Source organism: Bombyx mandarina, chromosome 20 (genome assembly GCF_030267445.1).
Source record: "Bombyx mandarina strain Sakado chromosome 20, ASM3026744v2".
Taxonomy (NCBI): Eukaryota; Metazoa; Arthropoda; class Insecta; order Lepidoptera; family Bombycidae; genus Bombyx; species Bombyx mandarina.
Window position 1 is genome coordinate 58,338 of NC_143226.1, and position 144,179 is coordinate 202,516.

At 39.1% G+C, this 144,179-nt stretch overlaps 1 protein-coding gene and 1 pseudogene across 2 annotated transcripts; one reads left to right on the forward strand and one right to left on the reverse strand.

The window, feature by feature from the left end:
• Positions 1–3,471: 3,471 nt before the first annotated feature.
• LOC114250730 (uncharacterized) lies at positions 3,472–80,031 on the forward strand. Of its 2 annotated transcripts, XM_089735728.1 has the most exons (10): positions 3,472–3,610; positions 35,025–35,080; positions 35,492–35,884; positions 44,418–44,604; positions 62,203–62,302; positions 62,955–63,063; positions 70,981–71,072; positions 71,685–71,877; positions 75,303–75,460; positions 79,207–80,031. In XM_089735728.1, the coding sequence occupies exons 2-10, from the start codon at positions 35,062–35,064 to the stop codon at positions 79,336–79,338; spliced, it is 1,383 nt and encodes a 460-aa protein (XP_089591854.1). In that variant the 5' UTR covers positions 3,472–3,610; positions 35,025–35,061; the 3' UTR covers positions 79,339–80,031. The 2 variants fall into 2 exon arrangements, with proteins under 2 accessions (XP_089591854.1, XP_089591853.1); XM_089735727.1 differs by having other exon boundaries at positions 35,025–35,884.
• Positions 80,032–118,562: 38,531 nt separating this feature from the next.
• Positions 118,563–123,547, reverse strand: LOC149500565 (uncharacterized; annotated as a pseudogene).
• Positions 123,548–144,179: the final 20,632 nt, after the last annotated feature.

The window sequence follows — 144,179 nt, forward strand, 5'->3', positions numbered from 1 at the left end:
TTTCGCGGTAGGAATACGCAAATGGCGGTACCTACCCGTGCGGGACAATACGTCCTACCGTCAGTTACATATATCGCCAATTGTTATTGTTAGTTTGATAATTATAAGGCTAAATATTCGAAAAGTTTGATATTAAATAATGTAATAATAATAAATGACGGAAGATTAAACCGTAAATATAGTTGTGATTATCTATGACTTGAAAACCGAAGAAACTGCAATGTTTTTTTTAATTTTATTTTTATTGCTTAGATGGGTGGACGAGCTTACCTGGTGTTAAGTGGTTACCGGAGCCCATAAACATCTACAACGTAAATGCCGCCACCCACCTTGAGACACGAGTTCTAAGGTCTCAGTTTACTTACAACGGCTGCCCTACCCTTCAAACCGAACATTACTGCTTCGCTGCAAAAATAGGCAGGGCGGTGGTACCTACCCGTGCGGACTCGCAAGACTTCGAGTCGAAGTCGGAAAAGCTAGTATTGTTATAAAGTCAATATAGGTAGCTGTTCTTAGTTTTATTCAATGAATTCCTTTCAAGATTTTACTGACACTAATAGAATTTAACAAGAAAATCATGGAACATGGATGAGAAAAGTCACAGCTATAGAAATTAAAATGGATTTCCGAAAAACAGATTTGATTGTAGTAGTGTAGCAGCATGAAAAGCCAAATCCAAATACCAAAGAGATTTCGATCAAAATGGTGGATGGGGTTTTGTAAGCCAGGACAGATTATCACAATCCCGCTTCTGCCTCGATGTAGTCATCTGATCCGATCTAAAGGATTGTACCTCCTTATGCAGTACAGACTTCGTTCACATCTCTGAAGGTAGGTAGCGGCATGCGCATTTATGATTTTATGACCTCCCGCAACTATTTAACACAAAATTTTGGAACCAACGCGTTTTGCATGATTTTTCATAGATCTTTTCTGTCGCGTACCATCTGATTTTGGATTGAACTCCCCTTCTCAGTGTTTCCCGAGCGCTATGACTTGCTTTTATTAAAAGGAGGTCGCGGAGAGTACTTAGATGGTAGGCAGCGGCTTGGGGCCGAGTGCTCTTGGAATGCTTGACGTTCATAAGCGAAGGTAACTGTGGCGGTAGCCATCATACAACGCAAGATATTTGACAGATGCTTGAATCTCGCTTACGACATTTTCAAGTTAAGCTCGCATATATACAAGTTCCGAACAACAACATTTGGACCGTCGGTCTACCGAGCAAATATCACCCGCTCGGTGGAAGATTTCCCCGCCGTCGTTAAGCTTCCTAAACTGGTGACCCGCGACGGAACAATTGCAGCCTTCACACTTTGTCATCAGCGCATCAAGAACTTCGGCTACCACAATTCCCGCATTATCGCAGATAAAAGCAAGTCATTGACAGTCGTCCCACAGCAAACCAGCATCGCAGCCTCGACAGGACCATCACAGCTGACTCTCCGCGCTTCCTGGTCCTAAGGCACGCACCTACACTGCCTCATCACGCCACCACAGTCCATCGCAGCTCACGACCGGATCATCAACGCTTGGAGTTACCAAGTACCAAGTTATGGTAGGATACGAATGAAAGAAAAGTCTAGATTTTTTAAAATTTTATAGTAAAATACACAGTTGTTCGTACAATACTCAGATACCTTAGTCGTTCATGACGACCATTATAAATGTAAAGTATTTCAAAAGATGGTAATACCTAATACAGTGACAATTATAATTGTATTGTAAAAGCAGTTTTGATGAAAAAATTGATTTTGACATTTCGTCCGACTCTGTTTCTTATAAAACTCTAAAAATAATTAAACATTTTTTTTTTATCTAAGTGCTTTTCTTTGTTTTCTATTTTATTTTGGTGTAATTAGTATTAACTGAAAAAAGACCGGCATGGCAGCTGTAGATATATTTATCTTAAAGGGATGAAACGAAATAATAGTTTTATACGAACTAAATACTTATATTTAATTATTTATACGAACTAAATACTCTCAAATATTTCTGTAACTTGCTAAAGCCAATAGAATACTAATTTACATGGCAACATATAGTTGAGTTAGAGAATTTACATGAATTAAACAAAGGTAACTCTGGTTATTTAATACGAGCAGGTTGTACGGGTCACTACTGAATGTAACAGTCAATACTATGTTTATATTTATTTGTGGTGTTAAAAATACTATAGGTATAAACATTTTGAACGAACTATGGCTCTAATAAATTTGTCCTTAGTTGTAGGGTCCATGATACGAACACCTTCATTTTTTTTTCCTACCTAAGCTGATAGCCTTGAGAGGCTATTTCAGCGTAACCTTAGTTAATAGGCGAGCTCACAGGGCTCAAACCGGAGTGATGCTAACACTGACCCTAGCAAGAGCAGTGAATCTACCACCGGATCGGAAACGCGACCCACTGAGAAGATCGGGCGAGAAACTCAGTGGGCTGTGTCTATGGGCACCCTCATGTTGACGCCTTTTTGTTCATGTTTTTCTTTTTTTTTATGAGCCACTGAGAAGAGCCGGCCAAGAAACTCAGCGGGCTGATGCATGGCTTAGTTTACACGTCGAACTCTTTGCCGAGTTCGATGAGTAGGGTTACCTGGGCCCCTAAGCATGCTCCTAGCGTTAGAGCTGAAAGCATCTAATGCAAGGGTTATTGGATCTGATGGATCCGTAAGGACGTGTCTAGGGCGTCGACGGTGACTGGCTCCTGTGTGATCAGGATTCGGGGAGTAGCCAGCGGCGGCAACGATAAGACGATTATCACGACATGTTCATTTTACACCATGTAGAAAGGCAATATAGGAATTTTCGTAAAATCTATATCGGACGTCATTCCTTCACCGCCCCGCCTATTTCTACCGTGAAGCAGTATTGCGTTTCGGTTTGAAGGATAGGGCAGCCGTTGTAACCATATTGAGACCTTAGAATTTATATAACAAGGTGGGTGGCGCATTTACATTGTAGATTTCTATGGGCACCAGTAACCACTTAACACCAGGTGAACTGTGAGCTCGTCAACCCATCTAAGCAATAAAAAAATATATTATAGCATGTTTTAAGTTGTTATGCTTACATTTATTTGAGTCGAGACCACGACAAGGTAAATGTAATATTTTACTAATCGGAGCAATGATCATGGTAACAAATCTTTGTTTCAAATATTCTTAAGATACAATGTTGTTAATCTACGAACCGAAAGGACTTCTCGGTTTATAACAGTTTTGGTTTGATAAAAACAGTCTTAATTAAAAGAATTTGAAACTTTCAAAGCGATTTCTCTAATTTTCCCCGAGCGCGTCAATAAAATCGTTTGAACACTCTGTTTAACAACGATTGTTATTGTTCCCCTGTGCTTCTGACCCTAAAACTACTTTATGAGGCCTAACACAGATTATGTCTACATTATTAGGGCCATAACAGCCTGCTAAGGATTCGCGATCCCGAGCATTTCGCATTTTTCATTCAGTTGCCGACTGTATCCCGTAAGGTGCGGTCGTGTGTTACGTTCGCGCGTAATAACAAAGATTTTGTGCATTGAAATACAATTTGTTCATGTGTGAATGGTCAGTGACTTTTGTGTTTTTTGCTTCATAGACAATTGGAATTTGCTCACGGTGAGTTTTGCCCCAAAGTATTTTTGATAGATTAAGTCGGTTTTGATTATTCAAATTCGAACCTGTTGCTCGGAATATTTTTCGGGCATGCCTAAACTGATTTTGTGCGTCGATACTTTGATACAAAAATAGGTTTAAAAATGTCCGTAAATTACATTACATCGGTGTTGTTTTTATTGTGATTATTTTAGATCTATTATGGGCTTGTTTAATTGTACAGAATATTTAGTAGGCGGTTAGTATTGATCGCTCGGCTTATTTTACAGACTCTTCGAAGATAATTATTTCGCTTCTTCGGTAATTTGAATACTTTAGTTATACGTTTTGTTTTTAAAGATATTAATTTAGAAACGTAAGGAGAAACTAAAAAGTCTTATGGTTTTTAACTGAATAGTAGAATTGGTTTAGCGATCTACGCAATAAACTAATTAATCTGTGCTTCAAATAGGTATGATCATTAAAACTACATTATTTTGGAGGTGCGTTGTAGCAACGCTCAATTCCAAATAAAATAAAAATTATAAAAAAATTACAAAAGGTATTGAAGATAGGAACACGTACTGAAAAAATATTTAGGTAAAAAAAATCGAAAATTTCTATCTAAGGACATTCTAACGGAAATCTAACAAGTGAATTCGATTGCTTTTATTATTATCGGATCGATATTACAAACTATTATTTTTAAAGAGTAAATGTGATTTATATTTTTTACATTTTGATGATTTTTGTTCACCTGATGGTTGCCTGAAAGAGATCGCTCTTAACGATAAGGTCGCATTGTGCTTTCGTATCGAACGTTTTACCTTTGTTATTATTATTTTGGTCTACAATAAAGAATATTCATTTAATCATTGTATAATAACGGTTTTTCTAATATATTCTTAATTTTTTAACAGTAATGTCACATCAACGTTTTTGTAAAGGATTTTTCACATAAACTAAATTTTCATCCAAACTCTTAGTAGTTCAAGCCCTTAGTTAAGTGCCAGTCCACGAATTACAAACAAACATAATTATTATTGCCATTTGGGTAGGCAGTTTCACCGTAGGCTCACATTATAACTTCAGATTATATCAATCAAAAAATGTATTATTTGGAATCTATATTATACTAGCTGACCCGGCAGACTTCGTAGTGCCTCAATAAATAAATAAAAGACCTAAACTTTTGTATAAAATATACTTAAAACAAACAAAAGGAATCCGTCCGACGGGAGGCACATCAAAGGCAGCGGCTTGGCTCTGCTCCTGGCATTGCTGAAGTCCATGGGCGACGGTAACCACTCACCATCGGGTGGGCTGTATGCTCGTCTGCCTACAAGGGCAATAAAAAAAAAAAGGAAAAACAAAATTGTTATTTTTATTTAATTTCGAGCATTTTCATATTTATCTACCTTTTAAACCTTCTCTGGACTTCCACAAATAATTCAAGACCAAAATTAGTCAAATCGGTTCAGCCGTTCTCGAGTTTTAGCGAGACTAACGAACAGTAATTAATTTTTATTTAAATAGATTAAGATTATTACATTATTATAATAATTATTATGATTGCAGTTCTTCTTTGAGATGTTTATACGTTTTAAATGTTCTAATGCTCATATCTCGAGGGACGTCAAAGAAACTTTTTACATAATATTGTACAGTTGTGCGTAACAAATTACCTTCTGATTTTGTAAAATATATTATTATGTAGTTTAGAAGCTATTACTTTGGATTATTACTCTGGATCGCCTTGTATTCGATACTAATATTAACTATACTCGATCGAACTTGAATTGAATTAAATTGTAACGTCTAGGACAGACATGAGTACTGCTTCTCTTCTCCTGCGAGGAATTCGGGGAGGTGCAGGACCTTGGCCCTCCTCCTCCCCCTTTCAGGAGGCGCCGGAGTCCGACATAACCCGGTTCGTTACCCCCCCCGGACCGGGTATCCGTAAATGGATTCCCTAGCGTTAAAAAAAACAAAAAAAAGGACAGATGTGAGTTTGCATTGGAGTAAGACTGATCCTACACGTAAAATCGAAATTTACGATCTCCTCGCCATAGGAATAAGTAGGTGATTGTTAAGAGCCCTTGCTGACCACACCATACAATATCTGATTTACAAGCAAGGAGAGGGTGGGTACGTGGGGAAGCAAAATTATTAATAGCTTTAGTTGTACTACTTTTAGACTAGAACAATCTAGATCAGCCTTTCCCAAAGTGGGCGATAACGCCCCCCTGTGGGCGCTCCAGGCCTAAAGGGGGGCGGTAACAGACCCAAAAAAAAAAGGGAGCGTTGTTCAGAATCGTGGGAGGTGATTTGTAATTTCATCTAAGAGGACTCTTAGACACCGACTAAACTCTCACTATAGTGGTTTTTAGGTATGTGAAAAAATGGGGGCGCTAAAAAATAATTTATTCTCAAAGTGGGCAGTAGACAAAATAAGTTTGGGAACCCCTGATTTAGATCAATGAATTATAGTATAAATGTTTTTTACGCAATGTAACATAAACATAAATAAATTTACGTCACCGACATTACCCGCCGCGCTCGGGGTGATTGTGTTCATCAAGAGCTTTACGCTTTCCATTGCGTATTCTCAAAACACTTATCTACTGTAACGAAAAGTTCTTTGCTTTGTAAATTCTTTCGTGCCATTTACTCTGGGACGTCAACTGGAAGTTTATTGTCGCTTAGCTTCGAGGATGATACAACCTATTGTAGGCCTCCACTTCCAACAGTCAGGAAATAATACACAGATTGCAGTAGTTTACTTAATTCTGTATTGCTTTATTTGTAACTTCACTTTTACAATCTTTAGACATCTGCTCACTACCGAATACACTGATTTCTATATCGTTTTTTCAGACTACCGCCTTTTTTATTATGTCACGTCCCCACTACTGTAATTGCTCCCACCAACAGTGTTGCTATTTGGCAATACGAAAATTGCCTAAACATTAACAAATTTAATTATTTTACAACAAACCTTACACTATATTTGACAGATTACTTTCTTTCATTAAAGAACCCGCGCGCAGTGTAGGACGTAAATAACGTCACAATGCTTCTAAAATCGCACACTGAACGTTTATTATGGGTTTATTAATACATGCACTGCATTAAGCACGCGTCTTGTTCAATTTCACGAATGTTTATATCCTTCTATGATTGTGTTCATGTAAACGAGACGCGGTTTGCATTATCGAATGCGATTTGGCATGAGAAATTGCCGATAATGTAACCAGTTATGGTTTTTGTTTAATTATTATTGAATTAGCGCAGGTGATTTCGTGGGCCTCGTGATTGCTGCTACCCACGTTAAGAAGCGGGGTTTCAAATTGCATTGTATGACCGCTGTTAGATTCTCACAAACCGTAATTATCGCCTCATTCAGAACAGAAGGGTTTCTGTTAAAAACGTGCCGTATTCGGGATAATATCTCGTCCATGGTCTTGGAATTCATAACTCAAGAGAAACTTTTATATTGGGGCTCTTGATTTGGAATTGTTTTTTTTTTTCTTTAAGTCGACAAAGTTGTCTTGGCCTCGGTGCGCATTGAGGGTGGGACACTTCAACGTGGATGCCTATATCTCACTTGAAGCATGAGGTCGTAGTCTCGATTGTGTTTTTTAATAGCGGTCTCACCTTTCCAACCGGAACTTAGTCGCCGTACCAAACTTCTGGAAAATATCGTTATTCTAGGCCGACACCAAACTGAACCTAGACTCTTTTAGCAAAATTTATAATTGAAAAAAATACTATAAGGCTAGCTAAAATAGAAATGGAACATGTTGCATAAAGCCTCAATCACGCTAACGACATTTACAAGTGAACATTGCGTGTGACTGGCTCGTACAGTGAAGAAGTAGAAGGGAATCCTAATTTGAGGTTAGACGACAGAGCGTGACCTGTTCCCGATGATTTAGAATATGTAAATAAGTTCCGGACAACCTGGCAAATCGTCTTTTTCTCATTTTCCCTCCAAATTATCATTGTTAAACTCTCTGACAATTATACATAGCATTGAATGATACCTTTTTAATTTCAACACGATAAATAACTGAAAATCTGCGATGGAATAGAAGCAGCAATCACCTTTATACGTCACCGCTATAGTCAGTAAAATTCCTTGTTTGGTTACTTAATAAAATTTGATTAATCTGGGTTTTATAATTATTAAAATAGTTCTTTGTATTTTTGTTCAATTTGTTACTTGTCTAATTTCATCATGTTGTCAGCTATTGCATTGTCGATTGCACCTCTAGCCTATAATTGAGGTGACATCTGTCATGCAATGTCAAATGTCAAATGTCCTTGTTAATTTATCAATGTTTTAAATGGATGATCCTTTGTTGGTGCAACTAAATAAAGAAATAGTGAAATAAATAAATATCTTTCTGAATATTCTATGGTCGTAGGTCTTGTGAAAAATACGAACGCGTAAATTTCACATCCAAAAAGCGCAATGGATCGTAAAACACACATTCTGCGGAACACTTTATCTCTTCGTACTCGAGAGAGCAATTTAGTGAAGCCGCCACGCGCCTTTTCTCGTCGCGTTTCTATTGTTTTACTGTAAATGAAATATGATATTAAAATAATTACAAACAACAGTTACAATTAAATTATAGGCTTTCTTTGTGTCAAAATTATATTTTTAACTAGCTGACCCGGCAGACTTCGTGGTGCCTCAATCGATAAATAAAAGACCTAAACTTTTGTATAAAATAAACTTAAAACAAATAAAAGGAATCCGTCTGACGGGGCACTATTTTTATTTAATTCCGAGAATTTTCATATTTATCTACGTTTTAAACCTTCTCTGGACTTTTACCAATAATTCAAGACCAAAATTAGCCGAATCGGTTCAGCCGTTCTCGAGTTTTAGCGAGACTAACGAACAGCAATTCATTTTTATACATAGAGATTGTTTTTTTTTAAATTCATACTTACAAAATTACAAATGCTTGATTGCTAATAAATTTGCTGGTTAAATACAGCCACACTTCGAGCTATTCTACTACATACTGCTACATCAAATTTTAATTCCGGAACCCATAGACATCTACAACGTAAATGCCGCCACCCACCTTGAGATACGAGTTCTAAGGTCTTAGTTTTTATAATACAACGGCAGCCCCACCTTTAAAACCAAAATGAATTACTGCTTCATTACTACATTCTTGGCCTTGTACCAGTCATTCGGTCCAGTTTGAAGAATGAGAACGTCCATACAATACAACTGTGACTTTTAAATCGTGTCCCATGATGGGTGACGGCATTTAGGTTTTGATGCCAATGGCTACCACTTGGCACCAGAAGCATTGCATTGGCATAACAAAAACCTGCACTTAACCTTTTTTCGCTATGAACTAACTCATCTTGTTATTGACGCAGAGAATGTTCGCATTGAACGCAGTTGTTTATGTAAGCAAAACAAAAAGTGTTAGATGACGACTTCTTCCTTCTAGTCCTTTAGTTTGGGATAGAACAATAAAAAAAAAACCTTATAGGACTCAAACATGTCATTCATGTTAGCTTTGAGTTATTTTTCATTACTTTATTATCGTTTAAGATGCTATTGAGAAAATTGTCTAATTAACTGGTCGTTAACTGGTCCCGTGATAAGTTCGTAAAGAACTTGTGTTACAGGTACCAGATAACGGAAATAAATGTAAGATCTTTATTATACACATACATATATTTAATATACATCCATAACCCTTTTAAAGACATTTATGTTTATCATACAAATATCTCCCCTTGGCGGGATTCGAACCCGCGACCCCCTTGTGCAGTGACCATGTCACTTACCACTACACCAGACGGCCGTCTGAAAATATTTTCTTTGTGAATACATCCTTATGCATTACTGGTAAATTCCCGTAATTGGTAGCTTAGCTTGTTTATATCAAACTGTTTCGCTTGGATATTGCTACACTAATATATGAAATTCTCTCGGTCTCTTGGACTTCTACGATAAATAACGCTATTAAGGTGAATCAAAATATTAGAAAGCCATATTTTGCATTTTTTTTTTTTTTTTTTTTTTTTATTGCTTAGATGGTTGGACGAGCTCACAGCCCACCTGATGTTAATTGGTTACTGGAGCCCATAGACATCCACAACGTAAATGCGCCACCCACCTTGAGATACAAGTTCTAAGGTCTCAAGTATAGTAACGACGGCTGCCCCACCCTTCAAACCGAAACGCATTACTGCTTCACGGCAGAAATAGGCAGGGTGGTGGTACCCACCCGCGCGGACTCACAAGAGGTCCTACCACCAGTAATTACGCAAATTATAATTTTGCGGGTTTCATTTTTATTACACGATGTTATTCCTTCACCGTGGAAGTCAATCGTGAACATTTGTTGAGTACGTATTTCATTTGAAAAATTGGTACCCGCCTGCAGGATTCGAACACCGGTGCATCGCTCAACACGAATGCACCGGGCGTCTTATCCGTTAGGCCACGACGACTAATTCTTGCATAATTGCATAATTCACTAAAGCTATGAAATATTGATTGTTGTTTAGAAAGGAAGGATAAGGATAAGAATATTCTAAATTGTATGTATATTCAAAATAATTCCCTTGAAAATTTGCGTTATTTTATGTTATAATATCTATACATATAAATAAAATTAGAGTCTGCTTGTAATATTGAAATAACCGCTTTTTACTACATGCATATGAATATATATACGGTACATACACCAAAATAACATTTTTTACAATTTTTGTCTGTCTCTCTGTCTGTTTGTTCCGGCTAATCTCTGGAACGGCTGGACTGATTTTGACGAGACTTTCACTGATAGATGGCTGATAACTTTTTTTAAGACTAGTTTCGCCCCGCGGCTTCACCCGCGGTACGACAATAACCGCGGGTAACATCACGAGACTCACTATTCAATAATAAAATTTAATGTTTCCGAAGCGAAGCAACGGCGGGTCGCTAGTCAATAATAAAATTTAATGTTTCCGAAGCGAAGCGAGGGCGGGTCACTAGTTCTTAATATAAATATAACGTAGCTCTGTAAACTAAAGATTTTACAGAATAAAATCAAGTTTTTGCTAACGGCAGATAAATCTCAAGGCACCGTCGTCTCATATTTCATTTCGTCCCTCAGGTTCAGAGTCTAGAAATTCGATACCGAATTGTTTGTAAGAAATAACGGGATATTGTTGCAAAGGAAATATTCTTCGTTCTATTTCATTTATGTTTCTTATCGTGATCAATACATAGTTACGACTGATAAACTGCGCATTCAGAATTAAAAAGGCTATTGTCAATGTTATTGGCACGCACGGGTCTTATTCTTGTTGATCTTATTCCCCAGTCTATACTAAAAAAATCAAGACCAATGAAAGATCGCATAATGACAAATAGTGATTTTATCGAAGAAAGCTGTTAAGCCAAGCTGTCTTTAAAGCTTTTATTAATGGAAACATATTAATTCTTTATTCATCATCTTTTTCAAATCTAATTTCTAATATTGACTTTTGACAACAACAAAAATCCTGTTAACTCAGTCAAAGTCACACTTTTCCTTTAGCGTGTCTCGGCGAAAAATCTGTAGCACCCTCAGACATGGCACACCGTGGTGCAAATGCTCTTGTAACTTGAGGGCGCATTAACGAGCATCCGAAGGGTCAACGAAAAGCATGGTCTTGGATTCAAGTGGCACTTGAACCTGCTCGTAGAATGATAAGTCAAAAAAAAAAACGTATAAACATGTGAACGATTGTTTTCTTGTCGAATTTACATTTTCTGGAATGAAAATTCTTGGTATGTTATATCTTTATTATGTTATGGTTCTTTTTGGTGGACAATAATCTTAGGATTACATATATTTAAAACAAGAATTGTTTTGACGAAAAGCACTTCGATTCTATTGAATTGGTAATATGGTTTCTTAACTATAATTTACGGCTAATTGCGTAAAATCTTCGGGCAGAGTTCCCCTAAAATTGCAGTGTCTCTAATTAACGGGGCATTTTTTAAGTCCGTTTTGGAATTTATTGACGATCTGACTAATGTTAAATAAATTTTAAGTTTCATAGTCAGTTAAATAAATAGCGTTTAAAACAAAAACGTTACATTTTTCGAGGACGTTGAAGTAAAGAAACAAAATGATGCCGGAATTATTTTATCGGCGGAAAGAAACTAAATTGTTGAGTATTGATTCTATGTTGCCTACGCGCTTTGACAGGCCAGTTTTTAGAAAACGCTAAAGAAGAGATTTTCGGTTGAGGGCAATTTGTTTGTTATTCAGGCACTACTGATACCAATGAGTGATGGTGAGCACTGAAAATTTACTCTATGATCGTGCGTCTTTGATAACAATAAAAAAACTGTTCTCCTGCCGGGAGGCGAATTTGCTAAGAGGTGCCGGCGCAGGGGGTTGGGGGGGGGGGGCTGTTCCTGTAACACTTCCAAGACGGTATTGGCCACTAACTATATGAAAAAAAAACCATTACTATTCCTAAATTGGGCTTTTTAAGCCTTGAACGAACGAGGTGCTATTGTGCTATTGAGCTTTGTCACGAAACAGTCATGCATTTTGGTTTGTTGGATGAGACACACTTAATACAATTGGGACTTCGAATTGATATCTCAAAGTAACCCCTTCACACTGGGTGGGCCCTGAGCTTATCTCCCCATATTAGTAATAAAAAAAATAGGTGAAGCATACGTTGAACGTTCAGTGTAATAAAATTTATCAAGTTTATCGGTTCTATTGATTTTATGTCCCCTCTTATCATTTACCGATATCGTGCTGTGCCCGGTTTTAATTAAATACAAGATTATGAGGGCTATTATTTTGTTTAATGGTGTCGAAAGAAAATCTATTTTAATATTTACTGATATATGCTATTGTGTTAGATTTTTGATAAAGTGAAAGATAGATTACTATAAAAATTGTTTTTTACTCAACCAAAAAATTACTGGTACACAATTAAAAGATGGCATTTCTGAAGCTAGTGTCTAGTTTGAAGACTATCTATTCTGTGACCACTCGTTGTAAATTAGTAAAAGGTAATTTAAAAAAAAAATACCAGCCTAAAAATTGGCAGAATTCGACTTCATGTATCTAGAAAGGTTGCGATGAGCACGGTTTGATGTCTATGTCTCCGGTTTTTTTTTCCTACCTATGCTGATGGTCTAGAGACACCATGCGTACGTCGCCGGGCTAGTTGGTGAGTTCACGGGGCCCAAGCGTGACGATAACCACTCGACACCAAGTGCACTGTGAGTTCGTTCACCAATTTTTTTTTTATTGCTTTGATGGTTGGTCGAGCTCACAGCCCACCTGGTGTTAAGTGGTTACTGGAGCTCATAGACATCTGCAACGTAAATGCGCCACCCACTTTGAGATAAGTTCTAAGGTTTTACTATAGTTACAACGGTTGCCCCACCCTTCAAACCAAAACGCATTACTGCTTCACGGCAGAAATAGACAGGGTGGTGGCACCTACCCGTGCGAATTCACAAGAGGTCCTACCACCCGTGAAACAATAAAAAAATGAAAATAAAGGTATTTTTTCATAAATATTGATGTAAAATGACCCAGGATTACAAAGAAGGTACTTACTGATTTACTGATTTCAATCAATGGTGAATAACGAAGCAAGAAGGAAGAAAACAATGTCATATTAAATAAAAATTGAGAAATGAAATCAAATGAATTCAATTGGCTTTGCCAATTAGGTTTTGGTTACAATGCGTTAACGGACTGTAAAATTACAAAATAAAAAAAAAGGTTATTTATTATTACAATTTTCAGATCGCCCATGTTTCCTTGACGGAATAACATTACATGTATAAAGGAATCATATACGTAGAGAACACGATGGAAAAGGGCATAGAAATTCACTGTTTTTATTGAAATACTAAAAAGATTCAACGTTTTTAAATGGCGTTCAAAGTACTACTGATTCACGAAGATTTTATGAATTAAACCAAGGTTTTGAGATTAAAATATTGCATTTTTTTAAAGGTTGTAAATTCAATTTCTTCAAAGACAACAATGACATAAATAATTTGATACCATCTCAGGCGTACGCTCAAATATGATATGCGATTTTCAACCTTAGGACACGGAAAAACTTATTTCAAATCGCGATTAGACGGACCTAGCTTCGCCACGTCAACTGTGAAATATGTCAACATGTCAACACAGCCCTCGAGCATTTTATCGGCTCTTTGTTATTCAATATTTTTTTATTATTACGAACGTCCAACTGAACTGAAAATTTGTTTTTATTTTTCATTTTCTAAGGCTGTGTATTCGGTGTGCTATGTGCATATATCTGTTTATTATATGTATATCTATGCTAATATATAAATCTACAGTGGTTTTTTCGGATGTTCCGTTATAACTACTGAGCCATGCATCCGATTGACTTGAAACTTGGTATCCATGTAGAAAATACATGTACCTAATGGATAGGCTAATATTTATATGAGTGTTGGACTCCCTACACCAGTTGCGGGGGCGTTAATGATGAGAATCTTTGTGGGGGTGGGAAATAATAATGTTAATTTTAAAGGCCCAGGGAAGCGGACGGGTACAGCTAGTATTTTTTATAATAATGTATTGTCTATAGTATACCGCAACATACCTGCTATGTTTTTATATTTACCGGAATTTCTGTAAATTAAACGGTTGTCTAGAAGAGATGGCTTTTAGCGATAAGACCGCCTATTGTACAAATGTATCTGCTTTTTGACTGTTCTTTGAATGTAAATTGTGTTTTGGTGTGCAATACAGTGTACTCTTTCAGACTGACAAACTCTAAAGTGAACCTTAGCAGCCTAATTAAAATCATAGGGAATATCAAAGGGATCTCGCACCGATTGGGTGATATTACTCGGTAGTCCGACAAACCAATGCTTCTGTTTAGAATTCATTTCAATTATTATATTACGTAAGCTTATCTTGAAAATGTCATTAGTGCGATTCAGATTTTTGCTGAATTCCTTCAATTCTATGTCAGCTACCGCCACACAAGTCTACCCGTTTGCTTTGAAGCTGTTTACCTATATCATTAATTCTATTTATTCATCTCACAATTAACTATTACGAAGGTTAATTACCTTTAAATTGTAAGGGCTCGAATATTTTATCTTTTTCAGAGACACTGAAGAATAGTTATAGTTATTATGTGTCTTTTGATGTTTGAAATATGCGTGTTATTTGAACGCTGCACTTTTATTCTATTTATAGCAAATCTAAAATACATTTTGATGCGTTTCGTAATACAATCAATAGTTTTATCATACGATAAGCTTATCGTTTGAAAGCAATCTCGTAATGGACAAAATGGTGTTTTCGTAACAAATCTGTATTAATTTTAGGGGATCAGTGGGAAAATAGGCGGGTCACTTCTAAGGAATATTCAATAGCTAATCGAAAACAAAGTCGGCAATTGAGAATGTACTATCAGTTTTTCATTAACAATGAATAACTACATATAAATATAAAGTCGTCGTGGCCTAAAGGATAAGACGTCCGGTGCACTCGTGTTGAGCGAGGCATCGGTGTTCGTAATCTCAGGCGGGTACCAATTTTTCTAATGAAATACGTACTCAACAAATGTTCACAATTGACTTCCACGGTGAAGGAATAACATCGTCTAATAAAAATCAAACCCGCAAAATTTTAATTTGCGTAATTACTGGTGGTAGGACGTATTGTGAGTCGAGACGAGTCCGCGCGGGTAGGTACCACGACCCGACCTATTTCTGCCCTGAAGCAGTAATGCGTTTCGGTTTGAAGGGTGTAGCAGCCGTTGTAACTATATTTGAGACCTTAGAACTTATCTAATACTAGAAGAATCTAACAGTAGCCCTAGCAAGAACAGTGCTTCGCAGAATCTACCACCGGATCGGAATCGCGACCCACTGAGAAGATCCAACGAGAAACTCAGTGATTTGACACAAGTCGTCCAGGGCTATACGCAAGCTTTGCCCAATTTTTTTTAGTGCAAAAGTGCGGTCTTGTTAACTTCCCAAGCGCAATTCACTTGCCTTACTCTTCTTTCTAATCTTTGTATTCGTTAAGACATAATATAATAAATATGTTTATTAATACAGCTTTCTCTTGTTTGCGCTATCTGACTTCACCAGGCGCCCGGACGATTTGACTTAGGTTAGCGAATCGAGAATTTTTAGCTTGGAAATTAGTCTCTTTTGTTTACATAATAAGGTTTATAAACATTTTAAGGTTATTTGGAAAAGATTCACTGGATATTGGGTTCATTTTCAAATCACTACAAAAGCGTGTTTAATTCAAACTAGTCTGATTTCAATGCTGCTCAAACTTTTTTATCGCGGCGTATTTGGAATTATTAAAAAATTTGACTATACGATAAAATAATATATACTACAAAAATAAAAATTCTTTTATTAAGGGATTAATTACAACTGAACGTGTAATGAACGATAATATTTAAAGCAAATTTACTTTTTTTTTCCCTACCTAAGCTGGTAGCCTAGAGAGGCTATTCCAGCGGAACCTTAACTAGTAGGTGAGCTCACGGGGCTCAAACCTGACGACGATGCTAACACGAACCCTAGCAAGAGTCGTGCTTCGCAGAATCTACCACCGGATCGGAAACGTGACCCACTGAGAAGATCCGGCGAGAAACTCAGTGGGCTGTGTCTGAGAGTTAATTTACTTGTCGAGCCCTTCGTCGCAAGCGACGGGTTCGACGAGAACGGTGACCGGTGCTTGAAGTGCCTAGAAGCACCGTTAGTGGATCGAGAGGATCCGAGATGACGTGTTTTGGGTGACGTCGACTGCTTTCCAATCTTTCCGCAGGATCGGGAATGAAAATTTACTATAAATGAAAGATTACTATACAAGTGGAAGATCGGTACTTTTTCGTTAATTCACACTGGCATATTAATTTTATTTTAAAATAAGAAAATATAAATGACAGTCATGAAATCGACATAACGATGTTACGAATAGTATTTTTTGAAAAAATTAAAGATTTTGTTGTTAAACTGAATATCCACTAGATTTCGCCATACCATATATATTATACATACATACCATGGCGGCATTTTTTAAGATTTCGGAAGAACACAAAAGTGTCGTGGCATAGTTGAGAATCACTGCTGTGGAACTTTTTCATTTTAGATGCCGTAGAAAATATTCAGATTTATAATATTCTCCAACCGTATCTCTTAGAACTATCCCTTGATTTGCGCAGATCTGTGAGATTAACAGAGGATTACGATTCGTGACTGGATTTTTTTATGACAACGCTATCTCATTATCTTTTTAAAAATACAAAATCGTCTTAAGCTTATCGGTAACGAGATTCACAGCGCTCAATCAGCTATTTGAAGTACTTCTTTTCGTCATACGCAAGAATTCTATCTGAATTGCTGGCGCGCGAAACTGACATCAATGTTAATGCATTAAAGAAATCAAACTTTAATTCAGTATTTTATTGGTTTTTGTTTTTGTTTTTGACAAGTCATAGACATAATTAAAAGTGATTTTGCGCATTACTAGAGGTCCCGCAGTAGTCGAAATTCGACTTGGAATTGTAAGTTTGTACACTACTATGATTATATTTTATACTTCTATAATCACAAATTTCGCCAAGACTACACTATAAAAAATATTAACAAAGGCAAACAATATTTAATCTATTCTCAATTTGACAACAGACGCCAAGAACAAAAGTTTGAAAATAAAGAGTATGCATGCGTGTGTGCGTCAAATACATGGTATGTAGTGTGTGTAATGCTTTCTTTATTGATTTAATGCATCTTTTATGCATTATTTAAAAAAAAAATAGCATTATGCACTTCTTCTCTATATTCTCTATAAGTGTGGAATATTTCATACTCCTCCGTCCGCGCAATTGTCGTAAAAAGGGATACAAAGTTTTTGCTTAACGTATTAATATATAGATTTGCGCGTAACTTATTGTCATTACATTATTTTCATTGCTTCCGAATTCTTTACGGTTTTCGCGGTGACGGACGACTGCTAATCAGAAATTTTCATCATTATATTGATGTTACGAAAGCCGAGATTAGAACCGTAAAATAAAAGTCGTTTTAAACACCACTTTAATTCAGTTTAAAACACGAATTGATATCGATCATCTACTCTGTAATTGCTTTCAAAATATTGTGTTAGAATATTTATGTACAAACATTGTGTATTTACTAGGAAATTAATCGATCCAATTAACTCCCCGGGCGGTATCAAAGGCGCACCCGACAAATACTGAACTAAACTTAATTTACGGGTTATTGTTAAGCATCCAATTTGTGACTGAGTAGTTTTCGATTTCCATTAATTAAGTAGGGGTTAGCCGCGGCTTCTCCCGCCAAGAAAAAAAAAATCGGTTGTCTGTAAAGTCGGTTTACTGACGATAGTTGATCGTGACAACGTCATAAGAAAATACTGATGGAATGGTTTCATTTTTCAATCATCGCAATTATCGTTGCAACAATTGACACCACATTCACTTTTCACTGAACTTCATACTTGACAAAAACATGTATGTATTATTGTATAGCAGCTGTTCACGCGGATGCACCGCTCACTCAAGTAGGAGAGAGACAGATGTCGAACGCTGCCGAACGCGGAGGCCGACTGTGCCTCTTTGTCGCTCGTTGCGCGCTCTCGCTTGCACTTCAAGCCTTAAGTGGAACGCCTCATGAGTCATGTTTTTTCGTGCAGCCGGCTCCATCGAATTATAAGACGTTGTCACGTCAAAAGTTACCGTGTAAAAGGCAACCTATGTCACTCACTCTCTTGACCTAATACTATCATTTCAAAAACATATTATCCATGTATGTTCCATGGGGAGTGCTCTGAGGAATTGTTCGAGATGATACCGACATTTAGTTTTTACCATCGCACCGCCCGCCACCGGAGTAGAGTTCATCCATACTACCTGGAGCCACTACGTTCATCCACAGTGCGTTTCCAGAGATATTTTTTGCCACGTACCATCCGGCTATGGAATGAGCTCCCCTCCACGGTATTTCCCGAGCGCTATGACATGTCCTTCTTCAAACGAGGCTTGTGGAGAGTATTAAACGGTAGGCAACGGCTTGGCTCTGCCCCTGGCATTACTGACGTCCATGAGCAACGGTAACCACTCACCATCAGGTGGGCCGTATGCTCGTCTGCCTATACGGCAACAAAAAAAAAACACCACCTCAACTGATGACCACGACTACTTAGCCAAGAGTGCAAACGACTAAGAAGAAAGGCCTATTAGGGAAAATAGTAATTTGGTAACAGCGGTTATCGTGAGGAGATTTCTTACTCTGGATCCCGAATTACTGGATCGCAGACATTGCCACAAGCGCTAAATCGTACTTTTTTTTATTCTGCATTTTTATTGCGATTGTTAGCGAGTATACGATATATTTGATGGTAAATGACCACCTCCGCTCATGCACTGTTATAATAATATCAGGGAATAGCCAAGCTGCTGCTAAAAATTAATGTCGTATTCAATACCATTTTAGGGATCCTGCAATTTACGGTTTTCAAGAAATATATTGTTAGTAATGATTTTAAGAGTCCGTGCTGATGGAGCAAACAGACAGAAATAAAAGTAAATGTATATATTTTTTTAATTGAAAAGCGTATGGAAGCCCCCACACGAACTTATAAAGCATATTTTTCTGCATATGTATGTACTACGGAGTATTATCATGTTTCCAATTAAAGGTAAATAAAGCTCTTCAGAGTCTGTGAAAATTTAATCACTCAAACGAGAACGAATCTAAAAGGTTTCTCCGATATACGATTCCCTGAATTTCGCTACAGGTAAGGTTCGATGAAAATCCGAAAGGTTGAGATCGTAACATACTGATTCATCTATACTTCTATACTAATATTATAAAGAGGAAAGATTTGTTTGTTTGTTTGTATTGAATAGGCCCCGAAACTACTGAACCGATTAGAAAAATTCTTTCACTGTTTGGAAGTTACACTATTCCCGAGTGACATAGGCTATAAATCTTTTTTGAAAAAAAAATAGGGATCCTTACTAAAACTCCAATTATGTAATCCAAGGTGTAAAAAAATTACCTAAAATATTCTTTACACCGCGTGCCCTGCGAAAACCATTCATGATAGAATAAAATAATATACTACGACTTTGTAGAACACATTATTATTTACAAAAAGTGTCGCGACAGCATATGTTTAACTTTATAGTTATGCCGCAATAAGTGGTCTTTTATTAAAAAAAATAAAACAATATCAAATATCGTTGAGATTTTTGTTAAAGACCCGAGCGGAGCCGGAGCGGGCCGCTAGTGTTAGTATATTATATAGGCAAGTGTACAATAGCAATACAATCGATCTGTTCGAGACCTTTGCAGATGATGGTACAAACATTTATTTTGAAAGACGAAAATTGAAAAGGGGAAGCCTATGAAAACTTATACCAATAGGAAAATACAACACAGCTGAATGTTGTTTTGGAACAGATTTTGTTCGGTTTTGTTTAGCTTAGTTTTACTCTTGTGAGTGCGCAAGGGTAGGGACCACCACCCTACCTATTTCTGCCGTGAAGCAGCAATGCGTTTCGGTCTTTCGGTCTGAGGGTGGGGTAGCCGTCGTAACTATACCGAGACCTTAGAACTTATATCTCAAGGTGGGTGGCGCATTTAGGTTGTAGATTTTTATGGGCTCCAGTAACCGCTTAACACCTGTGTGCTGTGAGCTCGTCAATCCATCTAAAAAAAAGAAAACTAAAAAGGCTTAGTGTTGGTTTATAGGTAAGTTGCATAGATAAAAATAAGTTGAATTACTCCGGACCGATTATACGAAAACCATACTAGTATTATGTATGTCCTAGTATTTAAATGTCGGAGTAGTGTTGCAGATTCCATGCATTGTCATCTAAATGGCCGCCATCGTTGCTCGACATGTTTTGTTCACATGTACTACTGACAGATAGATACCTTGACATTAGACGTCAGTCATATTGTGCGGTGTTGCCGTTCTAATAAAATAATGGCGTCGCATATCCGCGTCAATTATTTCTGACATATATATATATATTGGTGCATGTTTATGGTGATGGATTATTAGTAGGTGGTTGAAACTGAAGTTGCGGTTCACCACGGTCCCGTATTTTTGTAATGATTTGAACCGCCAGAAATGGATCGACGTTAAAGCAGTGGAATGTCAAACGGAGGATCCACTCTGTGAGCCATTAATGTAACCACTACAACTCTTTGACAACAACCTGACAACTTATAACTTTTCTGGTGGTAGGACCTCATGTGAGTCCACACGGGTAGGTACCACCATCCCGCCTATTTCTACCGTGTAGCAGTAATGCGCTTCGGTTTGAAGGACGGGGCAGCCGTTGTAACTATACTGAGACCTTAGAACTTATATCTCAAGGTGGGTGGCGCACTTACGTCGGAGATGTCTATGGGCTCCAGTAACCGCTTAACACCAGTTGGGCTGTGAGCTAGTCTACCCATCTAAGCAAAAAAAAGTGATCGAATTAGAAATCATTTAGAAGAATAACACGAAATTCAGACACTAACTATTTCTATGGCACATTGTAATCCGCTTAGGTTAGTTAGGCATTAGTTATATAATGTTTATCCTAAGTGACTTAACGCTTCACAGTTGGTCACATCCACTCGTATGGAGGGAAGAAGTATGTCATTTATCTTCTTGTGATAAAATGCCTAACTCAATTTCGCTTTAGTGAATAAAATTTCATTTGAACTTTATCTATTCGATAGAAACACACAGTAGTAGCGCCTTAATACACTACTGTTTAGAGCAATTCTAAACATGAAGTTTTTATTACTATTTTTTGAATTTTAAAATAGAATAATAATTTTGGTAACACAGTCATTGTAAGTCAATCAACAATTCAGGTCGTACGTGCACGTGTTGTAACTACATTAAAATAAAATAAACTTCTCTCTGAATATATCAAATTATTGAAGCGACCAGCACAAAATACAGTCCACGCTCTATACACTACAACCACAATTTAAGTTCCAATTATTTCAAATATTGCAATGAAAAGACTGAGCTTCAAGTGAAGTCTTCAGTAAATTATTCTGAGAAGCTTGAAACATCAAAGCTAACGGATTGAAATTTCTTTAACACGCATATAACAAATATTTACCATTCCAAATGGTTTACCGTCTTAATTCGGAATCGTTAAACCAAAAAATTTCATGTTTTATTCAATTTATAATTACTGTCACTTAAAACGGGTTTGCTCTTACAAACTGGGGCTATGTCTCTATTAAATAAGGTCGTATGCAATCTATAATGTTGAAATATAAATATTTAAGAATTGTGGTTTGATAGAGGATGATATTGAAATTTCTCAGACCGTATATGTATATGATTAAAGTTAATTAAGGCTTGGACTGATTCATAATTTCTAATCTTTCTATTAATCATTGTGTCCTTATATACATAGTTTGGTCATCTATCTATATATATATAAATGAATTGCTGTTCCTTAGTCTCGCTAAAACTCGAGAACGGCTGGACCGATTTGGCTAATTTTGGTCTTAAATTATTTGTGGAAGTCCAGAAAAGGTTTAAAAGGATTAGATTAATATGAAAATGCTCGGAATTAAATAAAAATAACAAAATTTTGTTTTTCCTTTGATGCGTCCCCCGTCGGACGGATTCCTTTTGTTTGTTTTAAGTTTATTTTATACAAAAGTTTAGGTCTTTTGTTTATCGATTGAGGCACTAGGAAATCTGCCGGGTCAGCTAGTTGTATAATAATAATTGATGATGCAACTTTAATTCTTCTTAAAATTCATATGACAATTCAAAATGTCACGTTTGTTTGTTGAGTTCGTGGCGCAATGTCAGTTTCTAAATAATTTTAAACCTCAATCGTCGTGGCCTAAAGGATAAAGCGCCCGGTGTAGTGAGCGTTGTGATAAAGTTGTGCCGGTATTCAAATCGCACTAAATTTTTATTTATTTTATTCTTAAGACAGACCAATATACATATATACGATATATGACGATATAGTTTATAAGTAAAGAGATCCAAGCATCCTAGTGGTGCATTGTATCAACTTCGGTAATAGAAAAAGTTTTGTACGAATGAAATTCTTTTTTTTTTACAAAATAAATTCAAATTAAACTCACATTGATCTGTAAATATCTCGATACGTATCGTTGACAGGACCTAAGTGGGGTACAAGGAAGTTTTTTGGAGATGCAGAGATTCCTGTTGGTCCAGAGAATCGAAAATAAATGGCGATATCGTCTGATGTGTCTATTGAAAGCTTTGAAGCTTTTTTAGGTACTAGTGGCCCCACAGTAGTCGAAATTCGACTTTAGTTAATTGAAATTTTATGCTTAAACATTATTATGGTTCTATTCTATTATATTATACTAACACTATTATACTTCTATAATATAATCACAGATTTCGCCAAAACAACACTATAGATAAATAATCTTAAAGACAAACAATATTGATCCTTTCTCAATTTGACCACACACAATAACAAAAGTTTGACAATTGACTATAAATAAAGAATATATTTGTATGTGTTGCGTCAAATACATGGCAGTGTGTGTAATGTTTTTTATTACTGATTTAATGTATTTTTTATGCATAATTTTACAAAAATATTAGCATTCGGCGCTTCTTCTCTATATTCTTTATAAGTGTGGGAAATTTCATACTCCTCCGTCGGCGCAATTTTCGTAAAAAGGGGTACAAAGTTTTTGCTTCGCGTATTAATATATAGATTTGTTTCGCGAAACTCACCTTTGAAAATGGAATCGAAGAAACGTTTCGCAGTACGTACTCGACCTTCAAAGTGGGTTGTTATCATTGTACGTTTACAAAAGTTAATTCCATTTTAAGTTGAAATTCTTCTTTGTGGGCGCCCTCCACGGTCGGCTTCGGAATCCCGGTTCTTGTTGTATTGTCTTTACACTGATTTACGTTTGGTTTGAATTCCCCTTCATACGATCATTGGAGGCACAAATAATCGTTAAATAAATTTTATTTAAAATGCTCTATATGGAAGGTGATATAAAAAGCGAAACAGAGGAAGACAGCAGATGAGAAGATGACATCAAAAAAGTGGCAGGAATGACTTGGATGAGAAAAACGCAGGATGGAATATTATGGAGAACCCTTGGGGAGGCCTGTGCTGTACAGCAAGACGATCAAGAGTCCGGTGTCGAATAATAAAAATGTAACTTAAATTAAATTGTTAATAAAGGCTATCTTATCTTATATGAAAGGTGAGATTTCGATTCGTTTACTGTTTCGTTGCTTAGGGCCGTATTCAGAAATGATATATGCTCATAAAGTCGAGAAGTTTCTTCATAAATTGGACTGTCGAAAACCATGAGCATTTACGAATCGATTTGGTAATTAATTTTCCGTGGCAAGCGCGATCGAACGAAGTTTGAAACTCAAAATGGCGGATATGATAGTGTATTTTCAGTTCGCTAACCGCTTAACTAACCGTCGTTTATTAAGAGAAATTTAAATAAATAAAAAATCTGTTACAAAAAGTCATAAAACATCTTTGGTAACATCTTATAAACCTATATTTTTGTTTCAGATGTGAATCCTTATTTCTATCCATATTAAATTTCATATCCAGTTTCTTTTTATTGCATTTGTAGGCAGACGACCATACGGCCCATCTGATGGTGAGTGGTTACTGCCGCTAATGGACATCAGTAATGCTAGGGGCAGAGCCAAGCCGATGCCTACCTCTTAATATTCTCCACAAGCCTCATTTGAAGAAGGACATGTCATAGGGCTCGGGAAATACCGTAGAGGGGAGCTCATTCCAAAGCTGGATGGTACGTGGCAAAAAAAGATCTCTGGAAGCGCATTGTGGTTGAAAGGAGTAGTTTTAGGTTGTTGCTTTGCTCGTTATTATGAGAGAGTCTAGCTTTTTTCTTTTGAATAATTCCAAAAGTTAACGTAAGCGATAACGGCATATCGATGCAAAATTATCGCATAGTTATATTAGTAGGGGTAGAGGTCGCAAACGATGGTCAGACCAAATAGTGGAGGAACTGGGGATACCTGTCAGCGACGCACTCCACCAAGCTACAAAACGAGATCGATGGAGACAGCTGGTTGATTGAATCGAACGGAGTCACGATCCTCAGCAGTGAGGGACCGACCGAAGAGAGAGAGAGTTATATTAGTGATTTTAAGTATATTAATAATGGGCGTTTTAAAATAATTTCAGTTGAGAGTAAATGTAATAAAATGTATAAACTATTATATGTATGTATGTGTGTATATATGTATGTATGTATGTATATGTGATTTTGTATATATGTAGATATACTTTTTTTTGTATTTATTCGTAACCTAATTAATATAAATTTCATTGCACCTACCACTATTTACTCTGCACTACCTTTGGTTGACTGGTAGAGAATGCCTTAGGCATTAAGTCCGCCAGTGTAAATTTTACATGAAGTGTAATAAATAAATAAATAAATAAATAAATAAATAAATAATTGGAATTCATTTCGTTCAAACACGAAGACTTCTATTTGGCGTACTTACTGAGAATTCCTGTTTCTAAGGACTACTATGTATTTGTCCTTGTGTGTGGGTAAACATTTGTTGCTTCCAGAGTGGCTCCTAAAAGGTTTCGCCGCTTTCGTGTTTTAACATTGTAAATTTTCAAACAATTCACTTATTTGAGTTGACGAGTCGGCGGGAAGCGGAGTTCTTCGTAGGCACGTGAACCGATAAATTATTCGAGGAATTTGGAATAGAGCGTGGAAACACATGATTATTAATATTCTTTTTAATATATAAAAAATCTATACTTACTAAAAATATTATAAAGAGGAATGATTTCTTTGTTTGTTTGTTTCGAATAGGCTCCGAAACTACTGGACCGATTTGAAAAATTCTTTTTCCATTAGAAGCCGACATTGTCCCTGATGAACATAGGCTACTTTTTTTTATTTTATTTTTTATTTTTTTTTTGGTTTCATGTGTGTTTTAATGTTTCCGAAGCGAAGCGAGGGCGGGTCGCTAGTAGTATATAAAGTAGTAAATTTAATAAAAAATAGTAATTAACTGATTTAGCGGCTTTGTAGATTTGTGTTATTTTCTGATGTCTAAGGCAATGTAGGATAGTGATTATTTAAATTCATATTATGGTAAATATGGTAGTGTCGACAATTGTTGTTTTTTGTATTGTTGGTTATCAATTGTGTGTAATTTTCAGATGCCTGATGAAGGTCTAATAAAAGACCGAAACGTTGCTAAAATAATAATGTAATTTGTTATGATAGTCCTATCTTGTCCACATTCCTGAGATACATAAAAAATATTTTATAATAATTATGGACGACAATATTGATAATATTAATTCTCTTTAATGTATACTGAAAGTAAGAAATTAATTATACTCGAACACTCTGGGTCTGCGGAGGGACTTCGGTTCCCTCTGTATTTTATACCGTATGTTCCATGGGGAGTGCTCTGAGGAATTGTTCGAGATGATACCAGCATCTCGTTTTTACCATCGCACCGCCCGCCACCGGAGTAGAGTTCATCCATACTACCTGGAGCCACTGCGGTCATCCACAGTGCGTTTCCAGAGATCTTTTTTGCCACGTACCATCCGGCTATGGAATGAGCTCCCCTCCACGGTGTTTCCCGAGCGCTATGACATGTCCTTCTTCAAACGAGGCTTGTGGAGAGTATTAAGCGGTAGGCAGCGACTTGGCTCTGCCCCTTGCATTGCTGAAGTCCATGGGCGACGGTAACCACTCACCATCAGGTGGGCCGTATGCCCGTCTGCCTACAAAGGAAATAAAAAAAAAACACTTTTGTGGCAAATATAAGCAGAACGTAGGGTTTTATTTACAATAGTTCCACAAGAATTAAGAATCATTTAAAATGTAGTTTAGCAACGCTGTGTAGACGTTCGTTCATCATCGTCGTGGCCTAAAGGATAAGACGTCCGGTGCATTCGTGTTGAGCGATGCACCGGTGTTCGAATCTCAGGCGGATACCAATTTTTCTAATGAAATACGTACTCGACATTTGTCACTTGAACATTTGTTCAACAAATCAAATCCGTAAATTATAATTTGCGTAATTACTGGTGGTGGGACCTCTTGTGAGTCCGCGCAGGTAGGTACCAGAACCTATTTCTGCTGTAAAGCAATAATGTCTTTCGGTTTGAAGGATGGGGCAGCCGCTATAACTATACTGAGACCTTAGAACTTATATCTCAAGGTGGGTGGCGCATTTACGTTGTAGATGTCTATGGGCTCCAGTAACCACTTGGACTGTGAGCTCGTCCGCCCAAATAAGCAATAAAAAAAACTTATAGACATCTAGATATATATTTTCATTGGCCGTTCCACCAACACCTAAGGTGTAATGAATGAGTCGCCTCATCGATCACGAGCCGGGCTTTACCCGAAAGATTTCTACGCAAAAATATATCTATCGATCAATGTGCTAACCCTCATATGATTGGTTGAAAAACATGAGCAATTTCGTACGCCACAATGTTAACTTTGATTGGGATTTTCTGATGTGTCAGTTCAGATTACATCCGCGAAGTTTATATTATTGCTTGTTTGGTATTGTTACGCGCTGGGGTTCGGTATAAATAAAAAGTTTCACCAAAGAAAAAATTAAAAACTATACTCAACACTTATAACACTTAAAACACTCAACGAACACCTTAAAATTCTCAGTTCGCTCCTTCCGCTTCGCTTCAGGTAATCCGTTCGCTGTTTCGCTTCGAGTAGTTTCGATTACTAACTGCATGCCATCCCTGCAACGCTTTTATAGTCGATAAAACATCCCTAGAATTATCGAGAATATTCCACACAAGTCGAGTATTGTGTGTTTCCGCTATCTAACAATAGACGGCGCTGTACTTCTCGAGCGCTCTAGATGCTACTAGATCCTTCGATATTCGTTCGACTATTCGGCGATAGATGGCGTTACTCTTGCCGGCGTAACAGTATTATTTAATTAGAAACATTACTTGTCGAATTTATAGTTATGGTGATCATAAACGTTATTGCGATGAGGAAATAAATTCAAAAATATGGAATTATTTTATTGTTTTATTGACCTTGTAACATAAACGGTCGGCCGTGCTCGAGGCGTGGTCTCGCCGCCTGGCGAACCCCGCCTACGGGCGACGGACCGTCGAGGCGATCCGCCCGGTCCTCTCGGACTGGGTGAATCGCGACCGAGGACGTCTCACCTTCCGAGCGACGCAGGTGCTCACGGGACACGGTTGTTTCGGTCGCTACCTGCACCTCGTCGCCCGGAGGGAGCCGACACCGAAGTGCCACCACTGCAGTGGCTGCAACGAGGACACGGCGGAGCACACGCTCGCGTACTGCCCCGCTTTCGCGGAGCAGCGCCGCGTCCTCGTTGCAAAAATATGACCGGACTTGTCGCTCTCGACCGTCGTGACTACGATGCTCGGCAGCGACGAGTCCTGGCAGGCGATGCTCGACTTCTGCGAGTCCACCATCTCGCAGAAGAAGGCGGCGGAACGGGAGAGGGAGAGCTCTTCTTCCCTCTCGGCGCCGTGCCGCCGCCGTCGAGCCGGAGGTCGGAGGAGGGCGTTTGTCCAGCTCCAGCCCCTATGAGGAGGCAGTCTCCTCCCGGTGATGGTCACGGGGCGACCTAAGGGGGTTGAGGCTGCGCCGCACGCTACCGTCACTCTAGCGCGCTGGCACCAGGAGGACGGGACGGCGCGTCGGCGGCTGCGGACTGCGATGCGGTCCGCATTTTCGTCGTCGCTGTCGTCGCCGAACATACTGTTGAAGAACAACCCGGTCGGCGGTGTATCGCGTTCCGACCCGGCAGGCTGGTTCTGGCCCAGCGGGGTATCCCGGAACACCAGCGGCACCGCCCGGGCGGCCTGGTAGGGCCGCCGTACCGCGGAGACCGACGTCGTTGGTCGTCGACTATCGCCTCGACGACCCGTCGGTCGGGCGTCCTCGGGGTGGCGCCGCGTGTCTGGTTGTAGTGTTGACCGCGGGAACCCCCCTACTCTGTCCAGGTTCTGACCCCGGACAGAGATCGGACGTCGGGCGTAAAAGTGCAGGGGAGTCGTTTAGTGGGTGGGCCCTAAAATCCTTGGGCCCGCGATCTGCTCTCAACACCTGCAGATCGTTGAGTCTCACATACCCCGCGCGCCCCCTAGGCGCGGGGACCTCGTAGGAGGTTCGGCCCTCGACCCGAAAAAAAAAGGGCTTAATATAATTCTATAAAACATTAACATTATTTATTACAAAAAGCCACGTCTTAGTTTTTACACAATTAGCCATTTTGTGATGGTTATAGCCATTACAACTTCTTTTATATAAACAAATGGAATTATTACGAAACAATTCATAAAATATATTTTACTGGTGGTAGGACCTCTTGGGAGTCCGCACGGGTAGGTATCACCACCCCGCTTATTTCCGCCGTGAAGCAGTAATGCGTTTCGGTTCGAAGGGTGGGGTAGCCGTTGTAACTATACTGAGACCTTAGAACTTATATCTCGAGGTGGGTGGCGCATTTACGTTGTAGATGTCTATGGGCTCCAGTAACCACTTAACACCAGGTGGGCTGTGAGCTCGTCCATCCATCTAAGCAATAAAAAGGAAAAATTATTAAAAAAAACTGATACTAAAAGAATTTGTATTTATTTTTTATTTTAATTTATTAGGCACACAATACACATTACAAGCTAAAGAGATACACAAAAAATAACAACAAGTAAACGAGGCTCGTGGAGAGTATAAAGCGGTAGGCAGCGGCTTGGCTCTGCCGCTGGCATTGCTCAAGTCCATGGGCGACCGTAACCACTCACCATCAGGTGGGCCGTATGCTCGTCTACAAAAAAAGAAAAAAAATGTTTGGCTTGCAACATTAGCGATGTGCGCACGACTAAGCAAGACAAATGTGTTGAGTTTGTACACGATGGTTCTTACAACTCTACTCACAATATACATTAAAACATACATTACTTAACCTACTATATGGAGGATGCCCTTTAACATTTGTATTGAACCGCTTTCAAATACCTTTAAAAAAATGGTAGGCTGCAAGTGTGTTGATCTAGAGCAGTGATTCTCAACCACTGTTCCGCGGCACTTTTGTGTGCCACCAAATTTTGCGAATATATAATAATGTTAATATTATTAAATTATATCATTTTAAAAGAAAAATATTTTAAACATGAATATATATTTAAATCCACAAAAAAAAATTATAGTATATTTTAATTTATTTCGTATATTAAATTTTTTTGATAAACTATTTATACAGTATGTTGTAGTAAGTAAATAATTTTTATCTTTTTTTTTGTGTGCCGCCAAATTTTGAAATCGTTAATTATGTGCCGCAACAAAAAAAGGTTGAGAATCACTGGTCTAGAGTAAATAGCTCGACCCCATTTTTTGCTTGGTTTTCGTTGAAAGCGAAACTAGGTAATTCACCGGTGATTGTGCGGTAGCGTTCTTAGTAGCGTATCAGAATACTGCAAATGCTGGCCAGCATTTAGTGGTAGGTGGTATTGTGACCGTGCACAGTTGAGGAATACCATACCATCTATTACCGCTACGTAGCAATTATGCGTCCCGGTTAGCGCTGGACACAGGACCGTTATGCTCTATATGCGTTATGTAGGTAAACAAATCCATTACTGAAACGAAGCGACTTATATGTGTTTGGATTCAGAAAAGATGTTTTTTAAGGGATTTTATGACCTGGTAACTGAGAACTTTAAGTCATGTCTTATTTTAATTTATATTCATTTTTTATGAAAAATGATATTATTGAGTGAAATGAAATGAAGATGATTAATTTGAGACATTAATCAACTCGGATGAAATTAAATGAAATGAAATGGGATGAAATATAATCTCAGTAAAATGGTGGTCATTTACTAAGATTATTTCAGTGGACTTTTTGGAGGATCCCGAGAAGTTACGTCCAGCGGCTTTGTTTCATTTTCCAACATTTGTGCACTTTCACAGATATTAAACAGTTAATAAACCACCATTATTACACATTTAAACCCAAAGAAACACTAAATAAACAAAATAAAACAAATCACACAACTTCACTCCTCGCGTTCCCGCCAAAAAGTCCTCAGATAAGATGTTTCGTCAATATTTTTTTCTCCTACCTACGCCGAAAGTTCGGTTTTCGTCCCGCTGTACAGGGAAGAAAGTGTAACTTTTTCTCCCTGGGTACAAATGCGCATGCGCGTTAGTGTCTACGTCTGCTCTCACGCACCTAAAATTCTCCGCCATTGTTGTGCTCGAGTAATTTGCAATATTGTGTCTAGTGTAAAAGTGAAATAAACAAAAGGCAATAAAATTTAATAGTGAAGTATTAAACAAAGATCAGTTCATCAGACAGTTAGTTCTTGTTCAATTAGTAGTAGTTCATTTAAAAATTAAAAAACAGTTAAATTGTTAGATAATGTACTATTCTACTGCGCGCAATGTAATAAGCACATACGACTCGATCGTCGCCCGCCAACCTTTACTGTAGATTAAGGGTTCACAAAATACGAGATGTCGAAGCGATAAGTATTTTCTATGTGTAGTTCAGTCGATGAAGACGTTTTTCCCCTGTATTTACAGGTCATTGACTTTCGAACTGCCCACTACTGCCTACATTGTGGAACGTGAACTCATAAACAGAATAAAATCGTTTGAAAAATATCTTATCTTATCTTATACCTTTAAACGAGCAATTCTTGTATATTAATATATATACCTATATAATCTGAATCTTGGAAACGGCTCCAACGATTTTCATAAAATTTAGTATACAGGGGATTTCGGGGGCGATAAATCGATCTAGCTACGATTTATTTTCAGAAAATGTTGTTTTATTCGTGTTTTCAATAATCAACTCTTCCCGACATGTATTGGCGAATAATAATACTATTTTTCTTAATTGAGGGCAACTAACCGCTTTAAAGACACAACAAGATGGCGTTATCACAAAAAAACCGGTCATCATATATCTCTTATTGTATTTTAAATGAGGTGTAGTGTTTTTTATTATTTTACGTTGACAAATGCGCATAAAATGTAGGCCGATCTACCTACTGTAAGTACAATATTACGCTTCTGTCGCCTACGCTATAAATTATGTCATTGAACTACTTCCAAGCTAGTGGAGTGAACCGCCTCCACGTAATTTATTTTTACTGACGTTCTCGTTATACCGAGTCGGTTGGTTTTCATTAAAATAAGCACTTTACTGGCAAATACTTTTAAGCTATTGCATAGCTTTTATCGCGGGCTTTGAGCGCGGCGACCGAATCAAGTAATTCCGTAACGAAAATAAAACCTAACACTAAGAGTGTTAGGTTAGGTTCCGCCTACCATGTAGCTCGCGTTCAACACATTCACACGTTGCGCTTGTGTACTGTTTGTGAATAAGCGCGCGGCGTGACGTCGCACTGCATGCACATCATGAAAAGTCTGCCCATCTCTCTCTCGCGCGGTCTAGCTTATGAGTGTAAAGGAGACAGTTAATGTTTTGCTTTTGTTTGCTAATGTTTATAAATATAGCATGGTCTTATTTTATTATTGTTTTAATATTAAATTATTATTGTCCAATTATAATTGCATAAGTTGATAAAAAATGCTATGCAATAGCTTTACCGCGGCAGTCCCAGAGTGCCACACGTGTTTTTTTTAACATCGATAACCACTACCAGCTCCGAACGCCCCCTTGGCGCTAGGCGACTCGGAATCAGAGCAAAAAAAAAGTTTAGAACAACGATTTAAAACGTAAAGCTTCGCTTTTTTGTAAAGTGAATTTTATCTATCTATTTCTTCTGATGCTCGAAATACTTTACAGCTTTCGTAAACACGGACAAATAGGGTGTAAGTTTTTATCTATATCTTTTTCAAAGCTTTCATATAAATAGAGTTGACAACCGACTAATACTTTTTAAAATTTATTGGCATTTACGTTGTGTTTTTTCAAACAGTATGGACCAGTACCTTGAGGTCTGCCATTTTGTTTGACTTTAGACTTTCATTTTCACTATACGAGGATCACTCTATTACACTACTGTTACATTTTATACCGCATATTTAGATTAATATATGACTAAGTAATGAAATATTTGGCTTTGGCCTATATTTGGCCGCTTTGCTTGCTGGTCTTTGATTTGATTTTGATCTATGGGCTACCAAATTTCTCTCGCCAGGGTTGTCGGTCCAACCGGTTCGAGGAGTCTATAGGAAATACATACATCGAATTTTGTATATATAGACAGATATATTTCCATTTTTAGCATACTACTATATATACTACGCTTGGATATCGGTAATGCCAGAGGTAAAGACGTTGTCTGCTGAATTCCTGCGAGAATAAATCATGCCTTCTTTAAAACTTCTTCCAAGCTCCAAACATTGATATAACCGATAGTCCGGTATAAATTTATATAACAACGCCTCCATATAACACATGAATAGAGCAGAATTACTTTGATCAATCTGATTTGAGTCGGCTTTCGGGGGTAATGACGCGTGTCTTTAATGATTCCTACGGGTTTCCCGTTGATGTGTACGTTTTGACTTTTATTATTATATGCTTGATTATTTGATTTCTGGTAGATAATAGACGTTTTATTGCCGAGTAGATGATAGATAGATAGATAGATGTGATTAGATGAAAGAGGTATAGTTGAATTCTTTGAAAATATAGCTATTTATGGATCGCAAAACCCATAACAGACGCAACGGTAGGCAACGGTTTGGCTGTGCTCCTGGCATTGCTGACGTGCATGAGCAACGGTAGCTGCTCATCATTGGGTGGGCCGTATGCTCGTTTATCTATAGTGGCTATAAAAAATCCAATAAAATTATTTCATAGCCCAGAAATAGGACAGGTCGATATCGTGGTAATAATGGTGGTAGGGCGTCTTGTGACATCTAGGTAACATGACCCTGCCCGTGTCTGCTGTGGAGTAGTAAGGCAATTGGGCTTGAAATATGGGGCAGCCGTTGCATAGTAAAAAGTGAGACTCATGAGTACTCTTGTCAGAGTGGGCTCGGTATTTGCGTTGTCGATTTATATGGGTAACCACTAAATACCTGGTGGGCCGTGAGGTCATGCAATCTTCTTAGCAATAAAAATAAATAGACATTGCGAAATCAACAGTAGTTATAAATAAAATAAATAAAGGAGCCTTCCGTTATAAACAAAAAAGTACTTTTATTCGATGCTATTTAAATCTTTATTTTTATTCACAAGTACCTGATACGAATAATCTGTGAAAAGAAATGGGTAATAATAATATTTAGTGAAGATTAAATTGTTGATTCTATAAATTAATAAATGAATTTATTTTATAAATGTTTTTCTGCTTGTCTTAAATATTAGCGGTATCCGTTTGTCTGTTTCTATTATTTCTGTCCAAGATCTTCACAGCGTGAAACGGAACACTTACTCTCATTTTTTATATTATCTGTGCATTTTTCACTCAACCATGATTTTGGCGCCTTTTTTTATATTTCAAATATTTTATCTAATTAGTATTGTCGGAATAACAATACATAACATCACCTCAATAAACCGACTTATTATTTGTCCAGAGCGTGGACAATTTCTATTCTTCGTTTCTATTCGTACTTCGTTTGTAATTCAGTTTAAAACATTACGTTTTAAATAGTTAATTTTCTAATAAATAGAGTCGTTAAATTTGTGATAATTAGGGAGGACCAGGCTGGAGACCGCCAACGTAATTGTGTCGCTATTATTATCCATGCGATAAAATCCATTTGTTGATTGTCCTACGTTACATAATGGAACCATCTGAAAGCTTTTTACGTTCATCATAAAAAAAAAACATTTACATATTCTATAATCGTAAATAATAAATTGTTGTTTTTTATATAATATGTGGTTTAAACAATTCTATATATTAATACGTGAAAGAAAAATTTTGTATCCCTTTTTACGAAAATTGCGCGGGCGGAGAAGTATGAAATTTCCCACACTTATAGAGAATATAATTATGCCTAAAAAATACATTAAATCAATAAAAAAAAACATTACACACAAGTTACCATGTATTTGACGCACACACGCATGCATACTGTTCATTTATTGTCAAACTTTTGTTCTTGACGTCTGTTGTCAAATTGAGAATAGATTAAACATTGCTTGTCTTTATTAATATTTTCTATAGTGTAGTCTTGGCGAAATTTGTGATTATAGAAGTTTAATAGTCTTTGAAAATAGAATCATAATAGTGAACAAACTTACAATTTCAGTTAATTATAGTCGAATTTCGACTACTGCGGGACCCCTAGTTTAAATAAAAAGACGAATAAACGTTTTGGCGAATATTCTTGATTCGGCTGAATTAAAATGGTTTGTATTATTTACAGGTATAAGCAAGAGTGAGATGGATATCGCGCAGTGAACATGGCGGTGAACAGCCCTGGTGGATATCCTCCCGTCTCCCCTAAGCCTCACACTCCGAAAAGTCCTCGCCATTTCGTCTTCCCACAAAAAAGTCCTTCCATAACATCAAGCACCTCTTCCTCCGGATACTACACTCCCCAATCCGGTTGCAGCTATGACAAGCACAGCCAACCACCGAAATCCCCAATCGCGCACGGCCATCGAAGCCCAATGAGTCCGAGGCACTTTAATTTCCCTCAGAAGTGTCCTTCCGATCGCTCCAGTCCAAGCAGCTTGGACCGCACACACGGCCTACATTACAGCACGTCTCTGAAGCACAACCGCAGAGAAAAGTCCCGCTCGCCGAAACCGCCTCCCGTGCACATTCACACAAACCCCGGTTACGTCTCTCCAAATCGAACTAGGAAACTATATGGATCTACTTCCACAGTGAGCTCACCGCGGCTCGTGACGTCACCGAGTATCGTGTCTAGCCACACCGATGACTCCATAGACGCTATGCCGGGGACTCCATCAGCGATCCTTCACGACGCGGACGATGAGGCAACAACAACCTATTCCAAGATATGTCGGAAATCAACGTCCGATCTAACCGATATGACTGATGACACGCCACAGACCCGTTCGACTAGCATCAGTAGACCGTGCTCTCCGATGAGACGAGGGTCGATGAAGGGGGGCCTAGCATATCTGGCTAGTCGCAGAGGCTCAAGGGAATCCACGATTTCGAACTGCGATTCTGTCGAAGACATAGGGCCTCTAAATTTCCAAAACACGATGCGTGGGAGGCAACGGAGGACGTCTAACTTTCTAGAATTACCAGGTAACTTTGATATTTTTTGTTAGAATTAAGACTAAGTTCTATTTATGTCACAACAGATATAGAAATGGAAGTGGGCAGGCGACGTCACGTTAATTAATCCATTGCGACTGAACTGAGGGCGTTGCACAAATCCGTTCTTGTCATTCACAAAGCGGTTTTATAACGGGCTTATAATGAAAACGGTATAAAGTAGAGTGAGTTTTAATACTTTATAAATAGAAGCCTTTTCATAATAAAACCGTTGATAAAATTGCAGAACATAGGATGTTTTAAGACGAAAGCTAAATAGTGTTAATCTAGTGTTAAGTGGTTGCAGGCATTGACATCACAGCTTGAGTATTATCATCCATCTTTTTACTGGTGGTAGGACCTCTTGTGAGTCCGCACGGGTAGGTACCACCGCTCCGCCTATTCCTGCCGTGAAGCAGTAATGCGTTTCAGTTTGAAGGGTGGGGCAGCCGTTGTAACTATACTGAGACCTTAGAACTTATATTTCAAGGTGGGTGGCGCATTTACGTTGTAGATGTCTATGGGCTCCAGTAACCACTTAATATCAGGTGGGCTGTGAGTTCGTCCACCCATCTAAGCAATAAAAAAAAAACCTGAATAGACACGTAGTAGGTTCATTGACCCGTCGAAACAACAAAGGTCACAAGGTGGGTAGTCCGAGACAATAAAAACTGAATAGTTTCCGTACGGTCCGAAGCAATAACTTGAAACTAATAAACGCGAATTCGACTGTTATATTTTTTAATATATTATAATAATACATGCGGAAGGCCGATATTTTAAGCTCTCACGTGTAAGGTAAAGGGTATCTAACCACATTGTAAGCTTGCACTGCATGCGTATTACTACCGCGACGCAGCCACACTTTTCGGTTTGAAGCACGTGACAATAGTGAAATGATCCAAACGAAACTCATATCCCAAGTTCACCAACCACTATCTCTATATATAAAAACTAGCGACCCGCCCTCGCTTCGCTTCGGAAACATTAAAACACACATGAAACCAAAAAAAAAAAAAAGTATCCTATGTTCATCAGGGACAATGTCGGTTTCTAATGGAAAAAGAATTTTTCAAATCGGTCCAGTAGTTTCGGAGCCTATTCGAAACAAACAAACAAACAAATCTTTCCTCTTTATAATATTAGTATAGATGAATTGCTGTTCGTTAGTCTCGCTAAAACTCGAGAACGGCTGGACCGATTTGGCTAATTTTAGTCTTGAATTATTTGTGGAAGTCCAGAGAATGTTTAAAAGGTAGATAAATATGAAAGTACTCAGAATTAAATAAAAATAACAATTTTGTTTTTCCTTTGATGTCCCCCCCGTCGGACGGATTCCTTTTGTTTGTTTTAAGTTTATTTTATACAAAAGTTTAGGTATTTTATTTATCGATTGAGGCACTACGAAGTCTGCCGGGTCAGCTAGTCTATCTTCTATCTATATATATAAAAATGAATTGCTGTTCATTAGTCTCGCTAAAACTCGAGAACGGCTGGACCGATTTAGCTAATTTTGTTTTTGGTCTTGAATTATTTGTGGAAGTCCAGAGAAGGTTTAAAAGGTACATAAATATGAAAATTTTCGGAATTAAATAAAAATAACAATTTTGTTTTTCCTTTGATGTGTCCCCCGTCGGACGGATTGCTTTTGTTTGTTTTAAGTTTATTTTATACAAAAGCTTAGGTCTTTTATTTATCGATTGAGGCACTACGAAGTTTGCCGGGTTAGCTAGTCTATATATATAAAAAATGAATTGCTGTTCGTTAGTCTCGCTAAAACTCCATCTCCTACCGTCGCCGAATCATTACTGCAAGATCATGTTGATAAATGCAGTGTTAACTTTAAGTTCACAAATATTGCTATAAAGGACATAATTGATAATTTCAAGCTCATTAACATTAAAAAAACTGGTGATTTATGGGGAATATCAATGAAGGTTATAAAATCCATTATTGATATAATCGCACCTTACCTTGCTACAATATTTAATGACTGTATTGATAGTGGTGTGTTTCCTGATCTAATGAAATATAGTAAAATAATACCTCTGTTTAAATCTGGTAGTACTTTTGACCCCACTAACTTTAGACCCATTTCAGTACTACCAACTTTGAGTAAAATTTTTGAAAAAATTATTTTGGAACAGCTTTTGAACCATTTCTATTCCAATAACCTGCTTCATAACAAACAATATGGATTCACTAGAGGCCGTTCGACTATTGATGCAGGTGTAGATCTTATTAAAAATATTTTTCAGGCTTGGGAGGAATCGCATAATGCCCTTGGGGTATTCTGCGACTTATCTAAAGCTTTTGATTGTGTTGAGCATAATACATTGTTGAGGAAATTACACCATTATGGTATTAGGGGCGTTTCATTAGAACTTATTAAATCTTATTTATCCGGAAGAATCCAAAAGGTAGACGTTAAAGGAAAGAGATCTTCCGGTGTCTTACTTAATATGGGTGTTCCTCAGGGTTCCATATTGGGTCCCTTCTTATTTCTTGTGTATATCAATGATTTACCAAAGTTTATTGAAACCCGTCACGAGGTCGTATTATTCGCTGATGATACATCCTTATTGTTTAAAATTAAACGACAATTGGAAGATTATGACGATGTGAATGATGCTATCTCGCGCGTGGTACATTGGTTTAGTGTTAATAATCTGTTATTAAATAACAAAAAAACAAAATGTATAAAATTTACCACACCTAATGTTAGACAAGTAGACACTAATATCATTGTAAGTGGAGAGACACTGGAGCTTGTTGATTCGACAGTTTTTCTTGGTATAACAGTTGATTCCAGGCTGCAGTGGGGTCCTCACATATGCAAGTTAGCGAATAGACTTAGTTCTGCAGCGTTTGCGGTAAAAAAAATACGAACGTATACTGATGAAGATACGGCACGTCTAGTTTATTTCAGTTATTTTCATAGTGTTATGTCCTATGGCATTTTGCTATGGGGCAATGCTGCCGATGTCGAAACGATTTTCATCCTGCAGAAGAGGGCTATTCGTGCTATTTATAATATGCACCCGAGGGAATCCTTGAGGGACAAGTTTAAGGAAATCAAAATTCTAACTTTAGCGTCCCAATACATTTTTGAAAATTTATTGTACGTGCGTAAAAACATTGTAGAATTCCCCAGAGTCTGCGATTTGCATAATGTGAACACTAGGAACAAACATAGGCTTGCGTTGCCGGCGGCTCGAATTAAGAAAATAAGCAACTCTTTCAGGGGGCTGGGTGTACAGCTTTTCAACAAGATCCCACAAAACGTTCAACTACTACCTGTTCATAGATTTAAGAAAACTGTCAAGGAACGTTTGTGCAACAAGGCATATTATAAAGTTAAGGATTTTTTACTAGATGGCACTACGTGGGAATGAGGCGTTCGCTCCTGGCCTTTTCATTTTTCATTATTATTATTATTTATTTGAATTGTATTTTTTTGACTTGTTTTTTTGTATACTGTAAATATGTTTTCTTGTTTAAAAAAAAAGAAAATAGTTGAGAAAATACAAAAAAAAAAAAAAAAAGCCCGCTGAGTTTGTTTCGCCGGTTCTTCTCAGGACTGTGGCTTTTTTTGGAACCGGTGGTAGAGTTAACATTTTCTTTTACATTTTGACATTCAACAAGTGTGTTTTTGATGACATCCAAGTTGAAATAAATGATTTTGAATTTGAATTGAATTGAATTTGACTAGAGAACGGCTGGACCGATTTGGCAAATTTTGGTCTTGAATTATTTGTGGAAGTCCAGGGAAGGTTCAAAAGGTAAATAAATGAATGAAAATGCTCGGAATTAAATAAAAATAACAATTTTGTTTTTCCTTTTTTTGTTTTAAGTTTCTTTTATAAAAAAGTTTAGGTTTTTTATTTTTATCGATTGAGGCACTATGAAGTCTGCCGGGTCAACCAGTATGCAATAAAAAAAAAAAAACAACACCGGTATTCTTGTCAATTCATCGCACAAATTCATGTCAGCAGTAAAACAGCTGAATCGGCTTCAAAATTACGAACCTCTAACAAAGCTCGTAAATGTGAATTCGAATAAAAAAGGTACCTTTGGAATACCCAATTGAGTTGACAATTACTTAAAAGTTAGTACACAATAAATGAGCGATGAAGAGAGACGGACATAATTTTCTTGTATTAGAAAAGTTTTTGCTTTATTCTTTGGGTTGCGAAGTTTCGGGTTGATAAGTTTGACGGAACGGGTACAGAGATGGAAATATACTGCGACCAATCGGTTACATCGATGAGTTTGTGTTGTGAAGTCCCCACAGACGATGTTATTAACTTAAGAATAAAAATAAAGAGTTTAGAAATCAAGTACTTGAATCTGGCCAACGAGTAAGTAATTTTAGTGCAACCATAATTATGTATGTAGTAATATCAATGGAGACCGTAATTACTTGTAAATATAAGAATTTCTGTGGTTTCCACGAGTCGTGGAAATAATTAAAACTACTTTTACAGTGTACGACTGAGGTCCAATATCTTAGTCGTCTGTAAACGCAGAGTCGGAAATTATGTAATGAAAAAAAAAAGTGTAATTAAAATCGAAAAAGTAGCTTTTATAGTTAATAGTCGTTAGTAATTATACTCGTAAATACTTAAGTTTATGTGTGTTTACAAATTATACCTACAGGCAGTACATACTTTGTAGGCTTTATCTCTCACCATTTTTAGAATATTATTGTGTAATAATAAAAAATCCGGCAAAACTACGGTAAGTACTCTGTCTATTTGTGCTTAATAACAAACTCGCGGCAGTTCCATCGTTCTTTTGTGCCAAACGACCAACTCACCAGTCGCCTCACCGCTCTCAAGCATACTCATGCTAACAATCACACACTAAAATGGAGAATTCAATCAACTTCAAAACATTATTATGTTCGTGTCACCACTTTTTAAATAATAAGCTGTATATTCGTGCAACTGTCGTAGAGTACGATAGCTCAGTTTTATTTTTTATTTTTAGGTATTTTTGTTATACGTGCTTACCGCCAACTGCTGATGATTTCACGACTGCCCTTTTTTTCAATTGTTGCACAAATTGCGGAAACGCGTAGCGCTAGTATCGCGTCCAGTTGATCGCGCGGGTAACGGGGCAAGATGGCGGGAGATTTCAAAATATAAATGTCAAAACCTGACATTTGAAAAAATGACATAGCGAATCAAATTATTTTCTTATACCGAATTTTATTCGTAATTCTGGTTTACAAGGGAGAATCAAGTACAAAATTCCAATAGAATGTTACCCAAAGCGAGCCAATAAAGAACGTGCAAATAAAATTGCGAGTTTTCACATGACCATCGATTTGTGCACATTAAGAATGGAAGATGTTTAGTTTTTTTAAATAACAGTTTTGTGCATGTTTAAGATATCGTAATACTGTAGGCGAAGACACCCGGAATCTTACGTATTAATAAACTGTTGATGTACTCGATTATTCTACTAGATATATTATTCGAAAGAAGATGTGCCATAGATACATATGTATAAAGATAGTGAAGCGGCAAAGCAGCTAATAATACTAGATAGATAGCTTCCCTAATCGAAATAGTTTTAGACCACAGGCGAACTAAATCTGTAGACTGAAAGGAGTAACAAACTGAATCTCGCTCACTAAATGTTTACTTTAAACCTATGTTGTACTTTGATGATAAACTTTATATTAATTCCATTCTTAGGGAACGTGTAAGGGTAAATGTTGACTTTGTTCTAGACTAGGAAATTCAGTAGATTATTTTTGTAGGACATTACGAAAACTAAAACCATTATGGTTTTAATTGAATTTTTGGAATGAAGTTCCTCATGGGACGATGCCGAGGGGTATCCTAACCGAGAAAAAACGTCCGTAACGTAAGATTTTTTTTTTATATTTTTAGATAATTTGGCTTTGTTATTTTTTTTATTTTTTAATGCTTATATGGATGGACGAACTCACGGCTCACCTGATGTTATGTGGTTACCGGAGCCCATAGACATTTACAACGTAAGTGTCGCCACCCACCTTGAGATATGAGTTCTAAGGTTATGAGGATATGAGTTCTATAGTTACAACGGCTGCCCTATCCTTCAAACCGAAACGCATTACTGCTTCACGGCCGAAATAGGCAGGGCGGTGGCACCTACCCGCGCGGACTCACAAGAGGTCCTACCACCTCCACCATCCACCTCCTTAGAACCTCAAGGTGGGTGGCGCATTTAGGTTGTAGATGTCTATGTGCTCCAGTAACCACTTAACATCAGATGGGCTGTGAGCTGTTCCACCCATCGGAGCAATAAAAAAAAAACCTTTTCTGTTAGTAAGCATGTGGTAAGTATGAGTCAATATGTAATTAGTAAATTGGAGCACTGAGAGCAGAATGTTCTTTTATCAAATAAACGTTGTTCTGAACTAACGAGATAGCTCTTACATCGCACTACCCACAGTTTCAATAAAAACATATGTGAATCGATCGAGTCAAAAGCCACTCTATGAAATTACACATCTGTTTATTTTTTTATTCTCTTTTATGTCTCGTTGCTATGGTTACGAATAATGCCCCTAATCTATGAGCTGTGTAAGTATTTATCTATACTAATCTATACTAATATATAAATCTACAGTGGTTTTTACGGATGTTCCGTTATAACTACTGAACCATGCATCCGATTGACTTGAAACTTGGTATCCATGTAGGAAATACATGTAATTAATGGATAGGCTAATATTTATATTAGTGTTGGACTCCCTACACCAGTTGCGGGGGCGTTAATGATGAGAATCTTTGTGGGGGTGAGATATAATAATATTAATTTTAAATGCCCAGCGAAGGGGACGGGTACAGCTAGTTTTCGTATATAACTTACACACTCGAAGGTAAACCTACATGTGACGTTACATACAATGTAAGCCGACACAAAATAGGTTGTAAACGTCAAGTGCCACTTTAACATTAGTTCGGGCTTCAACAAGCTAACTAGAGAGAGCTTTATGTGCTCGACAACAGAGTTGTGAAGACAAACTTGACATTTATTTGCGCTTGAAAAGTACGGCTGTAATTTAAGCGTTGTTCGTGGAGTCATAAATTTTTTTGCTTAAACATTATTATTATTATTTTTTAATTTTTTATTGCTTAGATGTGTGGACGAGCTCACAGCCCACCTGGTGTTAAGTGGTTACTGAAGCCCATGGACATCTACAACGTAAATGCGCCACCCACCTTGAGATATAAGTTCTAAGATCTCAGTATAGTTACAAAGGCTGCTCCACTCTTCAAACCGAAACGCATTACTGCTTCACGGCAGAAATAGGCAGGGCGGTGGTACCTACACGCGCGGACTCACAAGAGGTCCTACTACCAGTAATTACGGAAATTATAATTTTGCGAGTTTTACTTTTATTACACGATGTTATTTCTTCACCGTGGAAGTCAATCGTGAACATTTGTTGAGTACGTAATTCATTAGAAAAATTGGTACCCGCCAGGGATTCGAACACAGGTGCATCGCTCAACACGAATGCACCGGATGTCTTATCTCTTAGGCCACGACGACTTCTAATTAAGGGTATCATGCCTTTCTCAAATATCATGATTAAGTAATATGTTTGGACGCTGCTTCTAACAATCTCTGAGTTGATCTCATCATCTCGTTTCTAATGTCGTATATCTCGTTACCAGAGCAGAGTTCATCCATACTACCTAGGACTATATAATGCTTTCTTCAAACTGGGCTTACAAAGATATCTCTACGGTAGGCAGTGGCTTGAGTATATTCCTGGTGTTGCTGAAATCGTTCTTAATTTTATTGTATACTAGCTGACCCGGCAGACTTCGTAGTGCCTCAATCGATAAATAAAAGACCTAAACTTTTGTATAAAATAAAATGAAAACAAACAAAAGGAATCCGTCCGTCGGGGGACGGACACCAAAGGGAAAACCAAATTGTTATTTTTGTTTAATTCCGAGCATTTTCATATTTATCTACCTTTTAAACCTTCTCTGGACTTCCACAAATAATTCAAGACCAAAGTTAGCCAAATCAGTCCAGCCGTTCTCGAGTTTTAGCGAGACTAACGATCAGCAATTCATTTTTATATATATAGATAGATTGTGCCTCTTTGTCGCTCGTTGCGCGCTCTCGCTTGCACTTCAAGCCTTAAATGGAACGCCCCATGAGTCATGTTTTTTCGTGCTTGCAGCCGGCTCCATCGAATTATAAGACGTTGTCATGTCAAAAATATAAATAGAACGATACAAAATACAATTGTCAACAATTATTGATTTTAAATACTAATGACAAAATGTGGGTAACTAAGTTGACACGCGAATGAACAATGTCCGTCTACCCCTGGTGCCGAGATCAGAAAGTGGCCGTGAAAGAGGCGGCATGTTAGTGATGCCCTCAACTCTCCTCTCCAACTCCGACCAGTCTGAAGTCGCTGCTGTATTACGTCAGCAGGCCACGCCCACTTCCTAGGTCTTCTTTCCTTAGAATAAACTAATTTGTATTTTGTCCTCAGTGGTGGAACATTCGCGTCCTCGGGTCTGTTCTTTGCCGGAAAAGCCGTACAACCCTCGGGCGTCCGACGACTTGTACCGGCTGCGGACCTTCAGCATCACGACCAAGGGCGGCGTCGTCAACTGCGGAGACTCCATCTGCAACCGCCGGAGTCGGTCGAACACTTCCGTCAATTCAACTAACAGCAGGTGATGAAATTTTACTGCTTCTTCTTCTTTCTCTTTTTTCTTCTTACCACGTTCCCGCTTAACTTTGCGGTCCTAAGACTAATGTAAGTGTAAGTAAACTAAAGACTAAACTATATGACCTCAAAGGGTTAATGAGTTTCCAGTATTTCTGTAGCTGTAGTCGCTAGGTTTAGTAAAATAATAATTCGTTGAGCTCAAATATAAATATCGATATATGTAATAAGTAATATTGTCGAGGCGAGTAGTCGAGTTCCAACGGTATCATCCAAAATGGATCAAAATGTGGGTAGATTTATCTGCTTTTAACAGCCCACATTTTTGAGTCTACCAGTAATCTTGGTGCTTGCAACAACGCCAAAATGTTGGTGACTCACTAAATGTGATAAAAACGCCATAAAAATCTGTTCAATAATATTTTATTACAAGTCTCAATCGCTAAAGTTTTTAAGCTTCAATCGTACTCTCATGTGATCCACTACTGTTATATGCTTTATCTACCTCAATTGTAGATTTTTTATTTATTTATTGCTTTGATGTGTGGACGAGCTCACAGCCCACCACCTGGTGTTAAGTGATTACTGGAGCCCATAGACATCTACAACGTAAATGCGCCACACACCTTGAGATATAGTTCTAAGGTCTCAGTATAGTCACAACGGCTGCCCCACCCTTCAAACCGAAACGCATTACTGCTTCACGGCAGAAATAGGCGGGGCGGTGGTACCTGCCCGTGCGGACTCACAAGAGGTCCTACCACCGGTAATGATATATAATAATGATAGATATAATATACATACATATATTGATTGTATAGATCTATTTTCGTCATTATTCAATAATCTGCGTAAAGGCTTGTTCTATCTTGATAGACCACTCTCTGCGTAAAGGCTTGTTCTATCTTGATAGACCACTCTAAATATTGTTAATAATAGTACACCGCAGCACACCTGCTGTATCTTTTCTAGAATTTCTGTAGATAGAACGGCAAGCCGGAAGCGATCTCTTTTCTCTCCTTTTAGCAATAAGACCGCTTATTGTACTATCTTTACCACTATCCTACATCTAATTTTTATCAAGATCTAACCAGTAAGTTGCTTTTTTATTTAGTAGGCTTTACATTATGTTCAATTTTTTTTCTTATTGCCAAGTAAATGTTTTTTATTGGCAAGTAAAAGAAAGGTTTCTTATACGCGTCCTGTTTTTCGAACACAAAGTCGTATTATATTTCTGAATGAAAGCGACACCCCGAGGGATCGAGAGGTCGTGACTTTCGGAAAGAAAGTTTACAACCGCATTTTATCTTGTATTCTATGGATATGTAATCCCATTTTCAACAACGCGATGGTCGTTGTTTTTTGGTACGAAAGGTGCCGAGTTCAGGAAGATTATTTATTGGATAGATAGGGCAGGTGTGGAGTTGTTATCTATTAGTCCAGTGAATGCTCGGAGAAAAGGGAACTGGGTCGGCCACATATGCCGTCGTACTGACAATCGGTGGGGTACAACAGTACTGAGGTGGAGACCTCGTACTGGTCATCGTAACGCCGGCAGACATCCAATGAGGAGGACCGACGACCTGGTCAAAATAAATAGTAAGGGGACTGGATGCGAAAGGCAAAAGACCGAAAAGAATGGAGTGCATACGAAAAGACCTATACTCAGCATTGGGTGGACAAAAGAAGAGAGCCTATGGGCAATTCAACATGAAAATCGCTATCTACCCTAACATATGACGAAATCTCAATTAAATTGTATAAAGCTTACCTCCAGGGCTCACGTGCGTCCTATCACCACTGTTTGCTCATAAGCATGTTGAATTCGGGTAATGAGTAAAATCGTTGGAAGAGATAAAAACGCTCTGTATATGGAGGTTATTTTTTATTACGTAGATGGGTGGACGAGCTCACAGCCCACCTGGTGTTAAGTGGTTACTGGAGCCCATAGACATCTACAACGTAAATGCGCCACCCACCTTGAGATATAAGTTCTAAGATCTCAGTACAGTTACAACGGCTGCCCCACCCTTTAAACCAAAACGCTGAGCCGCGCTGTCTGGTTGTAGTGTTGACCGCGGTAACTCCCCCTACCTCATCCGGGTTCTGGCCTCGGAGGGGATCGGACGTCGGGTGTAAGAGTGCAGGGGAGTCGTTTAGTGGGTGGGCCCTAAAATCCTTGGGCCCGCGATCTGCTCACAACACCATGCAGATCGTTGAGTCTCACATACCCCGTGCGCCCCTTATGCGCGGGGACCTCGTAGGAGGATCGGCCCCCTTCACGAAAAAAAAGGACTATACGGCGGATGCATTAACACCTCCAAATCCAAACCCAAAACTGTTTTCTGGTCAATTCCCAGTTCTTCAGCTAGGTCGTGACTACTGATACACCGATCTTCCTCTACTTTTTCAGAAATGGCATCCATTTTATCCGTAATAGTACGAGCAGAGCGACGTGCATCTTTGACATCAAAATTTTCGGATTGAAAACGCTTAAACCAAATTTGTGCTACTCTCACAAACACTGCACTAGGTCCATAAACATCGCAAATTGTTTTCGCGGCTTGCGTTGGATTTTTACCTTTTTTGTAGTAAAATTTTAAAATGTATCGAATTTCTTCATTAGATTCACTCATCTTGACTGTACGAAGAATAAATAAAAGTCACACATTTTCCTAATTTGAATTTGCAATGATCTTCTTTAAAATGTAAACTTTTACTGATACCAAAACCAGCCAGATACAAGTGGTATAGCCAAAGAGATTTTATTACAAGTTCATACATACTATAATGCGAAAAGACTTTTTCCCCAACCTATTACATACGTATAATCAGACTACACTTTGTTCGTGTCGTTTGATTACATTTTTTAGAAAAAAAAAAAACGGTAACAGCCTCCAAAGTTTGAAGCCGCACAGTCGCATCGCTTGATATGAATAAACCGGGCGCCCTTATTTAAACCTTGACCTCTTCAAGTTCAGCTCAGATATATTTGATTGAGAGGAGAACTTTTGAAACTTCTGAGTATAAGCCTTGTTTTGGTTGTTACAATTTTCGAATACCTTTGAAATGTATTTTCTGTGCTCAAATAAAATGTACCCCGAGATTATTATTAAGCTAATTTCAGTGGAATCATTTCGAAAGGACGCCTCCGTATCGTTGTGGGCGTAGGGATGTCGATTACACGGATTTAGATGTAATTAGGTGTGAGCACAAAATGTTTCTTCGTCATGGAATTTCGAAATACAAGTTAAATTTGATATACATTAGGAATGATCTGGGTTTTGAGAAACTTCGGAATCGTGCGATGGAGGTTCGTGGCATTCACGTTTTAATCCGAATGGAAGACAGAAAAGCGAAGGTTTGCTTGTTCTTAGACAATAGATCCACTATTGGCACGCAGGCACAGGGACCACTTAGGCGGTTTGGCTCCTGACCCGAAAAACTTACTGGTGGTAGGACCTCTTGTGAGTCCGCGCGGGTGGGTACCACCACCCTGCCTATTTCTGCCGTGAAGCAGTAATGCGTTTCGGTTTGAAGGGTGGGGCAGCCGTTGTAATTATACTTGAGACCTTAGAACTTGTATCTCAAAGTGGGCGGCGTATTTACGTTGTGGATGTCTATGGGCTCCACTTAACACCAGGTGGGCTGTGAGCTCGTCCACCCATCTAAGCAATAAAAAAAAAGGCTTGCTACTGCTGCGTTTTCGAATGGAATCGCCATAGTATGCGCAATCCTGCGCGTTTTTTTAATAATCCTTTGGCTTTCAACTTCCTTTTGTTTAAGAGGCAATGCTCACGAGACAAGAATATAAACACCCGAGATCCCTCCTAGTCGATAGCTACTCGATCAACGAGGTTAATGATGGCCGTGAAACAACTGAAAATGGATAAGTTATAAACACCATTGGAACGTGTCCAGTGTTGAATAACGATTGGTAGAGAAAGTAATGGATGAAATTAATGGATTTGAGATTAAGTTCTTTTTACTGCTGTGGACAGACAGACGTGTTCATGTCTCAATGGTTTAGTTTAACGACTATACCACTATTTTATAACCGTGTTTCTGTTTTGCGACAGAAATAGGCAAGATGGTGCGAATTACCGATCGTATAGCTAGAGTTAGCTTTAAGCGCGTTACGTTGCAGGGGTGGCCCTTTTATCTATACTATTTATACTAATATTATAAAGCTGAAGAGTTTGTTTGTTTGAACGCGCTAATCTCAGGAGCTACTGGTCCGATTTGAAAAATTCTTTCAGTGTTAGATAGCTCATTCATTTAGGAAAGCTATAGTCTATATATAACATCACGCTAAGATAAGAGCAACAATAAAAAATGTTTCAAAATCGGGTTTTTTTTTCTCTTTGGAGAGCTTCTGCTGCGTGCGCTGCAGAAACGGTTGAAGTTTCGCTAAAATAAAATTTAGTAACTATTCCACGCGGACGAAGTCGCGGGCAAAAGCTAGTTGTTAATATGTCTTCTGGCGAAAAATCGGGTTAAAATGAAAAACAAGAAATTGTACAATGAATAAATCCTATACAAGAGTAAGTCGTGAATACAACCCTAAGGATGTTTTCAAATGTACACATAATACAAATACACACACTCAAACGTCATAAAATATGCATGACGCCCACGTTGGCGCGCGGTCTGACGTTCTTTGTGAACGGCTTAATTGAACTGTTGGACCGTTCAGCCGTCAGACTGAAACGGCCCAGCCGTTTGTCGACCGCAACTAGATGCCGCGCCACACCGGCTGTTGTTGTACCTTTGTGTTCTGTGCTCGTATTTGACGAGTTATTTTTCATATACGTTTTATGTTTATGATAAGGTAAAATTAAATAATATTGTCTAATGTTTTGTGTTAATGAAGCAATAAAAATAAAAGATAAAGCGAAAAGCGTTTTGTTAAATTTTATTCTACGAATTTGATCATCGTCATACAACATTTTGATTTTAATTATCTATAATAAAAATAAAGTAACGAATAGTAAGTAACTTTAATTTTTTTTAACTAGAAAACATTTTATTTCGTCTAATAAAATAAAAACTCCTAAAATAAAATAAAAACTACTCATTATCCTTGTTTTTTCATCGTTTTTAATAGATAAAGAATGTTTAACGTGTAAGCAGAATACATAACATAACATACATAAAATAAAAATATATTTTTTTATTAATTATGTTTTTTATTGATCTAGAATAGGAATGGTTCATCTCTCTCCGTGGCTGTCCTAAAAGGCGACTAAGGAATTTATCAAAAAACGCGCAGCAGCATTCCCCAAGACCATATTCGGCATCGACCGAATATGGACTTGGGGAACGTATTGTAAGTCCGTTCTGGTAGGAATCACTTTTAAATGCGGGATATCCTTTTTATAATACAATTGGGACTGAGCTTGTCTCATAATGGCTAGCGGGTTTCCCGTTGTGATATCTATGTTCTTCATTAACCACGCAATACCAAAGCGATGAGTTCTTTCACCAATCTAATGCAATAGAATAAAATGATACACTGTTATAGAAAATACAACAAAAATAAATTTTAATAAATTCGAATTAAAAATAGTGTAAGAAAAAAATATTTTATTGTAATAAAAAGCGTGGGGTGCATGGTATCAGTAGTTATAAATATTTTATAAACAGATATGAGTAGAAGGGTTATTTTGATAATATCTTGAAAAGCACCCCACGCTTTTTTTAAATATTATTTAAGTTTCATTTTTTAGTTGAATTTCAATTTTATCAATTTTTTTTTTAATATTGATTTGTCATCGGTCCTCAATAAGTATGCCAAATTTCGAATTAATCCGACGTTTTGAAGGGGGCCAAAATTATGTTCAAAGATTCCGTTACATACGTACGTCTGAAGCTAATAAAAGCGTATTAAAAAGGAAGCTAGTATACGATGATCAGTCGAGATATGTGTTGGTCATGTTGCGTGACTACGCTGACCTAGTTATACCTACGTTTGTACGGGCGGAAGACTTCATCGTGAGCCCGTTGGTAATCTCTAGCGTAATCAATTCCACAGTTGGACGCACCCGACTTTAGATTAACTTCTTGGAACCGTGAAAACTCAATTCTGTTTCATAAACGGCATGTAGGTATTGTCGTGGTCAGAGCGATTGTTAAAACGCGTACTTTTTCAAACGATTAAGACAATGGTAGGACCTCTTGTGAATCCGCGCGCGTAGGTACCACTACACTGCCTATTTCTGCCGTGAAGAAGTAATGCGTTTCGGTTTGAAGGGTTAGGCAGCCGTTGTAACTATACTTGAGGCCTAAGAACTTATATCTCAAGGTGGGTGGCGCATTTACGTTGTAGACTTCTATGGGCTCCAGTAACCACTTAACACCAGGTGGGCTTTGAGCTCGTCCACCTATCTAAGCAATAAAAAAAATCGGTTTATTGGGTCTGGGAAACTATCGAGTGTCAAATTTTACAAGCAGCACCCGTAGATACAGCCTACTGAGATACTCGTCAGATGCTCTCAGATTCTGTGAAGCCAGGCCAAATGTTAGGATGTTCTCTCAGGCTGGCGAGCTCGCCCTTCAACTAAACTGAAATTAGCATCATAGCCTTTTCAATGTACTGGTAGATAGGCAAAAAAGCACGTAACTACCACTGCTTCTAAATAACATGTGTGCACGAACGACTTCCACAAAGAAAAGCATCTATACTAATATATAAATCTACAGTGGTTTTTACGGATGTTCCGTTATAACTACTGAACCATGCATCCGATTGACTTGAAACTTGGTATCCATGTAGAAAATACATGTACTTAATGGATAGGCTAATGTTTATATGAGTGTTGGACTCCCTAATAATAATGACAATAAATAATAATGTTAAATTTAAATGCCCAGCGAAGCGGGCGAGTACGGCTAGTCTTGTATAAATTTGTTTTACTGAGAGCAGATAGAGAGAGAGAGAGAGAGTATTCTTTATTGTGCACCAAAAAACAAATAAACAGTGCGATACATTAAAAACAAAAAAGTACAATTGGCGGTCTTATCGCTAAGAGCGATCTCTTCCAGACAACCATCAGGTGGACAAGAATCATTTGGAAACGAACTACGCGCGGTGTACCATTCCAGTGAAATACATATACATATATGTACACATACATATACACATACATATCTCCGTAAATATACATACAATTAATACAAAGTATTATAATATAATAATAATTATTAAGAATAAAAAAATAAAAAAATAAATAAAAATTAAATAAAAATTGTTAATAGTTGACTTTTCATAAAATGAAAGCGCCGGATTACCAGTATGATTACTAGTAGTGTTTCCTAGGATTACTAGTAGTGTTTTCCGAGCGCTATGACATGTCCTTTATCAAACGAGGCTTGTGGGCAGTATTAAGCGGTAGGCAGCGGCTTGGCTCTGCCCCTGGCATTGCTGAAGTCCATGGGCGACGGTAACCACTCACCATCAGGTGGGCCGTATGCTCGTCTGCCTACAAGGGCAATAAAAAAAAAGTATGTTCGGGTAAGCAACGTTTTTGCAACGTAACAGTAATGTCAGAGAGCGAGAGAACATTCAGCGTTGAGATACTGAAGATCCTAAACGCTATTCTGTCGTGGAATCCCTACGCCTGACATTATGGATATGAAATGAAAATTAAAGTTCATTTAATTTTTTTTTTTTTATTGCTTAGATGTGTGGACGAGCTCACAGTCCACCTGGTGCTAAGTGGTTACTGGAGCCCATAGACATCTACAACGTAAATGCGTCACACACCTTGAGATATAGTTCTAAGGTCTCAGTATAGTCACAACGGCTGCCCCACCCTTCAAACCGAAACGCATTACTGCTTTACGGCAGAAATAAGCGGGGCGGTGGTACCTACCCGTGCGGACTCACAAGAGGTCCTACCACCAGTAAAAAACGTTCCCTAAACGTAGTGTTTTCTTCTGTTTTCCAGAGTGTTGTGATCGATAGTAAATTGAAACTGCTTTTGCAGTTTAATAATAATAATAAGAATCATTTATTTCAGACTATATTTTAGCCCATATAAAAAATATAATTTGGAAATACATAATAATATATTTATCCCGCCACACGTAGGCGATTCCATGCTAAGAAGAATGGCCAATCCATCTCCATTCTGTTCGCAATAAGTTACAGGTAACCGTTGGAGCCGCCACGCACCCGCCGCATCAGGGATGCTGCTCGTTTCCTAAGTATTGCGGCAAAGCCGTCAACACCGGCGTCTGCAAACATCCCCGACCCGCCACAGAAACGCGGCAGCCCCATTAATCATGTGTTTTTGTAAACGACGTTTCGTTTATTTAATCGTTTTTGTAAACTATTCGAAATACAACTAGTGAAGCGAGCGAAAAACTTATTTATCAAAGCATAATTTTCGTTACAATATTAATCTACAATTACAATTTACTTTTATCTTAATATTGAATTTCTAGATGCTTCCAAACGCACAAAAGTTTTTTCGTACAAACAAAAGAGCTAATCATTATAATATATGTACCTAAAAGTATCTCATAGCTCCCCTTACTGTCAGAAGTTTCCTGGATTAATTTGATTACACGATTATGTTTATTCGTAGAGTAAGTCGTGAACATATGTGAGGTATTATTATTTACTAGCTGACTCGGCAGACTTCGTAGTGCCTCAATCGATAAATAAAAGACAAACAAAAGGAATTCATCCGACGGGGGACACATCAAAGGAAAAACAAAATTGTTATTTTTATTTAATTCCGATTATTTTCATATTTATTTACCTTTTAAACCTTCTCTGGACTTCCACAAATAATTCAAAACCAAAATTAGCCAAATCGGTCAAGCTGTTTTCATGTTATGTCGTGACAACGGAAAACGGGTTTCATTTTTATATATATAGATTACCTCCAAATTTTCCTCTCACACTCTAGAGCAGTGAGCACACAAAAAAAAAGATAAAAATTATTTACTTACTACAACACACTGCATAAATAGTTTATCAAAAAAAATTAATATACGAAATAAACTAAAATATACTATAATTTTTTTTTTGTGGATTTAGATATGTTTAAAATATTTTTCTTTTAAAATGATATAATTTAATAATATTAACATTATTATATATTCGCAAAATTTGGCGGCACACTTTTGAAATTAGGCGGCACACAAAAGTGCCGCGGAACAGTGGTTGAGAATCACTGCTCTAGAGTAACAAAATCGCACGAACATTTAGAACATTGGACAAAATATGTAATTTGAATGTGGAATTTTCGAAAAACCACTAATTCTACCTTCGCTAACAGTTTAAAACATTTAAACACCAATCTCTTTATTAAAGATGGTAAGTGTTAATAACCATGTTTAAACAGGGGCTGAATCCAGGTGAGCGATATTGGCTGACCCCAAAATCGAGGTCTCAAAACTCGACTAGCCCGCGGGTAATCCTTAATCTCTTCGGGTCTACTGTTCGTAATTGTTTCGTTTAAAATTGGACGGTGCTCGCTTAGTTGTACAGTGAAAAATACACATACATCTATAATAATATTTTAATATTATAAAGAGAAAAGATTTGTTTGTTTGTTTGTATTGAATAGGCTCCGAAACTACTGAACCGATTTGAAAAATTCATTCACTGTTTGGAAGCTACACTATTCCCGAGTGACATAGGCTATAATCTTTTTTGAAAAAATTAGGGATCCTTACTAAAACTCCAATAATGTAACCCAAGGTGTGAAAAAAATTGCCTAAAATATTCTTTACATCGCGTGCCCTGCGAAAACTATTGATGATAGAATAAAATAATGTACTACGACTTAGTAGAACACATTATTATTTACAAAAAGTGTCGCGACAGCGTATGTCTAACTATTATAGTTATGCCCAATAAGTGTTCTTTTATTTAAAAAAATAAAATAACGTCAAATATCGTTGAAATTTTTGTTAAATACCCGAGCGGAGCCGCAGCGGGCCGCTAGTAAATAATAAAAGGCAAAAAACATTCAGTACAATTTTCTTCTGCCTATCAATCGATTCACATTTTTGTTTTTAAAACTCGAAAGGTTATTTTGCCCCGCTTTAGCAGACATAATATGGATAGAAAATTTTAAGTTTATGCATTAAGAACTATGATCGAATTGCGATAAAAATAAATGAATAAACCATCTTAATCTTGTCCACTGTTTGATGTAGGCTTTTCGGAAATCGGGCAAAAATAAACACGTCAATATAACGGTTACTCCAGTATCCCTCTCCTGAAGTTTTCGTCCTCAAAAGCTTGTTTACAAAGTTAAATAGTTGAATATCACGAAATTTATCTCATTTCGAAAGTTTCTGATGTAACTCGGTACCGGCGGGGTTAATTAAACGTCACTTTTTGTCAACCCTACAAAATATATTGTTTCCAAATAACATCTGTTAAAATAAACTTTTTGAATTATTAATTTCGGTTGTATTTTAAATGCGGTTACAGTCTATTAAGGGACATAATATTATTATGATTAAATAAATAGAAATAATCTGCTTTTAGACAGGTTTTTTTGTGGCCGGCGTGGCATGATTGGGCCCCTGCCATTTCTGATGTCAGCAACGGTGATAATAATGTTCAAATAGGAAATTAATGTTCAAAATAGGAAATTGAAAAATCTTCAATGGAAGACCGATGAATATTCCGAAATTCGAATTTCGTACCCGCTTCTTTTCGAAATACCGGTAAATGCAATTAAAGTCTTTGAAATATGTTCTAAAAAGTTTTCTCGTTTTCGGGGATATCAAACGTTATACTATAGCTTCGGTTCCGGACTATTTTTTTAAAGCGAATCGCGTGACTGAATCTATTCATAGCGGGATTCGTGTCGCGACACTTTTGTTTAACAGTAACATTTACAACCGCAACTTGAATGGTAATACAAATTACATTATTAAGGGTTGTTCCGTTTTTCTTGAGGTTCAACGAACTTTAGTGATTTGGTGTTGTTGAATATGTAAATAGATGACGATGAACATGATTTTTTGCTGTAAACTTTGAGAATTGCTCACGTCCTACAGTTAGGGTATCCTATGGACTTTTTCTTTTTCTTGTCCCAGATTAAGTGAGGTCAGCGCAGTATGTCCTCTTCTTTCGCTCAGGCTTATCATCCGTCATCTCTGCACTCACATTTTTCCCTCGCATATCTTCTTTCACACAGTGAGAGAGAGAGTATTCTTTATTGTACACCAAAAAAAAAACAATGCCAAACATTAAATACAAAAAAAGTACAATTGGCGGTCTGTTTATTGTATCTTACTATAGGCGTGGTGTATCAGTATTTTTATGATGCACCCTTTTCACTTCTTCTTTTTAGTCGGACATTATTGTCAGAGTGGTCGTAGCTGACTACCTTTTTTACAATACCGTCATTACGGGAACCATCGGATACCAACGTAAATGTTGAATCCAAAGACGCGAAATCTAAGATTTAATTTATTATAACGGCTATCTGACCTCTGAAATCCTGATCTTAGTATCGATTTGGGTCACGGCAAAATTAAATACGAAAGTAGCAGCTACCCCGATACTTGCACTACGGCCAGAAGTAAACATACTCGGATTTTGAAAGAAGAGTTGGGTTAACTTAAAAGAAGGCTCAATTTTAGGCGGTAGTAGCTGATAGGGCGTCTTGTGAGCCCGCTTGGATAAGTACCACCACCCTGTCCTTTTGTTTCGTGAAACAGCAATGCGTTTCGGTTTGAAGGGTGGGGTAGCCGTTGTACTATAAAACTAAGATTTAGTATGTACTCATTTTTGTTTATTGCTAAGTTGGGTGGAATCACTCATGGCTCACCAGGTTTATTTATATTTCCACATTCAGCCCTCGTCAAGTGATCGCACGATCTCTTCTTAGTCTATTTTTAATACTCTTTTATTAGCTTCAGACGTATGTATGTTAGTATGTAACGGAATCTTTCAACATGATTTTGACCCCCTTCAAAACGTCGGATTAACTCGAATTTTGGTATACTTATTAAGGACCGATGACAATTCAATATTTAAAAAAAAATTGATTTTATTGTTTAAAAAAGCGTGGGGTGCATGGTATCGGTAGTTATAAATATTTTATGAACAGATATGAGTAGACGGGTTATTTTGATAATGTCCTGAAACGTTTTTTTTTACAACAAAATCATTTTTTCTTACACTATTTTTAATTCAAATTTATTAAAATTTATTTTCTAGTTTTTAGTTGGATTTTCTATAAAAGCGTATTTTGTTAGTTTTTTCAAACTATTTTTTATTGGAGCTCATTTATGTAGATAGGTATATTAACGCTTCTGCTATTGTTTTTTTTTGCAAAGCCCACACTAATGAAATCGAATCTGCCTATGTTAATAAATTTGATTTTTACTGCTTGAATCATTTAAATAGCAATTGAGTCTCAGTGGATGAAAATGACGTATTTAACAACGGCAAGAAGACAACTTTATAAACCGTCAGGCTTATTTCTCAAGACTTATGCTATTCGTTTTGCTCGTTTAAGTAAGAAAAATAATTGTAAAGGGTAATTAACAAGATAAGAGAAGGGACTTGATAATGTTGAGAAATTAAAATGCTGCTATCTCTGGGTGGTTTTTAAGGTTGTTTTTGTTTTTGTTTTCGATGCCTCTAATGAACACTACTCAAAATTTTGGAATTTTCGTTTTGACGCAAATCGCTTCACTATTTTAAAAGTATTACAAATCATTATTGATTGGGTTCGAAGCAAGAGTAAATCAGCTAGTTACACAAAAAAAAAATCATAAATATATTGGCAATAATAAAGATTTTATCAACTTTTTTCGTTTAAACGCTCCTCCTGTAAACCTACGAATTTGGAGTTAGCGTAGTGTTCATTGGAGGCATCGTTTTGAAGATATATCAAGATACGGTGTACTACTTTATGAGTGTTCGTTGTCTATACATAAATACCATAAATTATTAGCAATGCTTGGGATACAGCTGATTATGACTCAAGATTCCTTTCGAAAGTTAAAGACGTAAGAGGTTTCCCATTTGGAACCAGATTAACAATTGTAGAACAGTGCTGTAAACAAATATTACTAAATGGGGGCCGGTTCAATCTTGAATACGTATTGAATAAGTAGGTTCAATAAACTGGCTCAAATGAATGAGAATACCAAGACGCTTAGCCAAATATTAGCGACTGAAATTTGCCTGTTTTTACTGAAATATTAATATGTATATTTAGTAAGCTTGTCGTAGGATATTAGCTCTAGATCTTGAAGGAACGAAATACCCTTACATACGCATACAAAAATACTGTAACAAAAGAAGGTCGAGTAAAGTTCAAGTCTCATATTTATTAAATATACGGTAAATGTAATAATCTATCAAACTAAAACGTTGGACAGAAATAGGCAGAAAATATGTCACACTTGGACGTACTTTCAGGACGAAAATGTAATAAATTTTACGTTTTTTTTTTTCTATTACATTACGATAAGATTTTTTTTTATTGCTTAGATCGGTGGACGAGCTCACAGCCTACCTGGTGTTAAGTGGGTACTGGAGCGCATAGACATCTACAACGTAAATGCGCCACCCACCTTGAGATATAAGTTCTAAGGTCTCAAGTATAGTTACAACGGCTGCCCCACCCTTTTAATAGTTAAAAGTTATAGCGATATAAAGGCCAATGACCCGATCGCAATGTTACTTTTTCAATAGTTCGGACGGCTAGAGACGTCCGTCTGCCAAAACATTGCGAAATCTGTTCGTTGTGATAAAAAAAGGCCTTTATTTTTTGTAAACAAACACGATTTTATTGCCACTTCTAATTTGTGACAGGAAACATTAACTAACGGCGACAGGGGAGTCGGATTTCACTTTGAAAGTTTTTTATTCACGTAGGACTTTTTATGTTAGTGATTTAATAATTAGTTTGTAACACAATTTTATCACTTAGAAGGTAGGTAGCGGCTTGGCTCTGCCCCTGGCATTGCTGAAGTCCATGGGCGACGGTAACCACTCACCATCAGGTGGGCCGTATGGTCGTCTGCCTACAAGGGCAATAAAAAAAAAAAAAGTCAAGAAACACTTGCTCTCTCGAAAATGTAGTTCAGTCCAATGTCTTAAGACGGACAGCAATATCGCCTCTATAACATTACAATTGTTTTCTGTTTGTATCGTGAAGCTGTCAAAACATATTACAGAGTACATTACGCGGTATAATTTTTTTACACGGAATAATGTAAAAAGAAGTAGGGTGCGTCTTTGTGAGAACTATAGAGAGACTCTCTGCTACCGCGTACCGTCGGATATGAATTATTTAGCGACTCAGACGCGAAGGTAATGCGTGTCGGTAAGTTATGAGCTACACGAATTGCCCCTTAAAACCTTTTTCAGTGAAAGTTTTACATAGACATCACAGTATATTCCCTTTTCAGGCTGTTTATAAAATTTTGCTTCAAATCAATTCTGTCTTAGATTTTCAACGTACTTTTCTTGTGTGTAAAATAGTACGCGTAGCCGTTGTAATAAAAATAAATCAGTTTTATTATTCATATTGACACTTGTCTTATTATATTATTATATATTGCAAGATAAATGTCGCAACCCAGCTTGAGACATGAGGTCGAAACCTCAATTATGTTGTAATAGTACTGGCTTACCCTTAGACTGAAGCGCATGACTGCATCGCGGCAGACACGCAATGCCATTAAACGCTGGTTGGTAATCGCTGTGGGGGGTTTCTTGAGGGTTTCCTAATTCGCCTTTACGACACCCACAGGAAGAGATGGAGTGGTAGGTTGACACCATACAATCATACATACCAGACGGATCGCAAGGCTAACATTCCATCGACAGCAATAAAAACATTTGACGGGTTTTTTAACTTCCTAACTAGCTTAATATTTTATTGACTTGAGAGTTCAAGTCACTTTCTGACACGTAATGGAAAAAAACGTCAGATTCATCGCACTCGGCTCGTATACATCTATATTTGGAAGTTTTGAAAGACATAATTGCTTATGTCTTCCCGAGGGGCGGCTATGAAATATTTAAAGGGTCTGAGTAGTGTTTTGAACCAGAAAATTAGTGTTAATTTTAGCTGCCTTTGATCACTCGTAAAGTTATTAATTTATTGCGAGGATAGAACGATAAGTGCATTCGGATTACAGCTACCTTTAAAACGGCTTTAGATTTAATTGTATTGATTTATGCGGACTGAGAAAATTCTAAAATTTAATCTATAGTAACCGTCTATCGTAATAAACGTCAGCATCAGTTAGTGCACGAAATATGAGAAAACGGTGTGCAAAAAACTCTGAGATAATTGGTTCCATTAAATGTTAGGCTAAACTAAATGTAGACTGCTGCGAAGAACCGTAGCGACAGTGAAATGTACTAGCCTAAACTAAATGTAGACTTTGCTACGAAGAACCGTAGCGAGAGTATGGAGTGTTAGCTAAACTAAATGTAGACTTTGCTACGAAGAATCGTAGCAAGAGTGTGAAATGATTTAATAAGCTAAGCTAAATGTAGACTTTGCTACGAATAATCGTAGCGAGAGTGTGAAATGATAAGCTAAACTAAATGCAGACTATGCTATGAGAAACGTAGCAAGATCGAGAGTGAAATGTTAAGCTAAACTATTGCCCGTATCTTTAGACGTTTCGTAAAATAGTCCTCCACTCTTAACTCATCCGATGATGCTCGAGCATTCCCTCGAAACTTACTCGAGTTTGGTATTTTTAGTCGACCATTACAATATTCCTCAACTGACCTCGAGTGAGGTAATAATGATGAAAATTTGATCAAGCTAGCATCAAACCCATAGAGTTCTGTAGTCTATGGTCATTGTTTAATGTCAAAGTCAAGCTGCCGCTGTCTGTTTGACACTAGATGAACTTGTTTGATGTTTTGGTTGTTGAGTTATTCGTAAATATGTGTGCGTGCGGTAAATCTGAAAGTGTATTATTTATTTTCTAACCTATCATTATTTTAGATTTCGGATCCGGCTTTGTATTTTTATTCGCCGCTTTTATGTGATTTTGGTTGCATCGTGTTGTTGAAGTGCTTTTCCACAACCACCAGTTTATTATTATATAAATAAAACTTATAATCGCATTGACTTTATTTATCAGGTAGTAAGCAAAATATGACTCTTATGTAGGTAAATAAAATAAAGAGTTTCAAATGTCTAACCTCGAACTATTTACTTTATTAATAAATATTATCAAACTTAAATTATCAAAATATGCGCGAATCATGCACAGATCCAGGCCATTGCACAACAATATCATATATTTCCATTTGCGGTCCACATACTATTTGGACATCGATAGAAAACCAGCCTTGAGGAACGTTCAAGGTACGTCGCGACGTACCTTAACTTGACAGTACGGTCACTTCACTCCGGTTAGGAAATTTTTCCAAGGACGTTTGAGTGGAGTTTATTTTTACGACTAATCATACCAAAACGCGCGTTGGAGGTTGAGTCGAGTCGAGTTACGCTCGTGTGAACGACTAAAGATACGGGTGTAAAGATACGGGTGTAAATGTAGACTTTGCTACGAAGAACCGTAGCTAGAGTGTGAAACGGCTACGTCTACCATGTGCTACGCCTGCGGAGTGGTACGCTACAGTCGAAGTACTGCCAAAAAACTACCATGAACAACTTATTATATCGAGGGATGAAAGGCTATTATTTAATTTTGGTTTAAACGGGATTTAGCTACGCGACACCTATCTTTGTAACTAAAGGTCTGTTTTATTTAATATTAGTATTAACAATTCGATGTTTTAACTGAACTTCAATTAAGTTCAAATTAAATCTTAATAGCTGAACAAGTTTGCTTGTGATAATATTTTTATCAAATTTTAAACTTTAAATGATTGTCGTGTAAAATTGCAAAGAAGTCGCTTAAACCAAATAGTCTTTGATCCCTCGAATTATGAATTATTATGTTAGTAGAATGTATTGTTAAAAAACTCAATACGTAATTAAAAGCAACTTTTGTGGTTCAATATGGTATTTTCATTTCGTTATCTCTTACTAATACGAATAAAACTTAAAAAAGCTTATAAAACAACACTTAAATTAATTGATGTATTTGATTTAGTCCGTAAAGAACGAACAAATTTTAGAGGTCAGTAACCTCACAAAATAAACATCGCAGCGGCTTGGCGCCACTCGCGTTCTTTCAAAACCATATAAAAGGTGTAGCGGAATTTTATAAATCATATTTGTTGCGTAATTTTGTAGTAGCTATCAGGAATCTTGTTTAGTAACGTCACTATTAAAAAATAATTATACATTACTGTTAACGAATCAACGTCGCGTCATACATTGATGGCTGTGATGATGACGTCATATCGCACGAACTAATAACAAATCATGAAACGCAATAGTGGCAACAATTGTCAAAATTTTAAAAATATTACACGAAGAAAAAATATGGACGCGCATGTCAATTCTATATTTGTAAAATAATAAAAAATAATATAATTAGTATTTGGAGAAGTAAACGCATTTATTCATTTTCCTGGCCACCTCAAGATACCTATAAGAAATAGACGCAGCAATTACAAATTGCTAGTAAGTAGCATGTTTTGAAAATAAATGTTGAATTTTGTTGACAGAGCGTCTGACCGATCTCCGTTCGATGGTTCTTGCTGTTCCGGATACAGACCTGTTGATTCTGCGAGCCTCACCACGCCTGATGAAGACGAAATGGACCCAGTAAGTACAAGCAGCCGTTATGGAAAATCCCGAACATTTTCGAGGGTATACGTAAATTTTCAAATCAGTCTTTCTAGAATTATTGATACATATACCAACATCCTGTCAAGCAAGGCGGTTTAACTCGACCGTCGCCCATAAAAAAACTAAAAACACGAGGATTTTTTTTTTTCTTTCTTATTTACTGGTGGTAGGACCTCTTGTGAGTCCGCGCGGATAGGTACCACCGCCCTGCCTATTTCTGAAGTGAAGCAGTAATGCGTTTCGGTTTGAAGGGTGGGGCAGCCGTTGTAACTATACTGAAGTTTCTCAAGAGGGGTGGCGCATTTACGTTGTAGATATCTATGGGCTCCAGTAACCACTTAACACCAGGTGGGCTGTGAGCTCGTCCACCCATCTAAGCAATAAAAAAAAACTATATTTTCTTTAGAGAATGTTATTAATAGGCAGTACTGAAAAACCATTTACATATAATTAAAATAACGTTTAAAATATCAGTTTTAAGAACTATATATATTTTGGCCCTCGGGTACTATATATAGGTATACAAAATAACCTTTTTTCACTTACTTAAAATGTGCCTTCGCTCCAGAATAGATCGACCGGAACGAGTGTATTGATCTTATGAAATATGACGTCATTATTTTCCTAGATTCCGAAGTATAGAGTGGTGTTGCTCGGCGATGCGGGAGTCGGAAAAACAGCCCTGGTATCACAATTTATGACGTCAGAATACATGAATACATACGACGCTAGTTTAGGTATGTATCAAAATAAATCTTCCAAGTAGTTTTGAGATTTGACCGTCGTTACTGAAGCGACTTGTGTTATCTTATTTTTGCAATACAATCATAATTGAAATGCGAAGAATATTAGAAGTTATTTTTAGAAGTAATTACCTATCATAGCTTAAAGAAAAGCGCTCAATTAAATTGGGTTGCATCATCATAAAAACAATGCATTATCTTAGAGGCGATTTCAATAAAGTTCTTAACATTTTAGATTGCATTTTTATGAAAACTAACTCACTTATTGTGGGTGGATACGTAATGTTCTATTAATCGATCTAATATTCGGTTATTATGGTAATTTAGCAATAACAATTTATAGGGTGACTTTCTAAAAGGTCTTAAACACAATTATGATGTAGCTTGGATTTAATCACACCATCATAAAAGTTGAAATAATATGCAACACTCACCATAGCTGAAATTGTTTACGGAGTGACAATCATTGTTTAATGTATAGTTTTAATTAATGTCACAATTTATTCCTTAACGTTGTGAATTTAGGAGTAGCTACAGAATGGCTTGAATAACTCCAATTCGATCATTCCGTGTACACTTTACTTGAGTTAAAGCTAACAAGCTACAAGCGCAGGAAGCGACGTCATGAAAAAGTCTTATTGTATTTTACCTAACTATAATGCTACTAAATAATACTGCTAGTTATTAGTAACTACTACAAATAACAGATGCCATTATTCGTACATATACACGATTTTTAACTGTACTATCCATGCAATTTTCCAGCCTTAACATTGAATTGTTATATCACTTTTTCTATTACTTAATTTCGAGTTACAATTCTGAATTTAAAACTATTCTCAGATACTCCCAGACAAATTTTCACACTAGTTTTATTCTTATTAATGATCGTTCCATTGGTTAGTGCGTGGGATAGATTGATTCCGAGCGTTCAAGAATTGCTCCGTTAACGTAAATGAACAAATTTTGCTAGGTTTAGATTTTTTTATTAGTGGGAGTCTAAAGCGAAGACGAACTAGACAGAGAGCTGTTCGCGTCAGTTTATTTTTAATTTTAATTTTAAATTAAATGGTGAAATCCAAAAATAAAAAGTTTTTAATTTGGTAGTGTATTTTTTAAAAAGTATTATCTTAGCATTTCAATTTTTTTAAATCTTTTTTATCATATAGGTACTCCGTCAAATGAGTATTTCAATATTACAATTTTGCATTATTTTTTGCGGTTCCGATTATTAAAATTAAACATAGATGTTTTCATTTCCTTAAGATTTTCAAATTGGTTCAAAAGAACACGAATTAATTAAATAAATAAATCTGTTTTGTTTTCACACACCAATAAATAGTCAATGTTCTATTTAAAAAAAAAAGGTGTATTCCTTGCTTGTTATGTTATGAATGATGTATTGAATATATTTTTTTATAAATTTACACTCAAAAAATCAAACAAAACATAGGGTATTTATGGTTCTTAAAATTATTGTTCTCTTTCTTCTACAATTTGCTTGAAGATTGTATAGCTTACATTTCTTGCATGGTTGCATGCATATCATGATTAACGATATGTTTCCATCTGAACTTAGTTTAGAGGCTATCCGATAATTGCATGCTAGGTTGGAACTGTAATAAGCTTTACAACTGATCGCTATGTATTCTTCTCGTATTTTTTACATAGACATTTAACTGTGTCTCTTGATGCGTAAATAAATAAACTTTTTCACATTGTCGTTATTAAATTGCTTAGACCCGGACTGTAAGTTATATTGTCGCAAAAATTGTTGGTCTGATGCCCAGACGCTGCATACAGTATGATCAATTAACAACAGGCAGCGGTTGAGCTGAGCTTTGTTAGTGTCAATGAGTAGGGCGTATGTGTAATTATGATTATACATATTTAACAAAAAGACTACATACTGAAATGCATACTGTGATATTAGAAATTCCAAATACGCTTTGTGGTCGGAGTTAGTATCATACACATATTTGATCTGTGTATCTTTGTTTCGTAATGGCATCCATGCCACCGAATAAAATCTTAGAACACGTTGAAGGTCTAATGTTTATTTTTGAGACCGTCGAGAACAAATAATAATAATTTTCAATACATACAGAGATTATGCTTAGAAGCGAGATAATTCTTATGTCGCACGCCAGAGATATTATTTCAATTTAAATCATTTGAAATGTATTCCCAATAGGTTGTTAGGTAATAAAATGAACATAAGATATGGTTGTAGGAACAGGCTGTTTCCCGAAAACCTTGAACACGAACTTAAAGCTGTCAAACTGCCCAAAAGCTTACTTTAAGTCGTCCCTTGTAAACACTTAATTACATTTCTGAACAGTTTACGTGAACGTGCGTGCTTAGAGAATTATTTATTTTCTATGTCAGTAATAAATAAGTATGTAGGTAATGTAAGTAAATTGTATTTGCTTCTGCTTACCCAACGAGACAAACTAAAGGAAATAAACAGTATCTAGTCTCCCGAATCTTAAATAATTAATTTGTGTTCAAGTTTTTATTCTATTATGTGCGTGTGAACGTTTTGGATTCGAAATAGTATCCCATACGCTGACAATGAAACAATCTTTAGTCAGTGGTCGAACCTTCTAACTCAACAACAAAGGAAAGAAAGTTTAAAAGCGCTGGCAACTGCTTTGCTACTGGTGGTAGGACCTCTTGTGAGTCCGCACGGGTAGGTAGCACCACCCTGCCTATTTCTGCCGTGAAGCAGTAATGCGTTTCGGTTTGAAGGGTGGGGCAGCCGTTGTAACTATATGAGACCTTAGAACTTATATCTCAAGGTGTGTGGCGCATTTACGTTGTAGATGTCTGTGGGCTCCAGTAACCACTAAACGTGGGGTGTGAGATCGTCCACATATCAAGGCAATAAAAAAAAAATGCGTGCTCGAAAATTTTACCATCCCGGTCTATCTAACTGCATAAACTTACAAATAAGATCTTATTTGAAATTCAGAATTCAGGGTCACACATGCTCCACACGCTTCCTATTTAAGTTTGTAACTCGATTGAGTAGGATCCTGCAATATCCGAATCAATTTCCAACAGGATATTCAAGTTCAGATATACACTGACATGTACTATGTTTCAACCGTTTTATAATGAACTAGCAGCCCGCTCGGGTCTTTAACAAAAATTTCAACGATATTTGACGTTGTTTTATTTTCTTAAATAAAAGAACAATTATTGCGGCATAAATATAGGTATAATAGTTAGACATATGCAGTCGCGACACTTTTTGTAAACAATAATGTGTTCTACAAAGTCGTAGTACATTATTTTATTCTATCATCAATAGTTTTCGCAAGGTACGTGATGTAAAGAATATTTTAGGTATTTTTTTACACCTTGGGTTTTAGTAAGAATACCAATTTTTTTTCAAAAAAGATTATATATAGCCTATTTCACTCGGAAATAGTGTAGCTTCCAAACAGTGAAAGAATTTTTCAAATCGGTTCATTAGTTTCGAAGCCTATTCAATACAAACAAACAAATCTTTCCTCTTTATAATATTAGTATAGATTAGTATGGATTGATTGCTTTAGTGGGCTTTTTCCTAGAAAACGCGCTAAGGAGTAGTATTTCTAGCGTACATAGACAGCAGAGCAACTTTTAATTTAGCATAAAAAACAATTTTGATGAAAAAAAAATTAAGCGTCATGTTTCGGTAGATTTCAAAATAATAATAGGCGTACGTCCAGTCCGATGCGACCCAGCCCAAAATTTTTCAACGAACATCGTATGAGAAATCCATTAGTGACCCTTTTCGGTCTCTTTGACCTAATGGAATTTGAGGAAATTGACTAAAACATGTTCCACGGTATTAGACGCACTAAATGACGAGACAATAATGTAGAACGACTGGTAATGCGGCTGTGTTCATAGCGATGAGCGGAGAGACGAGCGGGTATTTATTTTTGGTTAACGGGAGTTGGCTGTTTTCAGTCGATTACCATCGCTTATGGGGTTCGAAAATATTAAGGGCACAGCCAAAACGTACGTATCAAAAAATAAATAATAGTTTAAAAAAACTAACAAAATACGCTTTTATAGAAAATCCAACTAAAAAATAGAAAATAAATTTTAATAAATTTGAATTAAAAATAGTGTAAGAAAAAATTATTTTATTGTAAAAAACTGTCCTTAATAAGTATACCAAATTTCGAGTAAATCCGACGTTTTGAAGGGGGTCAAAATCATGTTCAAAGATTCCGTTACAAACATACATACATACGTTTGAAGCTAATAAAAGCGTATTAAAAACAAACTTATTTTTGAAAATAAACATGCCATAGCTTTGGTGACACACTAAAACTCAGAGACGTCTTTCTTTAAGCGAAGTTTGTGGAGAATAGTCGATGGTAAACAGAGTCTTGGCCCTGCCCACTCACTAAGGTAGAAGGGGGGGGGGGCATTTACATGGTAGATGTCTATGGGCTCCGGTAACCACTTCACATCAGGAGGGTAGTGAGCTCGTCCGAGCACCTAAGCATTAAAAAAGCGGATTGTAAACAAAGGCAATAAAAAAGGAAAATAAAACTCCGAAAAATTGGAGTTTTTAGTGGGATAGAAAAAAGACCCCTGGGAGGACAGTGAATTTACACAAAAGCTTATTACTAATAGGCATAATTAGTTCCATCTCTGGTTATATGAAATTCATACATATTACTTACTATTCTTAGTCATAACGTTTATGTTTGTATCGCTATGTACTCTTCTATATAAGTCATCACAAATTTCTCACACATTTCTTTCGTGGATCGTTCATTCTCTCATAAGAGACATAATAAGTTCAGAGACCACGTACTAGTGGGATATCATTCTAGTTACACTTACTTATTTATACTTTTATTGAAAATTTCACATTAGGTTTGTAAAAACTTAACAATGTCTACGTTCTTAAGTTTAATTGTACCATAGCTTTGTATGTAGTGTTTTAGTAATGAGTGGAGATGAGAGCTGAGACTGTCTGAAGTGTAAATGTTACGCATTACTTTTAGTAATGTGATAACTATAGTGATTTAAAACAAAGGCGTATTTATACTACGCTCTCATTTACCACTATACTAGCGACCTTTAGCGTGATTGGCTGTTTAGCTTTGTATCTTCTGTATTATAACATAAGACTTCTTTTTGCTTGCACACATGCCGAAGTCAAACGCGGTAAGTTCACACTTGACTAGTTTGCTTTCGCTTAAAACCCCTGTCTCCTATACAAACGATTATTATAATTGAATACATTTACATGTTTAATTTTATGATTTACATTTAATGTTTATTCATACTTCTACATTGATTTACAGTTTCATTTTTAAACATTACTACGATGATATGCATTCAAATTAAGTTTTTGACGTGTAATAAATGAACTCAGCAGCTAAAGCAGTCGCAATGTACTTGTATAGTTCGAAGTATCGGGCAGCTGTTATATATTATAATACAATTGAGACTTTGGCGTCATTTCTCAAGGTGAGTGACAGTATTCGAATTGTGAAGTCCATAGGCACTGCTAAGCACTTGGTACTAGATAAGCGTGAGTTGATCTACCGATCAAGAGTAGTGATATAAATCCGCCCTAAAACTAGAAACAGTGGAATTTTATTTCCTTTTGAATACACTATGTTATTGCTTCATCGTGACAGACGTTCGTAAGCTCGTGTTTTATTGAAGCAAGGCATCCTCAGTCCATCCGTTTGTACTCACTGCTATGTTCCTTGATTAAAATATACGGGCTTGCATGGTTTAAACTCCGACAAAATCGCATGATTTTAAACGAGTATACCAGCAGTTTTAGCTGCAGGGCCACTTTTAAAGGCCCATGGTCAAAGGCCCAAGGCCAAAGGCCCACCTTTAAAAGAATTAGAGCAGTGTATATTCATAAATTTTCAAGTGTACACACGCGCGGAATACTTTAACATTTCATTGAAACGCTTCTATATTATATCATGATCAATCACTCTACGTCATTTAAACTATAAATCAGAGCGTGTTTTCCGCGTAGTAATTGTTATTCATCGATATTCATTTTGTGTATTTCCGACGATACCTTTCGATTTTTTATTCTATCAATCATTATCATCCTTAAATAGATCAGGGACACCGACAATCTATACGATGTACCTATTGTTTCGTAATTTTAGTGCCCGTTTTTAGTGTACTATTATATAAATTTTATTTGCTTATTCGTTTTACACGGAATATTTTTTATTGGTGATAGGACGTGCGTTTATAGGCTATATAGGTTTATAAGTTATTTTATTAGTTTCGTGTAGTCGGAGGGGTGGGGATCGATGGGGTTGAGTCGGTAGTTGTTGGTTGGTTATGCGGGGCGGGTAAAAGAAAAAAAAAACACGTGTGGCACTTGGGGACTGCCGCGGTAAAGCTATTAACATAGCATTTTTTATCAACTTATGCAATTATAATTGGACAATAATAATTTATTATTAAAACAATAATAAAATAAGACCATACTATATTTATAAACATTAACAAAAGCAAAACATTAACTGTCCCCTTCACACTTCCCCACACACACACATGTATTGAACGCGAGCTACATCGTAGGCGGAGTGGGGGGTGCTAGGTTTTATTTTTGGTACGGAATTTCTTGATTCGGTCGCCGCGATACAAGCTATACAATAGCTTAAAAAAGGGCGTCTTGCGAGGCCGCATAAGTGGGTACCACCACTTTGCCTGTTTGTGCTGAGGCATTATTGCGTTTCGCTTACAGGCCTATGTTTGCGTCTTTATTAGTGGTTGAAAAAACTTTTTTATTGCTTAAATGTATATTATATTACCATGATAAAAGGAGCTACAGTTGTTATAATAATAATATTTAATATAATTATAACCATGTATTCGTAAAGCCTCTTATTCATTATTGTCTGAAATATACGTACATAAATTCGTTTTCATTGCTGTTTTCCGTTGTGTATAGATAAATTTTAAGAGCGTTATCACAGTTTAATTCAAGCGGTAGGCTAATTAATAATTACAATATTATGCAAATATTAAAAGTTTTGGGAAAGTTCGCATGAAATAGAGACAGCTCTTACATTTAATAATTGCCAGGAAAGATTTTTCAAAACTGAGTCGAACGAACCTTACTAATATGTGACGTCAAATATGTGTAAAATCACGATGATTTAACTGATACGTATCGTGACGGTGAGCATGATGTGAAAATGTTATTGAATTCTTAAATTTTATTCAGTGACTACACGTCACTAGAGTAGGAATCAGATAGATTTCCGAATACGAAATTAAAAAAAAACGTGTGGCACTCGGGAACTGCCGCGGTAAAGCTATTGCATAGCATTTTTTATCAACTTATGCAATTATAATTAGACAATGATAATTTAATATTAATACAATAATACGCCACGCGCTTATTCACAAACACTACATAAGCGCAACATGTGAATGTGTTGAACGCGAGCTACATAGTAGGCGTAGTGGGGGTGTCAGGTTATTTTCGTTACGGAATTTCTTGATTCAGTCGCCGCTCTCAAAGCCCGCGATAAAACCTATGCAATAGCTTAAAAATTCATAAAAATAGGTGAGGTTTTCAGGAGCACTGTTATACTGATTTCCTAGCTTCAGAGTGGATTGGTTGGCGACAGAAATAGATGATACCCGCTTCATACTAACTACGCACCCATCATAATATATTCTACGACCGATTTGAAAACCCCTTACCTACAAATCACATACCTATTTTAAAATGTCAAATCATTGTATTTTGATCACACAACCTTAATATATGTAATCAGTTGATAATTGTGATGTACTCCCGCTAACAAATAAGTCACGTGTCATGTCAAATTACGCACCATCACGTTTCATATTGAAATTTATAATTTATGTTTTTTTTTAACTGAAGTTTTGTTGTAGACGACGAATTCGGTGAGAAGTCTGTCTCGGTGTTGCTTGACGGAGAAGAATCAGAACTCATCTTCATTGATCATCCCAGCACTGAGATGTCCGTAAGTGTAATTACGAAGAGTTAAGGGTCTTAAGACGTGAGGTTAGAATTTTGAAGTCGTCGTGGCCTAACAGATAAGACGTACGGTGCATTCGTGTTGAGCGATGCACCGGTGTTCGAATCTCAGGCGGGTACCAATTTTTCTAATGAAATACGTACTCAACAAATGTTCACGATTGATTTCCACGGTGAAGGAATAACATAGTGTAATAAAAATGAAACCCACAAAATTATAATTTGCGTAATTACTGGTGGTAGGACCTCTTGTGAGTCCGCACGGGTAGGTACCACCGCCCTGCCTATTTCTGCCGTGAAGCAGAAATGCGTTTCGGTTTGGATGGTGGGGCAGCCGTTGTAACTATACATAGAACATATCTAAAGGTGGGTGACGGTATCTACGTTGTAGATGTTTATGGGCTCCAGTAACCACTTAACACCAGGTTGGCTGTGAAAGCTCGTCCACCCATCTAAGCAATAAAAAAAAACCTACCTGTCTGGGCATGGCTGGAATAGCCTCATAGGCTACGAGCGACTGCGTAGTTTAAAAAAATACTAAAACATACAACAAGTAGGAAAGTTATTTTATATGCGCTCTTTGTAATTTTGTCGTTAGATCGAGAACTGTTTGTCGACGTATGAGCCACATGCGTGCGTGGTTGTTTACTCTGTGGTCGCCAAGAGCTCGCTGCAAAGGGCCTCGGATCTGTTAGCTTACCTGTGCCGAGAACAATTCACGGTCGATAGAACTGTTGTGTTGGTCGGGAACAAGGCGGACTTGGCGAGGGCCAGACAAGTCTCGACTAATGGTGAGTAAGAAGTTTGTTTATGTAAATTCATTGGTTTTCAGGAGTCGTAGAAATAAAACGAAATAAATATGTTTATGTACAGTATGATTATTGGAACGAAATTCCTTATGGGACGATGCGGAGTGGTACCCTAACCGAGAAAAAACGTCCGTAACGTAAGATTTTTGTTAGTAATGTACACAGTGTACGACTAAACTTTGTAATAACGTACAAATTAGTAAGGTGCACAGTGTACGACTTAACTTTGTAATAACGTACAAAAAATAACATATTTTTTTATCATTCATTGACCACGATCTCAGAGCGTTCGTTTGCGCAATACACTAACTCTTATGCAAACAACCGTGAATGAAGTGTACCACAATAAATTCGCACGGTACCGAATGACCGCGGGTTGTTGCGAAAGCTCCAGTTTTATTTTCTTTATACCTCGAATAGAAGTTAAAATTAATTTAATTTTTTTATAATAAGGAACTTCGTTCCTATCCGGTGTCCCACGACACCTCACATATTTTTTTACAGTACTTCGAATGCACAAAATTCGAAGTTGGGCGATCCAACGTTTCACCCTATAGTAGTGGCTATTGTTGTTCATGGACACAATTTCCAGGGCACAGCATATCGTTGCTCGCGTTCGGTTATTCTTTTTTTTTTTTTTGTTCTTAGATGGGTGGACGAGCTCACAGCCCACCTGGTGTGAAGTGGTTACTGGAGCCCATAAACATCCACAACGTAAATGCGCCACCCACCTTGAGATATAAGTTCTAAAGTCTCAAGTATAGTTACAACGGCTGCCCCACCCTTCAAACCGAAACGCATTACTGCTTCTCGGCAGAAATAGGCAGATAGAATAGAGATAGAATATTCGGGATCTATATATGGGTTTTGTTTCAGATATTTAAGTGAGAGAAAACCTTAGCTTAGTGCCGTTGAATATGGAACGTCTGAATAATTTAAATTTAAGTGGATTCATATTTACAACGGTCGCGGTAACGAAGTACTAAAAATAAATGATAATATACGTTCTGAAATGAACTCTATTCACAATACAGAAGGCTCTTTCAGACCGGAAACGTTAGGCTTATGAGCACGTAGGTGCCGCTCACTATAAATTATGTATTTAAATATTTTCTTAAGTCATTACTCGTCATTCGGAAAACGAAACACGTGTTCACTCACGGCTGTGCGGTACGCCCCTTTGACGAAATTTGAAATGGGAATGTCTTATGGAAAAAAAGGGTGCGTGTACTTATGTACCCGCGTAAGAAGTTATACTTTATTTTTATTAAATTTATTTCTATTTTTTTTTAATTTAAATTTTAATCAATTTGAAAGAAAAAACGATTAAACAACATCCTCAAACACGCATATTGGACATCCCTTTTCTTGACATCGTATAAATTCGGTAATTCTCGGTACGGTTCGGAAAGTTCACCTGCGGCTATGTTCAGACTCGCCAAGTTACGTCGGTCGTATTGTAATGAGCGATTTAGTGGGCAACTTCATTCTGTTAATTTTGTGTCACGGTGCGCGTAAAATTTCACTCTCATCAATTTTTAATAACGCGTCTGAAGAAGTATAACTTCAAAAATGTATGTTTCAAATAAGAATAAATATTTTCGATCGCGCCAAACGCACTGGGTCGTGATCGAACGATGTTTTCTTTAGAGTAACGCAGAGGGTGCCTTAATCATACTGCCCTGAACTTTGCCTGGCTTGTAAATGTTCCCAGGGCAAGTTATTTCGGAGTAACCTTTTTACAAAAACGTTGACAGTAGGCGCTTTCAATAGACTGGGAAATGAATTTCGTATTTTTAATAATGGAACATTGACGCTATGTCATGTAAAGTCGAATTTTTAAGCTGTTTAAGGAGTACCTATCCAAGTAATTTATCGACTTCTATTCTCTGTTTGTATGTCAATGGAAAGTGTTCTTGAAAATTTAGAAGGCATAAAGTTAGTGTTTAGCTTTCAAGAAAAGTCGAATTTAACGTGAAAGGATGTTTCAATCGTAATTCCTTTGTCATTTATTAAAAAAATATAAGAACTATTTGGCGGGTACGCAAGGAAATAAGTTGTATCAATTTCTTTTTTTTTATTAATTTATTGGTTCTTTAAGCTTAGACGTGTAAATTGTATCTTAATGATGATTTTAATAATGCTTAGTGAAAATTAAGTAACGTAACAATGCTGCTCGGGTTCTTTCAAAAAAGTCCTCTGAAAGTCGCAGTAATTTCGCCTTATTTTACTGGGACCTTATTTCATTACAAGCCATCTCATTTCATTTTATTTCAATCCAATTTATTATCACTTCAGATAGATCAACTTCATTTAATTCCATTCCATATCATATTTTAAATTAAACATTACCTATAATTTGTAAAAAAGATGTTTTATAAAGTTGATGTTCACCACATTGATATCGTAAGAAACCAATCGTCATACTAAAGAAAATGATGAAGAAAAAGTAATGACGAATTAAAAAAAAAGTATAACTGATAATTTAAAAATAAAATTTATAAGTTCTTCGAAATAAAATTGTTTTATTAAGAACAGATCGGAACAGTGTGTCTAACAATTGACAATTGTCTTAAAATAAAAATTAAAGTTTGTTTTCGGATTTATTATTTGTTTCTTCGGGGCTGTCATAATGACTAGGTCATGTTTTCTAGAAGGCCCGATCTTTGCATACCGATCAATGAACTTTATCCATGACCTTTCTCCATCATCTTTTAAACACTTCTGATATATGAAGTATTTTTTATTCCACAGATACACAATGACCGGTAGGCCGTATGCTCGTCTGCCTACACGGGTATTAAAAAAAATACCCGACCAATGTGTTTGGTAGTTGTTATGGCAATAAATGACTCGTTCTCAAATCTCAGGCGTAAAATGATCAGTTAGGACGCATAAGTCAATCGATCACGCAGTTTTTTAATACGCTATTATTAGCTTCAGACGTATGTATGTTAGTATGTAACGGAATTTTTGAACATGATTTTGACTCCCTTCAAAACGTCGGATTAACTCGAAATTTGGGATAGTTATTAAGGACCGATGACAATTCTATATTATAAAAAAATTTATTGAAAAACTTGAAATTCAACTAAAAAATGAAAAATAAATAATAGTTTAAAAAAACTAACAAAATACGCTTTTATAGAAATTCCAACTAAAAATGGGTGTATAATATCAGTAGCTATAAATATTTTATGAACAGATATGAGTAGAAGGGTTATTTTGATAATGTCCTGAAAAGCAGTCCACGCTTTTTTACAATAAAATCATTTTTTCTTACACTATTTTTAATTCAAATTTATTAAAATTTATTTTCTATTCTTTTAGTTGAATTTTCTATAAAAGCGTATTTTGTTAGTTTTTTTTTTATTTAGCTTATACTCATTCGAATATTCGCTCATCAGAAGGCAAAGCACTCGCAACGTCCAGGGACTGTAAGTTCATCGAGACATCCTCCGGAATCCAGCACAACGTTGACGAACTGCTCGTCGGTATATTGAAGCAGATACGTTTGAAAGAAACAAGAGACAAGAAGCAAGCCAAGAAAACTTCAACTACCAAGGTATGTTCGTTTAAAACTAGGTTAAAATTGATTTTAAATCCTTTTTTCTTTCAGTGAGATAAATACCGATATATCACGATCGTATCAGGCAAGTACTTGTAAGTTTTTGGAGTGATAACTTGTTATGGGAGGGTAAATCGCTTGGTTACGTAACGCGTTACAGCGACGGTCAGTCAGGCGTCCCTTTCACTCACGCGTACGGCCAGGGCCCTGAAACTGTGATTGATACTTTAAGAAAAATATATTTTTTGTATGGAAACTAGCGACATCTTTTAGCGGATGCCTCTAAACTTCTATGTTGTTAAAGTTAAGGCCTTTAATTATTGTATGACTAAACACAGAAAAAGAAAAAGAAAAACATACAAGTCTTTATTTGTTATAGACAAATTACAAATACAAACAAACAAAAGACAAATAAAATATAGAATAGGTAATATGTTACTGCCATCTACAGGAGCAATGAGAAACTAATCAAAGTGAAGCCATCTAGTGGCCGACGCCCGTAAACATTTTTGTCGAGTGCTTGAGTTGTTTATCTATAACTAATTTATGTGTATTATTTATGCATACGGCAGCGGTGTGGAGAACATATGTAACTCCTAACTATTTATTTATTTTTATTTATTTATACTTTATGCACAAAACAAAAGTTGTACACAGGCGGACTTTATATTTATATCTCTTATTCAATTTATGTCACAACTTTCCTTACATTATAATATTAATATACAAAAAATTTAAGTGGTGACCTAAGCTTTTCTCAAGTTAAACAATTTCAATATTAAATAGTTCAATTTAGATTAGTTTAACTTATCACTTCTGTCCGGCGTCCCGAGACGCAAACTTTTTTTTAGTAGTTGTACTCGAGCTGTACTGGTGGTAGGAATAGCAAAAAGTTTGAAGTCGTCGTGGTCTAAAGGATAAGACGTCCGGTGCATTCGTATGTAGCGATGCACCGGTGTTCGAATCCCGCAGGCGGGTACCAATTTTTCTAATGAAATACGTACTCAACAAATGTTCACGATTGACTTCCACGGTGAAGGAATAACATCGTGTAATAAAAATCAAACCCGCAAAAATTATAATTTGCGTAATCACTGGTGGTAGGACCTCTTGTGAGTCCGCACGGGTAGGTACCACCACCCTGCCTATTTCTGCCGTGAACCAGTAATGCGTTTCGGTTTGAAGGGTGGGGCAGCCGTTGTAACTATATTTGAGACCTTAGAACTTATATCCCTAGAAAATTATATCTTAGAAAGAATAAAATATATCATAAGTAGTGTTTGTTTCCAGAAAACCCCAAGCTTAACCCGTCAGTAAGCAGTTAATAATCGAATAACATTTGTTTTTCTCTTCACAATTTTTTTCAATAAAGTTATAATTATTCCTAATGCTTAATTTTGAATAAAAAAGACTATGCCAAAAATAACGTTAATAAGCTACAGCAGGAAGCAGACCCTTTATTTATTGGATTCTTTTCATGTTTTTCCTCATTCCTTGTAATTATAAGCGTTGATTACCACCAGGACAATCAGGTTTCGGTTGCTACGTAACAAAAAATCGGAATTATAATTATTACATTTCATATATGTACATTTCTGGCACTTTCTATTTCTTTAATTCGGTTACCGGAATCATGGGCATACATGAATGCCGCCGAAAAGCTTGGGGCATAATAGTATTTATTTACTTTTAACTACTCTATGCCAAGCTCTATGCTTCACAGATTTGAGTGCTACCTCTTAATTCTTAGTACGACCTAGCTAGACATATAATAACTGGTAAGGGAGTCGCCTTAAGGGTTTGTATCTTTAAGTCATGCAATGTACACTCCGAAGCGATCTAAATTTGACATGTATTTATCTATACTAGTGATCCCTCAGTAGTCGAAATTCGACCATAATTAATTTGAATATTATTATGGCTCTATTGTTAAAGACTATTATTCTATAATTACAGATTTCGCCAAGGCTATTGACAAATTATATTAATGACAAACAATATTAATCTATTCTCAATTTGACCACAAAATTTAACAATAAACCAAAGAGTATATATGTATGCGTGCGTGTGCCAAATATATGGTATTGTGTGTAAAGTTTCTGTTATTAGTTTAATGTATTTTTTTAAACATATTTTAAATTATTTTTGCATTCTGCACTCCTCCTCTATATTCTCCGCGTCCGCGCAATTTTCGTAAAAAGGGGTACAAAGTTTTTGCTTCACGTATTAATATATAGATGTACTAATGAATTTTATTATTTGAGTTCGTTTCTGAAAAAATCAACATCATAGACAAGATAAATGAATAAAACCTTTCGTTATGAATAAAACCTTTCGACTTAGTGGACAGAAGCGTTAAATATTTTACATCAAAATAAATCGGAGATTGTTCTTTGTTTTAACATTCTTTGAAGAAAAATGACAGCCTATTATTGTACTTACTTACCTTGTCTTAATTATTGTAGAAAATGTATTTATATTTTTTTGCCTCAGTTCCGCTTGGGGGAACATGGATTTTTTTAAGTAAAAATAAGGAACGATGTTAATGTATTTAAGCTAATTTTTACGAACAAGCTCCATTTCCATAAACGGCCGTACTGGTGTACTGGTAAGTGACATGGTCACTACACAAGGGGGTCGCGGGTTCGAATCCCGCCAAGGGAAGATGTTTGTATGATAAATATAAATGTCTTTTCCAGAGTTATGGATGTATATTAAATATATTTATGTGTATAATAAAAATCTTACATATATTTCCGTTATCTGGTACCTGTAACACAAGTTCTTTACGAACTTATCACGGGACCAGCTACCGTGGCGTGATCGTTAGTAAATATTTATTTATTTATTTGAAATATAAAATACTTGAAGCCACAAACCACTTACGTTTACGTAATTCTGTTTGTTTTCTGGAATCGCTATCGACGACAAAAAGTCTCTTTTTTGTGGCATGTCGTGCAATTGTTATTTACATATGTCGTAGGTGATTAACAAGTGCACGACCAGCCTGATTTCAGTGGTTACCTGAGCCCATAGACATCATAACATAAATGCCGTCACCCATCAGACTTACGGCCTATTATCTCAATTGTGTTGTAATTATAGAAATCACAACTTTTGTGAATTTCATTTTCTTACACGACCAACAAAAATTGCTACCTGCCTGCGGAATTTAGGCAACGCCAGAGTCGCATCGCTCGATACGAGTACACTGATCGGCTTCCCTTTAAGCCACGACGGCTTCTCATAAAGGGCTAATTAAACATACGTCGTCGTCGTGGCCTAAAGGATAAGACGTCCGGTGCATTCGTATCTAGCGATGCACCGGTGTTCGAATCCCGCAGGCGGGTACCAATTTTTCTAATGAAATACGTACTTAACAAATGTTCACGATTGACTTCCACGGTGAAGGAATAACATCGTGTAATAAAAATCAAACCCGCAAAATTATATTTTACATAATTATAGATGGTAGGACCTCTTGTGAGTCCGCACGGGTAGGTACCACCGCCTCGCTTATTTCTGCGTTTCGATTAGAAGGGTTGGGCAGCCGTTGTAACTATACTTGAGACCTAATAACTGGTATCCCAAGGTGAGTGACGCATTTACGTTGTAGATGTCTATGGGCTCCAGTAACTACTTAAAACCAGGTGGACTGTTAGCTCGTCCACCAAACTAAGCAATAAAAAAAAACAAGACAGAAAACGCGGTTTCGATCCACTAACATGTAATGTCTTTCGCAGGAAGCCAAACCAACAAAACTAGCCAGCTCTCGCACTCATATCTCGCTGAGCATCGCAAGGGAACTGCTACAGAAAATATGCATCAACGATATATCGAAATCAAAGTCCTGCGAGAATCTACACGTTCTCTAAGCGCGTGTTCCTCCTGTGCTTCCTATATGTATATCAATACTAACTCTTCCTAGTTGGTAGTAAACAAACTGTTAAGTCTCCGTTTTCGACTGTTTCTATTCTAATAAAAAAAAATTACATTTAGTTTTTTGAATGTATGTTGTGTGTTTAATAATTAAAGATTAAAAAAAAAAAATGGTAATTTTCGCGGCATTTGACCCGATTAGCGCTTGGTAGTTCGATTCTGTGTTTTTAGAATACGTCATCAACATTGTGTTATCGTTATTTTGTGTCAAATAGAGATCCCTAGAGAAATTACACATGGACTAAATTTACATTGGCTATTTGATTGATGTTAAAGTAGTTTTGGCAAGTTCATAATGTGAACGTGAATTACGGAAATTATTCTCTTAGATTTGGTATCCATTAAATATTAGAGCGTGAGTTCCGTAAGAGATTTATTTAACTTCTTTAAAATTATGTAATCCTGGTACTTTGGAAAGCGGTTTTCAAATTCCTATATTCTTGCCCGCCCGTGGTTCGGTTCTACGTAATTTTATAACTTTTCCTATCAACAAATGCTTAGAAAACTTTTAAAAGAATTCCCGAAGTATTCCTTTTTGACTTCAAGCTCTGATAACAAACTTTTGAATTCGAAATCTCACATTTATACATTTGATTACGTACAAACTTGTTTGTGTTTTAATGAAAAAAATATTAGGTAAACTTGAGATGAGAGATCCTATGCAAAAAGCATTTTTATTAAATATAATATCCAAGCCAATCATTATACAGGTTTGATGCCACTTACAGAAAAATACTGGAATCTGTTAATACCAGACTTCTAAATTCAAGTAATGACAGCAAGTCCAAATAATACGAATACCGCCATAAATTGCATTTTTGACAATTCATCTCTCTGTCCTTCTTTTCCTTATCCCACTTTAGCGGGGTCGACTCTCCTGATTTGTCTGCGCCAAGAATTTCTATCCTGAGCTATCACACTGATAAGTTGGGCCTCTTTAACTGTTCGAGTCATGTTTGTCTCTCATGTGCGCTGGGGTCCCCCTCTTAAGGGCCTTTTGCAGCAAGGTGAACGGCGTAGTCATTGTTCCTCCCCATCTCCTCCTCGTCCCATCTGTGACTATTTCAGTAATTGAAGCGACCATAGAACTTTCTCGTATGTCCTCATTTCGTACTTTGTCGAGTCTGGTAACACCCCTGTCCATCTTAGCATTCTTATCGCGTTTTGATGGAGTTTTTGCTCGGGACTTCTTTTTGTAGAACACTCGGCACCATAGAGCATCACAGATCGTATTGCCGTCTTGTAGATATTTCGAGTGGTTCATAAAACCACAAAATCGACACTGATAAATTCCACGACGGTCCCTATTCACTTGGCAACCGGATAGGCTCTCAAATATTGTTGTTATCCCATTCCAGCAAGATTTCCATCATTATTTCGGAATCCGATACATTTGTTTCACGGCTCGAGGGACATACAAGACCCGTAAAAGCTGAATTTACGGACCGTTTCGTCTTGCTCGCTATTCAGGTTAATTAAGCCGTGCGAGTAGGATAGACATTGTTCTGTAAGCGTAGTCTTATTGAACTCTGTGTGAGGACTACGTTTTATGTTTGGTTGTGGTATTTCTTCCATCTAAAAATAAATTTTAATGTGCTCTCCAATTCTTATAAGGTCTTGTTCACGTGCGCGTGATTTTTATTTATTCTTATTGTATGTTAAAATAAAATTCAATTTTTTTTAACGAAAAAGCCGTTTTTTGAATCTTAAGTGTTTTAGTTTGTTTTTAGACACTATTTTCTCGAATAGGGTTGCCTTTTAAAGCTTTTTTGTGTAATTTTTTTAACTAAGTTTGTTTCACAAAGTTTATTGTAATTTATAGGATATTTTGGTCTCATATTGGTCATTGATCTCATATTAATTGGATTTATTTTTTAATCTGGTATGTAATATTATTATTATTTTTTTTCAAATTATCCTCTCTTGATTTAGGCGATAAAAGTATAACTAATTTGTTAAAGCGTTTTCATGTGTTTTTTATTTATTTTTTAAGCCGTACTTAATTATATTATATTATTCATAATATTTAAATTAATTTTGTTGTTGTCAGAGAATAAACACAGAACGAGAATTAAAAAATAAAAACAAATCAGACAATTAAATTGAAAATTACGTTTTAATCTAAGCTTAATTAAATATTTAATAGTTATTTTCAGTATTTTGATGTATACTTAAAATGAAGAAAGAAAAAGCGATTTTAGTATTAAATATATATACTTCATGTTAAATCTATTAGCATGTGGAATAGGTATATTATTATGTCAGTATTATCAAGCGTTCACACAGAGCCACTAATAAACTAGACTCAAATTAAATATATTAAATAAATAAATAAAATAAATAAAGTTTGAAAAAAATACCTAATGTTTTTAGGAATAAAAACACTCAATAGATTTTTCTGTTCGAAATCTCCTATTACGTGCTTTTGATCTGTAATAAAATTTGATACTATGAACACAGATGAACCGCCATCCGTTTCTGCCCCCGAAGTATTTATAACTATCTTATTTTTCATCACGGCAATACTATGTGGCCGGTGCCTAATATTTATCAGCTGATTCTCACAATTGCCAATAGCGTTTTGTAAGGAACGGGAAATTTCAAAAGGATTTTCAATCACTGTTCTAAGACTTCAGTGAATGGTACTATGCTTTTATTGAACATAAATCCAATATATCAGTTTTATCTGTATTTTGTTGAGCAATAAGATATGCTATTAGAAGCCCGGATGGATATCACCATGCTGCCTATTTTGTCGGGAAGTAACATTTTCATTTTGATAAATAGAACGATTGTTATCCAATACAATTGAGCCTGTGGTATGATGTTTAATTATTCTGTAATTTCTCTAAATTCATCAAATTTTAAAAAAGTAATTATTTAAAAACAAACTACATAATAGACTTTTGATGAAACGTCGCTCAGTGTGAATGCTGGTTAAGTCATGTTACAATTTGTATAATCTTGTTATGTCGACTTAATATATGATAGTTCTACATTTAACTATTAGAACATTATATTTTTCTATAAATGAAACTATCAAAGACTTTTACTGTAATCAATGTTTTCCATTTTGTTTGTTGTTGGTTCGTGTCATCCGAAATCGTTTTCAAGTTTATTAATTACGTAATGAGCTCGAAATTAAATTGGTTTTGCTGTTTGCGTAAAAAAATTGAGTGATTTAGAATCTTATTAACAAGCTTTACGAATTTTAATTAAATAAATAAATTACATTAATTTTCTGTGTAATCCAAACATTTAATAGGTCGTCTGTTGAGACTTTTACGTTACGTTACTCAATTTAGGCACGGTAGGCAGCGGCTTGGCTCTGCCCCTGGCATTGCTGAAGTCCATGGGCGACAGTAACCACTCACCATCAGGTGGGCCGTATGCCCGTCTGCCTACAAAGGCAATAAAAAAATAAAAAAAATTGTCTACGCTACAAACTTTAATGTATAATTGAGGCCATCAGCGTAAAAGTGGCCTAACCCACAATTTTTCAAAATTGGTGCTTCTAAATTGCAATTTATTTGAAACAAAATAAATTTTGACGCAAAACCGGCCTATCCCTAGTTACAGCGATAGATAACAACAAATGGCTTTGTAAACATTATTTTCGCGCGTATTGTTTTTGCCTACGAAGCAGTGTAAAAGTAAATTCAAACCTCGATATCTCCATACTAACTATGGTAAGCTTAGGCCACTTTTGCGCTGACGGCCTCGGTTATAACCAGCCCGCAATCTAACACAATATTAAGTGTACCGACGCGTGAAGTTAATGAACGCGGCGAGTTTCCTACGCTTTAGATTGCTGGTTATTAAATAGGCCAACCATTAAAAAACTAAGTATGTATTGTTATCAAACTTAGCAAAGAAATATCGGTATAATTGAGTTAGGTACTATATTATTTTCTAGATCCAATGTTTTAATTTTTTTTTTATCTCATTCTCTCATCACGTAACGAATATAACGTCCGTGGTGTATGTTCATACTTTACACAATTAAAACACATAAAGATTTGATTTTTTAATTTATTTTGCACATCAGTTGCAATTGACACGAACGATACAATTATGAAACTTTATGAAATGTAAGATGTTTATATGTACAGGCTGTTGCAAAACAGTGTCAAATATTAAAAAAAAAAAAACAGCGTTTTTCAAAGAAATCGATAGAAATATCAAAAATGAAAATGATCATTTTTCCAACAGCTATTTCACTAACTTTTATACCACTTCATAAGTGTTTGATAGTGTTTTGTGAACATCCTGTATAATTATTATTAAGTATAAATATATGTGTGTTGTTAGACGTATTTAGGTGTTCACTGTTACTTTTCATATTTCTAAAAGAGAGTGCTCGTGTTAGATAGGATTTGAACATATTGACGGATTTGTGCAGATTTCGAACAAGAACTATACCATAAAGTATTATTATACATTTTTTTCTACTCAACTTCTAGGACTTTGAAGTATTTAATAATTTATAGAATGCGACCTCACATTGTGATATCTCGGGTTTCTTTTATTTAGGTTAAGTGGGTGTCGAATTAAAAGCGTTGAGAAATCCAGAAGCGCAGGTTCGTGGTTAAAATTTAGAATAATAGCAAAAAGTTTGAAGTCGTCGTGGTCTAAAGGATAAGACGTCCGGTGCATTCGTATGTAGCGATGCACCGGTGTTCGAATCCCGCAGGCGGGTACCAATTTTTCTAATGAAATACGTACTCAACAAATGTTCACGATTGACTTCCACGGTGAAGGAATAACATCGTGTAATAAAAATCAAACCCGCAAAAATTATAATTTGCGTAATCACTGGTGGTAGGACCTCTTGGGAGTCCGCACGGGTAGGTACCACCACCCCGCCTTTTCGCCGTGAAGCAGTAATGCGTTTCGGTTCGAAGGGTGGGGGTAGCCGTTGTAACTATACTGAGACCTTAGAACTTATATCTCGAGGTGGGTGGCGCATTTACGTTGTAGATGTCTATGGGCTCCAGTAACCAATTAACACCAGGTGGGTTAACACTCTTGGATTTCAAATCTTAAAACCTATTGTCTCATATACGACTCGTGTTGTTCTTTAAAATTAATACAGCAATACCCTAATCGATGTAGGACTCAATTTTTTTTCATATGCTGACGGGTAAATTTGCTCACGGCTCATTTGGTAATGAGTGGTTACCGTAAGTCTATAGACATGGACGAATTAAACGCCGCCACTCATCTTCAAACATGAGTTCTAAGTCTCAGTAACATTGCATAGTACAAAAGCTGGGGACACTTCAAACTGGAGCGCATTACTGCTGCGCGGCAGAAATAGGCGGGGTCACAAGACGCGGTAACACCAGTAAAGTCACCTGTAATTACATAATGTTTCGTAAATTCAATATATCATTCTGCAATGGTTCATAGTCGTACCAAATTTCATATAAACAAAGCATATAGATAAAGATAAATGTCCGGACAGATTTGAAATCATGACGGTATTTCGCAGCAGTTTCTTGCTGTCACAGCGCACAGGAACTAACATGGATAAGTATTTCACATTTATTTAAGTTTTCTATATATTTTAATATTCAATTGATTTTTTTTTATTGCTTACATGGGTGGACGAGCTCTCAGCCCACCTGGTGTTAAGTGGTTACTGGAGCCCATAGACATCTACAACATAAATGCGCCACCCACCTTGAGATGTAAGTTTTAAGGTCTCAGTATAGTTACAACGGCTGTCCCACCCTTCAAGCCGAAACGCATTACTGCTTCACGACAGAAATAGGTAGGGTGGTGGTACCCGCGCCGACTCACAAGAGGTCCTACCACCAGTAAAAAGTAAATTGAGGTATTTATATATGAATGTATGTTATATTGTATAGTATATGTTATATTTTTGAGGGTAGTTTCATCCGAAACTCTCATGTTTCGGCATAGGTTCATTCATTTACAGAACAATTTTAACCACCCTCATGCTAGTAAGAAAATTCTATACACAAATTACGATTGAATATTAAATTATTTTCAAAAAACCTCGCGGTAATGTTTGAGAAACAACTTAAATACTATTAAGAACACAACAGTAGTGTTCCTGAATGTAAGCTCTGTCGTAATCCGAATACTGCGGTCTGTGGGATGCGTCCGAGGCTTTAGTCCTTTGAGCTCGTGGCTTACGAGTACATACCGTTTGAAATAGCTAAGAACGTAATCGTCATGTCGAGATATTGTGTATTTTCGTTTAACATTTAACGTACCTGCAATAATTGTGAACGAAAAATATATAATTGAAAATGTTTTTTTTTTGGAACGTAGCTCCTTATGGGGCGATGCGGAGGGGTATCCTAACCCGAAAAAAACGTCCGTAACGTAAGATTTTTATTAGTAATGCATACAGTGTATGACTTAATTTTGTAATAACGTACAAAAAATAACATATTTATTTTATCATTCATTGACCACGATCTCAGAGCGTTCGTTTGCGCAATACGCTAACTCTTATGCAAATAACCGTGAATGAAGTGTACCACAATAAGTTCGCACGTTACCAAATGACTGTGGGTTGTTGCGAAACCTCCAGTTTTATTATCTTTACTAGCGACCCGCCCTCGCTTCGCTTCGGAAACATTAAAACACACATGAAACCAAAAAAATTAAATAATTTTTTTTAAAAAAAAAGTAGCCTATGTTCATCAGGGACAATGTCGGCTTCTAATGGAAAAAGAATTTTTCAAATCGGTCCAGTAGTTTCGGAGCCTATTCGAAACAAACAAACAAACAAATCTTTCCTCTTTATAATATTAGTATAGATACCTCGAATAGAACTTAAAATTAATATTTTTATAGTGAGGAACTTCGTTACTATCCGGTGTCCCACGACACCACACATCTTTTTTTTCAAATCACAACAATATATGTACTCGTAACGCTTCGAACCGCCAGACCTGGAAGCGCATTGCCTGGAGGGCGGTTGTCGGGAGCATGGGCGACCTAACAGGTCCTACTGCACATACAGCGTCAACGCAACCACGACCACTCTGACAAGAGTGTCCGACTGAGAAGAAGAAGGTGTAGGTAAGATCAATGAGTCGTTCGAATTTAATACTTGAAATCTTAAATTACTTCTAATGTATTATAAAAAAACAACCAGTTTTAACGTTTTAAGTTTAAAGATAATTCATTTTCAATTATAATAGTTGAGTTAATGGCAAGTGAACTAAACACAAAGCCGAATGTACGGGATTTTGGTCACAAAAAAGTCGTGCTAATGAGGTTACTCTAATTTAGTGCGGGAACGGTTTCTTTATAAATACACGTCGTGCTGTGTTCCAATATACCGGGTGTACAGCAAAAAATTGGATGACGTATACAGGTTTTATATTGGCCTGAATGAACCTCACAGCATGGTGGTGAATAATACTGGAACTTTTGACGTCATTGATTGATTGCCCCCGTATAATTGTCAAGACGGAGTATAATGGTTTCTCGCTCTTTATATCGTAAGGAATACCTATTTCAAGGCCTTTAACATTAGCTAAACTAAGCCGCATTGGCAAAAATTACAACCGCAAAAAAGTATTCAAAGCAGTACAAATAAGGCTATATCCAGCGATCTTTGCTCAGAATCATTATGCTAATATAAAAAAAAGAAAAACACGTAATGTAATAGTTTTTTTTAAACTTATTAATTGCTTAGATGGGTGAGCTAGTTCACAGCCCACCTGATGCTAAATAGCTATCGAAGCCCATTCACATTAACAACGTAACTACCGCCACCCACCATTGAGACATGAGCTATAACTTTTTTATAGTACAATGTTTGCCGCATCCACCCAACTGAAATATATTACAGCTTCACGGCAAAAACAGTCAGGGGTTGTCCCTGTGAGCTCAATAGACACCCTACGAACAGTAAGAAAAGGTAGGACAGTAATACTTATGCGCACTCCACCAGTATTTACCCAAATGCTAATGTTAATCTTTAAGGCGTGTTTACTTAGAAAGCTCTACTTGTCAAAGGTGTACGATATGCCCCGTTATTTTACCCGTTCGTTGTGACTAATAAACAAATAAATAACAAGACTAATAGTGCAAATTAAAGACAATGGCGACTTTGTTGAAAAACCAAAAAAATCAACAACTTGTGGTTACAAGCTTTTCTATGTTTTTACTCAAACATCCGGAATCTGTTTTTGACACGATAATAAAATCACGATTTCCTGGTTAATTTAATTTACTATGGGATAAATGTTTAAATCTGCACAAATCTGCAAATTCCTCGAAAAGGAAGATTGAGCTTTAAGTAGGTATCTTCGTACTTTGTAAGCTCTGTTTCAGTGACTTCTAATACTCTTGATTAAACTTACGTAACGTAAACAGCTGGAGGTGAGGTAATTTACTTTCGTCCCTTATTATAAAATTTAATATTTATTAATATTCTTAAGTTTTATACGTTCATTATAATAATTAATATTTATATAGAGTACTAGCCGTACTCGCCCGCTTCGCTGGGCATTTAAAATTAATATTATTATTTATTGTCATTATTATTAAGGAATTTAACACTCATCCAGCCTATTCATGAAGTACGTGTATTTTCTACATGGATACCAAGTTTCAAGTCAATCGGATGCATGGTTCAGTAGTTATAACGGAACATGCGAAAAACCACTGTAGATACATATTAGTATAGACTACATTAATACATTAGTACATTATTATTTCAGATATTATTATTATTTTTATTGCTCTTGTAGGCAGACGACTTGTAGGCCCACCTGATGAGCAAAAATGTATAAGATGTGAAAAACGTTAAATGTTTCATGTAAATGTCTTGTCATGTATTTGGATTCGGATTTTCATCTGCAAGTTTAATGTTGGATTGGGATTTTAGAAAATTTTAAAAACAATTGAATTCTTTATTTAATCACGAATATCCTGCGTGAGTATTTCGTGAGTATCCTCCAATATATTTTGTTGCCCTTTTAGGCCCACCTGATGATGAGTAGTTACCCTAGTTCTTAGACGTGAGCAATGCTAAGGACGTAGCCAAGTCGCCGCCTACACTCTGCAAGCCTCGTTTAAAGAATAACATGTCATAGCGTTCGACAAACACCATAGAGGAGAGTTCGTTGACAAAAAAGATCTTTGGAAATGCACGGTAGATGAACGCAGTGGTCCTAGGTAGTATGGATGAACACTACTCCACTAGCGAGCTTAGTGATGGTAAAAACGCAACGATTGGACCATATCAAACAATTCTTCAGAGAATTCTCCGTGGAACACACGCTACAAGACACAGGGAGAACCGAAGTCAGTTGAATTGAATGGAATTCTATTCACCCCAGATGATGACTCGCCCCAGGAATTCTCCACTTCATACAGGAGATTTGAACGTATCTCTTGCAGCACGCTCCGAGAGTGACCTATGTCATCCGCATAACAATGCTTTTTTATTTTTTTATTACTTAGATGGGTGGACGAGTGGATGGATGGTGGATGGGTGGTCCACCCAACTGAAATACATTACTGCTTCACGGCAGAAACAGGCAGGGTGGTGGTACCTACCCGCGCGGACTTACAAGAGGTCCTACCACCAGTAATGCCATCAATGCATGTCGTACATATACAGAATGAAAAGCGTGGGGGAGAGTACCGAATCTTTTGGATCGCCAGCCTTAATGGCCATGGTATCGGAGCAGCAGCCGCCTACGACGACGATGATGATCATCACAAATATTATTTGAAGGTTGAGGTTCGGTGCAAAGTTTTTTGTGGAGCAGTTTCTTTCCAATAAAAAAGCTTCTCTCTCTGGTTCTGTGAAGCGTTAAACAGTTTTCAAAGCTCATGTTTCATATTACTGGTGGCAGGACCTCTTGTGAGTCCGCACGGGTAGCTGCCACCATCCTGCCTATCTCAGCCGTGAAGCAGTAATGCGTTTCGGTTGAAGGTTGGGGCAGCCGTTGTAACTATACTGAGATCTTAGAACTCATATCTCAAGGTGGGTGGCGCATTTACGTTGTAGATGTCTATGGGCTTCAGTAAACACTTAACACCAGGTGGGCTGTGAGCTCGTCCACTCATCTAGGCAATAAAAAAATAATGTACCTCATTTCTAAGGTGGTTGAACTCATCGGATAGCTTTGTGTTATATATTATGATTATATGTCATATATACAATTTTTATTTTACAGGGTGTAATGAATCACAGATTATTTGGTAACAAAATAGAGCTGGTTCTTATTTTATTTTATACACGATTGCTTTGAATTGCAGTGAAGAAGTATACTTTACTGTATCTTTTTGAAAAGCTCATCTATACTAATGTATAAATCTACAGTGGTTTTTACGGATGTTCCGTTATAACTACTGAACCATGCATCCGATTGACTTAAAACTTGGTATCCATGTAGAAAATACATGAACTTAATGGATAGGCTAATATTTATATGAGTGTTGGGCTACCTACACCAGTTGCGGGGGCCTTAATGATGAGAATCTTTGTGGGGGTGAGAAATAATAATGTTAATTTTAAATGCCCAGCGAAGCGGACGGGTACAGCTAGTTTATTATATAAACTGTAATCTGAAGTTGTTGCAACAGAGCACATATTTCTATCTTAGGTTCTATTTACTTTGTGTCGTGTGTTGAAAAAAATCCTAAATTTAGTAATAATAAAAAAAAGTGTTGTAATTTTCTGAAATAAAATGATGGTATTATAAATATTGTTTTAATTTACCCTTGCATCATATTTTATATACAGGTTGAATTTTACGTACTAGAGGTCCCGCAGTAGTCGAAATTAGACTATAATTAATTGGAATTGTAAGTTTGTACACTATTATGATTGTATTTTATACTGCTGAGCGCGTCTATCTGTGGCCTAAGGCAACTTGTTTCTTTGTGTGAGGGATACGCCAAATCACACGGTTTGGTGTACAACTGTAAAAAGTCGGAGATCATGGTCTTTGAGACCAGGGGTGGGACGCATGATAAAATACCTCCCGTAGTACTCAACGGAACGCCATTGACAAGAGTTTATAAATTTAAATATCTCGGCCATGTGTTGACCCCTGATCTCAAAGATGATGAAGATATTGAACGAGAGCGGAGAGCGTTGTCGGTTAGAGCAAACATGATAGCTCGCAGGTTTGCACGGTGTTCACTTAAAGTCAAGGTCACCCTCTTTAGGGCCTACTGTACTAACTTTTACACGTGCAGCTTGTGGGCTGGATATACTCAAAGATCGTACAATGCTCTCCGTGTTCAATACAATAACGCGTTTAGGGTGCTGGTGGTGCTGCCCCGCTTTTGTAGCGCATCAGGGATGTTTGCAGACGCGCACATAGATTGTTTTTACGCTACCATGCGTAAGAGGTGTGCATCTCTGGTAAACAGAGTGAGGGCCAGCTCCAACAGTATCCTGAGCATGATCGCAAGCAGGCTGGACTGTATATACATGGGTCGCTGTGGTGCCATCTCCCATGGGATGTTACCACAGTAATTCATTGTGATCTAAATATAACTAATAACATAGGTCAAGTTTTATTAACAATTTATATGAGTCATGGATACTTGAAATAAAAACATTATTATTATTATTATTATTATTATACTTCTATAATTATAAATTTCGCCACTATAAAAAATATTAACAAAGACAAACAATATTTAATCTATTCTCAATTTGACAACAGACGTCAAGAACAAAAGTTTGACAATAAATAGTATCCATGCGTGTGTGCGTCAAATATGTATGTAGTGTGTGTAATGTTTTCTTTATTGATTTAATGTATATTTTATGCCTTATTTGAAAAAAATATTAGCATTGTGCACTTCTTCTCTATATTCTCTATAAGTGTGCAAAATTTCATACTCTTCCGTCCGCGCAATTTTCGTAAAAAGGGATACAAAGTTTTTGCTTCACGTATTAATATATAGATGATCATCATTTCATAGTCTACATGACCAACAAATACTGACGTCGATACTTGCCTCCAATGACTCGAGATTTGAATTATGTGATTCCTAATTTATTTAAAATTCTTAATCAACCTAAATTGATTTTCCCACTTCGTTCGGACGAGAACAAAAATATATTCGGTTTCTTAATTAATTACTTTTGCATGATCTCTCAATACCTGCGATTTTTTATTTCTCACTAGTGGTCCCGCAGTAGTCGAAATTCGACTATAATTACCTAATTGAAATTATAAGTTTCAACATTATTATGGTCCTATTGTTACAGATTTCGCCAAGACTACACTATAGACAAATAGTCGTAATATTAAAGATAAACAATACTAACCTATTTTCAATTTGACTACAGACTTTAAGCTTAAACAAAAGTTTGACAATACTTCAGTGCAATAAGTAAAGAGTCTGTGTGTCAAATACATGGTAGTGTGTGTAATGTTTTCTTTATTGATTTAATGTATCTTTTATGCATTATTTTTAAAAAATATTAGCATTGTGCACTTCTTCTCTATATTCTCTATAAGTGTGGAAAATTTCATACTCCTCCGTCCGCGCAATTTTGGTAAAAAGGGATACAAAGTTTTTGCTTCACGTATTAATATATAGATATTAGCACTTTTGAGTAGAAGTATTTATTAAAGGCTAAAATGCCGTATTCTTCTTTATTCTTTATTGTACACACAGTTAGTATTACAGTAATTGCGATAAGATATAAAAAATGGCGAGCTTAACTCACCAATTGAGTTTTCTACCAGCTAAGCTATAAGAAGTCGTCGTGGCCTAAAGGATAAGACGTCCGGTGTATTCGTGTGTAGCGATGCACCGGTGTTCGAATCCCGCAGGCGGGTACCAATTTTTCTAATGAAATACGTACTAACAAATGTTCACGATTGACTTCCACGGTGAAGGAATAACATCGTGTAATAAAAATTCAACCCGCAAAATTATAATTTGCGTAATCACTGGTGGTAGGACCTCTTGGGAGTCCGCACGGGTAGGTACCACCACCCCGCCTATTTCCGCCGTGAAGCAGTAATGCGTTTCGGTTCGAAGGGTGGGGTAGCCGTTGTAACTATACTGAAACCTTAGAACTTATATCTCAAGGTGGGTGGCGCATTTACGTTGTAGATGTCTATGGGCTCCAGTAACCACTTAACACCAAGTGGGCTGTGAGCTCGTCCGCTCACCTAAGCAATAAAAAAAAACCGTTCTTAACGAAGGAAAGCTTTAAATGAGTGGGTAGAAGAATACAATCTAATCAATTTACAATGTAACAATAACAATAATAAAAAAAAAAAAAAAAACACCATATTGGTTTGCCATCAAATAAACCGTGTAGTTGTACATTACAATCTAGTCAAGTGGTACAAATACATAGTCGACGGACGTATACGTACGTAGCACTCAACATATTGCATTCATAACATAACCATGATAGTTTGCTTATGAATATGACCACCCGGCGTACTTTATGTAAAGGGTTTATCGAAGTCTGAATGTAATTTTACGTTGCTATTTGCCGTGTCGGGCCTGTAATATTTCGACACTACACTTTTAATATGATTTTCTCAATAAAAGATAAATAATAATAAATAGCCAATAATATCATATTTTTACTGGTGGTAGGACCTCTTGTGAGTCCGCACGGGTAGGTATCACCACCCTGCCTATTTCTGCCGTGAAGCAGTAATGCGTTTCGGTTTGAAGGGTGGGGCAGTCGTAACTGAGACCTTAGAGCTCATATCTCAAGGTGGGCGGCGCATTTACGTGCTAGATGTCTATGGGCTCCAGTAACCACTTAACACCAGGTAGGCTGTGAGCTCGTCCACCCATATAAGCACTAAAAAAAATCATTAGGTCGGCGTATTACACCATTGATTAACAAAGACAAAATAAAAAAGCATTTGACCCGAAACTAAATTCTATTTATATCTCCTCTCAAAACTTTATACAGAAGTATATCGTATGACCATTAACGGTAGAGCGGGAGTAAATATGACAATATCACTGGCAAGGGCGGCATGCAGACTGGCAATGCCAATAAGACAATGTTTGTTTAGGACCGGCTCGATTGTGTTTACCGTTACACCGGCGGTGCTTGTCGATTGACTGGATAATAAAAATATATTCGGTATTGAACGACTTGATAACTTTCGGTATAAAAAGAGACTTTTTAACGTGTAGGCTTAGACGACGAAAGTAAATCTTTCACCGAGCGGGTGATATTGATTGGTAGACCGACGATCCAAATGTTGTTGTTGTTTTTTATTTATTTTTCCTACCTAAGCTGACAGCCTTGAGAGGCTATTTCAGCGTAACCTTAACTAGTAGGTGAGCTCACGGGGCTCAAACCTGACGACGTTGCTATCACGAACCCTAGCAAGAGCCGTGCTTCGCAGAATCTACCACGGGATCGGAAATGCGACCCACTGAGAAGATCCGGCGAGAAACTCAGTGGGCTGTGTCTATGTGTCTATGGGTTACTTCGCTCGTCGAGCCCTTCGTCGCAAGCGACGGGTTCGACGAGGACGGTGACCAGTGCTTTTGGTACCTAAAAGCACCGTTAATGGATCGGGAGGATCCGTAATGACGTGTTTTGGGTGAAGTCGAATATTTACCATTCGGTCAACAGGATCGGGTATGAGACATCTACACCATAAATCTACCGTGCGGACTCTAGAGGTCCTACCGCTATATTTGAATATATGTAAGCGAGTCAGTCTCAAGCCTCAGATAACCCACATGAGGAGGCCTCTAGCCCTCAAATGATATGCTTTAAAAAATAAAAATGAGAAATGTACGAGTATTGTGTTAGTTTGAGATCCATCAATCCCCTGCGTTAAGCCGATTGGCCATTCACCGAATTGGGATTATTCTATTATCATTAACTCAACATGTTTCGCTTTTCATCGAAATGTAATAAAGTAATGGATATTTACTCTGTTTCGGCTGCTGCGATTTTATGTTATCGACTTTCCTCGCTATACTTCATAACATAAAGATTTGATTTCGTTAATGTGTTAAAAGAGGGAGAGTTTTCTCGAATCCCTTTTGATACTTATTCCAATATGATTTTTTTTATTCGAAAGCCACTCCCATATTTTTTATAGTCTTAAAGCCCTAATTAATGAATTAAAGATTATAGAAACGATTAAATTAAAAAGAAGACATCACTGTTTTTTTTTTACGAATGCTTATTTTTATATAGGTATTGGCTAACTTATAGACATCTTTATTTATCGTGGGTAATTACTCGAGGATTAACAGTTAGCTAGTTTTTTGGGCGCCATATTTATATATATTATCATAATAATGTTGTGCAAAGATCTCTCAAAGGTTTCAAAAGATTTTGATTAATAATCAGAGTATAAAAGCGGAGATTAATATATTTAATGCATATGATTTCTTTTAAATATGCACAGTCGCTAAAGCCAGTTTTCTCGTAACGTCCGATAACTCTTTGTAGTGTTGACAGCGACGCACCGACAGTCCTGGCTGTATCGCGCTGACTCCGGCCCGTTTCCAGCACTTTAAGGATTTTGGGCCGGCGCCATCTAGGCGGGCGTCGGATAACCTGCCGACCGAGAGCGCTGGTGGTCCTGGCGCCGACGACCGCCGGTCCGGCTTCACTTTCCCCCCTTTGCCTTTTCATGAGTTCTGTCTCATGCGAGGTTTAGACGTTGGTTGTTGAGCGACAGGAGGTTTTAGTCAGTTCGACTCTGACATGGATTCTGGTGTATGCTTCAGTTGCCCATATACATCTACAACGTAAATGCGCCACCCACCTTGACATATAAGTTATAAGGTCTCAGTATAGTTACAACGGCTGCCTCACCCTTCAAACCGAAACGCATTACTGCTTCACGGTAGAAATAGGCAAGGGGGTGGTCCCTACCTGTGCGGACTTACAAGGGGTCCTACCACCAGTTAGGGTTAGTTAAGAGTGGATTTACCGCCACCATGTTGACAGTTGCCTACTGCAAGAGCTGGTCGTCGGCACCTTTTAAATTTGATTGCATAGATAGGTAAACAAGCTCCTACGCGGCGTTAAGTGATGATTAGAACCCGTAGGCATCAATCACAGAAGGCGGAATGTCTGAGTTTCGATTTTATTGTATAACGTCTGCTCTAAGCTGCCCTCAAGCTGGGAGGCTCTGCTTCATGGCAGAAATAGGCAGACTAGGACCAGAGTGCTAACGTGTAGTATTAGTCTCATGAAGCCTACTGAGCTTCTCGCCGGATCTTCTCAGTGGGTAACGTTTCCGATGGTAGATTCTGTGAAGCACTGCTCTTGCTTGGGCTAGCATTAACAACGTCTACAGGCTAGAGCCCTGTGAGCTTACCTACTCGCTGGGCGAATCTAATATAACCCCTCGAGATTACTAGAATAGATAGGAAGAAAAAAGTGCCATAAAGAAGCGTTTCACAGTCTAAACATACATTCTTAATGGTACTTACAAAAGACTGATTCGGTAGGAGTACAATATGACTTACAAATTATGTTATGCTACAACATAATTTCTAATGCTCTTCTAATTCTTCAACGAGCCCAAAAATACAAGAATACATACGTACAACCACAAAAAAAAAATGCAGTAATTTGTATTGTAATCTCTATTTGAAATGATCTATGTATTGTGATATTGATGTAGGATTGACAAGAACGGAACGTGTGAAAAGAGCGTGGAACGGAGCGTTAAGATGTGAGAGAGAGAGAGAACGGTAAGAAAGGGAAAAGAGAATGACAGTCAGAATGACAGAGATAAAGAAGATGGCGAAGAGGGTAAAATGAGAAAGGCGTAAAAAAGTTGTCAATAAATTTTTAATTATTTTAATAGAGAAAATTTTGGAAAAGATGAGTAAAAGTGCGAAAAAAGAATAGTCTTTTTTATGTGTCACGATCTACGAATAAATCTTATACCTTATACCTTTAAACGAGCAATTCTTGTATATATAAAATATATAGAATCTGAATCTCGGAAACGGCTCCAACGATTTTGATAAAATTTAGTATACAGGGGATTTCGGGGGCGATAAATCGATCTAGCTACGATTTATTTTCAGAAAATGTTGTTTTATTCGTGTTTTCAATAATCAACTCTTCCCGACATCTATTGGCGCATAATAATACTATTTTTCTTAATTAAGTAATAATAATAATACTATTTTTCTTAATTTCTAACCGCTTTAAAGACACAACAAGATGGCGTTATCAAAAAAAAACCAAGCAAAGCTCGGTCATCATCTAATGTTATTTATTCGTAGGTCACGATCCCAATTCTACATTATTTTTTCCATGAGCGACAGTGACTATCAAGTAGGCCGTAAGAACGTCTATCTATAAAAGCAATAAAATATAGAAAAGAATCGTGCTGTAGTTTCGAACAGAGATACAGTTTAATAAAAAATGAGGTTAATCAAACATGTTTGTATATAATAAGTTTATATATAATATATTTATTAAATTCCATAGCACTGTACGTATGATGAAAGTTTTTTCACAATTTTTCGTAAGAAAGTTTCGCGCGCCAACTTTCTACATTCGACGCATAATGGATTCGTAAGAAGTTAGTATTTCTCTCTTGAATTCTTTTATCGACTTAATGTAAAGAGTTTTCTCTCATTTCAACTTTCTTCATAATTTACTGGATCTGACTATTAACATAGCAACGTTTTTTATTAGTTAGGGCTGTTTTCCGTGTTCTTGAAGGGTCCGCGCCTAATGGTTACGACACACGATGTTTTCCTGTCGATTGATTCGAATATACCGGCTTTCGTAACGTGGCATGTAGTTCAATGCTTAATTTTAAAATTAACTACTTAATTTTGATTTTTGATAATTGATTTTTTGATAATTGCTTAATTTTAAATTTATATAAATATATGTGGGTAATAGTCCAAGACCCCAGGGCCCACAGACGTCACGTATTTTCTGACGAACGAAATGTGGCCGATTGCGTAGTGTTAGTATGTACTAAGAACGCATGTCTACCTACTACCTTGCATAGACGGCCAATCTTCAGGTATCAGGTAATTTTTTTTTTTTACTGCTTAAATGTTTGGACGAGCTCACAGCCCACCTGGTGTTAAGTGGTTACTGGAGTCCATAGACATCTACAACGTAAATGCGCCACACACCTTGAGATATAAGTTCTAAGGTCTCAGTATAGTTACTCTATTTTAAAACCATGTTGACCATTGTTGACATGTTGTGACCATGTTTTCCTATTTATAGCCAAAAAAATTATTATATTTTCGAAAAGAAAAAAGTCTACATCCCAAACCGTATCATTAAATTATTCATTCGGCTTGTACGAAACCCATGCGGCTGTTATATCAGCATGTTCTTGACCCAAATCCCGCCGACGCGATGACGTCACAGGATCCTTGCACTGACCTTTACTTATTGTAACAGTACACCGTTCTTTTATACGTATATCAGATTTAATAAAGGCCGAGCTTACGACCCGCTTTGAAAATTTAAATACAATTTTTCTAACCATAACAGAATAAGATCGGATATACTACCGATGCTCAGTTAAGGCGCTGGTAACACAGGATAGAAGCCAATACTTTCAGTTCAAGCAAAATTTTTTTTATTACCAAAAGTTATTAAGATATTAATCACGAAAGTTATTAAGTGTTAAGTGATTCTCGGTCAGACCAAAAGACATCAAAAATATAAATATCGCTACTCACCCTGAGAATAGAATAGAATATAGAATAGAATCAACTTTTTTTTTATAATCAGCGTTGCAATTCCATCGCCTGAACTCTTGATCCACGGGTTCTATGTTCCAGTTTTGTAGTTGAACCTTTCATTCACCACCGAAACGTATTAATGCTTCGCGAGTGAAATTGGCAGGATGGTGGGATCTACCCGTGCGGGCTCACAAGATGCCCAATCATCAGTCATTATGCAAATAATGACTGAACAATAATGCGAACACAAGCACAGTCGCATCGGTGTTGTTACAACGCAACGAATGTTATTAGGTATAATAGCCGGCAAACTTCTTGAGCATTTGTTGACGTAGTGGGGGTAAGTTTGCGCATGGTACACTCACATGCAAAAACATTATTTACTCTGCGTCATAATGCAATTAAATTATTAAAATCAACATATGTATTTATTTATATATTTATTAGAACATCAACAAAAAATATAGGTTAATAATTATAATAATTTAATCTTGGGGTAAAATAGATATTCCTTCTATTAAGTCAAAACTAGAGCTGTTGCCAGGTCTTCGTTCAGTTGAAGCGAAGCTGGTATTTGTAATTTTTTTTCGTTATCATAATCTTGACCATTATCATCATCACTGTTTTCATCACCCGAGTCGCCATCATCGTGATAAGTCGACATAGGGCTCATCGGTGTAGTTTACGACTCGGTCGGTTCGATCTTCTTTTTTGTCTATAATTAATTATTTTTTGAAGATATTCGATTCGATTCGTAGTAATCGAATGTTACTTTTTTCAATTACCAGCTTCCGATTATTTTCTGTTTTTTTTTTTCCATCTGAAGCCTAGCTCTTTCATAATTCGTCGTAAACTTCATTCCGAGCCATTAAAATGTATATCTTCTTTAAAATTTTCGAAGCCTTTCTACGGTACGGAGTTTCGCTGCTTGTTATGTAGTTATTATGATTACATCTTTTTATTACAGATTGAACGAAACTATCCATTCCGGTAACTTTCTTCTTCCCTGATCTTTTCTTACCCGGAGTCCCAAGCACGATGAGCAAGCCAGAGCCTTTAGCTTCGTTAATAATGCACCTAACAGCACTCACTGATGTTTTTGTTGCTTCCGAAGTCTGTTTTACTTTTTCCATAATATCATTCTTCCCCTGTTTTATAATGAAGCAATATACGTCGTACACAATTTTTCTACCCTTTCTTTTGAATACTCCACCAGTTTGTCGCGGCATAGTGTATTTTTTATAAAAAATCAACAAACACTCAACAAATAGCAATGGCAACAAAGTCAACAAGCAATTATAACAAAATATAACTTAACGATTAATAACGATAGACTTTTCACTGTACGCAAGCGTACTTTTGGGAGCAAGCGGAACGAAGGCGCGGTGCGGGACGCAAGGTTCGACTGATCTACCAATAACGCGCTCGATACGATTTCCCCTGCCGTCGCGCCTCACCCTCACCACCAAAGTGATCTAAAATTCGGTTCTGCGCAGTCAAGGTCATTTGCTCACGATGTTTGCCGGTTACTATACCGCCAACTTCAAATAAAAGTTCTTGTGATAATTGTAAAGAAAAACTTTCCCAATCATATAGCAGCGAAGGTAGCTTATCGTTTGAACTGCTACAATGTTATGTCGTTGTTGGGTACGACATACCATAAAAAAAATACAAGATTATTGTGTGTTACTGAATCAATATTTGAGATTTCGATTCGGTGGTAGATTCAGCGAAGCCCAGCTCTTGCTAGCTTGTGTTAGCAAAGGCGTCAGGCGGATTCCCATGAGCTCGCCTACACATTAGGCGAATCTTGTACAACCCTTCGAAGTTACTAGAGTAGGTAGGTTAAAAAAACACGTGTGGCACTCGGGGACTGCCGCGGTAAAGTTATTGCTTTTTTTATGAGCTTATGCAATTATAATTAGACAGTAATCATTTAATATTAAAACAATAATAAAATAAGCTCACGCTGTATTTATAAACATTAACAAAAGCAAAACATTAACTGTCCCCTTCACACTCATAAGCTAGACCGCGCGAGAGTGAGATGGGCAGACTTTTCATGATGCGCATGCAGTGCGACGTCACGCCGCGCGCTTATTCACAAACACTACACAAGCGCAACGTGTGCATGTTGAACGCGAGCTACATGGCAGGCGGAGTGGGGGTGCTAGGTTTTATTTTCGTTACGTAATTTCTTGATTCGGTCGCCGCGCTCAAAGCCCGCGTTAAAAGATATGCAATAGCTTAAAAAACTGAATCGTGCAAAAATGGATTTGGACGAAAGTTTGCAAATATATGTGAAATATCATGTATTAATACTTTTTATTGTAATTAATAAAATTACGCAAGACAGTTTGTTTGCTGATTCGAGATTTACAAATTGACTTATAGTCTGTGGATAGGAGTGTGCAAATGCGCATTTTATTTATCCAAACAAACGGATAATATTTCATTTAGTAGGATTAATTTTTATCAATATATTCAGTGCCCAAGCAAAAAAACGTCCTTTCACATATTTTCCCACTGAAATTAAGAAAGTGTTTCAGGCACTCTATACAACCTAATTTCGGTACACAATAAGAGATCGTTTCGCAAAATCGGATCTAACCTGTCGACCTTTTTCTTCTCCCGAACGATGAATTATTTAGAACGCTTTTAATGTCTTCTTAGAAAACGGCGAGCCGGAATTTTTTGCGAATGGATTCAATGTGATTTTCGTTTAGCATCGAATTGTTTCCCCACCGAACGTGGTCTCGCCTTGTCGCGGCGGTGGGGCTTAAGCGTGCACCCCGATACCGTGGAGCAGCGTTGTCTGCACAGGGGTGCCGTGAACAAAGAAGACTGCACACCGTGTTCCCGTTTCCCACCTTTGCTGGACAAAGGGTGCGTGAAGCGGGAGAGGGCTCCCTTCTGGAGCCTTCTTGGATGCTAGGCCATGTCCCCGGCAGCTCTCTGGTTGCTAAAGGGGAAGGCCTTCCAGAGGGGGCTACCGGTACGCCGGCGTGGCCACATCATGGTCAGACGTGTGGGTCTGTCAGTAATGGCAGACCCCAAGAGGATGAGAAGTGAACCGGAGGGCACTCCCTTCCGGTCGCTGGTTGCCATGTCCCCGGTTGCCTCTTGGCAGCTACAGGGGAAGGCCCTCCAGAGGGGGGTACCGGTTTACCGGCGTGGCTTCGTAGAAGCATACCGTAATCCCTACCGAGTAGGGGACGGGGGCCGCTGATTAGCAGGGGCCGCGAGGATGCGAACCTCTATAAAAAATGCCCTAATCCTAAGCTTGTGACGTGCCCGGTGATGGGATGAGTGGCTGGAGGGAGTCCAGTTGTGAGGGCCGTCCCAGGGGACCGACCCCTGGTTAAACATCAAAGGAAAAAACAAATGATGGCAAAGTTTTTAAAAAATTTACCCCAGGAGGGTACCACCTTAGGTGGAGAATCCCTCCGTGCTTCCATCTCGGTGGGAGCACGCTGCCCCGCGTATTCTGGGGGGGCAAAGCTTGCCGTGACGAAGGGGGCTGTGTGACGGGCAGCGGAAAACCCGTCGAACAGAGACACGCCAGCGCTGACTTGACGCACTCTGGGCACGTCAGTGACAGCGAGGCGGCTGGCTCGAAAGAGACAACCGCCAAAAAGATAAGGCGGAAAAGGAAGACCCAGCGAGTTTCCTCACGCGAGGGGGGAGGGGAGCCAACGTCATCCTCTGGCGCAGATGCCCCGCCGGAGAAGGTTCTGGTAGTCTCCGATGCGGCCTCTGCTGCGGAGGAGATGCCGCCCCCAAAAGGAAGACCCGCCCGGAGGAGGGGCGCGCCGTCACCGGCGCAGTCATCGGCGTCGATGTCTGTCGCCTCACTGGACGGGCGAACGACAGAGGAGGAAGAAGGCGGCCTTCAAGACCCTGCCTTGGTCATAGACAGGGCCATGAGGACCGTCAAGTCATATGCGGCCAACGGCACTAAGACCAAAGCCGCTGGCCGTAAGCTGCGAGAGGTAGTCTCGCAGGTCTCGAAGGTTCTGCCTTCGGTTGCTTCCGCCAATGACCAGGTGGTACAGCTGATGGCGGAGAATTCGAGGCTTCGAGCACTACTTCAAGCCCAACAGCAGCCTGATGATGAGGCTTCTGCTTCGAGTAAGGCAGCGGCATCGACGCCGTCGCCCGCGTTGCCCCGGGCCACTGGGTTGCGAACTCCACCGGCCCATGTACCGGCAGCGACGTCATGTATCGCCGGGGCGCCTCAGAAGCGCCGTTCCCCGGCGCTGACTGGCGATGGGGGGCCTGTGCTGCCGCCACCGCGCGCGGCTGAGCAGCGGCCACGTCTCCCGTCGCCACGCACTAGGGAGATGACCGCTACCAAGCGGCAGCAAGCACTCGTAGGGCCACGGGAGCTGACTGGAAAATTCAGCCTGGACGAGGTCATCAGTCGCACCGTCCAGGTTGTATTAGAAAGGCTGGACGGCAGGCTGGCGGCCCTCGAGGCGCAGCTCATTGCTCCGGCTGACGCTCGGCGACCGGCATATGCCGCGGTGTCGGGTACTCCAGCCGCTCGCCCCGCCCCCGTACGGGCTCCAGCCACTAGGTTGGGCCCGGGACGGGATAGAACCAAGCGGGGGGGGGCACCAACGCGAAGTGCCCATCGCAAGCACCCCCGCCTCGTCCGCTGCCTCCGCCCCCGTCTAACATGGACGAAGGGTGGAACGTGGTGGCCCGGCGGGGTGCCAAGAAGGCTCCACCAGCAGCTGCACAAGTTGGTAGAGCGCCAGCGGCTACAGCGGCTCAGGTTGCTCCCCATCAGGGTCGGGCGCCTGTAGCCGCTAAAAACAAAAACAAAAAAAAAACGACGAAGAAGCAACCGCGCGCGCCGCGGTCGGCGGCAGTGGTCCTAACGCTGCTGCCGGCTGCCAAAGCTAAGGGCATGACATACGGAGATGTCATTGCTCGGGCGCGCGCGGCAGTTGACCTGGATGAGATCGGGGCGGGGGAGGGCCTCCGCTGTAGGCAGACAGCCAATGGGGCCAAACTGCTAGAATGTCCCGTTGCCGATAGTCCCGGCATCGCGGAGCGTCTGGCGGCAAGGCTCCGTATGGTCCTGCCTGAAGAGGAGGTGCGGGTGCATAGGCCGGTCAAGATGGCCGAATTGAAAGTGACCGGCCTGGACGACTGCACCACCAGGGAGGAGGTGGCGGCGGCCGTCGCTGCCCAGGGCAACTGTGCCCTGCAGAACATAACAGTAGGCGAGCTGCGCTCCGGTTATACCGGGGCTGGTTCCGTGTGGGTACGTTGCCCGGTGGAGGCGGCCGTTGCCCTGGCTGCTCCTCCGCCCGGGAGACCGTCGGGGGATCCGGGCAGGTTGCGCGTGGGCTGGATAGCAGCCCACGTGCGCCTGCTAGAACCGCGTGCCTGGCGGTGCCTAAGGTGCTTCAGCACTGGGCACTGCCTCGCCAGGTGCGTGAGTGCGGTTGACCGCAGCGGACTGTGCTTCCGCTGTGGTCAGCCTGGACACAAGGCGGCCGTGTGCTTGGCTGCGCCGCATTGTTCGTTATGTGCGGCGGCCGGACGCAAGGCTGACCACCGGACCGGGGGCAAGGCATGCCCCCCGGCCGGCAAAAATGCAATTAGAAATTGGCGCCGCCAAGCTAAGCGTCGCCAAAAGAAGCGGTCGGCCGGGGGAGCACCGGCTGGCACTTTGGCCCCCGCTGAGGCGTTCGAGCCCGATAGCGGGGACAATAGAGTAGGGGAGGGGGCGATGGATGTGGTCCAGGTTTAATGGATCACACCTATCGCTTCCTCCAAGGAAATTTGAACCACTCCGCCGGAGCTCAGGACATGCTGCTCCAGACTATGGCGGAGTGGTCAATTGACGTGGCTGTGGTCGCCGAGCCGTACTTCGTTCCCCCAGCGGACGACTGCTGGTTTGGGGACGTTGATGGCTTGGCGGCCATACATATAAGAAGATCCGCGATGATTCCTCCCCTGGCGATGGTGACCAGGGGCCCCGGGATCGTCGCGGTACAATTAGAAAATACCGTCGTGATCGGGGTGTACTTCTCTCCAAATCGGCCTACCGTCGAGTTCGAGCGGTTTCTGGACGGGCTAGAGGTGATCGCTCGTCACCTCTCTCCCCGTTCGGTAATACTGGCGGGGGACTTCAATGCGAAGTCTGTCGCTTGGGGTTCCCCATCCACGGACGCTCGTGGTAGGCTGTTGGAGGAGTGGGCGGTCGCGGCCGATCTCTGCATCGTTAACAGGGGCTCGGTCGCGACATGCGTGCGGTGGACGGGAGAGTCTATCGTGGACTTGACGTTCGCGAGCTCGTCCATCGCACAGCGCATCCTCGGCTGGGGCGTGGTGGTGGGGGCGGAATCGTTGTCGGATCATCGGTATATCCGGTTCGATCTTTCCGCTCCCACGCCAACACCGGCCGCAGGCGCTCGCGGGGTTAACCCCCCGCGGAGTGCATCCCGGTCATTCCCTAGGTGGGCATTGAAGCTCCTGAAGAAGGAGCTCCTGGTGGAGGCCTCTATGGTGGCGGCGTGGACGCCCATGCGCCCACACCCTTTCGATGTGGAGGCTGAGGCCGAATGGTTCCGCGGCGCGATGCACCGCATATGCGATGCCTCGATGCCCCGGGTCGGCCCTCGGCATTGCGGACGGCGGCAGTCGCCCTGGTGGTCGCCTGAAATTGCGAGATTGCGTGCAGTCTCCATTCGGGCGAGCCGCCAGTGTGCTAGACACCGCCGTCGCCGTCACCTGCGGCGCGACGACCCCGTCGCGTTCGCAGAGGAGGAGACCCGGCTGCACGGCGAATATCGCGCTGCGAAGGACGCCCTGCGGCTGGCCATCAGGCGGGCCAAGGAGCAGAACATGGAGAGACTCTTGGAGGCGCTCGAAGCGGATCCATGGGGGAGCCCGTACAGGCTGGTGCGCGGTAAACTGCGCCCGTGGGCCCCCCTTTGACTGAGCGACTTCAGCCTCAACAGCTGCGGGACATCGTTTCGGCGTTGTTCCCGCAGGAGCGGGAGGGTTTTGTTCCCCCCGCTATGGGTGAGCCGTCGGACGCCATCGACGGCGAAGCCCCTGCTGAGGTGCCCCATGTTACTGGGGCAGAGCTCCGTGTGGCCGTTGTCAGGATGACTGCAAAGGACACGGCCCCCGGCCCGGACGGAGTCCATGGTCGGGTGCTGGCCTTGGCCCTCGATGCCCTAGGGGACCGGCTCCTGGAGCTATTTAATGGTTGCCTGGAGTCGGGACGGTTTCCGTTGCTCTGGCGGACGGGCAGACTTGTGCTGTTGAAAAAGGAGGGGCGCCCGGTGGATACAGCCGCCGGGTATCGTCCTATCGTACTGCTGGACGAGGCGGGAAAATTGCTGGAGCGTATTCTGGCTGCCCGCATCGTTCAGCACCTGGTCGGGGTTGGACCTGACCTGTCGGCGGAGCAGTTCGGCTTCCGGGAGGGCCGTTCGACCGTGGATGCAATTCTTCGCGTGCGGGCCCTCTCGGACGAGGCTGTCTCACGGGGTGGGGTGGCACTGGCGGTGTCTCTTGACATCGCCAACGCATTTAACACCCTGCCCTGGTCTGTGATAGGGGGGCACTGGAGAGGCATGGGGTGCCCCTCTACCTCCGCCGGCTGGTTGGCTCCTATTTGGAGGCCAGGTCGGTCGAATGTACCGGGTACGGTGGGACCCTTCACCGTTTTCCGGTCGTGCGTGGTGTTCCGCAGGGGTCGGTTCTCGGACCCCTCTTGTGGAACATCGGGTACGACTGGGTGCTGAGGGGTGCCCTCCTCCCGGGTCTCCGCGTTATTTGTTACGCGGACGACACGTTGGTCGTGGCCCGGGGGATGATTATAGAGAGTCTGCCCGTCTCGCCACAGCGGGAGTGGCCCTCGTCGTCGGGAGGATCAAGAGACTGGGCCTCGACGTGGCGCTCAGTAAATCCGAGGCCTTGTGGTTTCACGGGCCGCGGAGAGCGCCACCTGTCGACGCCCACATCGTGGTTGGGGGCGTCCGGATAGGGGTCGGGGTGCAGTTAAGGTACCTCGGCCTCGTGTTGGACGGCCGGTGGGCTTTTCGTGCTCACTTTGCGGAGCTGGTCCCTCGATTAATGAGGACAGCCGGTTCTTTGAACCGACTGCTCCCGAATATCGGGGGGCCGGATCAGGTTGTACGCCGCCTCTACGCTGGGGTGGTGCGATCGATGGCCCTGTACGGTGCGCCTGTATGGGCTGAGCCGCGCAATCGGGCTACTATGGCTCGGTTCCTGCGCCGGCCGCAGCGCACCGTTGCTATCAGGGTCATCCGTGGATATCGCACCGTCTCGTTCGAGGCGGCGTGTGTGTTGGCGGGGACGCCGCCATGGGAGCTGGAGGCGGAGTCGCTCGCTGCCGACTATCGGTGGCGCAGTGAGCTTCGTGCTCTGGGCGTGGCGCGTCCCTCCAAAAGTGAGCTGCGGGCGCGGAAGGCCCATTCTCGGCGGTCCGTGCTCGAATCGTGGTCGAGGCGGTTGGCCAACCCCACGTGGGGTCTACGGACCGTCGAGGCGGTTTACCCGGTCTTTTATGACTGGGTGAATCGTGGCCGAGGACGCCTCACCTTCCGTCTGGTGCAGGTGCTGACTGGGCACGGATGCTTTGGAAAGTACCTGCACCGGATAGGAGCTGAGCCGACGACGAGGTGCCACCATTGTGGACACGACCTGGACACGGCGGAGCATACGCTCGCTGTCTGCCCCGCTTGGGAGGTGCAGCGCCGTGTCCTTGTCGCAAAGATAGGACCAGACTTGTCGCTGCCTGGCGTCGTGGCGTCGATGCTTGGCGGCGACGAGTCTTGGAAGGCTATGCTCGACTTCTGCGAGTGCACCATCTCGCAGAAGGAGGCGGCGGGGCGAGTGAGGCAAAGCTCTCCTCACTACGCAGAAACCCGCCGCCGCCGAGCAGGGGGTCGGGACCGGGGTCCCGTCCGTAACCCGGCCCCCTAAGAGCTTCGGGCTCCACCCGCTTTGTGCGGGGAGGAGCTTAGGCGTGGGGCAGCGTGGTAGGTCGCGTTCCCCCGACCGCTCCGGGGGAAGGTGTAGCGCGGCGCTATCAATCGGGCTCTTGGCCCGTCGACCGAGGGAACCGGCGGTCATGTTGCTGGCGGCCGCCGGTCCGGCGTCTGGGGGACGGCGGGATGGATGTAATGTGCTTTGCGTAAACCCTGTCCCGCCGTCTCAATAACTCCGACTGGGTTCCCACCCGGTCCGAGGTAGGGCGCCGGCTGTGAGCGGCAGGAGTTTTTAGTGAGGTTCGACTCCCACATACCCCACCTGCCGTGCGGGTGGGGATCCGGCGATTTTCTCCTGTGGAAAAAAAAAAAAAAAAAAAAAAAAAAAAAAAAAAGCATCGAATTGTTTCGTAAATTTAAGATTTCACTGAGTCAATACTTGAGTGAATTCCAGTCGTTTTATTTTGTTTTAAATCTTTTGATTCGATTAACTTTGAATTTGATTTGATGAAAGTCGTCGTTGAAATAATGCGTACTGATATTTACGTTACTAAATGTATTTCGCATGACGTGGCCATAAATAAATGCTCTTCATTTTGATGATTTTATTTCTCAATAGACAGTTACAGCGAATACTTATTTATCTATGCGTGAAAAAATACGAATTAGGAAGGTATAAAAAATATGAATTAGGAAGGTATTATTCTGTGAATGTGAATCTCGACTTAAGTTGCTGCTTTATTGCTAGTTGCCAGTAAATAGCCAACACCGGTTTTCAGCGGCTGACGACGAGTATGGCGATTCCAACGAGCTAAATAGGTACCTTAATTTTTTTACAGGTGGTAGGACCTCTTGTGAGTCCGTACGGGTAGGTACCACCACCCTGCCTATTTCTGCCGTGAAACAGTAATGCGTTTCGGTTTGAAGGATGGGGCAGCCGTTGTAACTATACTGGTACCTTAGAACTTACATCTCAAGGTGAGTGGCGCATTTACGTAGTAGATGTCTATGGGCTCCAGTAACCACTTAACACCAGGTGGGCTGTGAGCTCGTCCACCCATCTAAGCAATAAAAAATAAACTTTAGATACTACCCCCTTTACTTTATATATTACCCCTTACTTTGTTTTATATGTTACAACAAAGGTGTTTATGTTGTGTATTAATTAATTACGACTAAAAAACGATATACTCATAGGCGTGAGTGAGACGATTAGCTCTGTGAAGCAAAATAGTTTCATACCATGTGAATTGAATTAGAACGATGGTTATAACTATTTTAGTGCAATATATTGGATTCAGGCTTAAATCGTCGTGGCCTAGAGGATAAGACGTTTGTTGAAATCATATCGAATCCCACAATCAGATACCATTTTTTCTAATGAAATACGTACCTGATAAACATTCACGATTGACTTCCACGGTGAAGGAATAACATCGTGTAATAAAAACCAAACCTGCAAAATTACATTTTGTGTAATTACTGGTGGTAGGACGTCTTGTGAGTCCGCACGGGTAAGTACTACCACCCTGCCTATTTCTGCCGTGAAGCAGTAATGCGTTTCGGTTTGAAGGGCGGGGTAGCCGTTGTACTGTTAAAAGTTAGACCTTACAACTCATGTCTCATGGTGGGTGGCGGCATTTACATTGTAGATATCTATGGGCTCCGGTAACTGCTAAACACCAGGTGGCCTATGAACTCGTCCACACATCAAAGCAATAATAATAATAAAAAAGCGATAAAAAGATACTATTCTATATTGGCGTCGAGTTTCTTTGGATTCATTCATTGCGTATTTCGTCTCTGTCACTTTTAATATTGCGCACAAAATTCTGACGAGACTTGGCTTCATGAGGAATGGACTATTAACAAAGAGAGTATGACTCAGCTCAATCTAACCATCAATCATTTTTCTCTCAGGATATGTTTGGCTACGATACGCAAATTCCTTTGAAACCCTGACGGATGGTCTTCGATTTTTTGGTTTTCATTTTGCTGTAACAGATAACTGTATCACTTTTAATTAAAATCTCTATCTCTCGGCGGCATGGAGCAGTCCTTGGAATTGTGTTTCAATCGATTTTCTAATTTAAATATTGAAATGTTTATTTTTGTGTTTTGCGATATCACAACATGCAAACAACCATTTCAGTCTTAATGAGAACATCTCACGGCAGAAATAGGCAGGGTGGTGGTACCTACCCGCGCGGACTCACAAGAGGTTGTACCACGAGTAATTACGCAAATTATAATTTTGCGGGTTTGATTTTTATTACACGATGTTATTCCTTCACCGTGGAAGTCAATCGTGAACATTTGTTGAGTACGTATTTCATTAGAAAAATTGGTACCCGCCCGAGATTCGAACACCGGTGCATTGCTCAACACGAATGCACCGGACGTCTTATCCTTTAACTTATCCTTTAGGCCATGACGACTTTTAAACGATTTTCACGACTTAAAAGACATATTTCATAACTACCGCCACGCACCTCTAATCATCGGTCGGAGTCTCAATTGTGTTGTATAAATGGTGATACCTATCCGGCGATTGTGGTGACCACCCGTGCCGGCATTAAATACGTCCTACCTAACTTGGCTGCCGGGAACGACGAATAACTGAAGGCGCCGTCAGCTAAGACACTTCAAATATAGCAATACAAATTAAAGATAAAGTCCCACAACATACTTTCGGATATTTCTTTGAAAATATTAAGGTTTTTCATGTGTTGCAGTAACTGAATAAGATCATTAGAAGATATAGGTAGGCGACGGCTTGGCTCTGCCCCTGGCATTGCTGAAGTCCATGGGCGACGGTAACCACTCACTATCAGGTGGGCCGTGTGATCGTCTGCCTACAAGGGCAATAAAACAAAAATATAAGGATTTTTTGTCATGTCAACTGATACGATAGTGAAGGAGATTAATGCTTAAAAAAAATTCAAGGTAAATAAATACCTAGCTGGCATCTATCACAACTTCGACAATGAAGGAATATAATCATGTAGGAACATGAAACCTAGAATTACTTAGAAAGGCAACTCCTCGTTGAATTCCTATGGATGTCATACAAGGAGACTTGCTCACTGAATATTAAAATTATAGCCAATCCACATTTATGAGTGGTAAAGTGGGTATCACAATCCAGCTTAGTTCTGCCGTGGAGCCATCGTGAGTTCGAAATTGACGCCTAGAAACGGTTCAATACAGTATGAAACTGCAATCTCATGTGTCAAAGTGGTTGACATCATTCTATGATGTCAAGTAATCACTGAATAACAGACAAGCAGTAAACTACCGCCTCATCAACTAGAGCTGTAATGTATAAAGTAGACACGAATTAATCGCGAGCAAACCGAATACGAAATATATTTAAAAAAAAAACTAATAGCATTGTATGTTTCGAAATTACTACGCTGTATTGTAAACTTTTTACTGGTGGTAGGACCTCTTATGAGTTCGCACGGGTAGGTACCACCACCCTACTTATTTCTGCCGTGAAGCAGTAATGCGTTTCGGTTTGAAGGGCGGGGCAGCCGTTGTGACTAGAACCTATATCTCAAGGTGGGTGGCCCATTTACGTTGTAGATGTCTATGGGCTCCAGTAACCACTTAACACCAGGTGGGCTGTGAGCTCGTCCACCCATCTAAGCAATAAAAAAAATAAAAATAAAATAGATGTAGTGTAAATAATATGATAAAAAAATAGATATGATAGTAAGTGCAATGGAATTCGAATACTGAATTGTAAATCGCAAGGCTGATGGAAAACAGCTTTACGGCAATGTATTGTTTAGTATTATTTACGGTAAAAATATTTAATTAATGATACAGGAACCTAAACCCTAAATAGTTTGCTATATTCATCAAACTCGAAGACCTGAAAAAATATCCATCGAAACATAGCATTTACAACGTTTCAAGGCGAACCTACTTTTTTTGTTAGCTTAGCAAACAATGCAACAGTCCCCTTATCGCACCTACGTAAGAGATTCCTTGACTAATGGCCCTGCCTTTCAGCTGTCTCTGGAAGTCATGATTTGCGTGGAAAAAAAAACAAAAGTTCAAGGGCGAAACCCGACGGAATGGAGTTGCCTGTAATTTGCTTGATTAACTTTGGTTTCATCTCTTAATTTTCAGTGGGCTTACTGGTTAATCAAAAAAAAAGTTGAGTACATATTTTAATTGATATTTTATATGTACAGGAAACACCATCACACCTTTTTGCACACAAAAAAGTTTACGGAAAAAGTATGTTTATAGCTACATAGATGAGTCTACTCATGAGTTTCTATGTGGAAAGGTGATATTATGTAGGAGAAAAAAGGATGTACATACGTATATCGATTCTGGTGCCGATGTTTTATTTGTCCCCCAAACAATATATATATCGACGCTTGAAAGGCAAACGTGACTAAGCGACAATAACTGCTTTGTACATAAATGATAGGCAATAACCATATTCGATGCGCATTAAAAATATATTTCTAGGTCTATTAAAATCATTTCAATCCTACAGCTACTAGCTACATTTTACTACAGCTAGATTCGTGAAAATAAATTTTGTTTTCAGGTATTTCAACTTTAAATTAGTCTACTGTAAAGTTCACGCATTGTCGCTTAGTCACGTTTGCTTTTCAAGCGTCGATATATATGTAAGAAGAAAGAGTACACGGCATATATTATAATGTTACAATAAAACAGATAAAGTCAACGAAAGTATGTCGGAGACCCTATGAAATATTGAGAAAGTGTGTATGTTTTTGATATTAATAAATCAAAGTACAATATCAAATTATTGAACAAAATTATCATCAATCATATTAATCATTATATCAAATATTTATTGAACAAAAAATAAACATTAGTAACTTTATTACCTTTTCACGAGACCTTCTTCACGATAATTGATATGGGCGTGGAGAGAAAAGATCCTTGGCAACATATCCAAACACGGAAAATTAATAAGCACAATAAGGTTTATAATGAAATTTCTTCGGTACTACTTAATAAGTATCATCGTGTCTGGGATGAACGCGCTCTCTTCAGCGATGTATATTATCGATGATTGAACCTAGTATTTGAAGCTTCGTAGAGTAAAGCATCTTTTTTTTTATTGCTTAGACGGGTGGAGGAACTCACAGCCCACCTGGTGTTAAGTGGTTACTGGAGCCCATCGACATCTACAACGTAAATGCGCCACCCACCTTGAGATACAAGTTCTACGGTCTCAAATATAATTACAACGGCTGACCCACTCTTCAAATCGAAATGCATAACTGCTTCACGGCAGAAATAGGCAGGATGGTGGTAGCTACCCGTGCGGACTCACAGGAGGTCCTACCACCAGTAATTACGCAAATTTTAATTTTGCGGGTTTGATTTTACGTCTATTTTAATTTATTGCTCAAATGAGTGGACGAGCTTACGACCTACTAGGTGCTTAGTGGTTACCAGAGCCCGTAGACATCGAGAACGTAAATTCTTCCACCCATCATTAGACATGAGTTCTGAGTGTCAGTTTTACAGTACAACGGCTGTCCTCTTTCAAACCAAAACCCTGCTTCACGGCACGGCACTCCTCCGGTAATCCTTCAAGAGAAGGCAGCTTGGGATCGAGTTTCCCTGGCCCTTAAGGCCAAAAATATAAATTTCACGAATGCCCGTAACCTCGCGAACGGCATCCAAATAAAGGTGCATTCATCTGATGACCATAGGGCCCTCACCTCTTACCTCCGTAAGGAGCGTATAAGCTTCCACACTTATACGCTTCAGGAGGAGCGCGAACTCCGCGTTGTAATACGCGGAATCCCTAAAGAGTTAGATGTAGAGCTCGTAAAAGTCGACCTGTTAGAACAAGGCCTACCAGTGAATTCTGTGCACCGTATGCACACCGGTCGCGGTAGGGAGCCATATAATATGGTTCTAGTCGCTCTCCAGCCTACCCCCGAGGGTAAGAAAATCTTTAACACACAGACCGTCTGTAGGCTCTCCGGTATCGCTGTCGAAGCCCCCCATAAAAAAGGCACTCCTAGCCAGTGCCATAACTGTCAATTGTATGGGCACTCTTCCCGTAACTGTCACGCGCGCCCCCGATGCGTCAAATGTTTAGGCGATCACGCCACGGCCCTATGCACTCGCGATCAAAAAACTGCGACAGAACCGCCTAGCTGCGTCCTGTGTCGAACACAGGGTCACCCCGCAAATTACCGCGGATGCCCCCGAGCTCCGAAAATAAATCACCGCGTCGCCGGCCAAAACCGCCTCCGAGCTTCCGGCCCAGACATCAAAGCCTCGGCACCCTCTAAGTCGCAGGCTAAGCCAGCGTTCGTTCCGGCGGCGGTGCCCAGTGTCTCGGCCTGGGCGAAACCACTGCCGTACACGAACACGGCTACAACTCCCTCCTCCGCGATTCGTCCCGCCCCCGCGACTCGTCCCTCTCCCGCGACTTGCCCTCCGACCGCGTCCGAAAATCTCGCTTTAGCGATCGACTTCTTTCAGTCGATCAACTTTGAGCGCGTTAACGCTTTGGGCGACGCCATTCGCGCTGCCTCCACTGCACAACACTTTATCGCCGTTGTGCAGGAATACGCCGACGTATACGCGTCATTAAATACGTACGTCCTCCCCTCACTCCGCCGGTAATTAATGGAGTATATAAGTAGAATAAAGCCCCTATCCGTGACGATAGGATTTTTTAACGCTTACGGTCTCGCAAATCAACGTGATCAGGTTTCTGACTTTTTGCGTGACCATCAAATTGATATCTTTTTAGTGCAGGAGACCCTACTTAAGCCCGCACGCCGTGACCCTAAAATCGCGAACATGGTCAGGAACGACAGGCTCTCTGCCCGTGGTGGTGGTACCGTCATTTACTATAGAAGAGCCCTGCATTGCGTCCCGCTCGATCCTCCCGCGCTCGCTAATATCGAAGCATCAGTGTGCCGAATCTCACTGACGGGACACGCGCCGATCGTTATCGCGTCCGTTTATCTTCCACCGGATAAGATCGTTCTAAGCAGCGATATCGAGGCGCTGCTCGGCATGGGAAGCTCTGTCATTCTGGCGGGCGACCTTAATTGTAAACACGTCAGGTGGAACTCGCACACCACAACCCCGAATGGCAGGCGGCTTGACGCGTTAGTCGATGATCTCGCCTTCGATATCGTCGCTCCGTTAACCCCGACTCACTACCCGCTAAATATCGCGCATCGCCCGGATATACTCGACATAGCGTTATTAAAAAACGTAACTCTGCGCTTACACTCGATCGAAGTAGTTTCAGAGTTAGATTCAGACCACCGTCCCGTCGTTATGAAGCTCGGTCGCGCTCCCGATGCCGTTCCCGTCACGAGGACTGTGGTGGATTGGCACACGCTGGGCATCAGCCTGGCTGAATCTGATCCACCATCGCTCCCGTTTAACCCGGACTCTACCCCGTCTCCTCAGGATACCGCTGAAGCCATAGACATCTTAAAATCACACATCACCTCGACATTAGATAGGTCATCGAAACAAGTTGTAGCGGAGGACTTCCTTCACCGCTTCAAATTGTCCGACGATATTAGGGAACTCCTTAGAGCTAAGAACGCCTCGATACGCACCTACGACAGGTATCCTACCGCGGAAAATCGTACTCGAATGCGTGCCCTACAACGCGACGTAAAGTCTCGCATCACCGAAGTCCGAGATGCCAGATGGTCTGATTTCTTAGAAGGACTCGCGCCCTCCCAAAGGTCTTACTACCGCTTAGCTCGTACTCTCAAATCGGATACGGTATTAACTATGCCCCCCCTCGTAGGCCCCTCAGACCGACTCGCGGCCTTTGATGATGACGAAAAAGCAGAGCTGCTGGCCGATACATTGCAAGCCCAGTGCACGCCCAGCACTCAATCCGTGGACCCTGTTCATGTAGAATTAGTAGACAGTGAGGTAGAACGCAGAGCCTCCTTGCCACCCTCGGATGCGTTACCACCCGTCACCCCGATGGAAGTTAAAGACTTGATCAAAGACCTACGTCCTCGCAAGGCTCCCGGTTCCGACGGTATATCTAACCGCGTTATTAAACTTCTACCCGTCCAACTCATCGTGATGTTGGCATCTATTTTCAATGCCGCTATGGCGAACTGTATCTTTCCCGCGGTGTGGAAAGAAGCGGACGTTATCGGCATACATAAACCCGGTAAACCAAAAAATCATCCGACGAGCTACCGCCCGATTAGCCTCCTCATGTCTCTAGGCAAGCTGTATGAGCGTCTGCTCTACAAGCGCCTCAGAGATTTCGTCTCATCCAAGGGCATTCTCATCGATGAACAATTCGGATTCCGTACAAATCACTCATGCGTTCAACAGGTGCACCGCCTCACGGAGCACATTCTTGTGGGGCTTAATCGACCAAAACCGTTATACACGGGAGCTCTCTTCTTCGACGTCGCAAAAGCGTTCGACAAAGTCTGGCACAATGGTTTGATTTTCAAACTATTCAACATGGGCGTGCCGGATAGTCTCGTGCTCATCAAACGGGACTTCTTGTCGAACCGCTCTTTTCGATATAGAGTCGAGGGAACCCGTTCCTCCCCACGACCTCTCACAGCTGGAGTCCCGCAAGGCTCTGTCCTCTCACCCCTCCTATTTAGCTTATTCGTCAACGATATTCCCCGGTCGCCGCCGACCCATTTAGCTTTATTCGCCGACGACACGACTGTTTACTATTCTAGTAGAAATAAGTCCCTAATCGCGAAGAAGCTTCAGAGCGCAGCCCTAGCCCTAGGACAGTGGTTCCGAAAATGGCGCATAGACATCAACCCAGCGAAAAGTACTGCGGTGCTATTTCAGAGGGGAAGCTCCACACGGATTTCCTCCCGGATTAGGAGGAGGAATCTCACACCCCCGATTACTCTCTTTAGACAACCCATACCCTGGGCCAGGAAGGTCAAGTACCTGGGCGTTACCCTGGATGCATCGATGACATTCCGCCCGCATATAAAATCAGTCCGTGACCGTGCCGCGTTTATTCTCGGTAGACTCTACCCCATGATCTGTAAGCGGAGTAAAATGTCCCTTCGGAACAAGGTGACACTTTACAAAACTTGCATAAGGCCCGTCATGACTTACGCGAATGTGGTGTTCGCTCACGCGGCCCGCACACACATAGACACCCTCCAATCCCTACAATCCCGCTTTTGCAGGTTAGCTGTCGGGGCTCCGTGGTTCGTGAGGAACGTTGACCTACACGACGACCTGGGCCTCGAATCAATTCGGAAATACATGAAGTCAGCGTCGGAACGATACTTCGATAAGGCTATGCGTCATGATAATCGCCTTATCGTTGCCGCCGCTGACTACTCCCCGAATCCTGATCATGCAGGAGCCAGTCACCGTCGACGCCCTAGACACGTCCTTACGGATCCATCAGATCCAATAACCTTTGCATTAGATGCTTTCAGCTCTAATACTAGGGGCACGCTTAGGGACCCCGGTAACCGTACTCGTCGAACTCGACAAAGAGGTCGACGTGCAACCTAACCCATGCATCAGCCCGCTGAGTTTCTCGCCGGATCTTCTCAGCGGGTCGCGATTCCGATCCGGTAGTAGATTCATTCGCGAAACAATTGCTCTTGAGTTGTTAGGTCTCCTTCGGAGGCGCTCGGGCAGTTGTTAGCAAATCCCACCCCTCTTGGCTGAGCCTTTGCTCGCCCACCTGTCCTGGTGAAACTGGAAAGGCCTTCGGGCCACCAGTAAACTTTCAATCATAAAAAAAAATACTTACATAATACGCTATACTAAAATATCTTTGATTCAAATTGAAATTCAAAGAGCAGCCGTTTATTTTGATTACACATGCCTATAACACGTATTATTTGAATTTCAAACGAACTTCTTAAATACTTGTGTACAAGTTAAATGACTTGTACATACATACATACGTCCCTTTAGGATACCTCTTTGTAATAGAATCCAATTAGACCTGTCATATGAATTCATGTGGGTGTGAAACATGGGAAAACATTTTCACGAGATTACAATATTTCATTTCAGAAAGCCGCGTCGCACCAAACTTAGCAATAAACCACTTTCAGACATTTTGGTTCAAACCAAACCGTATTTTCTATTTAAATAAATTTGATAGTTTTTTATTAGATTGTGTTTAATTAATTTTTTATTTGTTGTTTATTTCAAAACATTTTAATTATTATTCTCATAGTCCTCTCGCAGGTCTGCTGGAAGAGATCTCTTAAAGAAATAAGCAGTGCCTTTGTACATAATTTTCCTATTACTCTGTACTATGTCTTCTTTTTTGTGTTTACATAACTGAATAAATAAAAAAATATAAAAAAACAAGTCGCTGTCATTTCTGTTTTAACAGTAACATCTTATTATTTATTCGTAGAGTAACATTCAATATTGTTCTACAATATTTTCTTTTGTTTTATCTGTGATTTTGATAGCGGATTATTACGAAGTGATGCTACATACTATCAGTTTAACTTTAATAATTATTATTCTCCAAAGTTAGTGAAGTGTTTGTAGTATGTACAACTCATGTCTATAATCAATGACGCAGGGAATTTTTTTTGCCGCGGAACTCGCTAAGGTTAGAGCGTGCTACGTGGATACCATGAAGATCGGCGAAGTTAAACCCGGCTCCGGAGGAAGAGCTTTGTTGGGTTTAGTCGGTAGTGGTTCTGCTGGGCGGGTTTTGCGCGCCTCACGCTTTTTGCTGTCTGGCGCGCCTTTATTAGGGCGTAATCTCCTAGGTATTGGAAGAGGGCGAGGACTTCGGTCCGAGTGCTCTTCCTTTTGTTCTCTAGAGGCGCCGACGTTCGATATAATCAGGATTGTAGACCCCCGTGGTTTGGTATCAAAACAAAAGTGGAAGACCATTTAAAATTGTATTTATATATTTTTGATAGATTTTTTGAATTTTTTGTCGGATCTCTTCTGTCTGGCAAAGCTTTCTTATTCGAGCAATACTTTATTAAATAATCCTTTCTCTTCGGTTCCTTCAGATTAGAAGACGAATATTGGTTGTAGAACGTCTTTTGAGTCCACACCGGTAGGTACCACCACCCTGCCCACTTCTGCCGTGAAGCAGAAGTGCGTTTCGGCTTGAACGGTGGGGCAGCCGTTGTAACTATACTGAGACCTTAGAACTCATATCTGAAGCTGGGTGGCGGCATTTACGTTGTAGATGTCTATGGGCTCAGGTAACCACTTAACACCAGGTGGACCGTGAGCACGTCCACCCATCTAAGCAATAAAAAAAAAGAAAAAAACACCGATGTTTGTGCCAAGCATTTTGTCAAATATAAACTCATTGTTTTTTGAACCTCAAAGCTTATCTGTATTCGCTATCAAAGGTTAATTTTCGAAAAAAATAAAGAGAATTGAAGGTTGTTGTTTTTCATATACGAAGATTACCTTGCGATGTTATTTTAGGAGGGCGTGATGATGTAAATATTACTTTTCTTATATTTCGTTGATCTCTTGAAAGAATTCAGTTTTTTTTTTTTTTTTTATTGCTTAGTTGTGTGGACGAGGTCACAGCCCACCTGGTGTTAAGTGGTTACTGGAGCCCATAGACATCTACAACGTAAATGCGCCACCCATCTTGAGATATAAGTTCTAAGATCTCAGTATAGTTACAACGGCTGCCCTACCCTTCAAACCGAAACGCATTACTGCTTCACGGCTGAAATAGGCAGGGCGTTGGTACCTACCCGCGTGGACTCACAAGAGGTCCTCCTCCTCCTTGCGTCGGTTTCCTCATTACTGAGGGTCGTGGTCATGGCCTTGAAACAGTTTGTTTTTGATAGTGCACGGCCATCTGTTCCTATCTGCAGCTGAGTGCAGAGCATCGTGCACTGTGGTATCCAGGGCTGCACGAATCTGGTCCGTCCAACGGGTCGGGTTCCTGTCTCTTGGTCGCTTGCCCTCGACTTTTCCAGTGACCACCAATTTCTCCAAGTTGTCACTGTCTTTCCTTGCGAGGTGGCCAAAGTATTCAAGTATCCTTCGCATGCAAATGGTGGAGAGTCTAGTCCGGATCTTCAACTGAGCTAGGATGGATACATTGGTGCGGCGTGCTGTCTAGGGAATACCCAACATCCTCCTCCAGCACCACATTTCGAAGGCATCAATCCGATTGCGGTCAGCTTTCTTTATAGTCCATGTCTCTGCTCCGTATATGAAAATTTGAAAACACTAGTGTGCGGACTAGGTTGCTCTTGGTGTTCATAGAGATATTTTTGTCCTTCCATATTTTGTCCAGCTGAGACATGGCACCTTTTGCCATCCCAATCCGTCTGCGAATTTCCGGTTCACAAGAGCCATTGTTGCTGATATTGGAGCCCAGGTAAACAAAGTTGTCCGTTACTTCTAAATTAAGCGTACCGCTGAGCTCCAGTCTGCCTGTGCGATCAACGATCATGATCTTTGTTTTAGATCTGTTTATCGCGAGTCCGAGGTCTTTGCTAATGCGCTCCATCCTGTCCAAGAACTTGCCCATCTCGATTTCGCTGGCTGCCAGGAGAGTGGTGTCGTCAGCGTAGCGTAAGTTAGAGATTTTACAGCCTCCGACGGTAATACCACCATCCCATCCATCGCATGTTTTCCTGACGATGTATTCGCCGTAAATATTGAACAGGATGGGTGACAGGATGCAGCCCTGCCGCACGCCCTTGTGAAATTTGAACGAGTCAGATGCAGTCCTATCGATTCTCACTACTCCCTGGCTGTTGTAGTATAATGACTGAAGGAGTGCAGTAAGGTGGCGAGGGACCCCCAACACTGTGAGGACATCCCACAAGCAGTTCCAGTCAACACAGTCAAAAGCCTTACTATAGTCAACGAAACACATGACGACCGGCGTGTCGAATTCGTAGCACTTTTCCACAATCCGTCTTACGTTCAGTATTTGCTCCCTTGTGCCCTTGCCCTTTACAAGAGGTCCTACCACCAGTATAAAATTGCGTACAAATTTGATGTTTAATTGTTCGTTATTTAAATTTACTAGATTTTGCTTAGTTAAGAACGTTAATATTACTCGATTTTTTATGTATGTTTTCACGTCTGCCCGTCTACACATTACCTCAGTAATTAACCGTAGCGGTTTAATGGTTTTTTAATAGGACCACGAGGAGGGTCGTTAAGAAATTACACCCTTCACATCTAAATTACACATGTAAGGGATATAACAATGCTTTGTGCATATAAGTGTAAATGGGCAAAGATAAAAACGTGTAATTTCTTCAGTTTTACCGAATCGTAGATTTGATTATAGCTAATTTTACGGTTTAGCTTTGCGTTTTTTTTTTCAAATGTCATAATTTGATTTCGTAGAGAGAAGATGCATGTAACTAGGAGATGTACGGAAATGGTAGTGCAAGGTAGCGGGGGAAGAGGTCGACCGAAGAAGATATGGATGGAGTGTGTGAATGACGATATGAGAGAGAGAGGAGTGAGTGTTGAGATGACGGCTGGTAGAAGAGAACAGAAGAGAAAAATTAGCTGTGCCGACCCCACCTAGTGGGATAAGGTAGAGAAAAAAAGAAGAGTCATAATTTGATTTCTAAAGATTTCGAAAAATTTTGAGCTTCACTTTTTTTGTCAGTTAGGTAATATTAGATTAAAATTTACTGTATATACATACAGGTACATACAGGTAGCATATTTCGGTAGGCAGCGGCTTGGCTCTGCCCCTGGCATTGCTGAAGTCCATGGGCGACGGTAACCACTCACCATCGGGTGGGCCGTGTGCTCGTCTACCTACAAGGGCAATAAAAAAAAAACATAGGTATATATGCAAGTTATACTGTTTTATTTATATTATACGATGCGTAGCGTGTAGGGATTATAGAACACTTGATTTTTGACAGATGCCTGAATCTAGCTAACGATGTTTTAAAGGCGCATTTGCATCTATACGATAATTACCGAAGAATAAACATTCAGAGCGTCAGCAATTACCGTCAGCAAATACCGAACAATTTCACCCGTACGGTGGGAGATATTGCTTTTATCCTTACCTCCCAAAGATGCATTTCATCGCGGAACATCAACAATACCAGTGGTACAAGCGAACGACTTTACAACTGCTTTCGCTCAATCGATGCTTTCGTCAGCGCCCAGAAACATTCTATAAGGATATTCGTTACAAAGCCACACGGTATTTGGCAAGAATGATCCTTAGTGTATAATTTAGTTCTGTGTGTGGTAGATATCAGTGCCTACCAGAATTTGAGGGCAGAATAATTGAATAGCTTAAAAAGAGTGCACAAAGCATTTTGAAAATTCAAAAAATCATTCAAATAAGGAGGAGGTTCTCAATTCGACTGTATGTTTTTTTTCTTTTTTTTATGCTTGTTACCTCATAACTTTTGACTGGGTGAATCGATTTTGATCATTATTTTTTTATTAGGAAACTGACGCTTCCCGTGTGGTTCCATTACAATTTAGTCCAGTTCTGATAATGGTATCCATGAGAAAACCATATAGTAAGTACCATAAGTCTTAAATTTGCATTAAGTACGTGCGCGACAAATAGATGAATAACTCAATAACTCAATATCACGCCAACCGATTTCGATGATTATTGTTTTTAGTGTATATTAATTTGTTTTGGAATATCTTTTTTTTACAATTATAGCCGTTAAAAAAAACATGCGCATTAAAATCACCCTTTAAATTGGCTTCCACAGTGTATTGACCGTAAAAATAAACGAACATAAAAATCGTTTTATTCACGGGCATCGATATCGGGAGATAGCACTCAAACGTTTTTCCTTACGTGTTACGGGGCGGTCGTTACGATCAAATTGTATTAAATTCCGCCCACACTGCGCACTGCAGCCAATTATTTATTGAGACAGTTTTATATGGCGCTCGGTTATGTTTGTGTCATTTTAATTTGTTTCATATAAGGCAAGCTACGAGTACTAGCCCGCTGAGTTTCTCGCTGGATCTTCTCGGTGGGTCGCGATTCAGAGCCGGTGGTAGATTTTGCGAAGCACTCCTCTTGCTAGGGCTAGTGTTAGCAAATTCTCTCAGGTTGAGCCCGTGAGCTCAGCTACCCCAATACCCACAGCCTACCCAGCGCGAAGTTGTAATTCCTTAGGCTACCGGTGAATAGGTAGCAAAAAAAAACTAGTTTTAGTTTGTGTCCGATGATTGTAAACGATCATAATCGTAGACACCTGGACATTAAGATTCACTCTCACTTCTTTTTATGTTCATAATTTTCATTGTCATTATCATTATCATTATCATTATCATTATCATTATCATTATCATTATCATTATCATTATCATTATCATTATCGTTATCATTATCATTCATCATTTCATCATTATCCTGCCCTTCTCCCAGTCACCTGGGGTCGGCGCAACATGTTTTCTCCTTCCATACTCTTCTATCATATACCATTTCTTCGCTCACTCCCCTCCTACCCATATCGTCTTTCACACAATCCATCCATTTCTTCTTAGGTCTACCTCTTCCTCTAAATCCTTCCACATTCATAGTTAACACTCTCTTAACAACCTCATTTTCATTCCGTCTCATCACATGTCCATACCATACCAAACGTGCACTCCTCAGCTTCTCTGTCACAGGTGCCACTTTCAGACTTCCTCTAACATATTCATTCCGTATTCTATCCATTCTCGTTACTCCACACATCCATCGCAACATTCGCATCTCTGCTGCATGCAATCGCCTTTCATCCGCCACTTTCGTTGTCCAACAAGCTGATCCATACAAGACGGCAGGCCTTATTAAGGTCTTATATATCTTCCCTTTTAGGGGAAGAGGGATGTGCGAGTCACATATGGTGCCCGTGACCTGCCGCCATTTCATCCATCCTGCGTCAATTCTGTGCCTCACAGTACGATCCAGTTCACCGTCGCTTTGGATAACAGACCCTAGGTATCGGAAGTCTTGACATACTGGCAAAGGTGTTCCGTCGAGGGAAATGGGTGTAAAGTTGGAGAAACCACCAAAATCACAGAACAGATGTTCGGTTTTCGATCTGCTGATTTTTAGGCCAACACTCTCCAACTTGCATCGCCATTTCTCCAGTATGTTTTGGACCTCGAGCCCGTTTTCTCCGACGAGCACTATGTCATCGGCAAACAGCATACACCAAGGGGGCTCTTCCTGTATCTCCGATGTCAAGGCATCCATCACAAGCAGGAAGAGATAGGGACTTAGTGCAGACCCTTGGTGTAAGCCCACTGCCACATTGAACTCGTCGGAATTCCCCGCGGCGGTTCGTACATACGTCCTGGCTCGACTGTACATGGCACAGATTAACCTCACATACTTACCAGGTATACCTTTCTCATTCAATGCCCACCACAAAACTGCTCTAGGTACTCGGTCGTACGCTTTTTCTAGATCAACGAACACCATATGCAGATTCCTGTGCACGTCGCGATGTTTTTCGCACACTTGGCGTAGTGCAAATATGGCGTCCGTTGTCCCGCGACCAGGCATGAACCCGAACTGGTTTTGGGTGATCTCACTTTCATCTCGCAATCACTTTTCTATCACTTTCTCCCAAACTTTCATACTATGAGACATAAGCTTTATTCCCCGATAGCTGCCACAGTCTTGCACATCCCCTTTATTTTTGTATATGGGCACCAGCGTACTGATGCTCCATTCCGTAGGGATCACTTCTTCTTGCAGCAGCTTATTGAAGAATAAAGTCAGCCACTTATATCCGTCTTCTCCCAGTATCTTCCATACTTCCACTGGTATACCGTCTGGTCCTTCCGATTTTCCGCTTTTCATACTTCTCACTGCTTCTCTAACTTCATACATACTAATCTCATTCACAAGTCCGACGTTCTCTGGCTTCCTATTAATCACTCTATTCCAGTCGTTCTCCTCATTCATTAATTTTTCAAAATATATCTTCCAGCGCTCTTTTATTTCGTCATCTCTCATTAAAACTTTACCTGTCTCATTTTTCATACATCTGACATGCTTAATATCTTTCGCTCTTTCTTCTCTAGCTCTTGTAATAAGGTAAAGTTCCTTTTGTCCACGAGGTCCATCTAAAGCGGCATACAACCGTTTCTGAGCGTCAGACCTGGCTATAGCAACCGCTTTAGTGGCCTTTTTCTTACATTCTCTATACTCATTCTTCCTAGCTTGCCTCTCACTTTCATTACCTCTTTCTAGTTGAGTTGCCACTTTTTGAATGCATTCTTCTTTTCTTTCAATTCTCTCTGTACATTCTCATTCCACCACCATGTATCCTTGTCAATTATACCTTTCCCTTTTGATTCGCCGAGCACAGCCTTAGCTGTCTTCCTGACACTATTTACCATTTCATCCCAACAATCATTCGCAGATTTCTCTTTCATATCCTTCATTTCCAAGATGTTTTCTATCATTATTTCCCTAAATCGACCAGCATACTCATCTGTCTCTAGCATACGCCATCTAATTTTTGGCGAGAGACGGTTTTTTCTCCTTAGGTACTTGTAACTGATTGTAATGTCTATTAGTAACAGTCTATGCTGCGTCACCAATGCTTCACCCGGCAGTACTTTGCAGTTTTTGACACAGACCAACTTACTTCTCTTAATCAGAAAGTAGTCGATCTGTGTCGCGTGATTACCACTCTTATAGGTGATAAGGTGTTCAGGCCGTTTCTGGAACCACGTATTCGCCACTGCCAGGTTAAAGGTAGTCGCAGCTTGGAGCAACTGGTCTCCATCATCATTACGATTGCCATACCCCCACCCTCCATGCACCCTTTCATAGCCCTCATTTGTAGCTCCTACATGTCCATTAAAATCACCTCCTATACAAATCTCTTCACTCTCTGGAATGCGAATCATAACACTATCAAAATCCTGCCAAAAATTTTCTTTCACGTCCTCCTTGCACCCGGACTGAGGCGCGTACACACTTATAACATTCAAAATAACACTTTCACAAACTATTTTTACGGTTATTATCCTATCACTCGTTCTTATGACATGCGCCACACAATCTTTCAAATCCTTATCTAACACTACTCCCACGCCATTCCTTCTTCCATCACTTCCACTATAATACAGCTTATATCCTTCACCAATTTCTCTAGCTTTCGCTCCTTTCCACCTAGTCTCTTGCAGACATGCTATATTTATTCTTCTCCTCTTTAACACATCTACTAGCTCCCTTCCTTTCCCAGTCATACTGCCTACATTCCAGCTTGCATACCTCAATCTCATCTCTCTCACATTTTGGGCTTGCGTCTTACGTCGCACCCGCCCGTGATGCGACAACCCTCGTCCACTTTCCACAGAGACCCGGTGCTGTCCCTGCGCGTCGCCTGCGGGGGACGCCCTAGCCCTGGTGCTCTTCTTTTTATTCCTTCTCATGTTGCTCTAAGTTTTGGCAAAGTTTTTCATTTTCATTATCATTATCATTATCATTAGCATTAGCATTAGCATTAGCATTATCGTTATCATTATTATTATCATTGTCATTGTCGTTGTAATTAACAATGTCGTTGTCATTATCATTGTCATTGTCATTGTCATTGTTACTGTCACTGTCACTGTCACTGTCACTGGTACTGGCACTGGCACTGACACTGGCACTGGCACTGGCACTGTCATTGTCATTGTCATTGTAATCGTTATCGTTATCGTCATCGTCATCGTCATCGTCATCGTCATTATCATTGTCATTGTCATTTGTTATCGTCAATTGTCATTTGTCATTGGAAAAAAAAACGATATCCAAATTTTGTTCCTAGTGTTTTTGATAACATTAAAGCTCTTAAAACCTTAAAATTCTTTTGACAAACAGAAAACGTGACGTTTGTTGTCAAATTGAGAATAGATTAAATATAGTTTGTCTTTGTTAATATGTTTTATAGTGTAGTCTTGGCGAAATTTGTGATTATAGAAGTATAAAATACAATCATAATAGTGTACAAACTCACAATTCCAATTAATTATAGTCGAATTTCGACTACTGTGGGACCTCTAGTACACTTAACTTCACAATGGATCAGCCGCTACGCCAATCTAAATAATCACTTAAGAAAATCATCAAAATCTCCGCAATCGTTTAGGAGTATATATGTTCCCTACACATATCGAATCAAAAATATTGCTAACCTCCCTGAAAGGCATGTACTTATAGATCTGTGTTCGCCGTTAGATTCTCCAAAATCTGTCTGAAAATACAAAACATTGTAGTATTTAAGCTGATTAAATTATAATATTTCGCAGAGGCATTTTCAATTTATAACAAAGGACAGATATGACAGTTGAGTTCAATGACCAAGTATTGTGGACGAAATATTATTAATCTATATATTAATACGTGAAGCAAAAACGTTGTATCCCTTTTTACGAAAATTGCGCGGACGGAGGAGTATGAAATTTTCCACACTTATAGAGAATATAGAGAAGAAATGCACAATGCTAATTTTTTTTTTAAATAATGCATAAAAGATACATTAAATCAATAAATAAAACATTACACACACTACATACCATGTATTTGACGCACACACGCATGCATACTATTTATTGTCAAACTTTTGTTCTTGACGTCTGTTGTCAAATTGAGAATAGATTAAATATTGTTTGTCTTTGTTAATATTTTTTATAGTGTAGTCTTGGCGAAATTTGTGATTACAGAAGTACAAAATACAATCATAATAGTGTACAAACTTACAATTCCGATTAATTATAGTCGAATTTCGACTACTGTGGGACTTCTAGTGTTAATAAATACAAATACAAATAGTTCACAAATAAAATTTACCAAAACACATGTTTCCAATTTAATATCTGTCAGTTTCACGTGAAACGACAAAATACAGGTATATTCGTGTTAAATACTATATATTATAGTAGTATTTTCCCATGGAGAGAGTGCGTGCTTCTATTGATAACTGGCCTCAACGTTTAAAGGACTGTATTGCAGCCAATGGAGACCACTTCGAATAAGCTTTTTATACTTTAAATTGTTTTATATTTATGTATTCAACTAACACACTGTAAAGGTAATAAATGCTATTTGCAATAGAATTTTTTTTATTTTTTATTGTAGCAGTATTTACGGCCAGACTAAGTATATAGCTTCGAATACATTGAATTTTATGTTTTAGGAGGCAAATAGCTTTTGCTCGAAAGTTACGAACGAATAGACTGAAAAATAGAGTTCCCCACGCATCAACGATTCCGTTTTTTTTTAAGATGCTTTATCTTACGCCAGGATTTTTTATTAGGTGGGTAGCTCGAGCTCATGGCCCACTCGACTATAAAAGATGATAAGTCGATTATATAACTTTTCTGAATTTTTTTATTGCTCTAGTAGGTAGGCGAGCGTACGGCCCACCTAATGGTAAGTGGTTACCGTCGCCCATGGACTTCAGCAATGCCAGGGGCCAATGCCAAGCCGCTGCCTACCGTTAAGTATTCTCCACAAGTCTCGTTTGAAGGACAGGTCATACTTACTGATGGTAGGACCTATTGTGAGTCCGCGCGGGTAGGTACCACCACCCTGCCTATTTCTACCGTGAAGCGGTAATGCCTTTCGGGTTGAAGGGTGGGGCAGCCGTTGTAGCTATACTGAGACCTTAGAACGTATATCTCAAGGTGGGTGGCGCATTTACGTGATAGATGTCCATGGGCTCCAGTAACCACCACCAGTAAACACCAGGTGGGCTGTGAGCTCGTCCACCCATATAAGCAATAAAAAAATATAAAAAAATAGTGTTCGGGAAACACCGTGGAGGGGAGCTCATTCCAAAGCCGCATCATGGTACATGGCAAAAAAGATCCCTGGAAACGCACTGTGGACGAACGTAGTGGCTCCAGGTAGTATAGATGGCCTCTACTCCGGTGGCGGGCGGTGCGATGGTAAAAACGAGATGATGGGATCATCTCAAACAATTCCTCAGATAACTCCCCATGGAACATACGGTACAAAATACAGAGAGGGAGCTTTCGAAAAGATATATTTGCAATTAATTGATAACTGAAATCACAAGTAACCGTAATACCACTGATCGTCTCTCGGGTCGAACGCCCAAGTCTATCGGAGCTTTAGCTATACTTGTAAATAGCTTTCGTATTATTAAAGTGATTCATAATGAATTTATTGTCATAATTTAAAAAGGGCGTTTATGTGTGATTTTGAATGGGAGGTCAAATTATTTTGGATTAGTTTTGGCTTGCAAAACATCCACACCATATTTATAATAAAGATAAATATAAAGAAGCCCTTATTAACAACCATAATTCATATTCAGGTACATACCATTAATGTAATTTTTCTAAACATTTCACATCGGCAAAGATTGTTTTGCTTTCGCACAGGCCTCCCCCAAATCCTGCTAAAGTTCCGGTTGTATTGAGAATATTTTCAATCAAAAAGGTTACATCAAAATAGATAAAATCCGCTTCTCGTGATGTCCGAACAAACAACTCGTAATTCGAACTGAATACCATTAACATCATACATCTTTAAAGTTTTATCATAATTTAGTTCAGAGTATTTGAAATCGTCGTGGCCTAAAAAATAAGACTTCCGATTAATTCCGGTACCAATTTTTCTAATGAATTACGTACATTAAATGTTCACAATTGACTTCCACGGTGAAAGAATAACATCGTGTAATAAAAATCAAACCCACAAAATTATAATTTCCTCAATTATTGGTGGTAGGACATCTTGTGAGTCCGTACGGGTAGGTACCACCACCATTTCTGCCGTGAAGCACTAATGCGTTTCGGTTTGAAGGGCGGGGTAGCCGTTGTAACTATATGGAGACCTTAGAACTTATATCTTAAGGTGGCGCATGTACGTTGTAGATGTCTATGGGCTCCAGTAACCACTTAACACCAGGTGGGCTGTGAGCTCGTTCATCCGTCTAAGCAATAAAAAAAAAAAAAAAAAAAGCAATAAAAAAGAAGCTAAAATCATACTTTCAAAAAACCACACGTAACATCGTAAGCTCAGTTGATGCCGGACATTGACATTCATCATCTTTTTAAATAAACCTGCGTACGAGTGTGAACTGACTAAAAAAAACCGATCTTCACACATATATATGTACGTACACACATAAATTTGGGAAAGACCCAAGCCTCGACGTTTTAGCTGGGTCATCTCGGTCGTGTAATTGGAGTGAAAATCTCCGATAAAAGTCATCACGATTTAAAAACCCCCGTGAAGGCTTACTTGAACAAAAAAAAACGTATTGGTTTTGATTTTAAAAAACGTGTTCAAGCAATGATCTTAAATTTAGTTTAGTGAATGTTCACATAAGCCTTGTTCGGACTAGGCGAGTATTTTAGTCGAGTACCGAGTAATTTAGTGGCTAAACTACTCGCTTCTCGCCCGAAAAAATAGAACAAAATGGATTGACTTGACTAAATTATTTACAAACCTACTCGACTAAATTTTTGGTGCTCAGACACATTTAGCTACTAAATTACTCGGTACTCGACTAAAATACTCGCCTAGTCCGAACAAGGCTTTAGTGTATTATCAAATGACTCCCGTTATAATGCATCACTATACGCAGCTACGGCACTGCTACTACGGATGCTACAAACGCTACGAGAAATCGCTGCAAACGTATAAGTGGTTTAATCTGCATCAATAAACAAAACCCGTGTACAGTTTCTACTTTTTCCCTTACACAATCATTGGTAGCCTAAGTTAGTTTTTTTTTTTTTTATTGCCCTTGTAGGCAAACGAGCATACGGCCCACCTGATGGTGAGTGGTTACCGTCGCCCATGGACTTCAGCAATGGCAGGGGCAGAGCCAAGCCGCTGCCTACCGCTACACATTACGTTACGAGTTACACTCACATGTGCTCAATCTGAGAGAACTTGCTAACAATAGCCCTAGCAAGATCAGTGCTCGGCTGATTCTACCACAGGATCGGAATCGCGACCCGCTGATAAGGTCTGGCGAGAAACTCAGTGGTTCTTTTTAAAATTTTATGCAACTGCTCCATCGATCGCTGCAGTATTAAAATTTAAATAGATAAATCAGAACAAATTGTCAACAGTCGTATATCGCCGGATCTAACTCCTCGCAATTCATTACTTGCAAATGAGAGTGCATCATCATCAATATCATCAATCATCAATACATATAATAAAGTCGTAACTGGTCGCCGTCTGTATATGGAAGATATCTCAGAAAAAATTGTTATCGGGGGCTTTATGAACGCAATAGAACCCAAAATAATGATTTTTAGAATTTTTGTCTGTTTGTTTGTGCGCCTGTGCACGATAATCTCAGAAACAGCTTATCCGATTTAAATGTGGTTTTCACTTATTTATTGTGGTAAGCTTTATGATAAGTACGTGTTTACCAAACGACGTTGTGTTAGTAGGTACTAAGAATAGAATAATAAAGAATAGAATGTAAGAATGCCTCGAAAAAGATCCAGCCTCTCCCAGTGCAGCAGAAATGCTCAAAAGATGAGATTAGTTCGATCACAGGAATCTGAAGGAAATCATGAGGCAATACTCACGTTTGTCCATCGATCGTGAATCTCATGCATAATCGCTTGAGTCTGAGACCTTTACTGATAGGAAAATCCGTTTGAGCTCTTCTCTAAGAGCCTCAACCCTCTGGTTCGGACAGCAAATTCCCGGTCTCAAGAGACACTTGAAGAACGAGAAGCACGTCTCACTGCCGATCGCGAGGCTCATGCACTAACGCTTGAGTCTGAGACCTTTGCTGATCGGAAAATCCGTTTGAGCTCTCAGAGGGTTCGAACAGCAAATGCCCGGTCTCAAGAGACACTTGAAGAACGAGAAGCACGTCTCACTGCCAATCGCGAGGCTCATGCACTAACGCTTGAGTCTGAGACCTTTACTGATAGGAAAATCCGTTTAAGCTCTCAGAGGGTTCGGACAGCAAATGCCCGGTCTCAAGAGACATTTGAAGCACGAGAAGCACGTCTCACTGCCGATCACGAGGCTCATGCACTAACGCTTGAGTCTGAGACCTTTGCTGATAGGAAAATCCGTTTGAGCTCTCAGAGGGTTCGAACAGCAAATGCCCGGTCTCAAGAGACACTTGAAGAACGAGAAGCACGTCTCACTGCCAATCGCGAGGCTCATGCACTAACGCTTGAGTCTGAGACCTTTACTGATAGGAAAATCCGTTTAAGCTCTCAGAGGGTTCGGACAGCAAATGCCCGGTCTCAAGAGACATTTGAAGCACGAGAAGCACGTCTCACTGCCGATCACGAGGCTCATGCACTAACGCTTGAGTCTGAGACCTTTGCTGATAGGAAAATCCGTTTGAGCTCTCAGAGGGTTCGAACAGCAAATACCCGGTCTCAAGAGACACTTGAAGAACGAGAAGCACGTCTCACTGCCGATCGCGAGGCTCATGCACTAACGCTTGAGTCTGAGACCTTTGCTGATAGGAAAATCCGTTTAAGCTCTCAGAGGGTTCGAACAGCAAATGCCCGGTCTCAAGAGACACTTGAAGAACGAGAAGCACCTCTCACTGCCGATCGCGAGGCTCATGCACTAACGCTTGAGTCTGAGACCTTTGCTGATAGGAAAATCCGTTTGAGCTCTCAGAGGGTTCGAACAGCAAATGCCCGGTCTCAAGAGACACTTGAAGCACAAGAAGCACGTCTCACTGCCGATCGCGAGGCTCATGCACTATCGCTTGAGTCTGAGACCTTTACTGATAGGGAAATCCATCTGAGCTCTCAGAGGGTTCGGACTGCAAATGCCCGGTCTCAAGAGACACTTGAAGCACGAGAAGCACGTCTCACTGCCGATCGCGAGGCTCATGCACTATCGCTTGAGACTGAGACCTTTACTGATAGGGAAATCCATCTGAGCTCTCAGAGGGTCCGGACTGCAAATGCCCGGTCTCAGGAGACACTAGAAGATCGGGAAGCACGACTCACTGCCGATCGCGTTTCCAGTGAGCCTATGTTTCGTGATGATAATAAATAAAGCCCAAGGTCAGATGCTAAAAGTAGTGGGTGTAGATCTTAGTGTTAACTGCTTTTCAAACAGTCAACTCGGTCACACGGCTATGTAGCTCTGTCACATGTTAGCAATCCTAGCAATGTATGCTTTGATCCCCGATTGGTACACATGTAATGTCGTGTATAGAGAAGCATTACTTTAAATTAGATTTTTCTAAATACCCAAATGACGGTGCTTATAAACCAAAAGATATGTCCTACAACTGCTGCCCTAAGTCGCTATTCCACGCGGACGGAGTCGCGGGCACAGCTATCAAGTAATAAAATTTAAGCATTTTTTTGAAACGCCTCATTATTTTAAATAGTGTTTTCGTATTTAAGTTTTTTACGATTTCAGCCGCGACTCGTGCAAATTTGTTCAACACCCAACGAGCAAATACAATTAAGTTAATGGAGATGTCTTGCTGTCAAATTAGAGCCAATTAACGGAATACTGGGTTCATTTTACTTGAAAAAAAAAAAAAAAAAAACTTTGTCATCTAGGAATTTGTTCGACAAATGTTTTCAATGTGGAATAATTTTTTTTTAGAGGTTAATTGAAAATCCGTTGGTGATTGTGAAAATTACTTGTTTTTAAATATGTTTTTCATTTATTTTTCAAAATTTAGTAAATCTTAAGAATATATTTTTTTATATCTTAGATGGGTGGACGAGCTCACAGCCCACCTGGTGCTAAGTGGTTACTGGAGCCCATAGACATCTACAACGTAAATGCGCCACCCACCTTGAGATATAAGTTCTAAGGTCTCAAGTTTACTTACATAGCGATTCGAATCCCTCATACTAACATAAGAAACAACTAGAATTTTCAACTAGAAGGTCTTAATACAGTTACAACGGCTGCCCCACACTTCAAACCGAAACGCATCACTGCTTCACGGCAGAAATAGGCAGGGTGGTAACTCACCCGTGCGGACTCACAAGAGGTCCTACCACCAGTAATAAACCAGTTATATCTAAATTGGTCTCGCTAAATCTGTTCTTTTTCAACCACCAATGCGTGTTCTCCTCCTTGCATCCCACGTGTTCCTCGGTGCTGAGGGTCGTGACCTTTACGGAGAATTTTTTTCGGACTGTGTTCCTCTATTCTTTCTTCTCCTCTGCGCAGTGGATCGAACCAGCGCATGGGACTACGCCCCTTTGGCCTCTTTCCTTCCACTTTGCTGGTGATGAGTAGTTTTTCGAAATGATTATCCTTCTTCCTCGCAACGTGACCGAAAACTCGAAAATCCTACGTAGGCAAGCGGTGGAGAGTCTTGTGGAGACGCCTAGTCCTTCCAGGATTAATTCGTTGGTCCGAAGTGTCGCCCAGGGAATTCCCAGCACTTCTTCTACCACCACATCTCAAACGCGTCGATCCGTCTGGAATCAGCCTTCTTTAGAGTCTATGCGTGTAGTTATTTTATTCATTTTTCCTTGCAACCTTTCCACGCATAGTTCGCACTGGGGTAGAAGAACGTAATAGTCGAACAGTCAAAATTATCATATTGTCGGCAATAATAAGCTAGCCAATTTTTTTATCACAAACATTAACTCCAACACCAAATTATGTCAATGAAATGCGTGCAACATTTATGCGTCTTGCATGTGTGTTAAGCACTCGGTTTTATAATCTGAAGTGTTTTACAATCATACCATTGTGTTTGACGAAAATGGGTGTCAGGATCCACATTGTGATGTCTATTGACTCGGATAACTAATTTTCCTGTGCCTGCCCGTATCGAGCCTTTTTTTTTTAATTGTTATATTGGTGGACGAGCTCACAGCCCACCTGGTGCTAAGTGGCTACTGGAGCCCATAGACATCCACGATGTAAATGCGCCACCCACCTTGAGATAAAAATTCTAAGGTCTCAGTATAGTTACAACGGCTGCCCCACCCTTCAAACAGAAACGCATTACTGCTTCACGGCAGAAATAGGCAGGGCGGTGGTACCTACCCCTGCAGACTCATAAGAGGCCCTACCACCAGCCTTTCATAACAAACGGATAAATTTACTTGCCATAATACAATTGCTTAAGCATTATGATAGATAATAGTTGCGAAAACACATGAATTTGTGTTCGAAACCCTCGTCAAATTGAAATGACAATTGACTGGTTTGTATACGGATAACGATCAACAACAACTACAAAACCCGATTATGACAAAAAGAGCCCCGGTTAAAGCAATGAAGGCTGACCTTCCGGGTCATCAATGATATTCACTGGTTGGGTGGATTTTTGGGTAGACTAGTGAATTGGTCCCTCTATGCCAATAAGAATTAAACGAAAGATAAATTTCTAGCCAGCATAGCTCCTCGAAGGTTGCTTGAAGGGCGCCCAAGGGACGTAACTTCAACGTCCATGACTTCAGAAATTCTCATTTTAATTGCCCTATACGACCTTCCTGGAATGTTTGAGAAATTCGGTCTTTAGCTAATCGACGTGATCATGTTTTTATTCAGAAATTTCATCAACGAGAAATGTATACCTGAATTCGAATAGCTGTTTTGTTTTTCAAGTATGATATAGATAATATACGGGCGTGAAGTTCAACAAAAAACCACTCGGACTTGTTATATTTTGAATTAAAAAGAAGGAAGAATCTCTGCGTCGTTTTCAATTATCAACGTTCTCTGCCTTCGAGGTAAATTAAATATCAACACGACACATTTTTAATCTCCACAAATAACTAAGAAACATAATTTGAGATATTATTATAATAAATAAGGGCGCGTCGCTCCGCTCCGAGATAACGAAGTTTAAGTGAAACTGAATTATCAGAAGCACAGACTTTCTAGGAAGTCGTGATGTTAGAATTTCACAGGGCTGTGGAGAAAATTCTTTGACTTTGCACTTCTGTGTTCTTGTAGATCGAGTGGAAAAAATACAAATTAAACTACATTTAAGCCAAGCCAAATTTACTTAGATAAATACTATTAAAACTTGTAAATTAAAATTATTTGTAACGCGTGAACTATCACCCTGCTATAAAACGTTCAGTTTAAAATGACAGCAAAAGAAACGAGATAGATTTTGAAGGAGATTACTCAGACATTTCCTTCGAAATTTAGTGTGAAATTTAGAACGGAGCTAAATGCCGTCGCGCGTCTTGCTACAAGGTCTCTATGAGGCTGCCTGTCCACCGGAGCAGAGTGAGGCAGCGGAGCGGAGAAACGGAGAAATATTAACCAATAAGATTGCACAAAATCAAAATCATAAGATTGAAAAATAATTTTGTGCCATTTTATTGGTTAATATTTCTATCGGATAGCGGATATCCTAGCGGGTAGCTTCATGTGCTATAAAATAATATTTTTTACTTACTTTGTAGCCAGCGCGGCAGATCAGATCGTGTGGTTTAAAACATGCTCCAACAAGCATCCAAGATGGATAACGAATATCACAGCGAGGATACTGTTGCAACGGATAAATGACAAGGAGCAGTATATCTAGAATACTGTGATTGCTAGACCTTCTGACGAACAGCCCATTGGATAGATCAATAGTAAAACAAAAGACCGTCGAACCCTCTGGTCTTCTTCCCATGAATAGACTATAGTCAATTAGTTTTCTTTCCTCGTAACGGATACTAAATTCAATGCACAATCAAGTTCCATCCCGTAGAATATTACTTTTGCCGATAACTTCCCGGAGCATACGCTTACCAGGAAGCCTGGTTGTGGTGTCTTTAACAAGAATAGGTGTACAATACGATTTAGGTACATATATTTTATATATTCTACAATACGACTAAAAATACGTTTTTTTTAAAGTTTTTTTTATTATTTTCTAATTATTTTTCTTTCTCTATTTCTTTTTTTAACTTAAAGTTATTTTATTATTATTTTACTTATTTTATTGACCAAGACCGATAGGCGAGCCTATCTGATTTTCGACTTTAAATGACATAGATGATTCATTTTTTTTTAAATAACACATCAATACGATAGGTACTCTTGAAACTATGACATATTTTTTGAGATACTCCAAAAAGTAAGACGAAGATGGAATCACAGGAGCTTCGAGTGAGAGTCCTTTTTTTCCGTAGCGGGACTCCGCCGCTGAAGCAGGGGCCCGAGGTGGTTCTTTTTAGGCCCGTTTTGGGACTCCTTATATGTAGAGGTCTATGAAGTCAAAGTTTTTGGCCGTATGGTATCACCAGCATCACCTTATCTATTCCCGTTGGAGTCGTTACAGATGACTAAAGAATTCACTGTAGATTGGATAGCTGCCTTCTCTATGGATTCCACCAGCGTACTGCGATCGCCTGCTGGTATTTATTGGTGGTAGGATGTATAGTAAGTCCACAAGGAAGGACTTAGCTTATTTTTGGATCGAAGTAGTTTTGTGTTTCGGTTTGAAAGAACCTCCTACTATACACCACTATACAAACATTCCCTTATCAGTTTTGTCACACAAACAAATTTCAACTTTCACCAAAACATTCCACGACGTTAATTAAAATATCAATAAAACGAAGCAAATAACGTTTTGAGAAAACCTTTCAATTAGCCGAATTCATAAACATCAGTGATAATTTTTAATTAAACTTTCGGGTCTGCCTCGGCCTGTATAATTAGGTACAAATTTTAGGTAAAAAAGAAAATTCTCAGAGAAAATATCGCTCGTTGACTTTACGATTCATAAAAGTGTCTACGTTTTAATAAATACTAATTAGTGAATATATAGATGATAAATGTTGGTTTTATGAGAAGAATAATTACTTTTTGCTTTGTACAGAAGCTGTATAGGAGTTGGTAAAGCCTACAATAGACGAGTTGGGAGCGATCCCCATATATGTGTTCACAGGCGTTCTGTGGGTTGCGCTAACCACTATCATGAGTGGCAGGTACAAAATAAGGCTTCATTAAGGACCTTAATTTGATTGAACAGGAGCTGTGCTATTGTGGTGACTTACACACATAATTGCTTAGGTCGTAAGCGTAAGTGTGAATGCTAGGTGCGCTGGCGATCGTTAAATCTTATTAATAAATAACTAATATATGTATTAATGAGTGAAGCAAAAACTTTGTACACTTTTTTACGAAAATTGCGCAGACGGAGGATTCTGAAATTTCCCACATTTATACAGTACTAGTGGACCCAGCGAACTTTGTTCCGCCACACGGCTTGTTTCAAACACATCAACCGGTCAACTTCAAAATCGTACTATAATTTTATTAACCATAGAATATATTATGTTTAGCTGTCAGTTGCGTTTTTTTATTCCATATCAGTTGCGTTTTGCTATGCCACGTTTTATGTCACGTCCCATGGGAACATGATAAAAAGAATCCTATGTCCTTCTCATGGTTCTAAGCTACCTCCTCACCAATTTTCAGCCAAATCAGTTCAGCCGTTCTTGAGTTATAAATAGTGTAACTAACACGACTTTCTTTTATATATGTATATAGATATAGATATAGAGAAGGAGTGCAGAATGCTATTTTTTTTTTATTATGCGTACAAAATACTTTAAATTAATAAAAAAACATTACACACCACACAATGTATTTGACAGAACACATATTGTTTATTGTCAAGCTTTTGTTATTATTTAAATTCTGTGGCCAAATTGAGAATAGATTAATATTGTTTGTCTATAGTGTAGTCTTGGCGAAATCTGTGATTATAGAAGTATAATAAGTCTTTGACAATAGAACCATAATAATGTAACTTATAATAACTTATAATTTCATTTAATTATAGTCGAAGTTCGACTACTGGGGGACCACTAGTAATAATAAGTGCTTAAAGTTAATGTATATTAATTACTTCATAGCTTCTTCTGTATCTAGACTTTCTTTTACCTTGTTGTTTTGAACTATCTACCTGTGCTCGCGTTTGCCTCTCTTCACCATCTGAACATTGGACATAGTTTTTCCGGTAACGAACCCGAAGCCCTTATCACCGTAACTAAAACTCACACAGAAGATTCCATACTAATATATTCAAATTATTTTATTTGCCTGAATGTAAAATATAAACCTACTACTTGTAAAAACTGCGGAAATTCTAGTGAAATTTGTACAACACAGCCGGCCTGGCTTTGTTTAGTTCCAAGAACTGTAAATGGAAAATTCCCATACAAAAGTCTTTGTAATATTTTTTTTATCCTGTCATTCGGAGGTATGTAATCGTGTGGACATTCTCACAATGTAGATAAAAAGGAATCCAATAATACCAAGCCTGTGTGTGGTGGACTGGGCCTTACGGGTTTCTAAAAGGGTTATGATTAAATTTTGAAGACGCACCATGGCAAGCAGAAGCGAACACGGATGTATACACAAAAATAACGCTATATATTTACACTAGAAATGAAACTATAATATTTTTACGTTTTACGACTGTTTTCCGTTACCACGTAAAATTTAGTGAAAAGTATTTGAAATTGTATTAATTGGTGGTAGGGCCTATTGTGAGTCCGCACGGGTAGGTAGCACCACCCTGCCTATTTCTGCCGTGAAGCAGTAATGCGTTTCGGTTTGAAGGGTGGGGCAGCCGTTGTAACTATACTGAGATCTTAGAACTTATATCTCAAGGTGGGTGACGCATTTACGTTGTAGATGTCTATGGGCTCCAGTAACCACTTAACACCAGGTGGGCTGTGAGCTCTTCCACCCATCCATATCCAACCTAACCTTAATTTTATATAAGTATATTGAATTAATAAGTAAAAAAACAGCTTATTTTGTCCCTTCGGCTATAACGAAAATAAATTCGTTTTCTGCGTTTGACATCTATAAATATTAGCGGGAGACCGTCGCCGATAAAATTTGAATTAAGAATCTTCGAAGGCATTTCATAGAGAATGAGGTTAAATATTACGAGCGGTTTTATGTTTCGTATTTTCTAAGAAATAAATTACTTCATAATATTAATTTGTTTAAAACTTTTTATATTATAAACAATTTTAATTTTGGGTGCTTACCACGAATTTTACATTTGATTGAATACAAATTACATTGTAAATAACGGTGGGAGCCCGTTAGTGTTATGGTACCCCGTTGCTTGCGAAGAAGAGCGAGTAAATTAACCCATAGACACAGCCCACTGAGTTTCTCGCCGGATCTTCTCAGCGGGTTGCGTTTCCGATCCGGTAGTAGATTCTGCGAAGCACTGCTCTTGCTAGGGCCAGTGTTAGCGACACTCCGGTTTGAGCCCCGTGACCTACACGTCAAGGAGAAGCTGAAATAGCCTCTCAAGGCTATCAGCATAGGTAAGAACAAAAAAGTTACGGTGACCTCAGCATCGTATTTCAAGATTGGCGCCATTGTTATATTCCAAGGACTCCGGTGACGACTCAATGCCATAAAAATAATAATCCAATAATACACAGCAGTGGTAACTGAAGCATTACAAACATGGAACGTCTATTATAAAATACGTTTGCCTAGCATCACAATGGAATTATATTCGAATAGTTGTCAACACAAAAGGTTGTCTCGGTTGTTATGAGTCGTAATTAATTACTAGGCAGAGGGATTTGGGCTGTGCGAGTCTTACCCGAAAAATTATAATTTCCGTAATTACTGGTGGTAGGACGTCTTGTGAGTCCGCACGGGTAGGTACCACCACCTTGCCTATTTGTGCCGTGATGCAGTAATGCGTTCCGGTTTGAAGGGTGAGGCAGCCGTTGTAACTTACTTATATCTCAAGTTGGGCGGCGGCATTTACGTTGTAGATGTCTATGGGCTCCAGTAACTACTTCACACCAGGTGGACAGTGATTTAACTAACGAAATTTAAATGAAATCTAAAATTAGCGGCTTTTATTAAACACAATAAACAAAGTCTACATAAATCAAATACTCCTTTGCGTGTCCAAAGACAATAACAAAATTGTCATATGTCAAAAACAAAAAATAAATCAAAATTATTTAATGATTGGAAAATTAATATTAATAATTGGATATGTATACATTTTATTTCATAAAAAATTACACATGAAATTCCTCTATACGATACAAGTCACGTCAAACTCTCAAATCAATTACACAAAAATCAACACGTCGCCGCTTGAACTTTGCTTGCGGGCCTGTCAAAATATGACATATTATGCGGTGACATTGATTAATTGTGGACGCTCCGCGATTGGATGAACTTCAACAACATCGCGCCTTCGAATTGAGCTCGGGAAATTAAAAAAAAATCAGTAATACTTAGCGCGTTATGTTTATAAGTTAAATTGTTGTAGAAGTATTTTAATTAAATTAGCGTTCGTCGGATGATTCGAGTAAAAATGTTGGCAGAATGCGATAAATATTTATTGAGCGAAATTGACCTAATTTTTTTAGTAGTACGCTGTTTTATCCTTAGAAGAGGAATGCATTTTACAAAAAGTTGTAAAAAACAACAAACAACTCGTGGAACAATATCACAGCAGTCACTTTAAGAACAGAGAGCCCAAAGAGTATATTAGGATTATTAAGATGACGTTTATTGAGTTTTGTACTTTTTTTCGCAAACCTTACTCTTTTCAAATCCCCTGTACTCTGAATGTACTCATTTGTATAATTTTTTTATGCTTTTTTTTTCATTGCCCTTGTAGGCAGACGAGCATATGGCCCACCTGATGGCGAGTGGTTACCGTCGCCCATGGACTTCAGTAATGCCAGCGGCAGAGCCAAGCCGCTGCCTACCGTTGAGCACTCTCCACAAGCTTCGTTTTTTCGCTAGGGAATGATTATTGGAGCAGTGAGAAATCGCAACTTTCTGTAAAAACATTATCGGCCGTCTTAACAGTCAAATTTAATATGCAAAATGAAAGTTGTTCGGATATGGCTACATTATTAGACGGAAATCCTCATTTAGCAAAAATAATCCACTTTGAAGAAAAATGTGTTTTAAAAAGAAAATATAGTTTTTATCCTTTTTTTTTTTTGTTTCACCTATGACATACTTGCAAAGTGTACTTACTCTTTTTGAACAAAATATAGTTGGTCACCTTAAGATTATATTAGTCGATATATTTGTATATCGGGCTATATTATGGTTACAAATATTACAATAGATAATAACAGATAGTTTTGTATGTAGCACGCCTATCTAATATATACTTACGAGGTCTAATGTGTATTTCCCCTTATCTTCCTTTAGTTTTCGGATTAGCCTGTCACCTGCAGTCTGAGGTGACCCGAAATGCCAGCGGGAGATCGTGTATTCGTACAACAAGGCTCGCTCATAATTCATCGAACCAGAATCTATACTAATATTATAAAGAAGAAAGATTTGTTTGTTTGTTCGTATTGAATAGGCTCCGAAACTACTAAACCAATTTCAGAAATTGTATTTGGAAGCTACACTATTCCCGAGTGACATAGGCTACAATCTTTTTTGAAAAAAATTAGGGATCCTTACTAAAACTCCAATAATGTAACGCAAGGTGTAAAAAAATTATCCTTTACATCGTGTGCCCTGCGAAAACTATTCTGAACGATAGAATAAAATAATGTACTACGACATTGTAGAACACATTATCATTTACAAAAAGTGTCGCGACACATATTTCTAACTATTATAGTTATGCCGTAATAGGTGTTCTTTTATTTAAAAAAAATAAAACAACGTCAAATATCGTTGAAATTTTTGTTAAAGACCTGAGCGGAGCCGGAGCGGGCCGCTAGTCGATAATAAAACGGAATGTTTCGTGTGGGGATTTTATTTTTAAAGCTACTTTTGAGATTCTTTTCAATCGGTTGAAACGTTACTCTGGTCATTGGATTGTTTATGTTTATTGTGTAGTTGTCGCCGTAAACTACAAACCCCGATCAAGACGGCCAAACGATAAACAGTCGCTATCGTCTTAAGCACGTTTTGTCGAATCCAGACGATTCAATCTCGGTGGTTTTAGACATTCCAAGCACCGGTCACTGTTCTTGTCGAACCCGTTAAATGCGATGAAGAGAACGTCGTGCTACTTAATCCATAACCCACTGAGTTTCTCGCCGGATCTTCTCAGTGATCCGCGATTCTCGCTGTAGATTCAGCGAAGCACAGCTCTTGTTATGGCAGACGTTAGCAGACTCCCAGGCTGAGCGCCGTGAGCTCGCCTAACCGTTCAGTGAAGCTAGCGTAGCCCTTCAAGGTTACTAGCAGTACGTAGGCAAAGAAAGAAGATAATTCTAGTTGAAAATAAAGATAATTCTAGTTGAAAATTCTAGTTGTTTCTTATGTTAGTATGAGGGATTCGAATCGCTATGTAAGTAAACTTGAGACCTTAGAACTTATATCTCAAGGTGGGTGGCGCATTTACGTTGTGGATGTCTATGGGCTCCAGTAACCACTTAACATCAGGTGGGCTGTGAGCTCGTCCACCCATCTAAGCAATTAAAATAAAATAAACAAAATCGCATTAAAAACCACGTCACTCTTCCATCTAACCATCTGGCCCCCGAGACAGCATTCGGAAAGCTTAAGGGGAATGGGTAGCGCGTAGTCCAATTGAACTTAATGATTATGTAAATCTTTGCTATAGTTACAATATTATTCGGTAAGATATATAGGTGATTTGAAGGAAACATTGAAGTGGCTGGGTGATCCAAGGTCGCAAGGTAATAGACGCGTGTCTAATGTTTTTGTAGGTTAAAATAACCAGGGTGAATGATTACCAAAAACAATAGAGGGTATCGCAGACGCTAATTCAAACACTGACCTTTATTTACCTTTACTTTAGTTACATTAAGGAATGTGGGACGATCTTTTTGCACTTTTAATAATGTACCTACTAAGCAATTTTAAGTTTGTATCTAAAAGATTCTAAAAGTTTTATCTCTTCATCGCGGCCGCTGTTAAGATATCAGACGTTATCAAGATATTAGAGCAGCTGTATCATCTAAAATCCGATATCTTGACGATTTACGCATTCTTAAAAAACGGAGCCGATAGAAACCGCAACGTGAATTCTATCTTGAGACGTGAATTTAGTCTCGATTTTATTGCAACAACTCATATCCCCACTCTTCAGTCGAAACTGGGGAAAATTTCGCGGTAAAAATATATTATGGTACTAGCTGACCCGGCAAACTTCGTAGTGCCTCAATCGATATATAAAATACCTAAACTTTTGAATAAACTTGAAACAAACAAAAGGAATCCGTTCGATGGGGGACATATCAAAGGAAAAACAAAATTGTAATTTTTATTTAATTCCGAGCATTTTCATATTTATGTTCACCTTTTAAACCTTCTCTGGACTTCCACAAATAATTTAAGACCAAACTTAGCCAAATCGGTCCGGCTGTTCTCGAGTTTTAGCGAGACTAACGAACAGTAATTCATTTTTATATTATTAAGATAGATTACATATTTTCTAGAGGGGTTGTCTAACGTCACAATACGTCAAGCCATCGGTTGATCTAGAAAAATGTCTTCTTTCTTTTTTTATATTTAAATCGAATTTCTTTGTAATAAAATCACAACGAACAACAAGAATTCGGCCGAATCTTAGTTACGGGACACTTCTGCGCCTAATCTCGCTGCGAAAGGGTAATGTATTCATTCATTTGCATATTTATCCCCCCGCTAATACTTAGACGAAGATCCTTGCCCCAAATACATAGCAAGGTACATATAAGTAGACTTGTGTAGGCCCACAATATCCTGGGTAGTATTCGATCGAATTACAAGAAATTTATCGAAATACAAGCAACATACCTATAAGGTTTTTTTTTTCTCAATCTTATACAATAAAAACACAACAAGATCAAAAAAAACCGAGCAAAGCTCGGTCATCATCTAGTTAACAATAACAAGACACCAACGACAATCAAACTACAGATTTATTGAAACTACTCACACACCAATTACGCCGCAGCCAAGCCAACAATCAAATTAATGGCTTAGCAACGACAGATGACAAACGGACATATGTATACTAGTACACGAACAATGTATTATATTTCTATAAATGCAAGAAAAATTGATAGAAGGTCACAAGTGGATTACCACAGAATTCATCGCCGGATCTTTTAAGTGGGTCCCGACTTCGATCTGGTGGTAGATTGCTGCTCTTGTTAGGACATAGAAAATACTCTCGGGCTGAGCCCCGGGAGCTTGATGAAGCTTGATGAGCACACACCAAGATGAAGTCAGAATAGCCCCTTAACTCTACTGGAAGGTAAAAATACGAAAAAAAAGA

Excerpts from the sequence above, each read along its gene's own strand:
- LOC114250730 (XM_089735727.1), top strand. The coding sequence starts at position 35,062 with ATGGCGGTGAACAGCCCTGGTGGATATCCTCCCGTCTCCCCTAAGCCT. Across the intron at positions 35,885-44,417 it reads TAACTTTCTAGAATTACCAG|TGGTGGAACATTCGCGTCCT; the intron begins GTAACTTTGATA and ends TTTTGTCCTCAG. Across the intron at positions 71,878-75,302 it reads CAGACAAGTCTCGACTAATG|AAGGCAAAGCACTCGCAACG; the intron begins GTGAGTAAGAAG and ends TTCGCTCATCAG.